Source organism: Candoia aspera, chromosome 8 (genome assembly GCF_035149785.1).
Source record: "Candoia aspera isolate rCanAsp1 chromosome 8, rCanAsp1.hap2, whole genome shotgun sequence".
Lineage (NCBI taxonomy): Eukaryota > Metazoa > Chordata > Lepidosauria > Squamata > Boidae > Candoia > Candoia aspera.
Genome location: NC_086160.1, coordinates 76,748,488 through 76,888,131, shown reverse-complemented (window position 1 = coordinate 76,888,131; position 139,644 = coordinate 76,748,488). Strand labels below are relative to the sequence as shown.

Below are 139,644 nucleotides of genomic sequence, written 5' to 3'. Positions count from 1 at the left end.
GCCTCCAACCTCCCGCGGAGGACCTGATCAGGGCAGGGGTGTCCCCAGGGCATGGTCCAAAAGTCAAGATGGCAACCCCAGTGGTGCCATTGAGTCCCCACCAGTTTTCACATGTGTCACAAGAGATGCCCTGCCTGTCCCCGTAGGCCCTCCTTGGCTGGTTTGGAGGGATGGGTGAATCAGACAATACACAAATCCAGCGGTCAACTTGATTTGAACGGGTAACGGGTAACCCGGGTCAACTCAAAAACCTGCCTGGATTTGATTTGGATATCTGAACTGAATTATCAGATCAGATTGGTTTGGACATTTGAACCGATTCTGTGTGGAAGCAGAAACTGCCTAAATGATCTGAGCTGGTGCAAAACACCTCATTCAAGTAACCTGCCAGTTCAATTTGGGGATTCAATCGAACTGAATCAGATCTCAGAATCAACGATAGGCGCGACTCTCCTGACCAGGGATGAGGCAGCTCCTGAGGCTCAGCCGTGCATCTTCTTTAACCTGTGGAAGTCAGACCCCTTTCCAGGCAGATCTGCCCCAGGGTTAAGGGGCAAGGACAGGGAGGAAGAGGGGGCAACACTTCTCTTCCACCCAGAGAAGGGTCAGAGGAGGGCAGATAAGATGGCTCAGGGGCTGGCACAGCCTCCCTATAAGGAAAGGTGTGACACTGGGGGCCTTTTAGTCTGGAAGGGGAGGTATACAAAATTATGCATAGTCTGGATAAAGTGGACATGAAGAAGCTACCTCCCCCTTCCCAAATTCTAGAACCAGAAGTTACCCACTGAAATTGAATCCTGGAAGAATCAAGACAGATAAAAGGATTTTTTTTTTTTACATAACGAGTAATTGAACTTTGGAATTGTCTACCAGGAGATGTGGTGCTGGCTGCCAGCTTGGCTGGCTTCTAAAAAAGGGTTGGTCCAATTCCTGGAAGCCTTGGGGATCCATGGCTATTAGCCTTGATGGCAGTGGGACAGCCTCTGAAGGCCATCTGCTGGGAGAGCCGTGGGCTTCCTTGGGCAGTTGGTGGGTCATTGTGAGAATGGGCTGTTGGACCAGCGGTCTGATCCAGCAAGGCATGCCTTACGTACTTATGTTCTCAGCCCTAGGAAGAAGGAAGGGCAAACCACTTCTAAAAATCTTGCCAAGAAAACTGCAGGGACTTGTCCAGTCACCAGGAGTCAAGACTGACTTGAAGGCACACAAAAACCACCGCCATTGTTATATTAGAGGGAAATGAATTCCTGCCTACTCTTGGGGAAAATTACTATCTCAGAAAAACTGAAGCCCTGCTGTGGGGCACACCCTGAAACCAGCTGTGGACCTCTGTGTTCTCACACCAATGTCTGCCTTCAGCTGCTGGGCTGTTCCATTTGCACTGGGTGCCCTGAGTATATTACTGGTGGCTGCTCTCCACACTTTTGGGACCAGTGGACGTGAGAGGACCCAGGGCCTCCTTCAAATTTTTTTCTGGAGACAGGGAAGGGAAATGGTGCTGGTGGGGAGGTGCCCGCAGAGCTAGACTTTTTGTTCCCTGTTGTGAAATTGGCTGGAAACTCTTAAAGGGTCTTCACAGGGTATCTGCCAAATTTTTGTCTCCAACAAAATGGCACTGCTCGGTTGGAGGGGATCCTTCCTGCTCACCTGGATGGCAAAGGCTTCCGCCTGCTCTCGGCAAGTCTTCTCAATTTTGTACTCCACTTCCATGGTGCACAACTCGGCTAAGACGGCTTGAGAAGCTGGGAATGGAAAGAGTGAGACAAGTGGATTACAGCAATGGCCCCCAAACTAGGAACCTTCATCAGGGGCATCCACAGAGTGTGGTCAAAAAAGTCAAGTTGGTGGTTGTGATGGTGCAACCAAAGCTCTGCCTGTTTTTATGTCACATCTGTATTTCTTGCCTGAAAGCCTAAGGGAAGGTGGACCGTAGGGACCATCCTGAGAACATCACTAAATTCAGGACATTTCAAAAGAGAAGTTTTGAACCACTCAAAGGCCAAACAATATAATTTGGGTTGCCATATCTGGACTGCCGAGCCCCAGGTGGCCACCAGATGGTAGGAAAGAGACCCAGAACACCTTAGCTCTTTGCTGCCACCTAGTGGTCTCCTGGGCAGCAAATGTGGGGACAGGTCATGCCCAAATGCCCAGCATGATGAGGCCTACTTCTCAGTCGTGGGTTCCCCTCACGTGCTGACCTCTCCACTCACCCTCGAATCAGCAGGAATAGAGACACGTTGCACTGACCTGGGAGAAGGTATGTAGAGCCTTCAAGGGGAGGCTCACCAGAAAGATTACGAGGCCTTGAGACAGAGGGAAGCCTTTGACTTTAAGGATGAAGCCCTGAAGGTGATGGGAGCATAGCTGCTTTTTTTCTTTTTCTTTTTTGGTTTCTGAAAACTTGCTGGCTTCTATCTGCACTAATGACTCTGGACAGAAGATCATTTTCTCTTCTCGTAGCTCAATAAATCAATTTTATCTCACATTTGGCTGCCCCCTCCTCCCCGGTATATCCTGGGGGTGGGGGCGGATTGATGGCCGCAGAAAGCTCCAGACCCAAACACTGTATGGGATTCGGCCTTATGGGGATGTCAGACGGTCATCGTGGCATTGATCAAGGTGACAGGTTCGGTCTGGAAAGTCAGACTGTGCGGTGGCCTCACTCCCCTTATGGTGGGAACTCTGGCTTGGGGCACCTTTTCCAGGAGAAGGAAAATGGGTGATAAACCGGGACCTCTGCTTCGCCCTTCCACCTTGTATCAGTCGGCTGGCCTGAATCTTTAGATGGGGGGAAATGGCCCACTTCTTTTGAACTGCTCATTTTTTTCTCCTGGACCCCCCAGTGTACTTCTCCCCCCTGCAAAAATCTCAACCACAAAAAGAACAGCACCCTACACTTCCCATTTTTATACTCTAGTTTCAGTGTCTGAAAACCAGACTGGGAGCTCGTGAATTGGCGGCAGGGTGTGAGAATTCTGCTCCCTCTATAGAAGCGGAAAAGGAAAGTGCTCTCTGCATGGGCACAGAGATGTACCTTGCTCAATTTCTGCGATTTTTCCCTTGGCTTCAGCCATTTCCTGAAAAAGTTGTGTCTCCTGTAAAAATGAACCAAATTACATGTTTGTCTGCTACCAAATTTTTTTTTTAAAGAAATCCTTTTTTTTAAAAATAAATTGTTGCAACAAATCTATGCCGTTTAAGCACCTGCAGTGCTGAGCATGGTTGTTCATGCAATCATCAAAAGAGTTTCCTCTGAACTTAGGCTGCTTGCCAAGATGTGGAATGGAGGCCAAAGTTGGAATGGGAAGCCGGAGGCTGAGCGGAGCAGCGACTGCAAGGGAGCAGGGTGGCCTGCCATAGCTAGCAACCAGACCTGGGAAAATTTCTTCTCCACACCAAGTATCCCATTCTTTCTACATGAGAACTAGAAGCTTGTTTTCTTAAAAAAACGATAATTAGAATCTCCGCAGAGAATGAAGAATGAGATAGATAACTCTATGGTCAGAGCAAGAAATATATTTTTATTAATAGTTCTGCTAAAGAACGAGCGAGACACTCCATGCCCTTGTCACAAAAGGATTGACCCTTTTGAACTTTGGTGTTGGAGAAGACTCCTGAGAATACCGTGGACAAGCCAAGGTGACAAACCAATGGATTATCAAATGAATTGACCCAGAGTTCTCACTCAAGGCACAAATCACCAGGCTCAAATTATTCAACATGTTTCCCTTGGTTACTGAGCTGACCCATGTTTAGGTTGGCACAGTACAGGTAGTCCTTGCTTAACGACCACTTTTATGACCTTTTTGCAGTGGTTATTAAGTGAATCACCTGGTTGTTAAGCGAATCATGCAGTTCTCCATTGATTTTGCTTGCCAGAAGCCAGCTGGAAAGGTTGAAAATGGTGATCATGAGACCACGAGGATGCTGAGATGATCATAAATGCAAACCAGTAGCCAAGCGCCCCAATCATGATCATGTGACCACAAGGATGCTGCAGCAGCCATAAGCATGAGCACTGGCTGTAAGTCAGTTTTTTCAGCACCATTGTAAGTCTGAACCATCACTAGATGAATGGTCATTAAGTGAGGACTACCTGCACAGAGAACCATAACAAACCAGGCAGACTGAGTTTGTACAAGACTCTAAGTCAGCAAGTGTGTGTACGTTTCCAGGATTAAAACTAACCAACTTTATCATATTATGGAAATGCAGCCGACAAGTACCATGTTGCATCTTTGCACAGCATCAGAGGTATCTTCTGGTGCTAAATAAGAGCAGCAGAAGGGGAGCTCTTGAGCGCATGCGGCTTTGTTTATAAAGCCTCAGCACAAGCGGAGCAGAAGTGAGGGCCTTGTTGCTCTGTGCTGTGCGGTTTGGAGGCAGATCATCCCCAAAGGCGCCAGACCAGTTCATGCATTCTGCCTGGTGTGGCCTCTTCTGAAGACGGAACATTCCTTCACTGTAGCTGGAGGGGACCCGCCTACCTGGCCATCCTCGTCTTCCTCCGAATTTGAGTCACTCTCAGATTCCCAGATGACTGCAGTGGAACACATAGAAAGTTATCACACAAGAAGGGCAGGGCGTGTCTGTGGGGGGGACGGCGAGGAGACACGCTGAGAAGGAGTGAGACGCATGGAAAGTCCTTCTGTGCAAGCCCAACTGACATGGGGTGGGGGGACTGGCCACGGTGCCCTTGGGGGACCAGTGCGGGAGAACCTCTTGATGATCTGGGCATTACCTTTTCCTTTCCAGGTGCTAAAATCACCGATTTAAGACAAGGGGAACATTTCTCAGTTTAAATCCTATCAAAAATTATATTAGAAAGCAATGTTTTACTCTCCCACATTAGAAGGCTCTGCTGGTGACACTTCTGTGTAATTTCTCCTTAGCGTGTGTGCAAGAGGAAGAGAAGAGATGGAGTCACAAGCATTCCACCCCCCGCAAAAAGACCCCGTCCACCCGTCCTAATAAAACGTCTGCAACTTCATTAACTCTAGAAGCAGATCAGGATTAGAATGTCATTCTGACAGGTAAAAACCCAAACTGCCTCTCGATTGGTCCGAAAGGCAGCTTAGCTACTTTAACGGAAAAGGGCCTTTGAGGAAAAATGGGCCAACTCTCCCTCCCTCCTACAGACTGCGTTGCTCCTCCAGAGCAGCCCATCTTACCTCCAAACGGGGTGAGATCAGCCTCTGTATGTTCCATTGGGCAAGACCAGAGGCCCCTCTCTGCCACCGCTGCCGTGCCCTGCTGGCGTGTCCCCACAGCTCGGTCTCTGCAGGAAGAGCCTCCTTGCCTTTCATCAGCCAGAAGTGAAAGCTGGGCTCTTCCTGGCAGAAAGGGCCACATGCAGCTGTGGAGCTGGGCTGATCTTGCCCTTGCAAGGCGTTCCCAACACAAGCTTTGCAGAAGTGAAACCCGGTTCCACAGCAGCCCTCATGACAAGGATGAGCAGAATCAGATGTGTGGTTGTGCTGTTTGATGTCCTCCAACTGAGGGATGGTCAGCTAGGGACCTTTCCTTGGGCACTTGGTTGGCCATTGGGAGGACAGATGGCTAGATTAGATAGGCCAGGGATCTGATCCAGCAGAGCAGGCCTTACGTTGCTCTGAAAGGGGCCCTGATCTCAGACTCTTGCCCCCTTTTGCACGTCCCCATGGTGGTGGCCTTGGCTCTCCTTCCAGTGCCCCACCTGGAGCTACAGGATAGGAGGGTAGGGGTGCCCCCTTGCAGAGAATTCCCCAGTCAACCCCCCTCCCAGCTCTTGATTTCCCCCTCCTTCCGGCAGCCAAGATGCCTTGATGCTTCTCCTCCCATAGCAGGCTGCAGGGTTATTTTTGTGTCCTCTCAAGGGTCAGTGGGCATGGCCAAGCAAGGCCAACAACGGGTGGGGCAGGGATGTCCGCAAGGTGTGGTGAAAAGAACCAAGGTGGCAGCCACGATGGTGAAATTGAAGCATCACACATAAAAAACACATGTGATGCACATAAACAATCGTCTCCATGAAGGACCATGGGTGACACAAAAATGGTGAGATTTGGGGGGAAAGTCTATGCATGGAAGGGCTCCAAGGCAGCTTTCCCTGCTCCCCCCCCGCCCCCCCCCCATGTTAATTGTGTGGTTTAACCTTAGTTTCCCCGGGAGGGAAGAAAGGTCACCAGGAACCTCAAGTGCGCGAAGAGCAGAGCTGCTTTCCAGCTGGCTTTGAACCCTTGTGGGGAAGTGCCCTGTGGGTTGTGTAAAACATCCCAACCTCACCTGTAAATATTGGATACACTTTCCACCCTTGCCCTAACCCTGTCTTGGGTCACCCCGTCACTTTTCTTGAGTCAAAAAACAAGGTTGGGGTCTGTGGGCAGCCCAGTGTTGCTGGCCCCGGGAATGGCCCCTCCGTTCCTTGGTGGGACAACCCTCAGCTTCCCTCAGGCCTGCGTGCAGATGTGTTTCACCACCAGTATTTTAAAGTTGCTGAGGTTGAGAAACACCGGCCTAACCGATAGCTGAAGCCTCTCTGTTACGAGAACGCCCGCCTCACCAGTTTGCTCGGAGCCCATCGTGAGTGGTGGAGTGAACAAGTCTCCATCTGAGTGACCAAGGAGATCACCCGGATTCAAAAGTGAAAGCAGCCCGGCTGATGAATCTTCTGAAACCTTTTCTTCTCCTCTTCCGATAAATCTGGTTAAAAGAAACCGCTTCCTACTGCAATAGTTTGCCAAGCATGGGACCATGCAGGAATGAGAGGAAGTCCAGAGACAGCCTGACAAAGGTTTACCAACAGGAAGTTCTCAGATACTTGTTCAAAGGGCTTCACTTTTATTTTGAATCAGGACACCATGTATAACCACTTCTTCCAGGGCAAGAAAAGAAGGTGGGTGGTGTTTCTGGAGAGCTGCCAAGCAGAGAAGAGAGATTATGGGGTGCAGGACCCTTTGCAAAACTGAGTTTGGATCTGATTCCAGTGCGAAAAACAGTGTCTTCCCCTCCTGAAGGTGACCAGGTTTGAGCCAGATCTCTCCTGAATCAGGGTTTGGACTGATTGGGATTCAGAGGGCCGTGTCCGAGCTTGGATTCCCTTTGGCCTCACGTGGGTAATACTCAGACAAGATGCTTTCTGGGATCCGTTTCAGCAGTTCTTTGGGGAAGATCCGGAGCAGCTGCCAGCCAATGTCCAGAGACTCAAAGATGGTCCTGTTCTCATATGCGCCTGCGAGAACAAATTCATTACAGAGATGACAGATGATAGATGATGATAGATGATAGGAGAGAGAGAGAGAGAGACGATATATAGACAGACAGTTGTCCATCTTCTTTTTAGGGTGGCAGAAAACAATGATTTATCTCCTCAGCCACCCACGGATCTAAGAGAGTCATGCTGCCCCATAAGAAGTTAGCTTACATTCTAGGTGTCTTCCTGGACCCAGCTCCTGGTCAATCAGCAGACTGAAGCTGTGCTAGGACAGACTTTGCATCCTTACATCTGGTGTTCAGTTACCTTATTTTCTGAATTGGGAGGCACTGTAAATGGACACTCACACCTTTGTCACCTCATGACTGGACTACTGCAATTTGTTCTAGCTGGGGCTGCCCTTGAAGACCACACAGAAGCTTCTATAGGTGCAACATGCAGTGGCTTCATTGGCTGCCATTTAGCTTTTATGCTGTCACCTTTAAAGCTCTATGGATTTGCTGCCTTCATGACTGCATTCCCCAAACTGAATTTGCCCATCTGGTGAGACAGGGAAGAGAGGGCTTGCAAAGGGGCCCATCTCTGGTGGAATGTCATTTGGAGGGGCCCATAATCCAGCCTTCTCAGCGTTGCCCTCCTTCCACCTTCTGTGCAACAGCTTGCATCTAGGTATCCACACCTTGTTGGGGATTTTTAAGAGCCACACAGACAAGACAGCTTTTGGGGGATGCTGAAGACTAGCCTGACCCCAGCTGGAGACACATATTGTCTCCGTGGTATCTTCTGACTGATTTTGTTTTACTGTTTGGAGTCCTTGTTGGTGGACGTAAGCCCTTCATGGCCTGCAGGAACTGAGAAGCATAGAAATCATGCCAGTAAACCAATGAATGGCCACAAAAAAATGATCCACCCCAACCCAAAATTTCAGGTCCCTTGAAAGGCCCCCCTGCAGTCCCTCCCTCCTTTCTATAAACATCCCCACTTTCCATCCACCCTGGATCTGTCCTCTTGCTCGCAAGGAAGTGGAGGTCACATCTCCAGAAAGCCTTGGTCAGTTGCTCCTGCTGGAGAGCCATCCCCAACCCTTCCCTGCCAAAGGCCGAGGTCCTGAGCTGGGTCAGAGCGACTTCTCGCCGGGGGCCGTCCCCCACATACCTTGCGCAATGAACTGCTTTTCAAACTTCTGCAGGAACTCTAGGTAGAGAAGGTCGTCAGCCGACAGGGCCTCTTCCCCCACCACAGCCTTCATGGCCTGAACGTCCTTGCCAATAGCATAACACGCATACTGGACACAGAGCAAGAGAGTCACCCAGAATCCTCCCCGGGCCACACCCAGAAGCAGGCAGGCCCAGACGCCCCTCTGGACAGGGGTGTCTGCAGGACGGTCAAAAAAATCGATGTGGTGGTGCTAACCAAGTACAGTACGCCTGGTTCTTATGTGCATTGCAAAGCTGCTAACCTGACTCGTTTTGACCAACCCCGCAGAGACCCTGCCTCTGGGCCTCGGCGTTGCGCGTTCTAACACACCCATCGCTGGCACATATTGCGGGGAACTACACACTTGGGCTGTGCTTACCAAGCAGCCTCGGGCATTCGACCTGCCCCGGCCCCTGGCCAGTGCCCCTGAGCCCATCAAGAGCACGGCATCAGTTGCTGACAGCGTTACCTGGAATTTTTAGGCTTCGTTATTAGCTTTTAAAGAAAGGAGATACTGGCGTTTCTAACATGGCAGTCTAGGCCTCTTTTCTAACTTTAGGAAAGCATGTTCTTTTTCCCAGGCAAGGCCATTTTTTCTGTATGTGAGAACTCACCTTTTCAGCAACTAAACAATAAGGAATGTATTCTGAAAGTCCTTGAATACACTTGCACGTTTTAAAGACACAAACACGGTGGGGACAGGGAGTGACGTAGCCCATAAATCTGCCACTTCTGGAATGTTATCTAGAATCCATGTGTTCTGTTGTTCAATTCTCACATGTACTTGTTTGATTACTTGCTTTATGACGTATCACGTATACTGAATGTATGTATCATTTGTCTCTGTACCCTATAAAAGGACTTCACCCCCCCCCCCATAAACACTTTTGCTTTTGCCTGAATTACTCTGTGATTCGTGTTTTCAGGTAGGCAAAAAGCCACCTTTGCAAAGGGAAAATTGTTTTCTCTCGCAAATTCAGGGAATAAGTCTTTAGCTCCACACCATCGGGGTGCCTGAGCTTTTAAGGCAACAACAGCACCATTCTTCTTTCCAAAATTAAGGGTGGAATGGGAGATTTCAGCCCATGTTTGCGATTTTTTCTAGGGTTCTAAGGGAGGGGAAGCCCCTGGTTCCCATCTCCACTCCTGAATGCCTCCCAAACAATGAAAAATAAAGTCTCCCAAATGGAGCCTCAAGTCCTGCTCCCTTAAAATGCTGAAAGTACCAACCAATCAGGGCCGCAACTGGGGGAGGGGCAAGCGGGGGATGTGCCCTGGGCACCGTGCTGGGGGGGGTGCCAAAATGACCAAATAGTATTTGTATATTGAATGTTTTATTAATTTAGTGTATAATAGAATAACACTTGCTAACACCTCCCTCACCAACCCATGGGGGGGCGCGGAATCCATGTTTGCCCCGGGTGACACAGACCCTACTTGTGGGCCTGCAACCGGCCAACCAGCCAAGGCAGAGAAGCGTCAGCCATGCCATTTCAGTGACGCAACCGCATTTGGGAGCCCAGGCACCTCCGTTGTGCCCCAATCCCTCAAAGTTTGCCTTGTGGCAAAGGGGATGTCCCAAAACGCCAGGAGAGAAAGGTGCCTTGGCTCTGTCCTGAATCACACCCTCGGCGTCCTTCCCCTGCCAGAAACCTAATCAGAGCGGACTTCCACAGGAGCCTCGGCCCTGCGTGGGCACAGCCGTGGTGGCCCTTCAGGAAAGGCAGTCGCTGCTCCCGCGGTGAGTGGCGAGCAAGACGCTGCTCTTCTGCCCTTCCTGTTCGGTGGCTTCAGGTTGGCCTCTACATTCAGCGGTTTTAAAGCCCATTTTTCTGCCTGTGAGGATGCTGAAATTTGTACCACTTGTTCTTCATTTGTTAGGGGTTTGCTTTTGAAGAAAGAACGCAATTGTTCACTGCTTTCCAATCCCCAAGTGAAGCCTGGGGCAGGCCAAGTGCTTACCAATTGATTAGAAACATCCCCGTGGTCCTTCCTCGTCATGCCTTCTCCAATGGCTGATTTCATCAGACGGGAGAGAGAAGGCAGCACGTTGATGGGAGGGTAGATCTGCGGCCCAAGAAAATATGCATCACGAAGGCAGAACAGCTGGGAGGCAGGTATGTTTCGGTGGGAGCTAAGAGCCTTAGATGAACTGGGGAGTGGGGGAAGGTCTGTGGCCCTCATAGCTCCTAACACTAATGTACTGTATGGAGTCATCTAAAGCAGGGTTCCTCAACCTTGGCAACTCTAAGCTGTGCGGACTTGAACTCCCAGAATTCCCCAGCCAGCAAAGCTCCGCACAGCTTAGAGGTGCCAAGGTTGAGGAACCCTGATCTAAAGCATAACAGTCCACAAGTTCAATTCTTGGTAGAGGGTGTGAACCCATTGAAAAAGATGTGGCTACGTGCGTCTGATGGTTCCCAAAGGAGATGAACCTGGCACATAGTGCCTGCCTCTTGGTGGTCACAGTAACTGACCTGTGGCAGTTTTTCATGAGTTCCATGAGGTGGTGGGGAACGAGGACTTCTGGACTTCCCAGAAGCTCTGCTGCAGCCACAAAGTTGGGAGGCAAGACCCAGACCATTTACCTGCCTGTTGTGAAGCTGCCTGTCCACATAAATTTGCCCTTCTGTGATGAAGCCGGTTAAATCAGGAATGGGATGGGTGATATCTGCAAGAAGATGTCATTAGCCATAAGCAAACCCAGAAGCCAGTTCTCTTCCACAGGATGCACGCTGGATCCTCACCCTCTGCATGTTGGCCTCCCTTCCCCAAACAGTTCAGAGCCTCCTTTAACCTCCTTTGTTGAGACAGCTTTCCACCCGTTGCACAGGGTCTTAATGTACTTGTATTTGTACATTTGTACAATCATAAATACTTAAACTGAGACAGTCTGGTGTAGTGGTTAAAGGCACCAGGCTGGAAACTGGGACATGGTGAGTTCTAAGCCCAAGAAGAAGGCAACGGAAAACCACTTCTGAAAGTGTTGCTAATAAAACTGTGGATTTGTCCAGACAGTCACCATGAATCATGGCTTGAAGGCACCCAAAAACAAAACCAAACAACACCCCCCCACCTTAAAATGCTAAAAACTCCTAGCATGGTGTCCTTAGAGAGCAACCGTATTGCCCTGCTTGTGACGTTTTCCACCACCACCACAGAGCTGACCGGGACAGGGCAAAGCAGGTCCCTGATTTGGTCCCACAATCTTCTCTGGAAGGATTGTGGAAGCCCCATTGGTGGGAGGCTTGCTGAGTGAGTCCCAACTGGAGCAGACATGAGTGGGATACTTGTCTTGGCTGAGTTTGCCATACAAGCCTGTTCTAGAGGGAGCTGAGCAGCAACAGCCTCATTGTTTTGCCCAATCAGATAGCAGCATTTAACCAATGTTGGCTAAAAAATACCAGGGTCAGTGGAAGGGAAAGTCCATGGAAATCCCAGGCTATTGCTTAAACTGGGAAGTCAAAAAAAAAAAAATCCCAAACTAAGGGAAGGGCAAACTACCCCTCTACTGTTGTTGAGAAAACTGTGTAGATGTTCCTGTGAGGACCTTCTTGAGGAAGCTTCTCACTCCTGCTTACATATCTCACTTTCTCATCAAAAGACCCTCAAGGCAGATGATAGCAAAGGCACGGGTGTAGAAACCTGGATCTGCAACTCTGGGGCACCCAGCCCGGCAGCTTTTGGTCCCCCAGGCAAGGACAGAGGAGTCTTCTCAGGGAGAAGTGGTGTCTCAGAGTTGGTGTCAAAAAATCCAGCTGGTGGCTGAGAAGGTGCGCATTGCACATAAAAAACAGGAGGAGCTTCAATCACACCATTTTGGCCATCTGGATTTTTTGACCATACCTTGCAGACACCCTTGGGGGGTGGGAAGGAGGATATATCAAGCAGGGGAAGCATAGTTGCCTCTTCTCAGGCCAAGAAATGGAACCAGTTTGGTCTCTCCTCTGCCCCGATGATCTTTGCAGTAAGGAAGGGGGCGCAAAATCCACCCCCCATCCCAGAGCCTTGAAGCCAGAGTAGTCTTGTCTTCAGTTCTGCAGTCTCAAACTTTCCCAGGGACTTCCCCTCCCTCTGCTTCCTCCTAAGAAACACCCATCTCTACTCATAATTTATTTAGCCCAGGCTGAGTTTCCTCTCTGGTTCTAGAGCAGCACAAGAATTCAGAGAACTTGTAGGGCACCAGAGGAGGAACTGAGACCCGCTTCTAGTGGCCTGGTTCCCAGTTCTCACAGCCCAACGGCTTCCTACCTGAGTGCAGAAATCCAGATCAGAGCAACTAGATCTTGACTGCATCTTGGGACAGGGAGGCCAGAGGACAGCAGAATCTCACCCTGCTCTGTTGTTTGGTTGATGAGTTGGGGGGCCTGAACCCCAGAGAGCACCCCTCAACATAATTTTCCTGGTTGTAATGTGGGAGAATTCTTGGAGAACCCCCTGCCTTGGGTGGCACAGAACCATGGAGCGCAAGGGCTGAGCAGGAATTCTGCCTCTCCAAGCAGGCCAGAGCCATTTGGTCCTCAGGTCAAAAAGCATCTCACTTTGGGGCGGGGGGGCATGCAGTGGAAATGTATATTCCTCTCCCACAAGCTGGTCTAAAAGCAAATTCCACCAGGGAATCGCTCTGCCCAATTTTGCTAGGCATGACTTCATGCTGTCTCCATCCTTCAGTGGGGTAACCACCATCCGTAATTCTTGTCCCCAGAGGCTCCCCTCCCCTTTTCCAGCACCGTTTCCCCAGACCCTGCCTAGGTTCCTCCACAGGGGACCGGCTATCTTGGCAAGAGATTGGCCTCCTCCAGCCTTTCCTCACCATCGTTGGGCATCGTCAAGATGGGTATCTGCGTGATGGAGCCACTCCTGCCCTCCACCCGTCCTGCCCGCTCATAGATGGTGGCCAAGTCAGTGTACATGTAGCCCGGAAATCCCCGTCGTCCAGGCACCTCCTCTCTGGCTGCAGAGACCTGTGGGGGAAAGTCCGAGAAGGAAGACTCCGTGGGGTGGAGAGGAGGCCAGGCCTGACCCTCTGCCCCACCATGACCCTTGGAGGCAGCAAGGAGACTCTGGCCCAGCACTGACCCACTGACCTCCCGCAGGGCCTCGGCATAGGAGCTCATGTCGGTCAAGATCACCAGGACGTGCTTCTCACACTGGTAGGCCAGGAACTCCGCCATGGTCAGAGCCAGGCGGGGTGTGATGATGCGCTCAATCCTGCGGGAGAGAGGAGGCTGAGTCCTGGGGCTGCGGCTCCTTTTGCCGGCCCCGGAACCGGGTGGTGGACTCACGTGGGGTCGTTGGCCAAGTTGAGGAAGAGGCAGACGTTCTCCATGGACCCATTCTCCTCAAAGTCCGACTTGAAGAACCGAGCCGTTTCCATGTTCACCTGCCAGTGAGGAGGACCCTTAGGGAGCCATTCGGCAGAAGAAGCCCACCCACCCTCTTCCCTATCTTTTCATTCCATTTCTCACTGACTCAGTTTGCAGCCACAGACCAAAACACAGAAAGAAAAGAGAAAAGGAGGAGGAAAAACGTGGTTGTGTTGTTGTTTAAAAGCCAATTGAAACCTAAAAAAAAAGGAAAAGACAGACAGCAATTGGGATTAAAAGAATCCAAGGGCTGAGTCGGCCCTTGCTGAATTGGAATTTGGCTTCTCATCTTAAAGGCAGCAAAGCAGGATTGGGCCAGAGATGGAAGGCTGTGCTGGTCGGCCAGCAGTAGCTAAATATGAAAAAGGTCCGTACATGCTGGGAAGTCCACAAACAGAGGTGTCCCTAATATCTCTGTAGAAGAAAAAGTATAGTAAAACTTCGTTCGATCCATGAGGACGTGACTGGTCATTCTGAGGGACTTTTCTAAATTCCCTTTCCAAGCAGCAGGAGGCAGAGCATCACAGCGACATTTCCTGTCCTTACATGAAATTTCCTTTTTTCCTTTAAATTGTTAACGCTGTTTTAAGGGTGCTTGGGCTCATTCTTGCCTTTTAACTGAAAGTGAGTGACAGAAACGAGGCAAACAAAATAAAACAGCAGGTTTCTGCAACTTTATTGTAGCTGTTCCCAGTAGTGGGGAGTGTGTAGTATGTGATTTCAGAACAGGCTTTGGAAAATTCTGCTCATCAAGAAACAAAACAAAGCAGAACAAAAACAAACAAACGAACAAAAAACAGGATAGAAGTGCCTGAAGGAAAAGAAAATAATGTAAATAAGAATAAAATGCTAATGCCATGCAGTTGGTTTTGCGGATTCTCCAACATGATTTCTCTCCCATGGGCTGTGAACGATGGGCAGGGCCAGATGTAGAGGGTCCTAAGCCGGCCTTTCGCACCCTTCTGACCCCAGAGGAACCCTTTAAATATTTTCCAGGCCTTGGGGAACCCCTTCACATTCAAGCTCAAATCTAGGCCAGAACTTGCAAAATTATTCTATTCGTTTCATGGGTAGGCCTGTCTAGATGCATTAACAGTCTTCTTAAGCTGAAAATAAAGAATGAAACTTACCTCTTTAAAGTGAAGTTGGCCGAATTTGAAATAATTTTTTAAAATAAATCATGATCTCCCAGGGAATCCCTAGAGACCTCTCATGGAACCCGAGGGTGCCACAGAACCCTGGTTGAGAAACCCTGTCCTAAGCTATGGGAAGCTGTAGAGGCTCTCTCTAGGAAGGGCTGACAGAAAATAAAGCAAAAAATTCATGGGTGTCCCAAGGTGTGGTCAAAAAAGTCATGATGGAGGCTGCAGTGGTAAGATCACGCCTCTGTATGTGTGAATAAAACAGGAGGACGTTCAGCTGCACCATCATGGCCACCATCTTGACTGATTTGGTGACTCCTTGGGACGCCCCGCTAACAACTGAGCTGGCAGGAATTCCTGCAAGATGCAGAACAAACCCATGAAGGATGGGGAAGGGCCCTTTCTGAACCGAAGGTGTGAATACTTGCAGAAACAAAGCATATCTTAATCTCTTACAGGTAGTCCTCGCTTAACGACCACAATTGGGATTGGAATTTGGAAGTGGTCGTTAGGGCAGATTCACTGACCTGATTTTACGACCTTTTTTGCAGCTGGTATTAAGTGAACCATGTGATCGTTAAGCAAATCATGTGATTCCTCATTGATTTTGCTTGCCAGAAGCCGGCTGGGAAGGTCGAAATTGGTGATCACGTGACGATGGGACGCTGCAATGGTCATAAATGTGAACCAGTTGCCAAGTGCCCAAATCGTGATCATGTGACTGTGGGAACTCTGCAACGGTTGTAAGTGTGAAGACTGGTTGCAAGTTGTTTTTTTCAGCACCGTCGTAAGTCCGAACATCACTAAATAAATGGTTGTTAAGTAAGGACTACCTGTAATGAGAATCCTATGGGGGAGTTAATTTACTTTAATATATGAAATTATAATAAAACTGTAACCATAGTGGAGAATATCTGAAGCTCGGGGTTGAATGGTTGGGCTTTCTGAGCTTGCTTTTATTTATTTAATTTATTTATTATTCAAATTTTGCTACTGCCCATCTCCCCCAAAAGAGGGACTCTGGCCTTTTCTAAACAGGCAGAAGATTTTACTTTTCTGTGCAGTGATATTGTTACCTATCCTGGTAATGAACCAACTGCAAAAAGAAAAGCAAGCTCAGAAAACACCAGGAACTCATCAAAATTGTAATAAATGAAAAAAATTCTGAAATGTTGAGTGGCCCTTTCAGACTGTGAGGCCCTACATGGTAGCTTGTTTCGATTCTCCCTAAATTCACCTTGGAAGAAAGGTCATTTGTCGGCGTCCAGCCAGTTGCTGACTGGTGAAGAAGCACAGCGTTTCCAGTCTGGGAGATCTCGTTCTCCAAAGATTTTGTCCCCAGCTTATGGGCCAAATCCACATTTTATTTATTTATTTATCTATCATATTTTTATAACCACCCATCTCCCCCACATGGGGGACCCTGGGTGGTTCACAGTAAAAACAATTTAAAATCCAATAAAAATTTGCAATGTATTTACTAGCTAGCAGTTTAGCTGGGAATCTAAACCAGCAGGACTTTGAGACCAGGCAATTAAAGATGCTGCTTCTTCAAATGGAACAGAAGCAACAGTAAGGGAGGGAGGGAGGGAAGGGATATATCAGGGAAACATTAAAGTAAGTTGAATAGAAACAAGCATGAGAAAGAAACCTGCATAACTCCACCTTGATTTTGTTTAGTTAGGATGGTGGACAGGCTTTCAAGATCCTGTGATTGTTACCCTACAACAGTGTTTTTCAAACTTGGCAACTTTAAGCTGTGTGGACTACAACTCCCTGAATTCCCCAGCAAGCCATGCTGGCTGGGGAATTCTGGGAGTTGAAGTCCACGCATCTTAAAGTTACACAATAAAATGGCATCCCCAGAATCCCACCATGCTTATTTCTTAATCTGCCTCCCTTGAAGGGATGACATCAGTCTTGAAAGCCCACCTAAATTTCTCTCTGTCTCATCTTACACTAAACAAAACCAAGGCCAAAAACATTTCTGCTTCTTTCTCACACTTCCTTCCTTCTGCAGACTGTGTAATTTTTTCACTCTCCTTAATGCCTTCCCCAGGGTCAGCTCTAAATTCCTGTACAGCTCCTTTTTCAAATACCAAAAAAAGAGAAACCTAGCTAGTTTTCAGAACTCCAAATGTCTTGATTCAAGAAACGTACATTGATTTTTGCAAGCATCAGCTTATTTGTGCTTTGCCCAAAAATGGAGCGATTCTGAGGCTTCCTTTAGCAGGATGCAACGTTCAGCTACGTTGAAAACGCAGGGAAAGCAGATTTTTCTTTTTAAAAGTGAAGGCATTTTCATGTCCTGGAGGATGGGGAAGTAAAGATACATAAGACCACAGTGGGAAAGTGAAAGAGAACCAGACTCTGTCAAGCTAGGTTTCAATATAAATTTGACCACATGAGGGCAGGATCAGAAAAAGATCCCACTATGGAAGGAAAAACAAGGGTTGTGTGAATTATTGCCTGGAAAACCCAGGGAGAGATGGAAATTATGACCTTCATTTTGGAAGTCTTAACAGTCAAGAAGTTTTCAGTTCATTATCTCTTCTCTGATTACAGGAAAAAACCTGACTTGCTGGTCTTAGATAAGTTGTTCTCACTTAATCTCTTTTCCTCCTGCATACTGGGGATAACAGCACTGACTTATCTTGTATGTCAGGATCACAAAAGTTCTGTCTAAAATGCCACGTAAATGCTGGGTGAAGGAACAGAATGCATTCATGCAAGGGGTAGAACCCCGTTTTCCCTGGCGGAGACTTGGAGTTGGTCTGGAACCCTTGGCCCCGCAGCGCTGTCTGGCAGCATCTTATGACTTTGAGGCATATAATTTTTGCCCAAGTCTCCTACCACAACCAACTGAACCACAACTTCCTGAGCTGACACAACATGTTCAACTATAATTTAAACTAAATATACAGGCTGGGTTTAGTCTAGCTTAAAGGGTTGATTAAAATGGGTTGGCTAATTTGTGAGTCAGGCCTTGTGGGAACCACTTTAAGAGTAATACCTCAGGTTTCTAAAGTGTGCTGGGAAGTTTGATATGCTCAGCTTACATTTCTTCTTGTAATTTCTAATAATTGCCTTACTGGGTAGGTAGGGCAGGGTCAGCATGACTGCCCCCACATTGCAGACTGGACCCACGGAGTTTGCAGTGCAATCTATAGCTTTTAATGCCCCCCGTGCATGTAAGCTCTGGTATGGTCAGTGGGACTTACTCCCAGGTAAGCATCTTTAGGACGAAACCTGGAGCCTTTTTAGCTACCAGGGCCACCCCAATTCATTTAGAAGATGCAGGGAGCATGTTCCGTCAGATCCCTGTAAAGTGTGTGTGAGATGCACACAAGCCCACAATGCTGGCAATTCCTTGCTGGCAATTGGTCCCCACAACTGGCCTCTCCACTTTTGGCACTGGGGAGCAGTGAAGGGTGAAAGCAGGGAGTCACCATCCTGTGCTGGCCATTCCCCACTCCTAGCTGCAGAGCCTCGGTGGAGAGCAAAGGTTCAGCTTTGGAACGTGTCCTCCTCAGCCTCTTGACTGCCCTTCTCTACTTAACGGATGGCCAAATGAGGCTGGCATTGAACTGGGCGCTTGCTTACGAGAAATCTGTGTCCGTTCTAAGAAGTACCAGAACAAGTCATACCTCCCAGACCAGACTTCTTGGTACTGTATCATTTTCTAGAACGAGTGTTATCATCAACCTTTTATAGCACTTGGAGCAACCAAAGCCAGCTGCTAGACCCAACCCCACTACAGAGAGCTTGAAGTCCCCCCACACCTAAGGCTACACTATAAAGGCTTTTTTGAGGGTTGGTGAGTGTGAAGGTTGAGACAAATGTGCACAAACGTAACTGGAAACCTCTTACCCAGGCAGGAAAAAGTCTGTAGAAGTGAAACACACAGGCACAGAGGGGCACGTGTCATGAGGGTCCAGCACCACTTGAAGATGCTATTGTGACATCTGTGGCACCCATGGGTGTTTGTGTGTGTGTGTGTGTGTGCATGCTGATAAACCCCTCCAATGGTAAACGGACAACCTTATGGGCTGCAGAAGTGGAGCTGAAGTTCTCAATATTACAACAATCCTGGTAACATTGCAGATTTCACGGCAAATCTGCCCTTTTCTCTTTGTTTGGGAAAAGTCCAAGGAGCAAAGAACCTATAAGAAGTTGGTTATGGGATGGATTGGGTATTGTGCAAATGGCCAGTAGGTGGAGAACTGTTCTGGCAGAATCCTCTCATTACTGCACCCTCCATGTTTAAGTCTCCTCCAGCTCTGCTGGTCTGAAAATCTGGGAGACTCCAATTTGGAGAAAATAGTGGTGAGTTACCTGGTAAATACATCTCCCACAATCTGCCATTTACTGGAGTGGCCGGAGGTCAATGGGAATGGAAGCCTCAAGCATCTGCATGGCAATCATTGCCTACCCTCAGATTAGACAGAGTCCCCTGTGCGCTGAGCCACAGCGGAGAGCAATGGATTGGGGCAGAAGTTGTAGCAACAGCTTCCAAGACTGAGGTCATTTCTGCATTTGTGATTATAACATCTACAACAGTCATCCAACCATCGTTGTGCCAAAATAACTTTAATGTGGACAGACTTTCTCTCACTTCAACAATGGCTGGGTGACGCTACGAAGATGCTCTAAGTCACTGCAGTTGTACTTTCTGCAGGAAGATGCTCTAAGTCACTCGGTCAACTGTAGCAAAACTCCTGGGGAATAGAGGTGGTCTGTATGTACTGCTTCTTTGCGACTGATATTTTTAGCTTCTAATCAGGTGCTCACGGCTGAATAGAACAGACATCTGAGAAAATAGTGTGGTGTTAAAAACTGCAATGTCTTTCTCAAGGGAGTAAATGGCTTCACAGTAAGAGACAAAAGGTAGAGAAAGGAGGACAGGCTGGGTAGAGGCTTGACCAGAGTGAGGAGGAAGAAGCAGGAACAAGATAATCAAACAAGGGAGGAGGCCACCAGGATGCTCCGCTGGTCCACTGCTGGCCATCCTTGGGCTGTAATGTTAGAATAGGGACTTGGGGCAGATACCTTGAAGGATCATCAACCCAGCAGAAGATGGAAAGAACTTGAGCTGAAGATCTTTCAGTATGGAAATATGGGCAGTCCCACTGTTTCTGGCACTGATGCCAAGGGTGTGGTCCAGCACCCAAAAACAAACATCTGTTTCTGGACTTCCTCTGGAAAGGCTGGGGGAGAGATGTCTACATCCACCCACATGGTAGCTGCAGAACAGATGACTTACCCCCATGGCAGCGAAGACTATGGCGAAGTTATCCTCATGGTAATCCACTACATCTTTTGATTTCTTCACCAGCCCAGCCTGCCTGCAGATCTGAGCTGCAATCTGAGGCAGAGAGAAAAGAAAGATGGTGGGAAGTTGTGGAAGATGGGAACAGCAGGTGGTCAGATCGTCGAAGGGGGATCCCTCTAACCCAGGTTTCGTTCACTATAGCTCTGTGTGGAAATTGGCAGCATTTTAGTCCAGGGGCCTGCAAGAGTTTTTGATTGCACACCTTCATCAGGAAAAAGAAAATTGAGCATCCACCCCCATATAGGCACAAGTAATTTATCAATTACATTCATGTATTACCATACTAATATATCATGTCTGCTATTAAACATAACCTCCAAAAGAAATTTTAAGAGGAAGATAAATATAAATTGACATTCTAATATTTTCTTCCTGCACCCCAAAGGATGATCTTGAGCACCCCACCTTGGAGACTACTGTCCTAAGCTACTAGATCTGGGATGCAAAAATCCAGCAACCACCAGATGGCACCAAAGAGTTATTTTCTGGAATGTCTTTGCTGTCATTGATGGTCACCCAAATGTTTCATGGTAGTCTACAGTATCCTGGAAAAACAGAATCCTTGAGTCCATTTTTCCTCCTTCCTCAGTGGTAAGCAAGGGTGGCTTGACTGATTGATTGACTGATTTGGCTTATAGGCCACTCCAGTTGCTGACAACTCTGAGCAGCTTTGGAGACTGGGAGAGAAGAAAGGAGGGTTTTTAATATTTGCATCTATTACCATAAACGAATTTGTAAAAACCATGCAGATGGTGAATTTGAAGGAATAGAAAGATTCCAAAACGTTCCTGCAGAGATGCCAGTTCATATGCTCTGAACCAAACCCTCATTCCCTTTTCTACAAGTGTACAATGGTGGTTGCAACAAGTGTTAAAAGGTATAGAAATATAGATAAGGAAAAGTAGTAACTTATATGACTGTTTTGGAAGATCTGTCTATCTAACTATCTCTGTCTATCATCTCTATCTATCTATCTATCAATCACATAATCTCTCTCTCTCTCATCTATCTATTATCTATAATTTCTCTCTCTATCTATCATCTATCTATATCTATCTATCTATCACCTCTATCTATCTATCACCATCCATCCATCCATCATCTATTTCTCTATCTTTCTCCTCCTCCTCCTCTTCCTCCTCCTCCTCCTTCTGTCTATTATCATCTATCTATCATCTATACCTATCATGCTATTTCCATTTGGGATCAGGAGCATTTACAACTCTTGGTCCATGTGAACATGTTTGACTTCTCCCTCCCATGTCAGGCACCCTGTCCCTGTCCCCAGATGCCTCTTGGGTGAATCTACGTGATATTTCAGATTGATCAAAGTGCAGGAATGATCTGCAGCAATCCAGGCTATCTGACCCAGGTTTCAGGCACAGCCTCTGCTTCTGGTCTCATCAGCCTTGACACCTTTACTGCAGTCAACCTGCATTCAGAAGATTTGGGGCCATTCAACTCCTCTCTCTCTGCAAGAGGCCCCTTCATGTGCCTGATTTTTAAAGGGGGAGGGGGGAGGGGGGAGGGGGGAGGGGGGAAGGAGACAAGAGGTCTTTAAGCATTCTTCAAGGGAGGGGTGAGTGTTATTCTAAGTCCAAAGCTGAAAAATAAAGTCTCCTTTGAGACAAGTTCAACTCTGGTGATTTCATGGACACATCTACTGTAGCTTTCTTGGTGACAATTTAGTGAGAGTTTGCCGTAGCTTTCTTTGGGGATTTTTAAATAATTTTCCAGTCTATTTTACAGCCCTGGATGAGCTTCTTGAAACTGAAGGGTGCTTTCCTTCTTTCCCCTGGATTTCACTAGCAGACTGTGAGGTTCAGATGGCCTGGAGTCCCACCTCCTGGCTGTTGAGAAGGCAGCAGTTCAGACAGCCACTGACTTTGGACTCTAATGCAAGGAAATAGTGACTTTGGATGAGCAGCAGAGGTCCCAAGCCCCGGCAGATGTCCCTGTGGGGCAGCTTCCAAGGTAGGCTTCCGTTTCTTCTGAATATCTCCTGTGCCTCCACTTTTCCATGGGTCACCACTCTGACATGTGACTTTTGCATTCAAAAAGAATGAAAAAGTATCTATGAAAAGACCATCAAAATCTCTGTAACAAGAGTTCTCCTGCTCCAGACAGATGGAGCAAAACATGACGGGGCTGCTGAGGAGCATACCTCATTGTGGGGGAGACCAGCAGCTGAGAAGATGGGGATCTTTTGCCCTCTGGCAATACTGTTCATGACATCAATGGGGGAAAGCCCCGTCTGGATCATCTCTTCTGGGTAAATGCGTCCTTGAGGATTGATGGGCTGTCCTGGAGGAGAAAGAAAAAGGAAGGAAGGAAGGAAGGAAGGAAGGAAGGAAGGAAGGAAGGAAGGAAGGAAGGAAGGAAGGAAGGAAGGAAGGAAGGAAGGAAGGAAGGAAGACGGACCATGGGATCAGGTGAGGTAGGTGGTTGTGGGAAAGATGGAGAATGGACCTAGACCCTGCTTGGGGAGTCAGAGATGCAAAGAAAAGGAAAGGCATTGTCCATTTCAGACACTCCTCCATACCAGCTCCCCAAAACTGGTGCCTTCCAATGTGTGGGACTACAACTCCCATGATTATGCAAATGTGTGGAAGGAGGAAGAGAAATCATTTAAAGCTCGTAATGCCCAGGACATCTGGGGGGCTGGGGGCCATTCTTCCCAGGGTAGCCCAACTCCTAGCCCTACCACTTCTTCTGGGGTGGTTCCTCTGAAGGAGGGAACATTCCTCCACGCAGGGCAGGAGCATTGCCGGGTGCGGTCAGAAAGTCGGGATGGCAGCCGTAATGGGGCAGTCAAAGTCTTTATGTGCACCGTGGCACCCATAAAAACCAGGCAAAGCTTTGACTGCACCGTTATGGCTGATGCCATCTTGACTTTTTTCACCACACCCTGAGGACACCCCTGGCACAGGGGCATTTCCTGCAGCACGGAGGCAGTGGAAGCCATTTCCCCCTCCCAGTCTGAGTTGGCACAGTCCAAGCCCCGCTTGAGTGCAAAGCGTGAGCAGTTGGCAATATAGGTCACAGAGATTAAAAAAACCCTCCTCCTGCCATGCCCCCCCCCCATTAAAGGAAAGAGCAAAGAAATTGAGTGTTCTTTACAGAGGTGGAAGACTTTACTCTTAAAACACCACACACAAACTTTGGGCCGTGCAGTGGAAGAGCGCCCTGTGCCCGCACAATGCTCCCAGCCAAAGTCGAAGTGCTTGGCTTCTGGAGGACTAAAAACGCAATTTAGTCTTTCAAAGGGCTGCTTGCTGGCCCCACTCCTGACCCTGCCCTTGGGTCACGTTCTTCTGGAAAGCTTTTGCCAAGTCAAAGGACCAGAAGCACGATGTTCCTGCTTTTTAAAATCAAGACCAATAAGTGGTGCTTTTCAGCAGCAGCTCCCTTACTCCACCTACTCCAATGTTGTGTCGCAACACCAAACAGCAGCCTTTCACCTGCCACCGTTGAAAGATAGATGCTTCCTGGCTGTGCTTTTCAGTTTAATGTGTCTGAAACATGGACAAAGCTCAGCAATTGCGGAAGAGCCCATGAGTCAACTCCCCCACTCAGACATAGGCCTTTTTCCCCACGATGCACTGCCTGCCACAATTCACAGCCCCAGCATGCCCGTGCCATCCTCCCTCTGCCACTCCACACAACTCAGCCCTGGGGCCTCTGTCAGGAGGGCCTCACCGTTAATGTCCAAGAAGTCCTCGGCCATCACGATGGGGCCTCTGTCGATCGGCTTAGCCAAACCGTTGAAGACTCGGCCTGCAAAGAGAAGCGACTGTGCGGAGGGATGCCCCAGGGACAGGCTGAAGGGCTGGGGGGCGGAGGGGAAGGAGGGTCAGCTGTGAATATCGGAGGGGCCCTGAATCAAAGGATGGAGGATGCCGCCGTTGGGATGTTTTTAAGCTGTGGCAAGAAAATTTAGGTGTGGGTCTTGAATCTGAATTCTCCCCTTTGAAAACACCTCCCTGCTGGAGGATGGTTTACCGTCACTCTGTCACCCCTCCCTCCATTTTATACTTACCAGCAGCAGCACCAATGTCCCTCTTCCTTCACGCTGCCCCACCCGCCTCTCTCTTCCCCGACCCGCTTGCTTCCTCCTCCTCCCTTCCTGCTTCTGGTACCTTTAAGTTATTTCCAGCAAGCAGCATCCCAGCATCCCTTATAGCAGCACTGTTTACAGAAACGTACAGAAGTGACCAAACTGAGTAGCGGAGCACTAGATGGCAGCAAAGGGATGCCGAAACCCCCAGTGGTTTGCGGCCACCTCATGGCCACCTGAAGAGTTGCAGCCCAGTAATTCCACCCCGCAGAGCATGTGGTTTCATCGAGCAATGTAAACACGTGGACTTGCGCCGAGGCACCTTTCTGAGCATAGTTCCCCTTGCTGTATCTGTTTTAGCTGGTGTTTTTGGAGCTCTGAATTGGTGAATGAAGCAGAATTCATTGTAGGAGGAGAGGGTGTTAGTCTGTGGTGGCAAAAATCAGAAGGCATTTGGGAGCATCTCTTCCAGCTAGCAAATGTTACTGAAAGGCATCAGCTTTTGTGAGCTGCAGCTCAGATGCAGGAGAGTGCCTAAAGTGATGTAGGATATAAGTTGGGGTGAGGCAGGAGGAAGGGAGGGAAAGGCAGCCTAGTTACGCAGATGCCCTAGAATGTCTGCAGCGGCTCTTGCGGCCCCAGCGGATGAAAACTGAATCCTCATAATCAGAAGAAGGATGTCGCCACCACTGATTTCCAGCCGAATCGAGTGGCGACCTTGGCTGAGCTTAAAAAATGAAGCAGGGTCAGATCTGATCAAGCATTTGGATGGGAAGCCACCTGAACATCGCAGGGTACACACTGAAGGCCCAGTCTAGTGTCATGGTCAAGGCACTGGGCTAGCAACCGGGAGACCCTGAGTTCTACTCTTGCCTTGGGCATGAAGCCAGCTGGGTGACCTTGGGCCAGTCACTCCCGCTCAGCCCTGGGAGGCAGGCAATGGCAAACCACTTCTGAAACCTTGCAACAAAACTGCAGGGACTCATCCAGGCTGTCTCCAGGAGTCAAAAACTGACTAAAAGGCACACCCACAAACCCAAAACCGCATCCCCAAAGGAGGCCGACCCTTCTGGCTGCTCTCATGCGCCCACAAAGTCGCCAGGACCCCAGCTTGACTCTCTGCAGACTGTATTGTTCACCCTGCTTTTTCGCTGAAGAGCAAAGATAGATTCTAAACTGCCCTCGGAGAGAAGCCATAATTCAGGAGTGTCCGCAGGGAATGGCTAAAAAAGTCAAAATGGCAGCCGCAGTGATGCGATTGAAGCTCCACCCATTTTTATGTGCATCACAGGGCTTTTTTGACCATAACCCACAGACCCTTCCAGACCCTAGTTTGCCTTCACCCCACCTGAACAGGTGGCCCATGTCTTTCCTTTCCCAATAAAGAGTATCTTGTGTAAAGCCATGTGGCACTTCAAGGCCCCCAGCAGAAGAAATGGAGCACAGCTGACCCAAAGCAACATCGCACCAGGAGAGCCCCATGGAGGGGATTCACGTGTGGATCCTGCACAAGGAGGGCCTGGCCCAGATGAGCAAAGCCGTCAAGAAGAGCATCCAGACGGCACGTTTCACAAATATCCCAAAGCGGGAAAGGGGCCGTGTCTCCTCTTGAAGGCAAGACTGAGCCTTTCTCCAATGGCACTCCTTCTGTCATCACACATCAGGAGATCCCTCCCAGAAAAGAGCGCTGCTTGGAAGATGTTGGGTCACATTACCGCCAAAATACGCCAGAGGGCCTTAAGCTTCCATCCCTGTCCTCGGGTTCCTGCTGCCCTTGACCTGGAGGTCCCCAGATGCAAACACCAGGTAGCTCTCTCTCCTTCCCCCACCCGTCCACCTGAAGACGGGCTTCTGTGGGCCAAGAGAGCTTGCTCCAGAGCTGCTCCACTTGTTTGTTTCCACAGGAGTGTTTCCCACCGGGCTGCGCCCAAGGCTCTGATCATCCTGCCTCCAGACTCCCTGCTGGCCCCAGTGAGCGAGACCAGCTTGGCCAGCCTGGAACCCTTTCTAGCTTTCTTCCCGGAAGGCATCTCGGGTGGCTTTCTTCTCCCCTTGGCAGCTGGGCACTTGCCTGCCATTTTATGACTAGAGCAGCTGGTCATCACGATTCATTGTGGCCCTCTGCTGCCTCCCCAAAGGGGTCTTACGTACCCAGCATATCCTCGGACACCGGTGTGCGGAGAATGTCCCCAGTGAACTCGCAAGATGTCTTCTGCGCATCAATCCCAGATGTCCCCTCAAACACCTGGAGGGAAAAGGCCGCAGGCCAAGGACCCAATTACTGGCAGTTAAGGAAGATTAGCAGCAAAAAGGCTCAGAAGAGACGGAAGTGGGGGACAGGCTTGGCTGGGAGTGGGCTGGCCCTGGGACCACCCCCCAGCTGCATCAGGACCATTCTCCAGGATGGCAGGGGCTGGTCAGCACCTCCCGAGCCCACCAGAGCAGAGCAACTTCGGTCCCAGATGGACTAGGGGCCCCTTGGGTTGCCTTGAGCCCCACCCAAGATTAACAGCATGGGGGGGGCAGGCTCCGGAGCCTGAAGCCAGCCTCCCAACCTTCTGGGAGGCCACAGGGGGTACATTTTTCAGCTCACGTTTTTGTGGGTGTGGGGTGTCAGGGTGGGAATGGATGCTGGAGATTTCCAGAGTTGGGACATTCCATCCCTTCTCCTAGAACCACCCCCAAACCCAGATGCTGAGCCAAAACGGCACTGGCAACACACAGGGCCAAATTTTCCAGGGTGCTATCTCAGGGTGCCAAGAGCTGCCATGAAGTTCTGGAGCCACCCTTACCCGCAGGCTGCTGACAGTCTGGATTTGCTTTCTCTGGAACAACGGCAGCCTTCCGGTGGGATCCTCTCAGAGCCCCTCAGAACTCACCCTCTTCCTGCCCAGGGACCCCCCCCCCCATGCCTCTCATTCAGAACCCCGTTGACCCCCTTGGAATTCCCTGGCCTGCAGGATTATCTTCACACCTCCGCCAGCTGCGGCATCGGGTGAGCAGAGAGTGTCCTCCCCCCACCTCATGTCAGCCCAGCTCAGTGCAGATCAGGCTGGCTCTAAGCACCTTCTCTCCCAAGTGTGGGGCGGGAAGATCGCTCGGGCTGGCTCCCTAATGGGATTAGAAGGGCACCAGAAAGGTCTCCACACTGGAGGAGTGAAGGTTGGCAGCTTGCCTGCTGAGGGTGCAAGCAGGTCAACCCAAGACAGCCGTAAACACAGTGGGGCAAAGGGGGCAGCCCCAGTGACCATGTTTGGACCTTTGGATGGGCTTCAAAAGGTCAGAGGTTTTTCAAAGACCAATCCCCAAGTAGGGAGCGCCCATTCTTCCCCCACAAACCCCTCCCTGGATAGATTGGCTTGCCAGGCATTTTGGAAAAGATTGTCTATGAAATGCTGCAAAAATCCATATCATCCCATGATGGCAGCAGCTACTTAGATTTTTCTGTATCCCTTTATCACCTTCCACAGCTCTTCTGGATTTCTGCAACCCGGATTCGGTTGCCCTCTTTTCTGCGCCACCAGCATACCTGGTGTTCCCAAGTCCAAGGGATGGGTGAAGTTCAGACAGCCCCAAATGAAAAAAGGCTGTTGCTTGAAACCTCCTCTGGCTGCAGAGTTGTGTCACGTTCATAAATATTCTGACTTCAGGACGGTGAGTCACACGTGCTAGCAAAACAGCATAGTTGCTAAGACAGGCCAGCTTGCTGGAACCAAATTCGAGGGGTTGCTAGAACTCAGGATACAAACAAACATCATGGAGAGGAGAGAAGAAAAGCTTGGTGGCCCCAGAAGCAGAGGGCCTTACGGACCATAAACCTGTTTATGCAAGGCTGCGCTTCTCATTTCGGTGCCCAATGCCAGCCTGAATGCAGGGGTGTCCGCAAGATATGGTCAAACAAGTCAAGTGGGCAGCCGCCACAGTGTGATTGAAGTTCTACTCATTTTTTATGTGTGTCGTGTTTGCAGAGCCATCTTGACATGTTTGACCATGTCACCCGGACACCCCACTTGAGTGGGAAGCACAGAACAGACCAGACTAGGACAGCAGCTGCTTGGCAAATCCGAGTCTTCCCTGCATCCCACGACCTTTGGGGATCCAGCAGACGGTCTTCCTTGGAGGATGGAGCTGAAGGAAGCCTCTGCTGCAGCTCTCTTCTGGGGACAGGTGGGCCTCTTGCCTGCCGGGGAGGGTTCTTGGAAGCCCAGGGAAGACTCAGGAAGATGCTGTACTGATATCCCAGAAACCCCAAGTGACATTTTTAGCAGCTGAGTTTTCAAGGCTGGGAACAGCCTGGTGATATTGAGGAACCATCTTTGGGATTTCTTTTATTTTCTTCCAGGGAAGGTCCTCAGAAGAGTGAGAGCATATTACTGTTACACAAACCAACCAAAGCCCTCCAAACCATCTTAAGTAAACCAAAAGACTCAGTAGCCCAAAAAGAAAAATTCTTCTCCTTCTCCTTCTTCTTCTTCTTCTCCTTCCTCTTCCTCTTCCTCTTCCTCTTCCTCTTCCTCTTATTAAATGTCACACTCCCAGAGTGTGAACCCTCGTGCAAACAGAGAAGCCTTGTACACCTTTCCCAGCTCACAGCAGGGTGATCAGAGCTGTAAGCAATATTTCAAGTGGATCGATTTATCTGAGGACACGACCATTTGCAACCCCTTTCCGAATGATTCAAAACATGGGATTTCACGTCTGGGTTCCTGGACAGCATTCCCATGCTGGACTGACAATGCACGTTGGATGGGCCCACCTTGCAGGGTTGTTTGGAGGACAAGCCAAACTGAACTGGCTAGATGCACAGTTACGACAGCTTTCTCTTGTCAAAATGTTCCAAAGTGAGCCCCGTGGTGCCTGATCCTAGTTTTGTATTATTCACTGGATTTATGCCAAGGCCCCTCCAGCTTGGGGAGCACTCGAGGTATCCCTTCCACTCACCTGGACGATGGCTTTTGAGCCGGCCACCTCCAGCACTTGCCCGCTCCGCTGGGTGCCATTTGGGAGGGTGAAGTTGACGATCTCCGCATACTGGGCGAACTGCAAGGGCAGACAGAGAAGCCAAATTGCACCCCCGTCTGAACACTCGCTGCCCCCACCTTCCCAACCCGTGGCCAAGGATTCCCCAAGTTTGGGATGGGCACGTGGCCATGCGATGCAGCCGCTTTGCTAAAGCAAAGCAAATCCGTCTCCCCTCCCCCTGGGTGGAAGAGCGCTGGCCAGCCCGGCCCAATTCCTCTGAGTGCACAGTGGAAGGGAGGGAGCAGAAATAGCCATGCAAAGAAAGAAAGAGCTTGAGTCTCTCTCATTGGCGGAATAAGCACTTAAAAGCCAGATAAGGAAGGGCCGAACCTTGCCTACGTTTTGCTAGCTTTCTGGACCCAGGAGCCTTCTGCAAGACATGCATCCATCCCAGTACATATTGGTATCCTCCTGGCTTCTTGAAAGGTTAAAGAAACCTCCATGTTCAAGGGCCACATAGCACTGAATTCCCAAAGAGGGGATAAAAAGTGAAGTGAAGTGAAGTGAAGTGAGAGGTGCCCTTTTGGGAGCCATCTAACTCTTGGGAACAAATGCTGACCGGGTGGAGCCACCCTGATCTGAACTAGCCAGCGGCTCTGTTTGGATTTTATTTAATTTGGATGGCCTTTTTAAATAACTAAAGATGTTAAATGGTCCTTTAAGCTAAGAGTTCATTTCTGAGTCGAGAGGTGCCACGGAAAGAAGCTTGCCACCCACCCTTTTGTCCCCCCATGTCCCAGCTGTGGTAACTTAGAAGCACAAGATACCCTCTGCGTGGGCTCAAATACACCTTCTTAATTATTACAGGAGGTGATTAGGAGAAGCCTCCATTTTTTTATTACTAAGTTTGCCTTTGGATATTTTGTGCCTTTAGGGTGGAGTTTAATGCCCTTTTAAAATCTGAATTCCACCACTTGCTTTAGGAAGAACTTCGAGCTTGGATGCTTGCCCCAAAAAAGGTTGGAGGCTTGGACATAAGTCTGATTTTCTCTCTTTCCATGCCTAGAGGTATTGATCTACCATCCCTCCATCCCTCCATCCCATAGCTGAAAGACTACTTCCCCACTGGGAACTGGAAGTAAACTGAGAGTCCCTGTTTCATGTGGAATGGGATAAATGAGTTCCTGCTAGCGCTGATCAAAGACTGTTCCTTGCTAGTGAGGCAAAGTTATCACAGGGGCAGGCACCAGTTAGACTGACCTCCATACAATGGACTCAGAAATCAGGCTTCCTTTCCATTGAACTGGAAACAAAACTTAGAAGGCATAGCCCTTCAGCTACCTCACTGATTAATCAACTAGTAGATTCATATCTTGATGCTTGTAGCTCAGTTTCTGGCACTGTATCTTTCATTCCAAACAAATCTGGGGGGCAAATCACACCTTAGGTTAGATTTTGGATTCTCAAGTTCACATACTGGACTCCACCACAACCTCCTTTGCTTTTTCCCGTGTTTTGCTCCCAAATCAGCCTTGCACAATGGCCAAGAAATCGATCTATTTGAAAAGGCTTAAAAGTGGACCCTCTCTGGCCACTAGAGGCCACTCTATCGGCTACTGCCTGAAGACCAACCATCTGCATTTGGTTTTGCTCATGTCTCCTGACTGATTGATTGATTATGTGCCATCAAGTTGTTTTTGACCCCCAGCGACTAAATGGATGGATGAATAGATAGGTTTTCTCCATTTTCTCCATGGCTGTGGCCGGCTGTGGTCATCAGGTAGTCCATGGAGTAGGCAAAATGGCACCCCCAAGTCATAGTAAAAAACGAGGGTACACAAAAACCTTTATCTGCAGAAGTAGTGGAAAGCCTATCATGCATCCTGTGGTAACAGAACCCATAACACACAGCAGCAGAATCCAGATCACATTCCCGGTTTAACTCAATCTCTCCAGAGAGTATTACTGGTTTCAAAACACCACTAAATCCAGAGAGGGAGGGAGGGAGACTGTGTAATGCTTTTCTGAAGTACTCCTCGCACAGAATAGGAGCAGATGCTTCTGCTGAAGCCAGATGCAGCTTTTCTGCAGCTTAGGCCAATCAGACCAGAGAGGACAGTGCCCAGTGACCGGATAGGAGGGGACATCCCTGCAGAGCCTAAAACGGCCAATAGGAGCTCTGCAGATCCCAGCCCTTGACCATCTCAGCCACCAATGGTCAGTGAAGCATGCTAGACTGTGCCCATGGCAAAAACGTGTTTGGGTAAGAGAGGAGGGCGGAGTTTAAAACTGGAAAACCTACGGACGGCGTTTGACTGCTTCCATGTAGGCGGGGATAAAATGGGGCAAATGTCACAAGCGCGTGCCCTTTGTGCTGTGAGGACGAGTCCATGACAGAATCAACAAAGGTGGACAGGTATCATCCGCAGCAGGCTTTGTAAAACTACGAGTTGATGTAAGCAGGGCAGGGGAGGGGGTCGGACTACCTCCCCGTCTAGGACCCTTCCTCTGCCCGGTCGCTCCTGCTTTATAACTGGATCTTTGAAGGCACAGTTGTAATAAGAGCTGCTTCTCCTCTTCCTCCTTCTCCAGCTGTCCCCTAGGTAGGACAGTGACAGGACCAAGCGGCCCAACATCTTCACTTTCCCTTAACTTATCACTGGGAAGAGCCCTTTCCCACATCCCCTGGTCGCCAGAGGCAAGGCAATTGGTTTCCTTGGTATCGTCAAGGACCTTTATAGAAATAAGGTCTTCTCTGAATGCAGCTCTGCAGGATTTAGAAGTGTTGGGGGGTGTCAGCCCTTCGAGGTGACCCAGACCCAGGCACCAAAGTCATGAATACCAAAACTACTTCTTTTATTATAACGTTACTGTCACAGCATCTTGCCAGTCGGAATATGCTTCCCCCTCCCTGCCTTTATCTACAGGAGAACTAGGGAGGGTCAAGTCTGAGACGCTTCCTTGGGTTACAGTTCTGGCCCTGAGCTCAGGTTTCTCTTATCTGATCCTTTTGCTTGCTGCTCTTCCTCCTCTTCCTCAAGGTTATTCTCACAACCCATTACAGAAGGTGGGAAGGTCTTGGACCAGGACAGGACAGGCGCATGTCTTGATCCGCCCAAAGCTGTGGAAACTCACTGGAAGTCATCGCAGCAGGCTCTATTTCCCTCTTTCAGCCCAACCTACCTTATAGGGTTGTTGCAGTGAAGATAAAATAAGGGGACACACTGCCTTGAGTATTCAGGGGAAACAAAATAAATGCCATAAACAAAATAATTGAGGGTGGTTTCTGCAGAGAATCTGTTTCATGGGAAAATATATCCCATCTAACACATCTGCAGCCTCAGAGATAAATGCCTTGTGCCCCTCAGTGGATGATTTAAGCATTTATTTCACAAGAAGCCACCTCTCTATTGTACATTGGGAGGAAAAAAATCTGCCATCAAGTACCTTCACATTGTCCAGGATCACCAGGGGTCCGTTCACCCCACACACGGTTCGGTATGCTGTGGACAAAGGGAAAAAAAGAGGGAATTATGGGGCTGGCAGAGACAAACTTGTGATGGGAAGAGGCAAGCCATCAATTCTTCCTAGCTGGAAAAAGAAGTCTGCATATTCGGTTATTTACCAGCCTTCCTGTATACCGGTGTTTCTCCACCCTGGCTACTTTAAGATGTCTGGACTTCAACTCCCAGAATTCCCTAGCCAGCCATGCTGGGAGTTGAAGTCCACCCATCTTAAAGTGGCCAGGGTGGAGAAACATTGCTGTATACAGTAATTAAGGTTAAAACCATGCAGCATAATTAATAATAATGATTTAAAAACAGAAAGAATCCAACCCCATCAATCTTTTGCATCTGCACCCTCAGTAGATTTGACCCTTCCTCTCATTCCCCCCCAAACTCTATAGAGCTGAATCTTCACTGCATATTTAATAGGGAAGGGGCTGTCCTGATATTCAGGGGGGGCACCCCCAAGAAACCTTGACCTCAGTGTCCCTGATGAACACGTTCCTTTGAGACCCTTAGTCTGCTTTCCCTCCTTGATCTTACCAGATGGGCAGATTCCCCCTGGAGCAAGAAGCCTTGGAGATGCCCAGCCCTTAAGCCATGTAGGGCTTTAAAGGTAAGAACCAGCACCTGGAATTGGTAAGAGCCAGCACCAATCCCTCCAGAAGAGGGATTTCACTGGCAAACCATAATTCTCTGTTCTGGGCCAGCTGCATTATACAAATGCTCTTCACAGGAACTGTTGCATCGACGGAGTCACAAAACCTGCCAGTCCAGGACCAGTTGCAGTGGGCACATGGGATGCCAACAGGCAAAAGCCTTTCTGGCTATGGCCTCCACCTACTGTTCTTGCAGGAGTGATGACTCCAAGAGGACCACCGGATTGTGGACGAGCTCTGCCTAGGGGGAGCATCACCCCGCCCAAAGCTAAAGATGGACTTTCTCCAGAATCCATTGGCTATCGACTCCACAGCTGCTCTAACGTGTTGGATTTAAAACTGAGCCTGTTTTTCCCCATCCAGAGTGTCACCTTCATGGCATCCAGAGGCCCTGCCCCATGGCCTTGCCAAAGACCTCCCAGTGGCAGCTGAAGGTTTTAGAGACTGAGCATCCAGTATACAAAGGTAATATTTCAAACTTCCCTTTGCCAAGACATCTCACCTGAGAATCTGACAAGCTCAGTGACCCTCTCAGATCATGGGGGCTTATTTCCAGAACTAAAAGTTAAAAATCTCCTCTGTTTGCACTTACTGGACCAAAAGCTTAGCTTTGCTGAAGAATTGATAGGCCAAGTCAGTTGACCTGGTTTTGCATCATTATACAAATAAACATATATTTATTTGTGGAAATTAATACTTCAGTAGTTTAGCATGAGGTAAATTATCTCCTTTTGAGTTTCTCCAAATCGGCTTATCTTCCACCCCAGAGCTTGCCTTCCTAATAGAAATGAGGAAATGTTGGGCTTTTTTGAGGACCATCAAGATAGAAGGCCCAGAACAGCTTTCCTCCTTTCTTTCTTCCATCTTCCTTTCATTCCACACAAGGAACATCTCCCCATATCCCAAATCTCTTTCAGCAAAGTTTTTTCAGTGGCTTTGGAAGCAGGCCAGAATGCTACACATTTTGTGAAAGGAATGACCAGCTTTGTGCTTGGCTGGCCATCTGCTGCAATTCAGAGACCGACTTGGAGACAACAGATTGTGTCATGTCTTCTACTGTCCCCCTAATCTGCAACCACCACCTTGGAAGATTTTGCATCCTCCTCTTTGCACTGTCCAACCAGCTACTGAGCTGGATTCCCTCCTGTGGGGATACACATCCCGTGGTTTCTGTGTCCAGTTCCACCGGCTTTATCTTACCTCCCATTTTGTTCAATTAGCAAGTCCCAATTGAGCATCAGAAATTGCTGCAGCGGCAGCCCTTGCCAGCTTCCCAAGGAGGCCTTTCTTCATGGGCCATCACCTCCCCCTCCAGCCTGGCTCACGTCCCCTAGCGTCAACTCCATGAGGCCTGACATGCACAGCCACCATTTCTGTAAAGGTTGTGACCTGCTCAGTAGGCCCCAGCAAGGCTGGCCTCCTCAGCAGACACATCTGTGCTCTGGGGCCTCGCTGGCCCCCACTGCGAGAGGCCAGAGGGCAGGAAGCCCAGGGCTCCTGTGCGTCCTAAATGCTCAGCGTCTGATTTTCCTGTGGTGCCTGGAAGAGATATTTCTGTTTCCCTCTTGCAAAACAGCAGCCATGTTCTAGCACAGCAGCATCCTCTTTTGAAACCAGCCACAGATCTGCCAAGCTTGGTGGTTCTCTCCATGGCTACACAGCTGGTCACATGCCCCTTCTCTGCTACCGATTGCTTCTTCCATTGGCCAAAGTGACTCATGTATAATTAATGTGGGATTAGCATTCCTCACCCCCAACACATGCATACACACCCAGCTGCACCAGGAATTTTGGAGACATCATTTGCCTTGACAGCCGAGTGACTGGGTGAAAGGTTAGCTTAGCACATTGCAAAATGTCCTGGCTGCTGTTTGCTTCACAATCGGTGAATACGAAGTGCAGCCAAGGTGGAATGGAGCCAGGGGGCCTTGCCCCATCCTGAGTTGCCCGAGTACTAAGGAGCCGTACCTTAAAGATGTGAGTGATGCAAAGACAGAGGAATCAGTGGCCAGCCAGATCTGGTACCACAGATGTAGCGATATCCTTCCTCTACACATAGAGGTTCCAGTTGTCCAAATGCAGATCTTCTCAAAATAGGATCTTAAAAAACAATTCCTGGTTATCTTCATATTTTGAGAAAGTAAATCCCAGCGGTTCATTGGGCTAGCCTAACTTTTACGTCCCATGTTTTTCCACATGGCTTTAGCTATGGTGCAAATGGACGCTTGATCTTACAAGCTGACCTTGCACTAGCTGTGCCTCCTCGCCTCACTTCCCAAACCCTTCTGGGCCAGGGTAGCAGTGACCCAGTCACTCCCAAAGAGTGGCCCTCTTCTTAATTAATGTCCCACCTGTCCTTAGTGGCTTCTAATAAAAAGCAAACTAACTAATGGGCATCTTGCTGGCTTACTTCAGCCGAGTGCCGCAGTCTTCTTTCCATCAAGAGCTTTTTCCTAGCGTGCAGTAAAGATTCCTATCTAGCTTTGCCATGTAGGGTCTAGGACCTAATCAAGCCCTCCCTACAGAGAAACATTTTGGAGAGCTACTGCCACACGGAGACTCACAGGATCAAATAACTGTAAAGCTGGAAAGAACCACAAGGATCATCTAGCCCTCTGCAGGAAAGCCAATGAAGTCATCCATGGGAGGTGGCTGTCCAGCCTCTTCTTAGAAAGCTGCAGAGGGAGAGTCCACAACTTCCATAGGAAGACTGTTCCAGGGGTCCAAGGTAGATCACGCCTACAAGAATGAGTTCCAAATCTACATTCGTGCTATGTTCTTCTTGTACCATGGACTATGGACCAATTCTTTTGGACCACAAGGACTAAACCAACCTTCCTTCCTTCCTTCCTTCCTTCCTACCTCTGAGCCTGTAACCCTGTGAACCCTTACTCCATGTTGGTTTTCCGGATTGGCTAGAGAATTCCAGTGCTCCGGTACCTACTCTTTCCTCCCCTCTGGTAGGGCACAGCTGCTCACACCACTTGCCCTCTGCCAGTGGGTGGGTTTCTTCTGGTTCTTTGGCTCTTCCCCTGCCAGTGTTTAGCAGCCCATGGCAAAAGGCAGGGGAGGTTTCCTGCCTGTTGCTCAACCGTTTGGTCCTTCAGGCTCCCATGAAGACTTGCCACCCTTTCACTTTTGTTCATTTTATTTCAACTATTTTATGCATTATTGTGAGATTGACCAGATAGATAGATAGATAGATAGATAGATAGATAGATAGATAGATAGATAGATAGATAGATAGATAGATAGAGATAGAATCAGTGTTATACACATACATACATATAAATTGCATGACTACTGGATAGATGATGATAGAGGTAGAGGTAGAGATGAGAGAGAGAGATTCACACAATAGTGATTATGATAAACTAAAACAAGGAAACCAAAAGGATATGATCCTGGTAGTATTCATAGAGTATTATGTTCTTTGACGTTGGGGAAAACAGCTGTTGATCCCCCTCCAACAGCTGCAGCATAACTCCCCTCCCCCTTGTTTCTTCCACCCCCCCCAAATGAACAGCTTGACCCACCAGCCCAGTCCAGCCCAGACTTCCCCAACTGGGGGCTTCCAAGCAGACGGGGACCCCTCGTCCAAGAGCACCCCCCATTGCTGAAAGGGAAGCCATCGGGCATCGGGCATACTTCCTCTCCTGATGAAGACAGGGGCGACCCACTCCCTGCTTCCTGGGGAGAGACCCCTCCCTGCATTTACTAGGCTTTCGGTGGCTGCTGCCTTGGAGTCTTTAAGGGGGCCCCAGGGATCTGACTAAAATTCAGGGGAATCGGAGCTCATGGACTGCAGGTTGTCTTCAGGACCCCCTGCCTCCCCCACCCCAACTTTGAAAGGCTGCCCTTGGAATTCCTACAGAGGAAGAGGGGGGTCCCAAGCGGAAGGGCCTTCCTTCTCAGCCGCCCCCTTGCCCTCAGTCTGGTCCCTGCGTTGCTCAAGCAAACCACCGCTGCAGCTGACCAACGGAACAAGCTGGCCACCAGGCCGGGCCACCTGTTTGCCCTGTAACTAGCCACACAGCAGGAGATATGGGGTCCCTGTCCTTGGTGGCAGGCAGGGCTGGCTTTTCTGCTCAATGAGCGATGCCACCTGCAGCCGCCAGAAGGCATAATCCGGGGTTTCGCCTGGAGGGTGCAAAGCAACAGCCCATGTGTGTGTGTGTGTGTGTGAGGAATTATGAGACTGAATTCCAGGTAATGAAAATGATGGTTGTCATCGTCACTGTCACAGAGTGCGAGGTGTCAGGACAGAAGGACTGACCCCCAGAAAGCAGCAATTCAGATCATCAGGAAGAAAAGGGTTTATTGCTCCCTAGCAGGACATTGCTAAGTGGGTGGCCGGGGTGGGGTGGGGGTCCTTTTGCCAGGTGGGGGAACTGGAGGAAGAGGGGGATAACAAGCCCTTGGGCAGTGGTGGTGGATTCTGCAAATTGAAAGCAAAAGCGCGTGTGTGAGAGAGAGGGCACCAGTGAGGGAAGGGTCTTTGAACCTGGCCCCTGTGTGCTGCCTCTGCCTCCTCCTCCTCCTCCCCCCCCTCAAATTCTCAGCTCCTGCCATCCACAGCCTGAATTAACCCTGACAATTGTGCATTCCCGTGGGGTGAGGGGAGAGGGAAGGGGGGGCGAGGAGCAGAGGAAATTGACCCAGCTGACAAAGAGGACGACCAGCTTGAGGACCCCAACTCACTAATTGCTTCCCCTCCACCAGCCCCCTCCCCTCCTTGCTCCGGCATCTGTGGGGTGGGGTCCCACTTTCCAGACAGTTCAAGGGGTCCTCTGCAAAGTCCTTCCTTCCCTCCGCGCAGCATCTTCATGCTGTTGAAACACCCAGCCAGGATCAGCCCTCTGTCTCTCTCCTGCAGAAAACTTCCAAGGGGCTGGACTTTGTACATCTGTAATATTTGGGGCTGGTTAAAAGCCTGTTCCTGGCAGATGAGTTGCCTGGATGTTAAACCCAGCCTTCTCCTTAAATGGAAATCCACCTACGTACCTCCAATACAGTATCAACAAATTATATCTCTGCCTGGTTAATGGCATAGAAGGAAATGGGGTGATCAACTGGCTGCTTCATAAGCAAGATCTACCACTCAGCAAGAAGGAAAAATTACTTTTTTTCTCCCTGATTTCTCCTAATTGTAGTCCCCCAGGGCTGGAATGTCTCCAGATAATAAATGTATCTGACAGATGTCACCTGCCACAAATTCTCAAGATCCACCTGGATTACGGCATCTTACTAGCATGGCCTGAATTCAAAATTCTTTCCAAATCCTCCGGTTATTCATCAGTGAAATCATTACAGCTCCAGGTAGCCCCCAGGCACCTTTCCCTGCATGATGGTCTCCACACAGGTTGGTTCCAGCTCCAGTTGTCAAGGTGGCTGGGGGCAATGGGAATTGGAGTCCAACACTTCCGGAGAGGGCACATAGAGAAGGCAGGTGTATCTATTTGCAGCCTGCACAGATACCCTGAAAAAAAACATTCAGCGCAGACATCAGAGGCTGCCTTCCTGTTCTACATCACGCTCTGGTTCTCTCAAAGTTCTTGCAGGTGGTTGCAAACAAAGGTTGTTCTCCGGTTTTTCCCAAGTTGGAGGAGATTCTGTTTGTTAAGCCCTTCTTGACAATGCTGCAAAAGCACTTCAGCTCCATTGAAACCCTTGTGGCTTAATCACCCTTCACTTTCTCCCCCCGCCCCCAATTGTTGGGGCTAAACAGCTCTGCTGTGCCCACAAAGCACTCACGCGCTGGAGGGGGTTATATCCTCTTTGCATGGGGCAGCAGGGGAACAGCTCAGCCTTGGGCTGGGTGGTCCCTTCCTTATCAATTTCTGGAAGGGTCAGCTCCAGGAAGCTCTGATGGTCTGCAGGGTGTGGTCAAAAAGGTCAAGATGGGGGCCACAATGGTGCAATCAAAGCAGTGCACTAAGACCAGCCAGATCCAAACCTGCATAATTTTTCTGAGATCAGCTAAAGTGGTGTAGGTGGGATCAGATCCATAAAGTGAGTTAAGTTTAGGTCCTCCTGACTGCATAGATACATCTACACGGTGTGTGTGTGGTGGCGGTGAGTTGGTGACAATGTTGAAAAGTTTTTGCAGGGTATTTTTTGATGACCCAGTTGAGCCTCCAGTGCTGCGATTCCCTGATGATTCTCCATCCAAGCAAGTCCCACCTTGTTTTGCCTTTTCAAAAACAGGCAAGGATGGGTCAAGGCTGCATCTTTGGCACAATACTTTTTGCCTGTCTTTTACAAAAGGCTTTATAGCTCTTTGGGGTTAAGAAAACAGTTATAGAGCGTCCTTAAATGAATATATACAACAGTTCAGTTAAAATATGCTCTTCTTCACCTCCCCAGAAGTAGGTTTAACCCAGCCATCCTCAAGTTGATTGACCGAGTTGGCTGAAACATGGAGAAGACACCAGGGATGGTTGATGCTCCCTTCCAGTTGAGTCCCATTCCTTGTTTCTTAGACAGATAAGAATGAAACAGCTTTCCCTTCCAAAAACATTGCAAAGAGTGAGAGGCAAATCTGTCAGCCCAGCCTTGGAGGGGGTGTCGTCTTTCCATGTCGACCAGGATGGCAGCCAGCCAGGGCAAAGAATTATCCACATTTCTGCTCTGCAGGAATCCAAGATTCCTGGAAAGCCCCCAAGCCCACCCAGGGGTTGCCCCTTGGCACAGTCTCTGCTTGGCCAGACAGTCACACACTTTTCTGATGGTCCCTATCGTCTCTGCTTTTCCACCCCCTCCAGCCCCGCCCCCCCACCCGCCCATGCAACCTGCCTATTGTGCGACGTGTCAGTTGTCAAACACATCGCGGGCCGAGCTGAGCAGGGCTGGTGAAAAGCGCAGTGGGGGGCTGCACTATGCCACTAATTAGGGCCGGCAGCAGAGGGTTCCCATACACACCTGCGTGGTCATGTGACTTGGGGGGCAGAGGGTGGCTGCGGCATCCAGGGATGAACTGGGCAGGGAGGGTTTTGTTAAAAAACAAACGTTTGCACGCCTACTCACATCTGCAGGCAGCCCAAGTGTTTAATGCAGGGTTTTTCAACCTTGGCCACTTTAAGATGTGTGGACTTCAACTCCCAGAATTCCCCAGCCAGAAATTCTGGGAGTTGAAGTCCACACATCTTAAAGTGGCCAAGGTTGAGAGACCCTGATCTAGAGGTCATCAGTGCGTGACTGTTGCAACATCTAACTCAGCAACACACACTGAATGGTGGGAAGCGCACTGCAGGCAGGGCCAGACTTGGCGGCTGTCTCTTTAGCCACAAGGAGGTCACCCCCTTGGCTTTCCAGGCTGTGGGTGGCACAAAAGCAGGCAAAGAAAATCCCTTAGCGAGGGGTGTCATGATGGATGGAATGTGGTAGTCCTCAGCTCTCCTTTACAGAAATTTCCGGTAGCTCTAGTGGCCTCAATGCGGTGTCTTTCATGTCTGCTGCACTCCGCCCACTGTCATTCCCAGTCTCCATGAGGAAAAACGCACAGCTGCAAAGAGCTGGTAGAGCATGGAGACGTTCTAGGAGTAGAGCCTCCAAATCTGGCAAGGCGCCTCCCCAGATGTTTGGGCTACAGTTCTCATCATCACCCCTGCCACCGCTAGTCTGGCAGGGGTGGTGGTGGCAACTGTCCAAGCCATCTAAGGGCCCTTACATGGCCGCTCGTTGTGCTGGTGCCAGCCACGGAAAAGAAGCACACGCAGGAGGAAGATCTGCTGCAAAATGCTGAGGGCACCCCGTGGCATTATCTCCACTAATGTCGCTCCTGCCAGAATTCTCTGCCGTGGCTTTGGCTGACAGACCACCACTGGCCTCAAGTCATCCAGATGAGTGGGCAACAAACTTGGACTGCAAACATCTGGATGAGCAGGCGATGGCGGCCAAGAGAGTTTTCTGTGCCTCTCGGCCACCACTTAGCTTTCGGCTGTATTTTTGCAGCTGGGATCTGACAGTCTTTCTCAAGCTTGCCACCGCGTGGCCCCTGTGGCACTTGGTTTCTCCTTTAAGAGCTCTGCTAGAGTCCCACCAACATGACACAAGCCACTTTCATGCCTGCTCGCTCGCCACGGCCAACCATCCAGATCCCAATCAGTCCCAGGCCTCTTCCTGTCTCTAGTTTGGTCGTAACCCTTCCAGAAAGAAAGCTCTTCTGGGTAACAGCTCCAAAATCACCCCAGACATTTTGAATACCTGCAGACCGATTCTGACATGAAGACACTCTGCACACGTTATGGCTATATGTTGCTGGGTCTTGCACTCACACAAAACCATTAGTCAATCAGAAATTGTTCTTTCTGGCATGCTGGTTGGGGAATTCAGGGAGTGGAAGTCCTCCCATCTTAAAGTTGCCAAGTTTTAAAAACATGCACTAGATCTATGTTTGAAGGAGCTTCCATCCCTTCTTCGCCCTGCTGGCCTTCCCTATTCCTACCCTGCATGTATTTTTACACGTTCCTTGCTTTGAAAAAGTCCTCCAGGCAATTTGAGGGACAGCTATTGAAGGTGGGAGGGGTTTTTTTAGCATTAATTTACAAATACATATAAGTCCAGCTGATACGACTCTGGGTGTTTTACAAAGATTAAGCTGTCCAGCTGCAACAGCAGCAAGTGATCCATCCATCCCACATTCTCTTTCCCGCATGCAGAGATTTGCACCCATGTAAATTACCATGAGAGAGCCAGTTTGGCATCATGGTCAAGGCATCAGGCTAGAGACTGGGAGACCCTGAGTTCTAGTTTGCCTTGGGCATGAAGACAACTGGGTGACCTTGGGCCAGTCGTGTTCTCTCAGCCCGAGGAGGGAGGCAATGGCAAACCCCTTCTGAAAAACCTTGCCAAGAAAACTGCAGGGACTTGTCCAGGCAGTCTCTGAGAATCAGACATGATTGAATGGATTAAAAAAAAAAAAACCATGACCAACCCATTCATTCAACGCTTTGAGCAACTGAAAGGAGAAAAACGCCAGCCCTGTGCCTTCCGTCCAAACTGAGACTCCACTGTTTGCCATTGTGTCGGTTAATAATAAAACCCAGGGAGCGAACTGGGGCATTTGCATTCTGTCACGCCGGCCGGCTCCCGCCTGAGCTGCCCGGTCCCTGCTGCAGGAAGTTTCTGAGCATTCAAGGTCGTTGGGAGCTATGGGCGGTAGGCGATTACTCATCCAGAGGCAAGAGAGCTTGAGGAGGCAAGGGTGGAGTGAAAGTTGGTATTCACCCAGGGTTGAAAGTTCTGGATTCAAAGCGGGTGTGGGAGATTGTGGGCAGGCTGGGAAGCATGGAGCAGAGAGTAGATGTTAGCCATCACAAGAGACAGCCAGTCGCATGGCAGCTTGCCTGGTAAGTGGCAACCTGGAAGGAGCATTCCAAATTGTTCAAAGACACCCCACCTTAATAAAGTTGCTATCGACGGGGCCGAGAAAAGCCTCTTGCTGTTTCCAAGCTTCTGCACTGAGCCCAGGTGAACATTAAAGGCACCTCGCTGAAATCTGGCTAGGTCTGCTCCTGGGAGTGGGCTATGCCAGGGAGGAGGAATCCACAGCCATCCAGAAAGGGATGGACTCCGATGCCCATTGTTCTAGGCAATCAGATTAGGAAACCGGTCATCCAATGACATTTGCAGAAAAGAGCTTCTCCCCTCTGTGGCGTCTACCTCTCTGAAATTTCCAGCTTTCAGAACACGGATCAAAGAAACGAGAAACCAAATAGTTCTTGGAAACCAGCATGGCATTAGCATTGCAGCTGCGAGGTCTGCACTCAACTTGAACCCATGCCCTTTCTCTCCATCAGATGAGTGAAGTACTCTGTTGAAGGGCCAGAGCTTTCTCTCAAGCAGGGTCTGTCTAAAACAGGGTTTCTCAACCTTAGCCACTTTAAGATGTGTGGACTTCAACTCCCAGAATTCCCCAGCAAGCAAAGCTGGTCTAAAATGAGAGTACTGCACCCCTTTGCTTGTCCCTCACCCCAGGGTATACTCACTCAGTCTTGGATGGGTGATGTAGTTCCGAGTCACAGCTTGGAGATGCTCCTTTGCCCTGGCTGATGCTCCTTTGGGGCCCCTGGCTGGGACCTCAACCTTGGTAGCCATGTCCTTGAAGGAGCTGGGTGAAGGGAAAGCAGGCAAACGCCCAACCAGGCAGTTTTTATACCAGACCTGCAGAGGCCGGCAAGACAGTCCCGCCCTGCCCTTGGGGTGTTGCATCTGCACACAGAGGAAGCTGTTGGCTGTAAACTTTGAGGCAGCTGCAGGGCCGAGCAGGGAGTCAGAAAGTTCCTGCCTCGTCTGTACTGTGCAGGTCTTTCCCAAAAACGGGGAGCTTCTGTTGAGAATTAACTTTGCCTCTGGTTTTTCTGCCATTACATTTTATTTATTTGTTTGTTTGTTACATTTTGTCACTGCCCATCTCCTCCCTGAGGAGGGTGTCATGTTCACCGCTTCAATGTGCTTGGTACATCGTAACGTTTCGCATGTCATTAGCCAGATGCGTGTTTCATCTCTGAAGGGAGGACGGTTCCTGCTTGGGGAATACTTATCTCTTGGCTGCTAGTTTGGAATGTGTTTGGGTTATCTCATGTGTTCAAGGTTGCTTTCCCAGGCTAGAGGAAAGACGGTTACAGGCACCTGGGATGGGTGGTGATGACTCTCCTGGTAGGGAGGCGGGATTACGTTTGCAGCCGAGGGTTTTTAGTTTGTATTTGGCGCGCTTTCTGTCATTCTCAGCTTTCTCTGTATTTCCCTTAGTATCCTGAATAAATCAGATTTCATTTAGCAACTTCTTGTGAGTCTGAGTGTTTGGGCTAGGTAACCATAACCAGTGTTTGGGCTAGGTAACCGGGGCGGTTTACAATAGAAATGAAATTTAAAATTCAATCCAACCTATAAATAATACATTACATATAAATATAAATAGGAGATAAAAATATATTCCTGCCGTGCAAGCACGTTTCTGAAATCCTGGTTCTTTTTCTCTTCTGCCTCCTTTTGCACAAATCCTTGACCAAGGAGGCTGTTTGAAAAGGATATTAAAGCCAGGCCCAGACTGAAAGTGATCATCTTGTCCCTTTAACTCAGTGTTTTTCAAACTTGGCCACTTTAAGATAGGTGGACTTCAATGCCCAGAATTCCCCAGCCAGCATAGCGTTGGGCGTTGAAATCCACCCATCTTAAAGTGGCCAAGTTTGAAAAACACTGCATTAACTCAATATGTTCATTAGGGCTCGCTCAAAATTCAGGAGAGAGGATGGAATGGGCACAGTTTTGAAAGGATGGCCCAAACATATTCAAGCTGAAATCTCACTTCCCACCAGCGTGCGCTTTAAGATCCCCTTGTGTAATTTCTTGGAGCGTCTGATTAGGACTGTCCAGGCGTTTCTCTGCCTTAATGCACAAACGTGAGCAGGCGGTTGTGGTTTTACCTCCAAGCGTCCTCTGTTCTGTAGATTAAAGGGGTGTTCAAGCAGAGGTTCTTAAATGTGGGATGGAGGGGAGGGGTGCACTTCATTTGTGGGGGGAGACAAAGCGATTATAAGTTGATGTGGTTGCATCCTGCCCATATCTTTTTTCCAGTTCTGGGTTTCTTTACAGCAGGTTTAATATGTTTTTCCCCTAAAGTCTGTAGGAAACTGGATCATCAGGCTTCAGGGAATTGTGGAAGAGGTGTGGAGGAGTACAAAGAGAGGGGGGGTGTCACACGTTACCTACCTGTGGTGAATACATGATGCTGATTTGCAGTCAGCATCTTGATCTTTCATTGAAAGTGTTTGCAGCGCTTAATGTTTCTGGTTTGGGACACTGCCATTGATCCAAAAAGTAACACATGGGCTAGGTTGGCAGAATGAAGCGATTCATAAAACCAACCCTTTTAATCAAGGTTAAAATTAAGCAGGCTCAGCACTTGTGTAACTAGAGGCCCTTGTCTTTAACTGACCTGGTTAAACATGTTGGAATACAGGAAGGCAGCTTGCCCCAGAAAAAGGCTACAGGTAGTTCTTGCTTAACAACCACAGTTGGGACTGGAATTTCAGTTGCTAACCAAAGTGGTCATTAAGTGAATCTGACCCAATTTTACAACCTTTTTTGTGGTGGTTGTTAAGCAAATCACCGTGGCTGTTAAGTGGGCTTTGTGGTCATTAAGTGAATCACATGGTTCCCCATTGATTTTGCTTGCCAGAAGCTGGCCAGGAAGGTTGAAAATGGTGATCATGTGACCACAGGAAGCTGCTACAGTCATAAATGTGAACTGGTTGCCAAGCATCCAAATCATGATCATGTGACTGTGGGAACGCTGCAACAGTCATAAGTGTGAGGACTGGTCATAAGTCAGTTTGTTCAGCACCATCGTAAGTCCAAACCATCACTAAACGAATGGTTGTTAAGTGAGGGCTACCTGTATTTCATTGTTTAGAGCAGCCTTTACCCTATAGACCAACTTAACAATCATTTCCTTTTCCCAAAGAACCCTGCAAATTGCAACTCTCCACAGAAGGGAAAGCTAAAATGAGGGCTTCTGGATCTTGACTGCAAAACTCCAAACAGCCACCAAAGAGCGGAGAAGAGTCTGGGTTTCCTGTATCTCATCGGTGCTCTCTAGAGGCCACCTGGGGTTCTGCACCCAGGGCAATCCACCCTGGATAAAATGGCTTAAGACAAATACAGCCTTTTGCAGTGCAGATGGAGATTTCATCTATCTATCTATCTATCTATCTATCTATCTATCTATCTATCTATCTATCTATCTATCCATCCATCCATCCATCCATCCATCCATCCATCCATCTATCCCGCCTTTATTATCTTTATAAATAACTCAAGGCAGCAAACATACTGAATACTCCTTCCTCCTCCTATTTTCCCCACAACAACAACCCTGTGAGGTGAGTTGGGCTGAGGGAGAGGGACTGGCCCAAGGTCACCCAGCTGGCTTTCATGCCTAAGGCGGGACTAGAACTCACCACCTCCTGGTTCCTAGCCTGTTGCCTTAACCACTAGACCAAACTGGCATATGCTGAAACCATTTTTGGGGAAGAGGGGTGGCTTAGTGCATTGTGTAGACCCAGCCCATTTTATTCAGTAATTGCTGAGAATGCAGAAGATGGATTACTGCCAGGTGAGGCATGTTGTTTAAGGCAGCCATTGAGCGGGCAAAACATGACTTGCCCCTAAGTCTGGCACTCACCTGCCTGGCACCCTCCTCCTCTGCCAAGCCCCCATCGCATCCCCAGCCCAGGACGGAGACCGGGTTCAGTTCTTCGCTGTGCTGGTGTTAAAGCAGCCTTTCCCGCTTACCTGGGCACCCTCCAGGGGCAGCCTCAGGGCATCCCTGTGGCCTGGGGGTGGGGGGGGAGGCAATGGACTGCAGCAGCAGGGACAGAGGCTAGTGGACCAGGGCCCCTCCCCATTTTCAGGTCGGTCTGGTTCTTCCTGACTCAGGGCTGGGGGGGGGGATGCCTCAGCTCCACCAAGAGAGCAAAGACGGCTCCCCATCCCCCCCAGAGTGCCTCTGAAGAGCACTCTGCGCATACTCAGGGTCATTTTCTTCATCCCCATACATTTGGGGGGGGGGTGTTCCTGCCCTGAAGAGGATTTCCAGGTGAGCGTTTGCTTTCCAGGGAGGCTGTCATCACATGTCAAATCAGACTTTGCAATGGAGATTCTATTACAGATTTTAAGATAGGCGCAGAGGGAGTCTTACTGGAAAGGCATCCTTCCCCTTCAAAGGCCAGGTTCTCTCTGTCCTGTGCTGAGCTCCTCCCCAACGTTTGGGACTTCAGGCAGGGCTTTGAACGGACAAATCCGTCAACTTAATGTGGCTTCTCCAGCCTCATGCCTTGAACTGTCCTCCCCGTCAACTTCAAACAGCTGCTGAGGATGGGACAGGGATGTTGCAACGGATGTAAACACAGGGGCGGCTTCAATTGGCCGCCCTTTTGATTTTTTTGACCCCCTTGCACACACCTCTGGGGTTTGGGAGACTGCAAGAGGCTGCCTCTTGGCACCGGATCCTTCCAGGATGCCCACAAATCCCATTCATGTTGCAAAGGAGAGCAAGAGATCCAGCTGGATCCTCTTCCTGCCTTTGCTGATTTGCACGGCTCCGGTGACCCGATGCCAGACTCCCCCAGCTGGGCCATCTCTGGACCGTCTTCCACGCAGCAGCCGCAGAGTGTGCGCTGGTCGAGGGCTGGGCATTCCAAAGGCGGTCTGCTTCCCCTTTCCACCATCCGCATTTATGTGGGAGTCAAAGGGAAGGGAGTGCCCTGTGTTTTCTTAAGCAGTGTTGAGCCCTGCTTCAGTTCCCCAAGATGGCCGCAAGCCTTCCCTGCCCTTCTCCATTAAGTAAGGAGAACGGAACATCTGACCAAGCTGGATAATTAGGAGAGCGCGAAATCCAGATCCACAGAGCTACTGCCGATCAAAACAGCTGAGAGCCAGATTAAGACTGTGAACAACTCACAGCCAGTCTGGTTCTGGCACTCAAAAGTCTTACTTAACTCCTGGGCTCTGCTGTTTTCAGTCTCTCGGTAGCGGATATGAATTCTCTTCCCAGAAGATAAATCTTGCCCATCCAAAGCAGGTTTCAGGGAGACGGAAGAGGGCCAGAGCACGGAGCTTCCCTTTTAGCTACTTTTGGCTTTGCCAATACATTTAGGGCCTCCACTAGGTAAACCAGGTTTCTAGCGATGTAATGCCTGGCTGGTTTTGCAGTGAAGAGAAGGGCTGGATCTGCCCACTGTTCTCCTCTTCTGCCCTCTCCATGGCCAGGGGTAGAGTGCAAGGAAGGCGACCTGGATGGAGGTGTGGAGAAACCCTTCCCTAGGCAAAAGGGGGGTGAAACGTTTTGAAGTCCAGAGCAACCAGGTAACGCTTGGAAGTGACTCAGCCAGACACCTCCCTGATTCACTGGAGTACTAGGAGGAGGAGGAGGAAGAGGAGGCCCAGCCCAGTCAGATGGGCAAGATTCTGTTATCAGAGCCAACCCCAGGAAAAGGAGTTTTAGCCTTTGGAGTTGATCGCCTGGTCTGGTCTACAAAGTGGGGCTAACACCGGGCGTGCGTGCAGGGGGTAAAAAGTGATTTACTTTAACTGCTTTTGGACTATTTGCTTGTCTCTGAAAAAAATGAAGTTCTGATTTTGGGTTTTGATGATTAAATGGTTTGATTTTAGAGAAATAATCTTACTAAATGTTTAACTTTTTATATGCTTTTATATCTGTGTTGAAGAAAGTAAGAAATCACTTGTCTTTTATGTTTTTCGATCTATTTCTGCACTGTTTTAGTTTTCCTCATTTCTTTTTAGTCTTGTATTCTATCAGTTCTATATTCTATATTTTGTATTTTAATTATGGGGTAGGTAAGAAATTGTTTTAGTTTTAATGGGATTTTATTAGAATTTTATCGTATATTTATTTGAATTTTTATTGTATATTTATTCTATATTGTAAACAGCCCAGAGTCCCTCTGGTCAGAGGAGATGGGCGGTGACAAATTTGATAAACAAACAAATAAATAAATAATACTTTGAAAAAAATAATAAAGCTTCAATTAAAAAAAAGATTTACTTTGTCTAGTGGTGTCTGCAGGGAAGAAGGTCAAAAAAGTCAAGATGGCAGCCACAGCCATGGAAAGCATTTGGAAAGAGGGATGACTCTGAACTTTTTTCTTAATTAAATAAGTTTTGCAGCTTTTTGTATTGTTCCACAAACTCTGAAACTCAGCTTCACTGAAGCCTGAAAATCAGAGACGGAAAGATTTTCTCAGAGATTTCTCACACTCTCCATGGTACGCATTCCCACAAATGGAGCTACCAGGTCTGCTAGTACCCCAGAAAACCTCGGAGGGCCTTGCGTGTCCCTCTGAACATTGCTAGACAGTTACAACTTTTAATATGACGATGAGGAGAATTATTGGGTTTATTGGGAAGGATCATATTAAAAAGTTGTTCAAAGTTATTTTATTTAACTCAGGTCAAATTTTGCTCCCCTGCTCATTTTGAATCCTTGTTTTGTTTTTTCTCTTGGCACCTTTTGCTGCTGCCTTCTGGGTGTAGGTTGAATCCTTTCTCCTCTCACTCTGTGGCCATGTTTCTCAGCCGTGGCCACTTTCAGGTGTGTGGACTTCAGAATTCTGGGAGTTGGAGTCCACACATCTGAAAGTGGCCAAGTTTGAAAAACGCTGCTCTGCGGGGATATCCAAGTATCATACGGATTGCATCCCCCCCTTGGCACACAAGGCAGAGGCGTGTTTGACAAGCAGCTGTTGCTCAACCAAGCTTTGCTTTTAGCACCTCTCGCAGTGAGCCAACTCTTCGCTTTAGACAACTCAGGAAGAGGGTCAGACAACCACTTGGCCGTGATGGAACTTGGATCTCCAGCTAAACCACTCGTTTGCCATCCAAAGTAACTAGCTAAGTGGCTCCAAAGCAGCGTATTCCCTTTTTGGCTTGGTCCTAAGAGGGCCACGATGTGGCTAACATCTGGCGCAGCCAGCCACCTTCAGCTTTTCTGCTACAGGATAGTCCGGTGCAAAGGCTGCTTCAGTCATTCAAGAACTTCCAGCCAAGGAATGATGCAGAACCCTTCTCAGGCTCTACTCATCCATAGACCAGCAAATGTCCTTCAGTTATTACTTTTGTGGCATCAGAAAACAGGAGGATCAAAGATAAAGACTAACACCTTTCACTAAAAGCCATTTGCATTCCCGTTTTAAGAAAATGTGTTACCCTGAAAAAGGTGCTACCAGGCATCTCCTTCTGCAAAGATAAAGTTGTTTGCAGAAGTTTGTCAACTGCAAGCATCTGTTGCAGAGGTGTGTGAACTGCATCATTTTGGGGGCAATGGGAACCCCCAAATCCTATTTTTGCCAAAAAAAAAAAAAAAAAACCCTCCTGGTTACTGCTGGAATTTGTCAGCAAATCACCAGCAAATCACCAGACAATGCATGTCATCCTAGTTGATCTTGGCTGATTCCCCCAAAAGCTAAGCAGGGTTTGATTCCATTATTGCTTGGTTGGGTGATCACCAGAGGGCCCATGCCTGTAAGGTGGAGTGAGAAAGAGTCTGGAAGAGGGTAAAGCAAGTATACCTCCGTATTTTGCCCAGAAACTACTGAGACATGTCCACCAAAGAAGTAGCAATCAAGCTTGACTCAAAGGGAGACTTTACACCAAATTGGGATGTTTTTTCTCCCAGTCCAAAAGAAGCAAAATAAATTCGACCTTTCAGAGAGGCTGAGGGTCTCTAGAACAGGGCAAGTGTGCCCCAGAGCCCATCACCCCAAACCTGGGGAAAAGAGAAATGTGGGTCCCCTGAACTGTTTGAGGGTGCCCTGTGCTTCCCATTATCTACTACTGAAATAACGCTGAAGGACCAGCCCAGCCAGTCACTGCTCCTTCTACTGTTCTAAAATTAAGCTTGTAATTAAATCACTGAGTAAGTTTCAGGGCAACAGATCTGTAGGGTGTGGTCAAGAACGGCAAGGTGGCAGCCACAACGGTGTGGACTGCTTTTTATGGGTGTCTCAGCCACCACCTTGATGTTCTTGACCACACCTGGGGACACTGGGGCCTTTTGGCTTACAGCTCAGACTGTCAGGAAGTTCCTCCCGATGTCTAGCCTGGAATGGGCTAAAACTCCAAGGAAAGGGGCTCAGGCTGGACATTAGGAGATGCAACGGAAGCCAGACTGTCTCCACAAGGGTGGCAAAACTCCCACGGCTCGATGTCCAGTCCTCAGATCTCCGCCGGGACAAGGAAGAATGAACCATGACTTAGAAGCCTCCCACAGCTGTGCCGTGTCTGGGGACACGTTCTCACAGCCAATTCTGGACACCCAAGGAAAGACAGTTAAGGGGCCCTCAGGGCTCTTGTGCTGGCACACCATGAGGCTGGCAGGCAGCTGGTGGTGCCCCCTGATGCCTTCCTTGCTTCCGGTCTGAATCACTCCTGAATGGAGTTGTTCTGATGGTGGTCAACAAGGGCTGGCTTTGCTGCCCCCCCCCCTTCAGCCCATCGTCCCCAGCCGGTGGGGACAGCAGCCACGCCTCCGGGCAGAGTAGCAGCACAGGAGCAACCACGTCTGGGACTCTGCCCAGGCTTCTCTAGGCTGGTGGTAGAGGAAGGAAGGGAGGGAGGGAAGGAGGGAAGGAGGAGGGAAAGGGCTGCTAAGATGATGAAAAATAGCGCCCGGCCCTCTGACAATGGGATGGGCGAGAGCATTTTCAGGGCTGGCTCACCTTCCCTCGCGTGTTACGGCCAGTCGCGCCCCTGCAGCAGCCATTCTGAAAAAAAGACCAGGTCCCTTCTGCAGGCCGTTTGGGGAGTGAGTTCCCCACCCGTTCTTGATATTTTAAATGTGGTCTCTGCTGGATGCAGCGGAGGCCGCCCCGCTCCTCCCCGCCTCTCTTGCTTGGATATGCAGCTGAAGGAAAAAACACACACACACACACACACACACACACACACCCGCTTGGGCCAGGTGCACCCTCAGTCGCCGTATTGAGCCAGGTTTGTCAGTAGCTGTCATTTAATTTCTGTGAAAGGGACACACATCCATGCACGCGCGCGCACGCACACACGTCACGTTGCTGACATTTGGTAAACGGTGTTGGAATTTCCACTTGCGACATAGAAAACTCAGTGCAGGGAATGAGTGGACTGGAGGCCGCAGGGAGAGCGAGCGGCAGGGGCCTTTTCTGTGTTCTCTGGACCCCGCGCATCCCCCTTGCGCAGCAACGTCATTGTGGGCATCCGCGCTTAAGGGCTCGGCTTCTGGCGGTGCGGCGGACTGTCTTTCCTCTCCAGCCGCGCGTAGGGCTCGAAGGCGGACGGCCCCAGTCCGCAGCCGCCCGGCAACTCGTGCAGGCTTCCCAGGAGGGGGCCGCCGAAGCAGAGGGGGCCAGCGGGGAGTCGCGAGGGCGCGGGGGCGGCCGGGGAGCAGACCCGCAAGCTGAAGCCCCCTGTGGCGGGAGGGCTGCCCGCTCTGCTCAGGCCTGGGGATGGAGGCCCATTTCCTGGGTGGGCCCCGGCTGGCTGAGGACTCGGGGACAGCAGCGCCGCCGGAGGGGCCGGGACCGAGAGGCGCCGCCCTTGCTCCAAGAGCCTCAAGATGTTGCAGGTGGCAAAAGACTCGGAGCTGGAGGAGAGGCGTTTCTCCGAGTCTCTGCTCTGGTCCTTCTTCTGCTTGGTGCGCCGGTTTTGGAACCAAACCTTGACCTACGTCGAGAAGAGAAGAGAAGAGGTGGTCACCATAAGCTGTGAAGTTCTTGGCTCATTCCAGCTGCACTCTGCGGATCAGTTGGGTATCTGTAGACCTAAAGCAGCCCCATCTGTCCCTACAGCTCATTTCCCCAGACATAGAACTGTGGAGTTGGGGTGGTGGTCTACAAGGAGCAACCTTCTGCAATGTGTAGGAAGACCAATGATACCATCCCTGAGAGGTTCAACCACCCATGACCAGGTCCCTCAGGAACCTCACATGCCCACCACCATCCCTAACTCATGGTACGCAGAAGCCCTTGGGGCCTCTTTTAGCCCGGATGCCTACTTTCCTTGAGAAGATCCATTCATTCCCTGCAGGATCAGAGAAGCCATCCAAGATTAGACCCCCACTGCAACAGTCGTTATACTAACCACGGATATTGTGAAGTTCAGAAAAGGAGAATATGAATGAACTAGGATAACCATTATGTATGAATTACATACATCTATTTTTTAAAAAAATATCTAACCCAACTTAATCAACCAAGAATGACATAGTAATCAACAGAGGAAATAAAATACAATAGAGAATGCATTAAACAGCTGTTCCAAAACTTCACAAGTATTTTTACATTCTCCAATATGAACTTCACTCTTAAGGGACATGGAGAGGCCAGAGCAGATACAGAGGAGAGCTACCAGGAAGGTAGGGGGTCTGGAGGACCAAGGCTTTTGAGGAACAGCTCAAGGGAATAAGCTTGTTTACCTTGCAAAAGAGAACACACAGCAATCTACTGTACAAGATCCCAGATAGTGTGTGGAGAATCAGTTCCTCTTCCATCATTGTACTTAAGAGCACCAATTTGGGCTGCAAAAATCCAAACCACTGCCAGATGTCAGTGAAGAGGTAGGTTTTCTGCTGTTATCTAATGGTCATTCTGGATTTCTGCAGCCCAGAATGGGTAGCCATACCACATGATGTCACTTTTCTGCCAGCTAATGTGGGTCACCATCCATGGAAAATATCTCTTAGAGAAAAGCATCACTTCAAAATGATGGGGTGTTTATTCAGCCATTTCTGTAGAGCAAGGCCCACTCAGATCTCCTGGAGTCTTCATCCCCAGAGGATGAAGTTCACCCTTTGTTTATTCCTTGCTAACTTCAACTTCTTATTTTGAGAAAGTGCAATTTCATATCATGCCAGGAGGCACAGCTGAGCAAATACGAACACCTGTGTTTTCAAAAGGAATCTTGGGATACAAAAGAAGTTCTCCGTGCTTTCCTGGTTTTGGGAATCCCTGTCCTGTCTCAACTACATCCTTTCCCAGCCATTGCCGGATGGTGCTGTCCTGATTATGGGTGTGCAAAACGTGATAAGTAAAGTGATTGGTGGTGTTACGGAGATCGCAGGCGAGGAAGGAGGGGGCGCCTCCCAGGGGGAGAAACGCACTCACAGTGTGGAAGACTTTGGGTGCCCGGCCAAGAAGGTCAGGCAGGACCCGCCTTAGCGTTTCTGGAGTCTTTCCCTTAGAGCCTGCTAGTTTTGCTCAGTTTGGCAAGATTCTGTTTGTATGGTAGAAACAATAAAGACTAGAGCTTCATTCCTGGGTCAGCGTAATCTTGACAGGTAGAGTCCCCCAGCCTTGCTGTCCTCCCTCTAAGCATATCACCAGCCATCCACCAATCACAGGCCTTCAGCAGTCATGGGGCAGGATCAGCACCAAGATTCCGGAGGCTGCTTTGTGTACCTCTCTCCTATGGCCCATCCTGTCCTGTCACAAGTTGAATAAAGGTAAAAAGAAAAGAAAGATTCTGAGTTATGAGCAACACATGATTTCTCTCCGCGAGAATGAAGCCGATGAGGGACCGGACAGGAGGTGAATGCCCATGGAGTAGCCAATAATTAGCCCAGTTTTGATCCTACTGACTGCTGGTCCCTTGACTTCTCTCCAAGGTCCTGGATGGCAAACACTCATGGGTTTTATGCACCCTGGTGCTGCTCTTTGATGGTGTCTGAAGAAGGGGGGAAACATTACTTTAATGCTGGTGCAGCTATGGAGGACTGAAGCCTATCTCACTCCTGGCTGAGGGTGAGATGAAGGATGAGGGACCTGGCAGGAAAAATAGGTTTCAAGGCCTGTTTGTGTCCTGGTTAGGTCCAAGTTGGCCAACGGTCTCTCTTCTGTCTGCAATGGGTGAGGATGATGGAGGTTGAGATCCTACATATCTGGAGGGCTCCAGCTTGGGACCATTGCAAGATCCCTGATGGTTTCTGGTTTCTGCCCACCAGATCTGGCAGGTTGGACCTGCTTGGGTCCCTTTGGTGAAGGAGTGTCACCTGGCAGGTCCTAGGAAGTGTGACTTCTCTGCTGTGGCACCTATCCTATGGAACAGCCTCTCCCAGGAAATATGAAAGTCCCCAACCCTTCTGGAAGGCCAGGAACACCTGGCTTTCCCTGGGCACTAGAGCCGGGACATTAATGAAGCTCTGGTGTGTGTGTGTGTGTGTGTGAGAGAGAGAGAGAGATACCTTGGCAATGAGATTTTTAATAAGTCTCAACTTGATTTTTAAAAATTGGTATGTATTATGTTTCTACCTTTGTTTCCTGCCTAGTGTTCCACTTCCACTGGAAGGAAGGAAGGAAAGGAAGGAAGGAAGGAAGGAAGGAAGGAAGGAAGGAAGGAAGGAAGGAAGGAAGGAAGTTTTCTAGATCAGAAATCTAGAAGTTTACTGTTGTTCTTACTGAACAAAGCAATAAGTTGGTGTCAGGAAGATGATCTCGACAGCAATATACTGGAAGCATTGCCTAGGCAAAAGGGGCTGAAACATTTTTTAAGTCCTGAACAATGAGATAATACCCAGAAGCAGCTCATGCAGACACCTCCCGAATTCATTGGAATATAAGGAGGAAGAGGAGAGGTCCACCACAATCAGGCTTGCAAGATGTTATTATTGCCAGTCTCAATAAAAGTAGTTTTAGCCTTCCTGTGGTCTTGATTGCCTGGTCTGGTCTACCTGGTGGGGTTGACAGTTGGTGGTAAAATCGTCACCGATTTGGGATTTATAAGGCTAAAAATAGGTCCCGGATGACACCAATCCATGTGGCTCAGCGAGGTCTCAAGAGGATTGTGAGCGCTTTCCAGAAGGGTGAGCGATGCCAGAGAGATCTGATAACGCAGTAGTGGGGAGACAGTTTCTCTGAAGATGGAGCCTGCTTTCCAAACCTGGACAGTTCCTGGAGGTGGGGGGCCATGATTTGCCCCCCTTTTAAAGAATGGCATCAGTCTGGAGCCTTTCCTTAGCAGAACTCAGCCTTTGCTGGACCAACCCTAACCCCAACCCTTGCTCTGCTCTGTGTCCTGTCCAGTAACCAAATGCACCAGTGGGGAGGGCTGAAAACGTCCAGGATGCAGAGGGACTGACAGACAGACAAAGCCATGCATTACACACACACACACCCAAGCTCCAGGCAACCCCTGAGAGCCCCTCAGTGCTGATCACAATGGGGAGGGTCACCCGAACACCCTTCTGCAAAATGAGGAAGAAGCGTGCCAAAGTTCCATGGCGGTTTAAGCAGGAAAGGTGGATTATTTTCCAGAATGCCAAGGACTAGCATAGGACATTTTCGGTCTTGGGACAATGGCCCGATAAAGCCAGCCTCCTGTAATCAGGAGGCGATTTTGAGCTTGCCTGGGCTTTTTGGTGCTGATGGACAAGGTGAGTGGGGAAGTGCAGGCACAGCATTGTTTCACACACTCATCCATCCATGCATCCATTCTCGCTTCCCGGTAGGATCCCCCAGCTCCGTCTTTCTCTCCGTCTTGGCAGCCAGTGCCAAGAGGGGCGTCTTCCCAGGGCTTGTCCTCTTAACATGCTTGGTGGCCTGGGGCTGGTTTCCGCCCTCCTCTAGCTTCTTCCCCCAGAAAGAAAGAAATCCTATTTGGTGTTTCCAGCCTCACCTGGGGGGCCTGGCAGGGAAGGGGAAAGCCCCCTGCTGCCTTTTGTTTTAAGCCAAGCAGCTTCAGAGCCAAGCTGAAAGCACGCCCTCCCCTCAATTAACTGGGCCTGGATAGAGGGATAAAAGCACCCGGCCCTCTTGGGGAAGCACACTCACACAAGGGATGCACTCACCAGTGCCAGATGGGTGGGATCCATTTTCCCCCACATCCGGAAAACAAAAGGGGAACACCCACCTCCCACTAATTGCCTCTAATTGCAGGACTCCTGGGTCCCTCTGAATGGCCTTTGAAAGGCCAGTGATGTCAGCAGAGGAGCTCAAAGGAGATGCTTGCTCGTGGGGAGGGGAGGGTGCCCGGGCGGTGCCTTGGGCTGGCACAAGAGGTCAAGTTTAGCTACCCTCAGGGTCTGCACACACAGAAACACACTTTACCTGCTGCTGTACCCCTCTGGGATTCCAGGGGAGAGACCCAAACACAGCAAGAATAACTTCTGAGCAAGCATCCCTCCTGCCCTGCTGCTTGAGTCCTTGGAGCAGGGCTTCTCAACCCTGGCAGCTTAAAGACGTGTGGACTGCAACTTCCAGAATTCCCCAGCCAGCTGAGAAACCTGCCTTGGAAGAAGGCCCAGAGGGGGAGGTGCGGCTGGGAAGGAGCGGTCCCTGCAGCCGAGCTGAGCCTGCGGTGATGAGGAAATGCCTTTTCTGCATTTTGCTAAGTCCCCCCTGCACAGCTGGGCTCAGCAGGCCCTTGAACCTGCAGCAGCTGGCTTGATTTGCAAGCCCTGCCCAGCTCTAAGGCCGGAACCCGTGAAGCAGCAGCGTGTTAATTACAGGGCTGGGATCTTCCCAAATGTCACTGCCTGATCTCTGCAAAAAGATGGGGGGGGGGGGGGAGAGAGCAGGATTTTTAGGAGAAGAAAAGCACAGCCTGTTGGTGTTTCCTCCTTTCCAAGAAGAACCACAGTTGGAAAGAAGTACATTTGCCGGGCAAATGTATTTAAAGCTGTGTCTGAAGCCCAGGGAAATTCAAAACTAAATTGATGCTCCATTGTGTGAGTGTCGCTGGCCTCTTTGGCAGCTGCTACCATACATGCGATGGCCTCCCATTTGCACCCAAAACCAGCAGTGCGGGCAATTTCTGGCTGAAACTGCTGTCCCCCTTTGCCGACTTCTCCCTTCCTCCCCAAAGCAGATTTTCAGGGTTTTAAAATGGACACAGTGAATGCGGAAGTAAACAATTCACAGGCTGTCTCTGAAGCACAGAAGGGGGTGGAAAGGCGGATCATTTGAGGTAATGCTAAGTCATAAGAAAAGAAAAACCATTTTTCCTAGATTTCTGTGTGTGGGGTTGGAAGGGAACATCTGGCCCCCGGAGGTGAGATTAGCCCCATTGCTCCTGGCCTTCCGGAGGAAGTTGAAGACCTGGCTCTGCCACCGGGCTTGGGGCAGGGAGGAGAATCGACATACTTGGGGTTGGCTGGTGCCTTAAAGTGCCCCTTCTACATAATGATTGAAGAGATCATAGCTATCTGGATTTTAGCAGATGGGGTAGTCGAGAAATTGTTTTAGAGGGATTTTATTGGAATTTTATTATATATTTATTGTTTTATACTGTGAACCTCCCAGAGTCCCTCCGGTCAGAGGAGATGGGCGGTGACAAATTTAATAAATAAATAAATAAATAAATATTCTTAGGGCAACTGAAATATGTCCAAAATTTACTTTTAAAAATCTAACCCAGACTTAGTTTACTGCTCTAAAGTCATGCTGCAATATGAAATTGCATTATTCAAGCTTATTGTCTGAATGTATGCTATGTTAAATATTTATGAAATACAATGTTTTGGAACATCCTTTAGGGCAGTCTTGCTCAACCTTGGCAACTTTAAGGTGTGTGGACTCCCTGGCTTTGGGAGTTGAAGTCTACACATCTTAAAGTTGCCAAGATTGAGAAAGACTGCTTATGGGTAGCCCCCTCCAAATCCTATGCTTATCTACCCAGAAATGAGCCATGATGTGCATAGACTTAGAACATCTCTCAGCCTCCATGACGCCATTGATCCTAAGCCATTCAGGGCCCACACGGGCTTTGCAGCCTTCATCTCCCCTCCTAGAGGGGGCAAAGTTGAACCCTTTTCAACACTATAACTGAGGCTGGGAATTTACTCTTACAGTTTTCAAGAGTATGTTTTTATCCCGACTGGAATTCAAGATGCATTTTTGAAATCCGGGTCACTCTTGCTTCCTTGGCCTTGCTGGTAATTAACTCCACGGGTTTTGTCTCTCTGCCTCCCCTCTGACACTCTGCTCTTTCAAAGCAAGAAGATACTGTCTTCTAAGCCTGCATTTAGGAGTCCCATGTCTTCTTAGATCAGGAGAGACTGGCCTGGTTCTTGGTAGGGAGCTCCATGTGGTTCCTGGTCCCTTTAGCCAGAGGCTCTGGCATTCTAGGCGCTTGGCCATGGAGCTACCTTCTGCGGCCCGGTTCCCCTGTCATCCCTTTCAAAGCACTGCACCCAGGAAGACTCCCGTCCTCCTGGCAGGAAGAAAAGCACTTGTAATCAAAAGGGTGCGAAGACCCTCAGATCCAGCCCTGTCGTCTGGCCTTAGCAGCATCCCCTGCCAAAAAGATCAGGTCTTTCCCAAGGGGCACTGTCGACCCTACCAATGTCCATGGGTGGGCCAGTTTCCCCCATGTAAACCCAAGCAGTCGCAATCTTGGGGCTTACATTTGGCAAGCGGATAAAATGGAAACAGGAGCCTTTGCCTAATCTGAGGGGTTCTGAAGCTGATGGGCTACCAAATGAGTGATGGTGGTGGCTGAGAATCCCTCTAACCTACCCACCCCCCTCCAACACTTAGTCTATGGTTCTATTCGAGGGGAATAGGAAGCACCTTGTATCTGCTCAGGAAGGCCCTCAAGGGCCAAGAGACAGTCTGCTCACCCATCATGTGTTAGAATGGGGGTCTCAGCCCCACTAGGTAGACCAGACCAGGACATCGACTCCACAGGAAGGCTAGCATGACTTTTATTGAATTGGCTTTAATAACAGAATCTTGAGAGAGAGTCTGATTGTGCTGTTCCTCCTCCCTCTTCTGATATCCTGACAATCAGGGGGGTGTCTGCCTGAGCTGCTTCCAAATGTTATCTCCTTGCTCTGGACTTAAAAAAGTTTCAGCCCCTTCTGCCTAGTCCGGCATGTCTCCTGGCTGAAGACAGTCCCTGCTTTTCAAAGCCAAGCTTCTGCCTCTAATAGCCCCTCTGGCCTGGGTTTCATTTTTCAGCATCTGTAAGTAGCTGCTGAAGCTTAGGTCCGCAGAGGTTGTCAACAGCCACCAGAATGTCCAACAAGGGTCATAGCAATGGCTACAAATTGGGGGCCATACCTGCAGATACTGTAGGCCGGCTAAACTTCATGAATGAGCACACCAGCATCAAATGAAACAGCCCGTCATTCCCAGTCCCCATAGTTAAACGGTGGCTACTAGAGAAGGGGGCCAGATGCCACTGCTGGAAACATACATTGTTGCTGAAGTACAGCTGCTCTTCTTGCCCATTAGCTGTGGACCCCTGCAGCTGTCCTGATGTTCCAGACCATCAGGTCTTCTTTGGAGCACATCCCAGAACAGTGTTTCTCAACCTTGGCAACTTTGAGACGGGTGGACTTCAACTCCCAGAATTCCCCAGCCTGCTAATGAGGGCTGGGGAATTCTGGGAGTTGAAGTCCACCCGTCTCAAAGTTGCCAAGGTTGAGAAACTCTGTCCTAGAACGCTGGGGAGGCCCCAGAGCCTCTTTAAAAAGCCACCAGAGATCCAAGTCATGGAAGCCCAGGGTGAGTGGTAGCCCAGCCTCTCTCTCACCTGGGTCTCCGAAAGGTTGAGCTGCCTGGCTAGTTCTGTCCTTTCTCTGCCCACGACATACTGGCAGCGCTGGAACTCCAGCTCCAGCCGATACAGCTGTTCAGCAGTGAAAGAAGTGCGGGTCCTCTTGGGCCGGTCCAGATCCAGTCCTTTGGGAAGGACGATCTCCCGGATAGTCCCTTTTGCATCTAGAGGAACCAACAAAGACGGAGACATCAGTCCTGGTCTGAGCAACAAGGGCGCTGCTCAGTTCTCATAGCTAAAGCCGGCCCTTCCACCCACCGCTGCTTTGTTCCGCCGATCCAAAGCCACCATAGAATTGTTTTATGTGCTGAGGGTTCCTTTGCTTAAGTCGGTGCTGGGTTGGATTGCTTTATTCAGCAGGTGGAGGAGATGTTCTTTCAGAAAAAAGCTAGCTTCGGATGGTATAAATCCCTTTTCTCCTAGGTTCAGGAAATGTCTAGCTTTGGAAAACAAAGTCCGTCTAATTTCTCCCTGCTTTTCTTTTCTACCTGAGAGGCGACTTGTGCGTGTCTGCCTTTAGTCTCCCCGTTTGGAAAAAGGAGCCCCAGTTCCAAGTAATTGTTGTGGGACCTCCCTTTGAATGGCTTTGGCGGATTCCAGGCTTCGTCGGTAGAGCCTGGGAGACTTGCAAAAAGTGATATAAATCAACCAACTAGTCCATGTGAATTCAGTTTTGCCACTACTGTCCTTGATGTCTGGTATGACTAACTTCCCCTGGAGCAAATTTTCTTTGTAATTTTGTTTGAAAGAAAGAGGACTTCTAAATTAAGTAATAGCACTTTTAAATCCACAAACCAATATTGGATTAACGCAGATAAAAACCTCTGCCCTCCTCCCACATGGCAAATCCAGGGCAACATTTTCTCCTGTACATTTAATTCCAAAGATGCTCAGGTAAGTTGGGTTCACACAACACACTGAATAAACTAGACTAATAAAACTGTCGCTGAATTCACACTAGGCCCAAATCCAGAAACCACATTATAACTTCACATGAGAACCGCTGGCTGCTTTCCCCCAGTGAATACCACAGTTTTTAGACCCAGTATTTTCCAGTAATTTGGGTTCTAAACAAGGACCTAAGAAACATGGAGCTACTGTTGTTGTGTGTAGGAAGCAGTTGTTACTGTTATTGTTATATCATTGTTGAAACAAAGCCCGTTTGCTTAGCTTCTGCTGTAGTTTGGGTTTACCCAACAGTCCAGTTGACTGCATTGCCTTCAGATGGGCTGGACTACAACTCCTTTAATTCTCTACTGGCATATTCTTGCTGGTGAGAATTATGGGGATTGTAGTCTGACACATCTAGTGAGCCCCCTCTGGGAGGGCTGGCCAGGTGGGGGCCATTTCATCGCGCAAAAAGGCACTGGAAAGAGCACAGGGACGTGTCCCAGGGTGTGTGTGTGTGTGTGTCTCAGAGTGAGTCTTCAGCTAAGTCGTGAAGGAGGGAGCCGGCTGTGGGTCCCAGCCGTGGCCCTCGAAGAGGGAAGGGGGAGGCAGGCAGATGTGCAGGGCAAATCTGCTCCCTGCCTCGCCCAAAGAGACATCTGCTGGCAGGAATAGCGCACTGCGAGATCAACAACAAAAGGAAATCCCGAAGGACCCATTTTAGCTACCTGAAGCATTTTGCGGTAGCTTCTAAAAAACGTGTGCACCTTAGACCGCCCCCCCCCACCCGGAGCGTGGGCCTGTGAAAGACATCTGCAGCCGGAGCAAAGGTCGTCCTTCCCCTGCTGCTGTTTGCATGGCTGACCAGCCATCGGGGAGGTGCCCTGGACTTGCATCCTGCCTTGCAGAAGCTCCTTGGCATCCAGATTAGCTGACATGGCCTCCAAATCTCTCTCTCTCTCTCTCTCTCTCTCTCCTCTGTCTACCTGACTTCTTTGGTCAACACAACTCTGGGCGGCTCACAACAAGAATAAAAACCGAAAAGCCCATAAAACCAAAACTTGGTGGCTGAGTCCTCCAACACACCCAGCAGTCCCTGAGCATCAACCTGATCCATCCCAACCCTTGAGTGAAGAGCTCCCTGCTCGCTCTAGGATCCCTCTCGGGGCCTAGCTTTGCTACATGGCGATTAAATAGATGTTCTGACTTGGAGTTGCCACCCATCCTACACAGCAAGGGAAGGCAGGAGCGGAGTGTCGGAAGCACTGCTACCTCTAGCCCTCTCATGAAAAACCCTGGCCCGCATATGTGTTCCTTCCAAGGTTGTGCACTAAATAAGCAATTTCATGGAAGCACATAAAATGCCCCACCCCTTTTTCCATTGGCAAGAGTTCATGTAGGAGCCGGTTTGCTGTGGAGGTTCAGGCACCGGGCTAGAAACCGGGAGACCGGGAGTTCTAGTCCCACCTTAGGCACAAAGCCAGCTGGGCGACCCTGGGCCCGTCCCTCTCTCTCAGCCCTGGGAAGGAGGCAATGGCAAAGCACTTCCAAAAATCCTTGCCAAGAAAACTGCAGGGACTAGTCCAGGCAGTCACCAGGAGGCAACACTGACTCAAAGGTGTGTGGGCGCGCGCGCGCGCACACACACACACACAAATATACAGTACATGTAAAGGCAATCAAAAAGTCCAGTTTGCTCTCTTTCCCAACATCTGGATAACCTGGATTGTGGCTGCCATTGTTCCCAATCACCCTGTTCTACTACAAGTCACCTGAAATCTCCTAGGATATTCTTTATTTAAAATAAATTTTACTAAAAGTTTTACAACAAACGTGAAAACTAACACAAACTAATAAGACATAAAAGAAACAAAAGAAGAAAGAAATAAGAAGAAGTGCAAAAAGAGAGAAAAAGAAATAAAAAGCAGCAGCTTCCGATTCCTTCTGCAGCAAATATAACCACAGTTACAAAATTACCTCTTACTCTACGATTACCAAAAAAAGCTCACTTTTTTCTATTATCCAGTTTGTTTTCTAATCATGAAAACCACAAATCATGAGTGCATTTTGTTCCATTTAATGCAAAAAGTCTATAAGGGGTTTCCAGTCAACCATAAAAAATCTCCCAGGATATTCTCAACACGTCCTTGCCTTAAATTATTGGCTTGGTACCCCAGTTCTTGATGATGCTGGCTGAGGATGATGAAAACCGCATTCGATACATTTGGAAGACACTGTTGTACAGATGCCCAGCTTATACGTAAATTGGTGTGTGTAAAAACAAAACCAAACCTTTTAATTCACATCCATTACTTGGATGCTCAGCCTGGTTTTAATTGCCCAGCAATGGATTTGCAGCAAAGCCTCGCTCCTTCTCCGGTTATTGAAATGTCTAGCAAAAATGGCAAGACCGACCCCTACAACACCAATACAGCACTGGTAAGCGATAGTGGTGGCATGGCCACAAACCTTTTAAAAATAAAAGAGCTACAGCCCATATTTCAGTCAGGCCAGCAAGAGAAGTCAACCAGAGGCTGTGAAAGCCACATAGCCTTTCGCTGGCACGCAAGCTCACCTGGAAGGGCTTTGCTGCGCTGCTGCTATGCAAGGATGAGTGGAACTGCCTCCCTATTGGCGGAAGTCCCCATTCTGCTGAAGGAGCGAGTCTTTTTCTAAGCCTCTTCTCCAAATCTCCCCTGAGATCTGTCACGCAAGGTAAGCAGTCCCAAAGCTAAGAGGAACCTCAGAGTGGCACCCTATTCGTACTGGCTGGTCCCACTGGCTCCAGCGGTGCTTCTCCCACTACACAGCTAGGACAGCGGGGAGGTGGAGGGTTTACTCAGTGGGGTGGGAAAGCCCAGGCTCTGATCCCTGCTCAGCTATGGAAGCTCGTGGGGTGATTCTCATGGCCCGAAGTACCCAGCAGGGCTGCTGTGGTGGGGAAGACTAGGAAGAGGGACGATGCGTGTCCCCTACCTCTGAGATGGGGAGCAGTTTGCACCAGCTGAAGACGCCAAAGCTTTTCCTTGGGCCACAAGGGGGGGGGCAGGAAACGGTTGTATATTTTCTAAAAATCACAAAAGCAATTCCTCTGACAGCAGTTGAAAAGCGGCTACTGGAATATGGGCCAGCTTGGCCATTCAGCACCAACCAGCTGAAAGGACGCAGGTTCTGTACCTCGGCTGCGCTTGCAAGCAGAGGTTGACAATCTCCTTGCGTGTTGGAAAGGGGTTTGCCTACTTTTCATACATCCCAGTTTTATGATTCCAGATTGTTCGTAGGTCGTTTTTTTTTTAGGAAGAACTAAATACAGGTAGTCCTCAACTTACAACTGTTTGTTTAGCGACTATTTATTTATTTATTTGTCAGATTTCTATCACCACCCACCTCCCCCCTAAGGAGGGACTCTGGTCGGTTTACAATAGAAATAAAATTTTAAATTAAATACAAAACATATATAATCCATTAAATATAGATAAAAATATAAAATACAATAAAATCCAGATGGCAGTGAGGTTCTACTTCAGTCCGTGAATATAAAAGGGGCCATTCCAGGGCACCAGCCATCCCCAAGAATGACTATTCCCCTCCCCGCCACAGGCACGATGGCAAAACCAGGTCTTCAGTTTTTTACCGAAGTCCCGGAGAGAGGGAGCTTGTCTCACCTCCAGGGGAAGAATGTTCCAGAGGGTGGGAGCTGCTGCAGAGAAGGCCTGCCTCCTGGACCCTGCCAGACAGAATTTCTTACAGATGGGGTCCACAGTGCACACCCTCTGCCTGACCAGGTGGGGCGGGTCGATGTTATAGGGATGAGAGGGTCCCTCGGGTAACCTGGCCCCATGCCATGTAGGGCTTTAAAGGTAATAACCAACACCTTGAATTGGACCCGGAAGCAGACTGGAACCCAGTGCGGCTCACGCAGCAAAGGTGTTACATGTGCCGACCTTGGGGCAGCCAAGATTGCCCATGCAGCTGCATTCTGGACCAGTTGTAGCTTCCAGATACTCTTCAAGGGTAGCCCCATGTACAGCGCACCACAGTAGTCTATATGGGAGATGACCAGGGCATGAGTGACTGTTCAAAGGGCCTCTTGGTCCAGGAAAGGGCATAACTGGGGCACAACACGGAGTTGAGCAAAGGCCCTCCTGGCCACGACTGCCACCTGCTCTTTGAGCAGGAGTCATAAGTCCAAGAGGACCCCCAGATTCTGCACTGGGTCTGTCTGGAGCAGTGCAACCCCATCCAGGACTAAAGATGGTAACTTCCCAGAAACCAAGGAGCCATCAACCCACAGCCTCTCTGTCTTACCAGGGTTCAGCTGAAGCCTGTTGTTCCCCATCCAGGCCCCCACAGCCCCCAAGCACCGAGAAAGGGCAGTCACGGCATCACGTACCTCACCCGGGATGGAGATGTACAATTGAGTATCATCGGCATACTGATGATACCTCATCCCATGGTGATGGATGATCGCACCCAGCAGTTTCATGTAGCTGTTGAATAGGAGAGGAGAGAGAACCGACCCCCATGGCACCCTACAAAGGAGGGGCCATGGGCTGGATCTCTCACTCCCTATCACCACCGACTGGGACCGGCCCCGGAGGAAAGAGGCGAACCAGTGCAAAACTACGCCGCCCACCACCAACTCCCTGAGCCGCCCCAAAAGGATACCATGGTCGATGGTGTCGAAAGCTGCTGAGAGATCAAGGAGAGCCAGGATGGATGCACTGTCCCCATTCTGCTCCCACCAAAGATCATCCATAAGTGCAACCAATGCCGTTTCCATCCCATAACCAGGCCTGAAACCTGACTGAAAGGGGTCCAAATAATCCATTTCCTCCAGGATCCTCTGGAGCTGCAACGCCACTGCTTTCTCAACCACTTTCTCAACCAAACTCAAGACTGTTTGAAGTTACGATGGTGCTGAAAAAAGTGACTTGTGACCGATCCTCACACTTACAGCTGTCACAGAGTCCCTAGGGTCACATGATCAAAATTCAGGTGCTTGGAGACCGGCTTGCACTTATGACAGTTGCAGCATTCTGGGATCACGTGATCACCATTTGTGACCTTCTCAGCCGGCTCCTGACAAGAAAAGTCAATGTGGGAAGCTGGATTTGCTTAGTGACCACAGCAAAAAAATGTCATAAAATCGGGTGTGACTCACTTAACAACCACCTCGCTTAGCAACAAAAGTCCCAATTGTGGTTGTAAGTCGAGGACTACTTGTATTGTCCTCAGTCTCCCTTGGATGAGAGATCAAATCATCCCCTGCTATTTCACATTGTGCAAAATCCTCCGCCCACTAAGCTACATCCTAAGTGAAAGAGTACAGAAATAATGGGGTCTTGGAAGGATGAGCTGCCCTGAAGCAAACAGAAACAAACAAACAAAAAACAAAAAAAGTGCTATCTGCAAAAAACAAGCTGTTTTTCTCTTTGATGGTCTGACTGTCAAATGCCACCTTAGGCCCATAGGCAGCTACAGAGCAAAGCGGGGAGGAAGTTGAAATGCCTTAGAATCGCCGGCAATGGCCTGCAGCCTTTGTAGGGATAAAGGCCAAGAGACGCCGGAGCAGGTGGGGCCCGAGTTTCCTCTAGGATCGGCCGGAGGCACTGCTGCAGCAAGAGGCAGCTGGACAGGCCTGGGAGCAGAGGAAGACGCACCCGAGAGAGCCAGGAACCAGGCAATGCCGAGCCAGGGAGGGGAAGAGAGAGAGAAAATAGTAAACTCTTGCGTAGGTGGGGAAATCAGCTAGCATTCCTAAATGATGTGGTAGATAAATAAGCACAGGAAGAGGGAGAAAGTAGCGCCTAAGCCCCTGTTTCTCAACCGTAGCAACTTTTAGGTGCATACACTTCAACTCCCAGAATTCCCCAGCCAGCCATGGAAACCAGGGAAGGAGGAAAAGGAGGCCTTGCATTTGGGAGGGACGCCAGTTCCCCCTCCTTCCAGACAGACGGTTCAGCCCTGGGCAGAGCTTTGCTTCAGGCGGGGTTTCTTGAACAAGCCAAACGGGATGGGTTGCCCCGTTCACACAAGCCCAGCTGTGCAGTCCCGCTGGACCCGTGCAACAGCCCGTGGCCTTCAGAGGTGGCTTCCACCAGACCCGCAACTAGGGTCTGTGTCACCCAGGGCAAACATGGATTCCATGCCCATTTTGGCGCCCCCCCCAGCACTGCACCCAGGGCACATGCCCCGCTTGCCCCCCCCCCCCCAATTGCAGCCCTGGCTTCCACCCTTTCCTCACACCTCCTGGAGCCCCTGTCAAGCAAGGCCAGGCAGAACTGGCTGCCCTGATGCTAATCTCTGCCCTGCCTCTGTTCCAAATCCCTGTCAAATGGGGTCCCTCTGCTTGGTGAGCGTGAAGGGCAAAGGGGCGGGTCTCCTCTGGCATCCCCCGTCTGCGCATGGCCAGCCGGCAGGGAGAAGACCGCCCAATCAGGCAGAGCAGCAGGAACAGAGAAGGGGGTCTTCCTTCCTTCCTTCTCTCGGCTGGCACCTTTGACCTTCTCACCAGGCTCTGCTTGGGCATCTCCTGGGCTAAAGTCATGCAAACCAGAGACCAGGGCAGAAACAGGGCAATACAGGTGCCCTCTTGAGATGCCAGCAGGAGCCCAGGGGGCCCGAGGCAGTGGGTTGGAGCTGTCCTACAGGTTGGATTTTCTTCTCTCTCCCCCTGCCTGCCCCCACCATGCCCCCTTCGGCAGCTGGTCTGGCCGAGGACAGGAGGGGGCAGCATAACCTGCAAGTGGCTTCTCCCTCCTCTTCCAGGACTCTGAATATTTGCTTTGGCAGAAGGCTGTGGCAACCCCCTTCTGAAGCATGGTGGAAAATGCAACTGGGCTGTGTCCATGCAATCACCAGTAGTTCCCAGCCCTTTTCAAAGGAGCCTTTGAAGCTCCTAGCTGACCTTGCCTCACCTTCAAAACCTAGGGAGGTCTGAGCTGGTTAATACTGGGATAGGAGACCACCAGGAGATGAAGCTCTGCCCATCAACTTCCTTGGAACCGTTCTAGCACAATGGGAAGCTTCTGTTTGGCCTTGGGATCTTTCTTCACCCCTCCGGTTCTCACACGCCTCTTTTCAGAGCAAATGAGCCAACCCCCACCCCACCTCACCAGGCAGGGGCTTTCAATAAATCCAGGTTTAGCTGGGGGTGGGGCTCTCCTCCCCCACTCCTTCACACTTTTTCACAAAAAGATCCTCAACTTGCCCTCCTCCTTCAGACTGGGGGGCCCTTGCGCAGGAGAATTTCCGGGGTTGGCTGGAGCCCCCTGAAGTGGCAAGTCGCCCGTTGCTCTGGTCACCAGCTGAAGCACGACGCCTTGTTGTCCAGTCCAACCGAAGGCCACCTTTTGAGGGACACCCTCCGCCTCCAGGGCCACCGGAGCTGCACGTGTGGATTCCCGCTCTCCAAGACAGCGGCTGAAGGACGCGTCAAACCCCGGGGGCACCAAGGAAGGAACGGAGGAAAAGCAGACCGAACCGAACCCAGGGGGAATGCCGCCTTCCGGTTGCAACTCCCTTTCTCCCCCATGGTCTTCTCTTCCCAGGGAACCTTTGGCTCAGAAACTTGGCAGAGAAAAGCTGAATCTGAAGTCACCTAGAACGAGTCGACTCCCGGCATCTTCATGGCCACAGCGTTTTCTTGACGTTGGTTTTCTTGCTATTGTTTCCTTCCGGAGTTATTTTGTGCTTTTCCAGCCCGGCCCTGGGTTTCCGGGCGGTTTCCCCTCCGAGCGCCAACTAGACCTACAAACGCCATCATTTGCAGGGAGAATAAACGGCGCAGAGGTGAAGGTTGGCTGCTGGACTTTGCGTGGCTCCGTGCTCATATTAAAACATTTCTTAGATTCATAACCTGACTTTCATTCAGGACTTCAAGGTGATGTTCCTGGTGCATCCTCTACTCCCCTCCGCCCGAAACAACCCTGTGAGGTAGGTTGGGCTGCCCGAGGAAACTTCCTGGAAAAAGTTAAACGTTTGCTGGTTCTGTTGCAAAGCTGCACGCGTCCTTTGAAAGAGGCCCCTCAAACGAAACCCCCGGGGCCGCGAGAGGGGGGCAGGTCAAAATGGACCAACCAGCGGCTCCTTTTTGTTCCTGCGCACCGATTTCTCTTCTTTTCCCCCAGTGAAGCGAAGTGACTGTGCACACCTGCCCCGTGGAAACAGCCCAGATCACCTTCTGGAGCAGCCCCAGGCCTGGAGACCCCCAGCGGCTTCAGGGATTCCCAAGGGCCGGTGGGCTTCCTGGCGCTCCAGATTCCTTTGTTGCTGTTCTTGTTTGTGTTGTTATTTACACGCAGATAGTTCTCACTAGATTGATATTTTTGACTACTGGAAGGATCGGATAGTCAAAAATACCAAACCCAATCAGAACTATTTGGTATTATTATTATTATTATTATTATTATTATTATTATTATTATTAACTATATGTTGTCGTTAGGATTATCCGAGTGAGATGGGCGGTTACCAAATTTGAAATATAAATAAAATAAAAATAAAAATTATTGACTTTATATAATGTGCTGACTATATGTTATTATTAACTATTACTGTAAACTATCTGGTATTATTAACTATCTGGTACTGTATTATACCTGCGTGGTTGCTAAGAGTCAACGCTGGCTTGATGGCCCATAATCAATCAATCAATTCTTATTAACAACAATGATTAACTATCTATAATTCTGATTTCGATTTTTACACCCGTTTCTCCGCCGCGGAGGGATAACGCGTCCGGGACGCGGCGGGTCCGAGACCAGGGAGCCCCGCAGCAGGAGCTTTCGACGGGGTTTCGAAGGTAAGTGGATTTTGCAGCCTCCCCCCCAGCGGATCCCCTCGTCTGGACCGCCGAAGTCCTGTGTCAGCCGGCGGCCAATCAGACCGACTGAAGCGGGGTGGGGGGTGGAACCTGGATAAAAGGGGTGCTCCAGGAACGGGTTTCGCGTCAGCTCCTTTCCTGGACTTCTGGCCTGGCGGGCGGCCGTGGCCGGTCCGTGGGCCTTTTCTTTAGCAGATCTGAAGGGGCCCAGCCCGGCTCGGCCCATCCAGGGGGACTTTGCTGAACGCCCGTTAAATCCAAGGGAAAAGCGAGCATGTTAGCCAGAAATCTAGACGCAACCGGTCCCGCTCCACACCGAGTCAGTAATATCCTGTAACACATTCCTCGAGTGAGAAATGCGAGAACCCTTCCCGGGTCAGCTGCCCTGTGCCGTCTTGGCGAAGGGGCACATGGGCTGGCTTTTCCGAAACCGCCTGGCAAGAAGGGTAAGTCAAATGCCTCCTGTTTTACGAGGGAAAGATGCAACTTGTCCCTTCGCAGGGATCTCCCAAGGGCCTGCCGGCGCAGTCCTCCTTGTTCGAATTCACACATTACAGTAAGTAAGTTTGGGAATAGATTTCCTTGTGGTCTCCCATCCAAGGACTAACCAAGCCTACCCCTAATTTGCTTTAATTTTCTTTCTAGGCAGAACCACCCTAATCTACCAGGTTCAGGCAATCTGCACCAGCCTGAAGCGAAGGATCCACGCTTATCCGTTTCAGATTTGAAGTTTCTCTTGGCCTCTCAAGGCTCTGGGCGTTCACGGCAGGCCGGGGAGGGAGTCCAGTTTCCCAGGACAAAAGCGCAAAACAGACCCGCTGCGCGAATCCCGTTGAAGGTAATGGCGAGAGACGCGTGTAGGACTGGTTCATGGTTCATAACCGATGACAGATCCCCGCGCTTAATTTTGAGCGTCTTCTTTAAGCGTGTGCGATACACCACCTTGTAAACGGGGTATATGACACACCCACGTACACAGATACCAATAAATCTTTCGTGGATGTGCGTGAATCTGCATATCTGGAAAATACAACACAATTCCTTGTATGTAATCAATCGATTTTCAAAAAAGCGCCTTTCACATCGAAATATCTACAGCAGTAAAATCTCTCCCACGTCCTTCTGCGTAGGGAGATAGATGCGGACACTCACGCGCACACGTGCGGTATAATAAGCGTGCAACGTATTTTCATTCAAACTGGGGAGATGGGAAACAGCCGCCCTAGTGTTTCCAGTTGCTGCATCCGCGATCTGGCAACATGATTTATCAGCGATCAGAAATAAATTAGCGATCGAAGAATTCCAAATGAATTCAATCGTCCTTTTCGCCAAAGGGCGGGGCGAGGGGCTGAAAAGAGCCCCCACGCCCCTCTCTTCACCCTGTAATATTTCATCGCTAAATAAAATAAATAAATAATCTATATTTCTCTCCGCGTGTGCACATATATTGGTATATCAGGACAAACCGGCAAGAAATAAAGAACGCGGGGAAAAGGGTAAAAGACCAACTCTTTGAACCAAATGGAAGATATATACACACGTCCCGCGCACCGCCCCCAGTTTTGGGTCGACTCACGCTTTTTAAAGAAAACTCCGGAGCTGAAACCCTTCCAACACCGACATCGTGCCACCAACCATCGAAAGGAAATATTTAGTGCGGGGGTCACGATTTAAAAAAACGAAATGTTCCTTAGTTTTGTGAGCATTCCACCAGAGAAAAGGCCACCCCAAATCCTCACTCAGGCCTGGATTTCGAATCTGAGTGGAACTTCCCCCCCACACCCTAGGAATAGGCCGCCTCGACTGAGAGCTGCCCCGGTCAGGAGCTGCCCCCCTAAAAGACCCCCATTTCGTTACTCTAGTTCAGGGCTGCGAATGGCGCCGGGATATAAAAGGAAACGAATCCCGCCGCTTTGGAACGGGGTAGCGGAAAGATCTCCTGCGCAATACCTGAGGCGGCTGCGCAAAAGAAGGACCCCTGGAACCGGGCTGCAGCTGGGAAGACCTTCTGGAGGGATTGTATTCGGGGGTGGAAGAACCGAAGCGCGAGTGTGTCGCTGTTGCAAAAACCAGGCACCTCGATCGATTCTCCCTAATTCTCCCTAATTCTCCCTATCCTATCTGCGAAGGAAGGAAGGAAGGAAGGAAGGAGGGAGGGAGGGAGGGAGGGAGGGAGGGAGGGAGGGAGGAAGGGCCTTAAGACGGAATTAAAGTTTGCCAGAAATGTCAAGATAGAAACGTATTTGGCTCAGAAGAAAATGCTACCGCGGATATTTGCAGCGGAAATGGCCTTCTGGTGCTCTTAAGAGAAATTCCAGGTGGTTTCGGAATCCCGAATCCTCCCACCGAGAGACGCGGTTGTCCAGAGGGCTGAAGAGGCCCGCAGGGAGGGAGGACAGCGTGGAATTCGGCCCAGGAGTCCACGCCAAGGCTGCCTCGTGCCCGCAAGAGCGGCACCGATTGGCGACCCTCGCCGCGGGATCCGCCCTCCCCGGTCACTCTGCTTCGCCTTTGTTCCTGCCGAGCCTTTGCGGGGAAATGGAGGAGACCGGGTGGGCTTCGGATTCAAAGGGTCCCCCAGCCGAGCCTTTTGCCGAGGGCCGGAGCCCCGGTCCGGCGCAGTCTCGAAAGCCTCGGGGAGGGCGGGGGCGGGGGTCCAGTAGCGATCTTCCGGGCGCGGGAAGCGGCCCTCATTTCTTGGGGTGTCAGTCTGTAGGAAGGAAGGCCAGGCCACCCCACAGAAATGAACGACGCTTGTTTTCCGGGGCAAACCTCTTGCCGTTTTCGGCGGCGCCCAGTGCCGGCTCGGGTCGTCGTTTCGTTTTCTGCGGGTCCTTGCGGCTAAAATAAAGGAGCACAAATTTTTAAAAAATCGAATACGGCGAATCCCAAAGCCAAGCCCCTTCGTACCGCCACTCTTCGAACAGCGTCAGCAATGAAAAAATGTACTGAAATGTGTTTTCCCCGACCCACACATTTGTGCGTAGATCTCGCGGCGCCCACATTTAGCGCAACGTCACCCGCAGCGGATCCCCAGCGCGGCTTCAGCTGGGTCGGCTCGTTCGAACCCCGCAAGTCGTTGCGAGCGCCCTGGATGCTCTTGGCCAGCCGCAGCCCGTCCCGCAGAGGCCCTTCCAGGACCGGGGCCTCGGCCCGCGCCGCGTCTCCTTCTCCTCTTCCTCGCCGCGTCCTCCTCGCCTGGCCTGCCCGTTTTCCCCGTCAGCGGAGGTGCACCACCAGTGCGCCTGGCCAGGCAAGCCGCCCAGGAGCCTGGCCTCGGAAGAGGCCCGGGAGCCGCGGGAGCTGGCCTTTCCCCAGGCCTGGCCAGTCGTAGCCTCTTGCCTTCGGGAGAGCTCAAACCAGGCGCCGAGGCCCGGCAAGAGGACGGTCGTGCTGCAGAGGAAGGCGCGGGGCAGCGCTCGAGGGCTCGGGAAACCGGCCTGCTCCTTCGCTCTGGGAAGGGAAGCTCTGGCAGTCTTCCGGGAAGGAAGAGGAACGGTGAAGAAGGAACCGGGGAAGCTCCGGAAGGATTTCCAAAGAGGAAGGAAGCGGGGCCTGGCAGCGCTTTTGGGGGAAAAGCCGCGGAGTCTCCGGGCTGCAGAAAGGAGAGGTTCGCGCTGAATGGGAGCAGCGATGTTTTGATGAAATTTATATCGAAAAGAAACTGTGTAAAGACAGGCGGTTTTGCCGCGCCCGCCAATGGCTATCCGAATGAAAGAAAGGGGAGGCTGCACACCCCCGCGCGCGGGCTTCCTCACACACCTCCTGCCGATGAAGCCCCGTCAGGGCGATTCCCCTGGATCGCTCCCACGGCTGGGATCTGCCCCACCAAAACCGAGGGGACGATCGAATGGCTGAACCGCCCGATCCGCGGACAGATTTCCGAAGGCTGCCCAAGGGCTTCCTCCAAGGCAAACGGCTGCAGGATTTCAACCGCGAATCGGCTCCGAAGCGCTGCGAAACGAGAATACAGAGTTTTCGACTGAACATTTTTAAAATTATCAAAGAAGCCAATTGTTTTCAAGGGGAGGCGTAGAATAATTAAATAACGATTGGGTAGGAGACATCAGGCAGAGCTGGGGAAATTGCAGAGAGCAGAATCTAGCCCAGACGACGCACTTTGGGTAAATTGGAAGGGCTTGATCGGGAGAGCAGGGACAGTCCCGTCGGTGTTCCCAACGACGACGCCTTCATCTTGCCTGGCGATCCAAACCAAGGCTCGCCCCGGAGTCGGAGGTGATCAAATCCGGGTCGGGCACTTAAATCTTAGGCCGCCTTCATCAGGAGCCGAGGCCTTTTACTTCCAAGTAAACACGTTTAGCGGTATGCGACGGAAAGGGAGAGACCAAGGCCGCAATAGCCGCGACTCGGGCCTAAGCGGGGGGGCGAAGCCTCCTGCGGAATCCTGCCTGTCGGCGCCCCAAAGACCGGGGAGACGGTGGCGCGGAACGAGCCCCTCCTGGAGTCCCGCTCGCCGGTTTCTCGTGGGAAGGGGCGCGGGGGGGCCTGGCTTGCTGCTTCCCTTCCTTCGCCGTGCTCGCTCCAGCCCACCGGCCTTCCTTTCGGCGGCCGGGCAAGCCAGCGTTCGCCGGAGGAGCGGAGGAGAAGGGGAAGGCCCGAAGGTCGGCCTGAAAAACCGCCGCGGGGAGCCCATCTTTAGCTGGAGCCTCGGCCAACTATTTCCCCTTATAGTTTCCCTATTCCGAGGGGGAAACGGATAGAACCGGAGGAGGCCTTTGGCGCTCAGGAAACCGCCGGGAGGCCCGCTTTCCTTTTGCACAGACAACAGCGGGCAGCAGTTCCAGATACGAAAGGACACGCAGGGGCCTCTGCAAAAGAAATCCTGCGTTCCGTCCGGTCGGTTCCTTTCCTTCTATTATAGTTGGGCAGCTAATAATAATAATAATTAATAATAATAATTATTACTATTGTTATTGTTATTCCGGCGCCTCCTTGCCTTTCAACGTGCTGTACTCCACACACAAAGGGCACATTTTCAGCCCCGCCGTTCTCCCTGGTTTCCTTCCCCATTGGTGTAACAGTCGGGAAGAAAATTAAGACTTCCCCGGTCCACACTCGCATCTCTAAGTGAGGCCCCCTGGTAAATCTCTCATTAAACGGAGCTTGTAAGTCGGGGTGGCCGAGAAGGACTATTCGGGGACTTCTTGGCCTTCTTCTGCCCTTCGGTCGGCCCCGGTCTGTGCAGCCCTTCGCGTCGCCTTCAGCAACCGCAGGGGTCCAGCCAGCAGCCCCTCCGAGCGCCGCGGCCCCCCGGAATTTCACCTGAGAGTCGAAGGAGGCAGAAAGAGCGAAGGGGCGAAAGACAAACGTTAGTCTAGCGACCCGGTGGCCGGGCGACCCCGGTGCGCTAAAGGCCACGGCAGCCCCACTCCGATGACGCTTCTCAAGGGCGGCAGGATAGAAGGAGGCGGAAAACCGTCCCAGGTAGAGGAACCCAGGTAGTGGGCCTGGGAAGAAGACTGCGAGGGGACCGAGAGCCCCCTTCCCGCGCAAGAGACCTCCCTCCTCCTGCCGCCAGATCCAAGCCATTCTTCTTGAGAAGGCCTGCCCGCCCCCCCGGATCTGGAGAGCCTCCCTTTCTCCGAGGCTGCCTTGGAATCACATCCTCTACCGGAACCAACTGCCAGGACAGACCAACGGCTGCCTCGCAAAGCCCCTTCGGTAATGCCGTTAAGACCAGCAACATCCTCTCTTCCACCCACCCTCCGCAAGCTGGGGTGCTGGACTCCCGTTTCCATCCTTCCCAGCCAGAAGAACCAGGGGCTGCCTCTGCTGAGGATGATGGGGAGTGTGGCACAAGAGTTTTCAAAAGGCGGCGGACTGGGGAAGGCGGTTCGAGCCCGGGGGGAGGGGGGCATATGACCTGGGGTGGGGGCACTTCTCTTCGTGACTCCCAAGCGAGTGGGGGAAGAGAACCCCGCGCTGGACTCGCTGAGGCCGCGGTGACGCGGTTTCCCTGCGACGAGGCTGGTTTGAAGGCCCCTCGGGCCACGCGCGCGCCAGGCCCCCTGCCCCAAAGCCAGGGCGGGGTGGGGAGGGCAGATGTGGGCAAGACCGCTTTCCCCAAATCGCCCCCGCTTTTCGGGCTGCGAAGACGACCCAACACACGCCGCCCTGTAAGCTGCTGGGGAGGTTCTAGTCTCCATCACACACGCACACACGCGCGGGAAAATCTTCGCCTAAGAAGCATCCCCTCTGTCCTCCCTCTCCACCCCACCCCCGAAAGAAGCGCCGGCAGAAAGCCCGCCTGGGCTGGCTGCTCTTCGCCCGCTGTGCGGAATCTGGCGGGGAGGGCCCCTGAACGGGGACCTAGACTGGCTTGGGACAGGGACCGGCGGCTGAGAAGCAGGAGACGGAGAGGGTCGGGGACGGGGGAGAGAAGGCTACCGGACAGCGGAGCCCGAGGGCACTCGGATGGGGCAGGAGGAGGGGCCGGGGGGGTCTCCCAGGGGAGAGCCTGGGGGTCGCACAGACCGGCCGAGTTTGGAGACGAAGAAGGCTGGAAAAAGCGCGGCGTTAGCGGAGCGGGGGCGGAGGAGGGACAGCCGACCCTCACTTTGCAGAAAGGGGCGGTGAAGGGCACAGTCTGGACGGGCTTTCGGCGAGATGGGAGCAAAAAGTGGCTAAGTAGAGAACGCGCTGCTGTGTGTGTGTGGGGGGGGGAGTCTAAACATGCCCGCCTACCTCTGGAGTTCTCGAGTAGCGAATATCTAAAGCGAAGCCAGACGCGGACTTGGCCAGCTCTCGCGGCCCTTACCTCGCACCAAGATCCGGCGGCAGTAATCCGTTTCGCCCGCGGGGGACTGGTTGCCGGTCTCCGAGGCGCACTCTTTGGAAGGGCCGCTGGAAGCCGACGTCCCCGCCGCCAGGTCCCTGATCTCGCCGCCACCTCCGCCGCGTCCCTTGGCGCTCTCCTTGTCTCGCGCTGACTCGGAGGGGCCGCCGGGGTCGCCCAGGAGGAGGGCGCGTCTGCCAGAGCCGCTGCCCCCATCGCTCATGCCGGGGTGGAACATGGGCGTTTTGTCTGCAAACCCCTTTTCCCCTCCCCACTAGTTTGGGTCACCAATGGGGGACCGGGAAGCCCAGGGGGGCGGCATGGTGCCAGGTGAACCTCTGCCAGCTTTCCCGTTCTGGAGGCCTCCTGCTCCCCCTAGATTTGTTTATCCGCCCTCCCAACCCCAAAGTCACGGGGCAGAGTTCCCCTAGAACCCCCTGCTCGGTTGAGGAGCTGCAGAACCCGAGGCGGGAGACCGAGAATCCCGGGGGGTCCAAACTTCTGCGCGCCCCCCGGCCATTTCTTTCCCCTCGCCGGTTCCGCGAGTCAAACTTCTCCGGTTCGGCCGGCCGGCCGGCGCGTTCCTTCCGCCTCCATCCTGCGCTGCGCGCCTGCCTTCCTCCCGCCTCCGCGCCGTCTCTCTCTGATGAGCGAAGGGCCGAGCAGCCCAGCGCAGGCGAGCAAGCCCTGCCTCTCCCGCGACGCCTCCCTCCCCGCCCCCGTCACAGCCGAGCCGTCCAGGCTGGACGATCCCCGAGACTCCGGTCGCGACGGGGGGGGGGGGAGACTGGGGGCGGGGGTGTTGAGGCCAGCAGCCCGCCCGCGGCCCGCCCCTTGCGGTCGGCCCGCCCTTGCCTCAGAAAGCCTCCCCCGCCCTGAAGCTTGGGGGAGGGGGCGGGAAACGAGATGCGGGCGAGGAGCAGAGCCAGGCGGCGGCTACACCCCCGCACGTAATTTCCTGCTCGCGGGGCCTTGGCCATTCATTCATTGGCGAACAAAGAGCCGCCGTTCGGCTCCCGCACACCTTCCCCCGTCCCCGCGAGGAAGAAGAGGCGACCGGTGGCCGTTGGTCCCCCCTGTTACTTCCAGGGGCCGGGAGGCGCCCAAGCCCGGCTCCACTGGCCCAGGGTCCTTCGCCGAAGCCCGTCCGCCTCGCCCGCTGGGGAAAAGTGGCGCCGCTGCCGCGCTAACAGGCGCTGCTTCGCCGGGCTGGAAGAACCGACGGCTCGGAGCCACAGCACTCCCGGTGGCCGGTCCGCGATTCAGGGCCCGTCGGAGCAGCCCCGGCAAAGCGCGTTGGTCCTCCCACCCCCACCGCCGTTATCCGCCACTCAGGGATCCAGGCCCGAGCAGCCTCTTTCCAAACCACGGAGGGTGGGGGCTCTTTCCTCCCCTCCCTTCCATGGCGAGGCTGGGTCGGGAAAATGCGGCGCAAAGGGATGCCACGGCCGGGCCGGCCGGGGACGACCTTCAGGGTCCTGGAGCGCCTCCCCGCTGTCACGGAGCCCACCGGCCCGCTTCGCCCGCGTCTTTCCCTGCTGGAGCCGCTTCTTAGTCTAATCAGGCCCAGCCAACCAATCGGTTTCGCGAGGAGGGGACGGACCCTCGTTCACACGCTGGTCTTGCATGGGTTGGGAAACGAACCCTTTTCGACTGCCCAGTCTCGGGTGGAGAGAGACCGGCTGGCCCAGAGTCACCCACCTGGTTTCCGCGCCTAAACCAGGACTCGATCCTGGGTCTCCCGCTCCTAGCGCGGCACCTTCCCCCCTGTACCGCGCTGCCTCTTGGGCCGCGAGACGGGGACAACCAGTCGTCTTCCGTGCCGGACGGGAGAACTCTGCTGCCCTGCGCCGAGTGTCTGCGGGAGGAGAATCGCGCTCGTCCCTGGTTGTCGAAACATCCGGAGTCTGGGAGCGCCTCTTCCGATTAACCGAGTTTATTCAAAGGCAGAAGCGCTCCCAGACTCTTCCGGATTTTCCGCTCCTAGTCCAGGACCTTAACCACGACACCACGCTGGCTTTCTCTGCCCAAGATCTGTTTCATTAAATATCGGGGCGGGAGGGAAGCACCCCCCAACCCCACGATCTGAACATGAGCGCTTTATTTAAATTTTAACTCAAGGCCCAGGCCGGGCGCGAGGTGCGAGGTAGACTCAACAGTAGCCCGCTCTTTTGTACCCCCAAATAAATGCAGCCGGCTGCATTTCCCGACCAACTGGGTGCGGGGGTGGGGGGCGGTCATCCGTTTCTCCCAGGCAGCTTTCGCAGCTCTTGCCTGGTTTGGGAAGGTTTGGGGAAACCGCCTTCCTCCCTCCGCTCCCCTCTGACCCAGGGAAGCCGCTCTCTCGCGGCTCCTCTAGCCTGGCCCGAGGGCCCCTGCGCCTCCGGCTCGTGGGTTGTTTGGTTGCTTGTTTTCTCCTTCCCCCCACTGAGTTTCCACTTCCACCATTGAGGAAGGGAAGGAAGCCCAGCACCTCCTTCCCCATTTTCCTGTGGAATAATTTCTGCCTTTAGGCGGCTGCTGGCCGACAGACGCGCTTGAAACCCGAACGGGGGACAGACTTCTCCCCATTAAAACTCTGCCCAAGTCGCTCAGAATTCTGGATTCGTATGTTCCGCTCCACCTTCCCACTGACGTGTCCAAGCCTCTGATAACCCCCCCCCCAAAAAAGCCCTGTTGCATATGTAGACAAGAGAAAGGAGAAATTGAAAAAAGATCCAAAAATGAGTCAGATTTTATTAGTCAGGAAAAATGCAGAGGCACCATCGGAGTCTTTTGAGAAGAGGTTAAAAAAAGGAAAACCCAGAAACACGAATTTAGAGACGGCTCTGTAGTCTTGCAGCCGCCTTTGTTGCTGGAGATGAACAAGTCACCTTCTTCTACTTCGGTCGGTTACTTCAGAGCCGCCTCCCTAAATGCGGAGGGATCCCGAGGAGGACCGAACTTGCCAGCTCGATTACTACCGAGATGGGAACTTGCGTGGAGAGCCAGCTCGGCAGAAATTATTTTCCTGTTTTTCGAAACTGTACGGGTTGGGGGAAAGGCAAAAAATTCCCTGCCAGCTTCTCTTGCTGCCCGTCTTCAAGTTAGCAGTCTCTCTGGAGCCGGCTTCTCTTGGTGACCTCAGTCTGTTTTGTATTTTGTTTCTGGGTCTTTTTTCTGGCAATAAAAAAAAGGTTTTTCCGTTGCCTTCTTCCGGACTGGGATGCTTATTCGACTTCTTAATCTAGCCTTCCTTGTGGTCTCCCATCCCGGGACTAACCAAGCCGAGACCTTCTTGCCTTTCTGAGAGAGAGAGAGAGAGAGAGAGAGAGAGAGAGAGAGAGAGAAACACATTTTTTCCACTGAAATATAGAAAGCCCACAGCCTCTATAGGAAGGGATTTTATTCTTTTCCTCAATTTTTTAAAATCATTTTTCAGCCAAAGGAGCAGTTGTCAGAAATTTAAACAAAATCGTTTCTTATTGTTTTATTTAATAAAACAATAAAACAAAAACGCCTTTGTTTTATTTCGAAGCTGGCCAAAATGAAGCCGTTGTGGAGAAGGCAAGGCCAGGAGGCCGGCTTAAGTGTTTCTCTACACAGAAAGGCGGAATATAAATGCAATTATAAATGATATAAATGTAACAAGTTCTCGCCCGCCGGCAGGCCAGCTCCCACCCCTTTCGTACCTTTTGGCACCCACGAAAGATCCTCTGCTTGCCCAGTCCGCCCCGCCCCAAGGGGGCTCAGCTTCACCAGGCATATAGGTGGATAGGGGAGCCTTGCCAGTAAAGGTCCTTGCAGGGATGCTCCCAGCCCAAGTGGATCTGCACCTCCAACTCTGCAAAAGGTTTTTCTTGGCCCGGAACCGGCTCGGCCAGGAGTGGGCTTTCCAGGGCGCTGGGCCCCGTTTCAAGTCCAAAACCTCCCAGCCGGCTGAGCCCCACGGAGAGCGGTAAAAGGGCAGAGCGACGGCGCTGAGATGCAGCCCAGGAACTGGGGACTCCCGTGCGTGGGGGCGTCTATCCGGCGGCACTCTGGGCCGGAGCTCCGTGGGGCTGAACGGAGAAACACCGGAGCCTGGAAGCGAGCGAGCAAACCGGGGTTGGGGTGGTGGTGGCGGCGGGGAGCTGGACTTGCCGAGCCTCCCGGGTCGTGGAGCTCTTCCGGAGGAGGAAGGGCGAAGCGTCCTGCCTGGTGTAGCATTTGGGGGCGAGAGGAGGAAGAAGGCGGAGAGCGTCCCCGAGGCTTCCTTTGGCAAATGGGGTTGCTATCCAACCTTCGGCCGCCCAGAAGGTTAATCACCTGCTACGCATACAAGTGAAGCAAGGTTAAAAACAATAAAAGGGAAAAAAGGGCCGGGCGGGGGGTGGCGGGAAGAGAAGAAAAGTAGGAACAGATCCCGCCCCATCCTGGCCCACTTGCTCTTTTCCCTCCAGTCCCGCAACCTGCGGCCAAGAGGCGAGGCCGGGGCCCGCCTCCTCCTGCCGTCCCTTCGGGTCTCGCTTTGCCAAAGGCCCCGCTTCCGCCGGTTAATCAGCCCGAAACCAGGCCTGCCAGACCAGCCCGCTCTTCCGGCCGCCGCCGCCGCCGCGGCTCGGAGGTCTACAGAGGCGGTCGGGCTCCCGGTCGGCGAAGGGACTCGCTCCGGGCAATCGCATTCTGCCCGCGTCGGGAAGGCGGCCAGCGCGGGGAAGAGCGCGAGGCGGATCTGAGACCAGTGGAAACTGCTCCCACCCACCAGCAGCGAGTCCTCGGGTCTCTTTCCGCAGAGCCGTCGCTTTGTGCCGAGGCTTCGGTTCCGGAGAAGGAGGACCTTGACGCCCCGGGCGGGAAGAAAGGCCAGGGGAGCAGGAGCGCCCCGCCTCCCTTTCCCGGACCTCCTGCGCCTGTGCCTTCCAGATGTGCGGGCAAAACATCACTTTCAGGCCCGAGAAGCAGAAGGCGGCGCAAGGTCTGCCTCCGGTCTCAGCCCGGGGCCAGAGAACGCGCGGCGGGTCGCTCCAGGGCACGGAGGGGCAAGCAGGAAAGCTCCCTGGCCTCTGAGGCTGAGGACGAGGAGGGGGGAAGGCCCCGTGGAAGTCATTACTCTCCCCGCGCAGCCAGAGGCAGGCCCGGCGTGAAAGGGTCTCCTGCCGACCCAGACATCCAGTTCCACTGGTATTCCAACGCGGGCCCTTCGGAGCGCTTGTGATTGAAACCCGGGAAGAGTCCCTCCCTTCCCCTGCGCACCCCCGACTTCTACCCAGGAGCCCTTCAGGTGCTGGAAAACAGCCCTCGCGTCTCCCCGTGGCCTCCTCTTCAAGCTAAACCCACCGTTTGTACGTCTTTCATTTAAACACCAGACCCCCGATCACTTCGGTTGCTCCCTTCTGGGCCTGCTCCAGCGTATCAATGTCCTTCCAAAAATATGCTGCCCAGACCCCTTGTCCCCATTCTTCGCTCATCTGTTTGGCTTTTCCTCTTCCTGCTCAAATACAGGAGTTCGCGTTTGTTCTTCCTGAAATCCGTCTTGCTGACCCAGAATGCCGAGGGTAGAAATGCGGCTCTCCAGCTGGCTGCAGGCATGGGGCTTCGGTACCCATAATCCCCTACCCAACACCCGTAGGTCACCAGGTTGAGGGAAGACTGAGAGAACCCCGCGGGTGAAGTGGGGGGGAGGTCAGTTCACACGTTCGTCAGGATGTTAGACAACCCGCAAACAGGCGAATCTGCAGGGGCGTCTGGCCCACGCCAAGAGGGCCCGGCCGGAGCCGGCGAAGGAGCTGAACCTTCTTTTCCTGCTCCGGGAGGCTGGGCTGCCCCCGGACCAGATTTCAGGATGCTCGAAGCAAGCGGAGAGCGGCTCTCCCATGCGCAGGAACCCCGGGAAGGTTCAGCTTTCAAGGCAGCCGCGAGGCCGGGGAGTCCTCCTGCCCCGAGGCCCGGGCACTGAAGCAGAAGGAGCCCCAGGCCCTCACTTCACCTCGAGGCCGCGAGGAAAGTGCGCCACGGCCGGAGGACGAGGACGAGGACGGGGCCGGGTGTGGGGGACGCTGCCCGGCGCGCCAGCCTTGCCACCTCCCTCCCTCCTTCTCGGCGCCGGCCCCTCAGCCGGCCTTCCCGCGGCCTCGGCTTCCTAGACCAGAGGGCCGCCCTGCCACGGAGCAGGCTTGTGCCCCGGAGGAGCTCGCCGAAGGCGCTCCCTTCCCTTTCCTTCTTTCCTCTGTGCTCCGGAGTCAGACCGGCTCCGGCGCTGCTTCGGAGGATTTGATCTTGAAGCGGTCGGTGCCTTTGGCTGGTCGGCCTTCAGCAGCCCTGCGTCCTCAGGATAATGGGTTTTGTTGTCCTCCCTCCACCCGCGTTCCCTCTGGGCGGTAGTAGTTGCCGCCGACTCTCCGAAATGCTCTTGGCTTTCCCGGCAGCGAAGGAGGCTGCGGCCCCCGGCCCCTCCCCGGACGCCTCTTTGCCCACCCTGTTTGTGCCTGCGTCTTCTATTCACACGAGCGTGTCGGACTCTCGAAAGCATCCGGGAGCGATTCTTAAGCCTGGCCATAAAGGGAAGGGAAGGCAGAAGGCTGACCCCAAGCCAAACCCTTCACACAGCCGGGCGTGGAAATAAGGAGAAAGCAGCAAACTGGTGGTGGGGAATGGAAGGAGAGAAATGGGCGTTCACACGAATTAACAGTCCCTGAGGGTAGAGTCCTGGCCACATTGTGGAGCTTGTGCGTGTGCAAGCAAGCACGGAGAAAATTAGCATTTGGAAACGTTTGTAAGTTATAATAAGGAGTGAGCACCCAATAATAACACCCAAGGGGGAAGGGCGGGGGGGGGGGAGAGAAAAACCCTCCTCGCATTTGAACGATTTTTTCCTGCTGCTTCACCCCAATCGCCGGGTTAGACGAGGTCCGTGAGAAGGGGTGAAAACGCGTAGGTAGAGGAGAGGCAGGGATGCGAGGAAATTTCACGTGGAAAGGGGGAAATGGAAAGGGAGCACGCAGGGGCTGCGCCGCACCTCCTCCCCACCTCTCCGCCCGGGCGACATCCCCAAAAAGCTTCGGGGAGGCCTCCTCCTCCTCCTCGGGCGGTGGTCTCCAGTGGCCGGGGCTCCATTGCCTGGGCCGGTCGTGGACGAAGGCCGCCTGGAGCAGCGGTCTAGCCTGAACTCCCAGCAGAAGCTGTTCCCCAGGACGGGGAGGGAAACGGAGGGAGGGAACAGTCTTTTTAAATTCCAGGGAAAGTAAAAAGAAAACCGGTACTGTACGCGTGGATCAGAATCACATGGAATGGGGAGGGGGAGATATTTTGCCCAGCAGGCAAACCGCGGCCCTCTGCTAACATTAGATTCTCTCTGTCCCTCCCTCCCTCCCTCTCTCTTTCCTCCCTTCCCTCTCTCTCTCTCTCTCTTTCGCTTTTCCGATTGGAAGTACTTCCGTTAGAAACGCAGAATACACATGAGGTGTGTATTTATACAAATACACCCCCGTTGCCTATATCTGGCGTTTCTGGCGGAAGTTGTTCCCGTCGGAAAAGCGGGCCCCGCTGAGCATGGACCGGGGGACGGCTGTCACATCCAAGCCGCCATCCTAGGGCTAAACTCCCGGTCCTTGTTGGAAGATCCGCAGCGGAGCCGCTTCATTCCTTGGTGTGAGAGAAGCCTTTCGCCGTCGCAACTGCTGTGTGTGTGTGTGTGTGTGTGTGTTATTGTGACAAGGTGCTGGCCCGGAATTTCTTCATTCTTACCACAGCTATGAATCTCGGTTTCTGTTCAACCTTCGTCTTCGAACTTCGTCCTTCGGAAGCGGATGATGGGCCTCCTGATTATTGTGCGGCAGGTCGAAAAGCGAATTAACGAAGCCTTTCGCTTAGAGCCCCGGTGCGCCCCTCCTTTCAGCCCAGCTGACTGGAGGCGATGGGAGGTGTAGTCCGGGTGGGGTGACCGCCTGGGAAGTTCCGCTGGCATTGGACAAAAAGGCTATTTTTAAAAGGGGGTGGGGGTGGTCCGAAGTAGGGCCGGGCGACATTGCTTTGCGACCATTTACTCCTCGAGAAGGACGCAGAGGGCGGGGACGACCAACAAGGAGCTACAGTATATTCTGGGTGTAAAAGGCCCCCTATCCAGATGAGATCCGTTTCCACTGCGCCTGAACACACATGCGCACGCGCGCACACGGGGAACTGCGCCCAATCCAAACCCCGGCACCCTGCCCGCCTTTTGCAGGACTGTTCTCTCAGCGGCAAAACGTAACAACGAAAACCGGGATGGAGATGATCCTCCCTGACATCGCAAGTCTACCCGCAAGGTCTCCCCTCTAAGGTGCTAGCTTGCAGCGGAACTGGCCTTCTCGGGAAGAGGCCAGACCCACCATAATCTCTGGCGGAACTCACAATTGCCGCGAAAGCGACGCCAACCGCGCGATCCCCGTCATTTGTGTGATGACGTCGTGCCGAGTCTGACGTCACTCCCCAGTTGCGGACAGAGGAGGTGTGTCCACGCAGCCACAGCCATCGGGAGACGAAGAAGATTCGAAGGAAACTGCCTTTTTTGAAAAAGTGGGGTCGGGGGAATAATAATAATAATAATAGACAAAATGCCAAATCCAGTCTAAACATCTGACTGACTGTGCGACCCACCATAATAATAATAATAATAATAATAATAATAATAATAATAATAATAATAATAATAATAATAATTTCCCTGAGCCCTGGATTGCAAGGGCCTTCCCCGCCGAATCCACCCCCGGTTACCCTTCTTCATATTTTTCGGCCAGGCCTTGGGCGGGGTGGGGGCTGGCAGGGAGGGAGGCCCCGGGGGGGGGCGCTAGATCCCCTCGGGAATCCTTTCCCACTCCCCGGTTGCCAAATGGCTTCCGCGAGCGACGTCCCCTCCACAGGGCCAGGAGGAGCTCTCTCGGCCAGGAAAACCGCGGTTGGCCCGCTCAGCCGCAGCCCCGCCGGCGGCCCTTTCGGTAACGGCGACCCTGAGACCGAGATCCGCGGGCGAAGCCTCTCGGAAGGGGGAGAGAGAAGACGCGACCCCAGAGCCGGGACTCGCCCGATACCTTCACGAGGCTCGATCAAGAGAACCGCAACCCGCCCCCGCGGAGAAATCGGCGGAACAGCAAGGAATGGCGCCCTCTCTTCCCCCTCCCCGCGGAAGAAAAACGTCAACTAGCCGCTGGGGTGTGTTGGCGGTTTTCTCTCTCCCCCGCCCGCGCTCTTCCTCGTGCGTGTTTCTTTGCAGAGGCAGTGGGGCTGCTAGTCCTCAGGAAACCTCACCAGCCCGATCCCCGTGACACTCTGTGGAAGGGGAAGTTGGACTCTGAAGAAGCAGGAGAGGAGGAGAATTGGTGCCTTCGAACTTCGCTGCTGGAGAAGACGCCCAGAACACAAAACGACGGATCGCCAAACCAATCAAGCAGAGTTCTCGTTCGCGGCACAAACGACCCGGCTCAAATCGTCCTACTTCGGACACACTATGCGAAGGCCCAGCTCTCTGGAGGAGGCTCTGATGCTGGGAAGGGTGGAAGGAGAGGGAAGAGGAGGACGACCAGCAGCGAGGGGGGTGGATTTAGTCACTGCGTGGCGATGATGGGGACACCCTTGGAATTGCTGAAGGACCAGGCTGGGGACAGATCTTCATGGTGAAGGTCCATCTGTGTGATCGCTAGGAGCTGACGCCAACCGGATGGTGCATCACCATCATCAGCATTCCCCAATTTTCTGCCCTCCAAGATGCATTGTACAACCAAGCAAGGATGAAGTTTATGACCCAAAATATATGGAAGACACATCTGAAGCTCGTCTCTAGGTCTTGAGAGGCAGACCAAAAGTGGAGCCCCCCCCCCATTCCTTTGGACTTTTTTTTTCTTGAGCGCATGTCCTTGGGGGGCAAAGGATACCACGACCTTCCGGAAGTTGGCTTTGAAGCATTAGCAGGGCCAGCAAATAACTGATTCTCTTTCTTTTTGGAGTTTAAGCAGCTCAGACCTGGTTAGAAACTGGATGGGAGGCCAATTTTATCTGTAGGCATTGGAAGAGCAGAGCTGGGTTAATCTATGGCGGCCAAAAACCAGGAGGAGCCTGGGAGCACCCTTTCTGACTGTCACCTCACACAAGTGTGTGGCTTAAAAAAGTTCTTAGTCTGAGAAAATGCCAGCAGACTCCTGATTTTCAATTTCGCTGGGAAATAATCCCAAGGCTGTGAGGAGGAGGAGGGGGGGGGGTATTCCTGGACCTACAGCACTGGAATCATGGTTTCACAGCCCTTCAAACTGGAGGTGTTGGCAACCAGGCTTAAAAACACTGCCTTTCAGATGCCTAATATACTTTATGCCAGGGCTTCTCAGCCTCAGCCACTTTAAGATGGGTGGACTTCAACGCCCAGAATTCTGGGAGTTGAAGTCCGCCCATCTTAAAGTGGCTGAGGCTGAGAAATACTGCCTTATGCTAAATCGAATATTCATTTCTGCAACATGCAGCAACATTGGGGTCGAGATTGGCCACCCACTCCTTCCCTCCCATCGCCCTGGCTGAAGTAACATAACATTTGACATTAAATAGTGTCAGATACCTGGTGGAGCTCACACCCAGTCCAAGGATCCTCAAAGGCCACCGTTCCCCAACCTGCCCTTCTTCAGATGTTTGAGGTAACAGCTCCCATCATCCTCTGCCATCTTGGGAGTGATGGGAGCGGCCATTCAACAGTTAGGGGACCAACAGCGCCACCTGCCTATGGCTTTGGGGTTTCCTTCTCAATTGGCTTGTGCACATTAGCCCGAAAGGGGCGGGGCGGGGGTCCGTGGGGAAACTGAGTCTGAGAAGCGGTGTTCAGTCCAGTTTCAGCAGCCCTTGTTTCTCTCCCGAGGTTAAATGAGTAGATACTCTGCATTTCTTCTACAGCCGCCGTGGCTGCAGTGCTAAGAAGCCTTTGGGGTGATTTTCCTTGTCTGGCTTATATTTGCCTTTCTTAAAATGAAAGCAGAAACAACGATCCACTTTTTTAAAGGTTTCAACTCCCTTCACTTCCTTCCTTCCTCTCCTTCCTTCCTTCCTTCCTCCCCTCCTCTCCTCACTTCCTCCGTTCCCTCTCCTCTCTCCCCTCCCCCTCCCCTCCCCTTCCTTCCTTCCTCCCCTCCTCTCCTCTCCTCTCCTCTCCTCACTTCCTCCGTTCCCTCTCCTCTCTCCCCTCCCCTCCCCTCCCCTCTCCCCTCTCCCCTCTCTTCCTTCCTTCCTTCCCCCATTTTTTTTTACTGATAGTCATTGCTATGAGCTGGGATGGCTATGGAAATAAATTAAATAATCAATAAATCAATAAATAAACTTGGTATCTTAGGTTGTTTATTCCTGTTTGAATCATGAATTTGCCAGCTTTGTTTCTGAGGTTTTATAGAGTGATATCGTTAGTAGTCCTTGTGAGGGTTTTACTCGAGTTGTGCATCAGTTACACCTTTCCTGGACCGAGAAGCCCTCCGGACAGTCACTCGTGCCCTGGTCATCTCCCATATAGACTACTGCAATGCGTTCTACATGGGGCTACCCTTGAAGAGTATCTGGAAGCTTCAGCTGGTCCAGAATGCAGCTGTGTGAGCTGTTTTTGGTGCCCCCAGAAGGGCACATGTAACACCACTGCTGCGTGAGCTGCATTGGGTGCCAGTCTGCTTCTGGGTGCAATTCAAGGTGTTGGTTATCACCTCTAAAGCCCTTCATGGCATGGGTCCAGGGTACCTGAGGGACCGTCTCATCCCCATTGCATCAACCCATCCCACGTGATCATGCAGAGAGGGCATGTTACGGACCCCGTCTGTAAGAGGATTCCACCTGGCGGGGTCCAGGAAATGGGCCTTCTCTGCACTGGCACCAGCCCTCTGGAACACTCTTTCTCCAGAGATAAGAGAGATTCCATCTTTTGTGGCCTTCTGAAAAGAATTGAAGACCTGGTTCTGCCACCTCGCTTGCGGCAGGAAGGGGAATGATCACCCCTGGAGATGGTTAGCGCCTTAAATGGCCCCTTTAGATACACATAAATTATATTCCAACTGCTACCGTCATCTGGATTTTATATTATATTTATGTTTATGTCATATTTGTATTTATATTTAGTAAGAGTATTTTCATGTTTTTATCTTTGTTGCCCAGAGTCCCCACTTTGGGGGGAGATGGGCGGTGGCTAAATTTAATAAATAAATAAATAAATGGTGAGGTGTATATAGATTAAACCAAGAACCCGCCAACTGAAGATCCAGGGCCACATTTCCTTCCCCAAAACATTATGTGTTGCTCCAAGAAATGCTCCCGTCAATTTTTTAAAATGTGACTGAGAGCCAATATTAAATAACTAAGATGGATCCCCACTATTTGTGGTTCATTTAATGTGAACCACATTTTAATATCAATGAAAGTAGATCCATTTTAGGTTTCAGTGTGGTCTCACCCGTTTCTTTGTCCTGTTTGGAGACCACCCCGAGGGCATCCCTCCAAGATTAGACCATTGAAAGAACCAGAGTTAAATGAATGGTTGCTTATGTTCATAATGTACGCAAATGGCCCAAACCATTTAAGCTAAAATTCCAGATTTGGATTTCAGCCAGAGGTCTCCCCCAGGCCTTCCTGGAAAAGCAGAGGATACTGCCTGGGATTTCTGGCAAGAAAACTCTTAGCAGTATCACCCAGTGGTGGCCTTTCCTTATAATAGTCTCCACGCTTCATATTCCTATTGGAAAAGGAAAGCTTGGCATGCCTCTGACTAGAAATGCAGCACATTCTTTTTTCTTATTGATTTGGAAATCCTATATACTGCATATATACACAGACAATGAATTAAGTTATGGATACTAAGCCATTGTTAAGGAAGACCCGTGGGGATGATCTAAAGATGTAGAAAAGGGAGAGGAGGCAGGAACGGGGACTGAATTGATTGAAGGGCGACTCTTGCTGAACCTTGAGGCTGATGCAGGGAATGACCATTGGAGCCCGGCTTCCTACTACCATAAAAAGGGCCATCTAGTTTTGCTCCAAGAGCCAGTTTGGTGGTTAAACTGTGAATTCTAGTTCTGCCTTAGACACAAAGCCAGCTGGGGGATTTTGGGCCAAAAATTGCCAAGAAAACTGTGGGAATGTGTCCAGGCCAGGAGCCAATGCTGACCCAAAGGCTCAAAAAAAAAAAAGAAAAAAAAAGTCCTAGCTGGAACCTCCTGGAAAATGTTACATTATGTTGGGGCTGATGTGTTGCCACTGCAACAGTGGAATGCATCCCCTCCATGAAGAAACCTGCATTGACTATGGCGGGATATGGTGCAAGCTGTTGATTTATGACCACCTCCCCCAGCTTGGTGTGCTCCTGATACGCCAGCCTACAGGGCCAGGTCAAGTTGGAATCCCGGAAGCTGCCACTGAGTGCCTCTGGAGGGCACCAGGCTGAAGAAGACTGCTTTATCAGAGTAGCTTAGCATTGCAAGCTCCATGAGTCGGATGCGGTCCTTAGCCCCTAAGGCCCTTGTCCTCTGAGCTGTCCCTTCCTCTCCAAGGAGAGGCAGACTAAAAGTGAAGCATCGTGAAGAGTGGAGCAGCCCATGAATTTGGTAAATAAAGTCTCTTTCACATTGAACTTCACATTGATTTCATGCATGCATTTGCACAATTTTCAGGTGACAATATGAAAGTGGTTTGCAACTGCCTCCCTCCTTCAAGGATTTGGGTTTTTTTTCCCCCCCCTCAAATCTCACAACCCTGGAATTTCCTGCTAGTCTCCCATCCACGTTCTAACCAGTCCTGACTCCATTTAGCTTCCAACTTCAGACAAGATCGGCTGGATGTTGCTTGTGCTGAGACCCAAGAGGAGGAACAGACTGCAACTTCAACCCCAGGATTGGGATCATTCTTCTCATAGCAACTTCATTTCGGATCCTAGGCTACCCCCCAATATTATGGGCTTTTCCATTCATACAGGACATAATTCCCACCATCAGGAGAGGCTTCCTGGACTTTCAAGCCAAGAACTCCAAATACTTTTCACATGGAAGGGTGTGACTTATTTACTTCTAATTTTGATTTTTATTACTTTAGCTTATAAGCCGCTCCATTTCCAAAGACTCTTAAGCCTGCAACCTGATCATTTTGATTGCCCCCTTCTGCCCCTTTCCAGCATTATTATATCCTTTCCCAAATGTGGAGACTCAACTTATATACAGTATTCCAGATACAGATGTACAATACATTTATATAAGGGCATTACAGTGTGGGGAGTGTTATTTTTAATACTTTTCCTAACTTTGCCCAGCATGAAATTTGTCTTTAAACATATTTGAAGTGTGATACTTGTTAATATGTTTTCTACTACAGATTAAAGTTACTATGGTAACTAATCATTTTGGCCAGGTGAAGAGGTTGAATTTAATTGTCCTCTTTTCAGATGTTAATTTTTGCACCTGGGGAGAAGAACTTGCCTGGACTTGTTTTAGTTTCAGTTTCCCTTCTGTGTAGGCATGTAGAGTTAAGCAGCTCTCACTGAGAGCCTGTAAATACCTTTGCTTTCTGTAGATAAAATTATTTTTATAGAAATGCCTGGTGTGTGACTTTTCTGATCTCTCCTGGGCCAAAGGCTTTCCGAGCAATCTGCTAACAATACTGCCTCCCACTTCCATACTTTCCTGCAATGACATGAGGTCTACGGACAGGCCGTCTGCCAAAATCATGCCAAAGGGTGAGCGTTACGGCCCTGTGCAAGATTCTAGCCCCTTTCCCTTGGGTGCCACTGAGCACAAAGTGCACAGACCATCACCTCTAATGACACAGCCATAGTTGCGACTGTGCAACGCCTGGCCAAGAATCTGAGGACGACTGTCAGCAAAACGCCTGGTAGCACTTTTTCACACTAAGCAAGCAAGCTTGTGAACGCTTCTGCCTCCTGATAGAATCTGTTAGTCTAAAAAAGTGCTACCAGGCTCCTCCTGATTTTTGGCTACCACAGACTCTCACGGTTCTCCTCCTGCGACGTAGGCAAAACGGTTTCTCTCGGTCTGAGATGCCAAATACCCAGCAGTAGATGACTGAAGATCCTGGAGAAGGAAAGAAGCGATGGCAAAGTAACATGGTAGAGTGAGTCTGGATGTTGGTGCTTCTTCTGAGGGTGGCAGTGAGACACATCAGGACAGGGACTTATTTGACCTGTGATGGGATCAGTGACAGTGACATGGATGCTGTGAGTCAGGACATGGCGGGGGCGGGGGGGAATCCCCTGTTGCTAGGGGAATGTTGGGTTGGAGGGCTGGCAGTGGGAAAGGGCAGTTGACGGTGCATAGAGATCAGTGAAGCTGGAACTAAGACAATCAGCTGTTTTGCAGTGTAAAGCCTCGACAGACTGCGCAGGGAGATGAACAGACAGACGCAACCCGGCCAGTGGACAGCAGCAGTGCCCAAGGGCAGATAGAGGAGGGGACAGGGGGAGGCTCAGCACCATGCGCATCTGCGCACATCCCTCCATGCATCCACTTCTCTGCCTCTTTGAGAGACAGGCTGAAAGGCTGGGCGGAAAAGAAGCTACAGACTCAGAACCGGCATCCCAAGAGGAAGGAAGGGGCAGCGCAAAAGGCCAAATAGTCTCCGTTTTTCAAAAAAGAAAATGGTTGAATTTGGATCTGAACATTTTGCACGAGTGAAGATTGTTGGGCCTGGCCAACCCTGTGTGCTGAAGAGGGAGACGAAGGGAGTGTTTGGGCAGGGATTAACTCAAGATCTGGAATAGCTCCCTTCAGACAGACAGTCTTCCTCCTTGTCCGGCCTGATCAGCACAGGCTTCGGGCCACTTGCACACCCGAAGTTCACAAGATGCTCGTACAGCTGGGCTCAGGTGGAGTCACTTTTGGGGGCAGCCTTCTGTAGGAGAGGCAGAGTCGTCCAGTGGGAGGAGTTTCGGGGCTGTCTTCATTCAGCTGTGGAAAGATCCAAGGAACGGAGTCAGAGGGCGAACCTCCAGGACCTGGCCAAGCTGAAGCCAGCTCTTCTGATGCTCAAGCAGGCCCCAGGAGAGGGAGCCAGCCATTGTCACGCCTGTGCGTGAACTCCTGTCCTGGCCTTACTGCAAGGGCAGTTGCTGTTCTCCCCTGTTCTTAGGCAGACTCAAAGCAGCCTGATACGAGGTATGGGTGGACATCTGCTCACATCATAGCTCGTTGCTAGTCAGAACAGGGATCCATGAAGAGGCAAGGAGGGGTGGGCACTTCCAAAGCAGGGTAAGCCGGGCACATTTTTGATGGGGGGGGGCTGTTTTTGAAGGTGGCACATGCTTTCAGCGTCGATCTAGAACAAGACTAAGTGGGAATGGAAAAGACTGCCTCTCGCTGCATCATTACTATTTCTTGAACATCGGTCTAACTGGGTGTTTTACAACTTCTGAACAACCCAACAGAGAGAAGAGGGCTCTGCCTGTGGATTGCAGGTGTTGCTCGGGTACAGCTTTTGCTGTAGGAAAGCAGTGAAGCTGCCAGGGCTGTTTGCACACCTAAAAAATGGAGAGAGCTTTGATTGCATCGTTGTGGCCACCACCTTGGCTCTTTTGAAGACATTCTCTGGATACCCCTGGACGCTGAGCATGGGAAGGCAGCTGTTGCCCCTTCCAGACTGTTGATGGAGAGGCTCCCCAGTCTCAAGTCCAGAGGTACCTTTCCCAGCCTGCAATCTGAGGTGGAATTGGATGCTTTGTCTTGACCCTCATGGCCCCTCAAGCCTTTGATTCCTCTGACAATTGTAGACCTTCTGTGGATACCCGATAATTTGAACCAGAAGATCTTCAGATTCAGAGGCAACCTGATACCTGGGACACCTTGGCCACCATTCCCTGGTTTTGAACATCCAGGGACACCTAGCTGGCCCAAGGCAGCGGCTTATGGATGGATGGATGTAGAAGGCCACCCAGCTCCTCCTTTGGGTATCTCATATTTTTGCCTTCTCACGGCCAGATGAACTGCCAGCCTTTTCAGAGAGGCTGTGCTTTGTTCAGTCAAGATCACCAGGCCGAAACAGTGACTGTGGGTGCCTAAAATTTCCCCAGCCCATTATGCTCCAGTGATGTTGGATCACATCTCCTGCAATCCTTGGCTCTTGGCTGCTAACCATGTTGCCCTGAATAGGCTGGGAGAAACTAAACGTCTGGCCTCCATAAAGTGTGGCCAACTTTCCTCTGAATGGCCTTCCCCTCTTTCTGAAACACTTCATTGGTCTTGCAGTTCTTCCTGATCAAGGATCCAAGCTGTAAGCAGGATTTCGCAACAGCAGTGAGACAAACCTGGATCGCATCTTCTTTGTTTTCAGCCTGCCCCACTTCTTCCTTGTTGCTTTTCTCATGCTTCCACGCTATCCACTCTTTGTGTATCCTGGAAAATAAAGGAAAGTGGTAAGATTGTGCCGTTGGCTGTCATCCTGTTACCAGCTGAGGTGGTTTCATCCTGCTAGAGTGGAAGGGCCCTAAGGACAGATAGGCCACCAGCTCAGCTAGTCCAGTATCTGTTGCCGCAGTGGCCAAGCAGAGTCCTTAGAGGCCCTCAAAGGGAGCCTCCGCACAGGAGCACCTGCCAATTGGTACCAAACATTCCAGCATCTTGCATGCTCCCACATATCCCTGCTTCAGCTGCTTGGGGAAGGTTCACAGAAATGTTGCAGCTCTCCACAAAGGCTTTCAAAGAGCAGCAGAAGTGGATGAGGAGAGCAGCTTCCGTAGGTACAGGTTTCCTAGCCTTTTGGGAACCACCATCCAGGATGGAGAATGCCCAAGGTGCGCTGTGTGTGTAGTGAAAATGACCGTCAGCCTGAAGGAGAGCTTGGGAGAGAACCCTGCCCCAGACAGGGGTGGACCTCTCAATGAATCCTGGCCGAGTCTCACCGGGAGTAGTTCTTTTGCACTGCGGAGGCCAGGCCGCAAAGAGCAGCTATGCAGACCAAGGCAGTGGATATCCCCGCCAGGATCTTGAAGAGGTTCAGGTCAGAGAGCACTGCAGGGAAAGAGAAGGGGAGGTGCGGTGTCTTTCCAGCCCTTGAATGCAAATACGAGGAGGAACTTACTACGCATGACATCTCCCTTCTACCCCTTGGCATATTCCAGATGCCCTTCAGCCCAGACGGGGCAGTCAGTGGCCCAGCTGACTCAGTGTTTCTCAACCTCAGCAACTTTGAGATGGGTGGACTTCAACTCTCAGAATTCCCCAGGTCTTGAAATTGCTTTAGGTGACCAAATCTGCACTCGCAACAGATCTGTGAGGTGGGGAAAACCTGGCTATCTTTCATCTTGAGTCTAATTAGATGGATAACCTCTTGCCAGGATGGTCCAGGGCCTGGAACTATCCTGCTGCCCCCAGATGCACTGGGACTGCAGCTTTCAGAGTTCCTGTGTGTCCCATTCTTGCTTTAGGGAGAGAGACGAGGAGCCCGTGGCCTTCAAATGTTATTATATTACAACTCCCAACATTCTTCTTCATTCTTGGCCACACCAATGAAGATGCTGGGGTTTTAGTTCAAGGACTACAGGCTCCTTCCTTCCTTCTTGGCATTCACCGGTGTAGGCCACAGCTAGGGATTCTAGAAGCTGAAGTCTAGCATATCCGAAAGGTGCCAAGTTGGAGAAGACCAACCCACAGTACATCTCCAGCTGTGAAGCCCCACTTATCTCCATGCTGTCTCCCCAGGGATTCTACTCACATTCTGCATTGAAGGCAATGCTGCCAGTTGTGTTGCCAAATGGGTTGTGAGCTTGACACACAAAATGCCCTGAATCCTGTGCAGTGATATCTCGAATCTCCAGTCTCAGGCTGTTATGGGAGGGGAAGGTGAGGAAACGCTGACCAGCTGGTGAGAAAAAGCTCTTGGTGTCAGCCAGGAGTTGGCCTCCTTTGTACAAGGCCAGCCTGGAAGGTGGGTGGCTGTTCACTCTGCAGGTGATGATAGCCAACTTCCCATTCTGATTGTCCAGGTAGGCACTTAAGGAGGGGCGTTCCGGTGCATCTACATGAACAAGAACATCAGAACTTCCTTGCTGGATCTGCCCATGGTGGTCCTTTGCCATGAGCCAATGGAAGCAGATCAAAAGCAAAGAGATTCATCAAGAACCAGGTGCCAACTAAGGAGATGAGATTGTACCTCTGTGAGTGTGATGAAGTCCCACTTTCAGGGATGGGGGTGGGGGGGTTGTAAAAACAAAATCAATGTGGCAGCTGCTGCCATCCTGTGGACACCCCTGGAAAGCGTGCTGTTTTCTTTGGTTCCAAGAAATTGCAGGGTCTTAAAAAGCTCCTTTCCCACCTATCATTTCTCACTCCAAACTGCAACTCCACCCTTTGACTGGAGAGCTAGAACGCCGATGCTTATTGGTCTTCGGGCTCCTACCGGGAGGGAGCTCCTGCTGAAGCAGAGAAAGGGCAAGCAGGGCACAGGTTAAGCCCCTCCCCCTTTCTGCTTTATTTGGACAAAGGGAGGGATGGGACCAGATGTGGCTCCACCCAGTTGGGAAGAGGGATGGACCGGAGGGGGACCTCATTTTGGCAGAACTGCCTGTCAGAGCCCCGAGGGAAAGTGGCCTGGTGGACCCCTGGCAGTATCAACAGCCTAGCTCATGCTGGGAGTCCAGCAGCACGGGGAGGACCACAGATCCTCTCCTGGCCTTGGGTCCATGGAATGTGAGTCCATCACCTCCAGGGGGCCAGATTAGGTGGAGCCTTTGGCATCCTGCCTGCCGGGGTTGCTCCTCACGCTGCGGCTGAGGCAAGCTTGCACCCAAGATCTTAGAGACGCAACACTCACAGAGCACGTTCAGAAGGACAGAGGCGGAGGTCACACTGCCTGTTCTTCCAGCTGCCTGGCAGTGGTAGGCACCCGTGTCATCTCTGTCCACCCTGCCCAGCAGGAGGGATTGGCTGGGTCCACCCTGAAGCCACCGGCTGTTCTTGTACCAGGTATAATTCATAGGCTCTGCTGCCCGGCTGGCAATCACACAGGTCAGGTTGGCCATAGTGCCTTCATGAACGTCCGGTGATGGGTCAGTGATGATTCTTGCATCTGAGGCGGAAAAGAGCAAAAACAGAACTGAATAACCCAGCCTCCTTGCTGTCCTGTTCCTCCTCACTTTATCCCTCCTGCACCTTCCCCCTTCCCTGTGGCAAGTTGGCTGGGTTCCCACGACCCGCTTAACTAAGTCGGTAGAAATCTGCTAAGCCGAGCTAATGTTAACCTGGGTTAGTTTTGGGGTGGTTTGGGGTGTTGTGCAACCCAGCCCGTTTGGTGAGATCTTCATTCAGTCTGTTCTGGAAAGTAGAACATGCATTAATTCAGAAACTGTGTGAATGCAGCCAAGTTGTGGGCTGGAACCAGGTTCGGCTTGCCGAAGACATTTCCCATGGAAAGTCAACCCCATCTTGCCTTATTGATTTCGAAGGGGCCATAGGCAGTTCACTTCATCTGGATCTGGCCTCTGGATCCTCAACTGCAGCTTCTCCAACACTGACTTCTGCAGAAGTTTTAAACCACCACTCCCATCATCCCCAGCCAGCCAAGCGCACAGCACCGGGTTGGAGAAGCCCGCCTTATCCAGCCGGAAAGAGGAAGTGAGCAGGGGAAAGGAGAAGAGCCACTCACTCTCCATTCTGAAGAGTATTGACGATGCAGAGGCCCCGTACGTGTTGTTAGCCAGACAGCGGTATCGCCCTTCGTCCTCCAGAAGGAGCTCCTTGATCTCCAGCTTCAGGGAGTTGTGAGAGGCATGAACGATGTGCCGTTGGCCGGGCAAGTTCCCAGATGTCCTGCTGGAAGCCACAATCACATGTCCTCTGTACAGCAGGAGGTCAGAGGGCGGGTAGCTCTCCACAGCACATTGCAGGACAGCCTGGTTTCCAGACTGAGTTTCCAGGAAGGACGTGAGGGTGGCCTTCTTCGGCTCATCTGTGAAGAAGACCAGATGTTGCATGTCAGTCGTAAAAGGAGAAGCCAGTTCTGCAACAGGCTGTGGCCACTTGCTGCATGCTGGGATGCTGCAAAGCCTGCACCACCTTTGGGACAAGAGGCACTTCTGGTCCTTCGTGTGATTCTCACAAGTGTGTGCAAACCTAACAACCTGGAAGAGCCACAATGCTTCCAGCTCCCCCTTAATCTGCCCTATACCTTAGGACAGAGCCTGCAAAGGAACCAATCAGCACTGGGAAGGCGGGGTTAGCTTGTGGTTTGCCCCGCCTCCTGGAGCTGCTCTTTCATCTTGATCATTTATTGCTTTCCATATTTTTCCATGCTTTCTTCCTTCTTCAAAATTATGGAGTCAGGGTTGCAATTACTATTAAATTTACTTATTTCTCAGACTTATGTGCCACTTCAGTGATAACACGTATTCTAAGTGGCCTACACTCTCATCCAAGAACCACTGAACTATAACAACTCAATACACACACACACACACACAAATACTGTGCATGATATAATGAAGAGCAAAAGAACTATTCTTATCGCATCATGCTGAAGAAAACCCACCCAAAATAATTCATCGCCACCAGAAGAGCCCCCCTGCTTCCTCCTCCCCTCCTCCATTCACTCAGGGTATATCCGTGACATCACAGGAACCGATCAATTATTACAGGGCATTGGTGTAAAATTTATTTATTTAATTTTTATCCCGCCTTTATTATTTTTATAAATAACTCAAGGCGCCGAACATACCTAATATTCCTTCTTCCTCCTCTTTTCCCCACAACAGCAACCCTGTGAGGTGGGTTGGGCTGAGAGAGAGTGACTGGCCCGAGGTCACCCAGCCGGCTTTCATGCCTAAACCAGGACTAGAACTTACGGACTCCTGGTTTCTAGCCTGCTGCCTTAACCACTAGACCGAACTGGCTCTCTAAAATAGCACCTCCAGCATCCCCAGAGTTCACCCTTGGCAAAAGGGCCTGATCCCTTTTTGAACCTGGTGTCCTCCAGACCTGCTGAAGCTCTCTGCCATCATCTCCAGCCAGCAGCTCACATCCTTCCCAGGAGCAAGGGCAGCAGTTCGCTGGAAACAGGGCTGAGGACAGACTGTGATGGGTCTGACAGGGTGGGCAATCCATGTAGACATCCAGGCAGCCAAAGAGGACATCCCATCTTCCACAGACCAAGAGGTACTCACAGTGCACTTGCAGAATGATGGGTGGGGATGTCCTGATGCCCCTCTTGTCTTGAACTTGGCAAGAGTAGGATCCTGTGTCGCTGGGGGTAACATGTTGGAGTGGGAAGGAGGTGGCCGAACCTTGTCCCAACCATTTGGCATCCTTATACCAAGTGTAAATGGCTGATGCTTGGGAGTCAGCATCTTCACAGATAAGGGAGGCACGCTGTCCTTCATGCACATCTGGGACAGGCTTGATCACCAGCCTTACAGCTGTCCAGGAAGAATAACAGCAAAGCTGAATGGACCGACGGCAGATGATCTCCAGCTTACTCTCCCTCATGCTAAGTCTACAGAGCGAGCGAGCATCCTCAATCATCACCTCTAGATTGCCTTCTTTCTACCCTTTTGCCCCCTTCACCCACCTGTCAGGCACCTGACGGAGAAGAGGAACTCTGTATCCTACAGAGAACCACCTCCTCTTTTGGCAGAGGAGCAACCAAACATGAAGAGGACAATTGAGGGCTTGGTAACTGCTTAGGGAAATGGGGTCCTTCAGGCCAGAGCCTTCTCTGGGAAAAAGTACAGGACCAGGCCTTTCTCCTATTAAGCAAAGGAAAACTAGGGCTAGGAAATCGGAAGTACCATGTCCTCCTGGCTTCTGAACTCCCTCCCTACCTCTAGGACAGGATTTCTCAACCTGAGCGACTTTAAGATGGGTGGACTTCAACTCCCATGGCTGGCTGGGGAATTCTGGGAGTTGAAGTCCACCCATCTTAAAGTCGCTCAGGTTGAGAAACCCTGCTCTAGAAGCTCAACTTCTTGGCTGGAGGAAAAGAATAGAGGCACAAAAGTCAGTATCTCATTATACTTTTCTTCCCAATTTCTTGAAACAGGAGATGGAGGCCTCTTCTCACATTTGGCTTCTGGATCTCTTTTGGCAAGACAGCAACCTACTACAGGCAAGAGCTAATTGATCAGAGCACTGGGTGGGTCTGGACACAGATTCTTCTGTTCAAGTCTGCTGCCATGGGATATGTGGAATGGCCCATGTTTCCTGCCACTGAAGTCTTCCCCGTGGGGAACAAAGGGGCATGAACTGTCTCTGGACTCCCAGTGGGGAGCAGAAGCTGTGATGTGAGACCAGACCACCAAGGACTGAGCAGCACCACTCACTCTCCACGGAGAAGTTGAAAGAAGCACGGGCTTTGCCAACAGTGTTGCTCGCCAAGCACTCATAGCTTCCTTCATCCTCCAGGCTGACGTCTTTGATCTCGAGCCTCAAGGAATTCGGGGAGGAAGCAGCACCCAGCTTAAGGTCCGGCACCCCACGGATTTGGGAGGAGCTGGCTGCCAAGACTTGGTCAGCACGATGAAGTGAGAGCACAGAAGGTGGGTTACTGTCCACGGTGCACAGGATGATGGCCAGCCTGCCTTTCTGAATCTCCAAGAAGGACTTCACCAGCAGATTCCTGGGAGGATCTTCCAGAAGAAGAGGAGAGAGATTAGACTGTAGGTACGTCATAGAAGCATAGACTCCAGGGCTGGAAGGGACCTTGGACCTGCCCAGAGCAGGAACCCTCAGGCCATCCTGAACAATGGCTACCCAATCATTTCTCAAAAACCTCCAGTGATGGGGCAGCCACCGACTTCAGGAGGCATATAGTATGACATGTACAGACCCTCGCATGTCATGTTTCTTGACTCATGCCCAGAAATGAAGTTGCACGGAACACCACACGGGTGGCCAGCAGATACCACACAGTGGTGGCCTTGGCGCAGACTGGAGGAGAGGGAGGAACCCTTCATGTTTGCTTAGGAGAAGGGACCTTATTCCAAATGGAGGCCTTAGGCTTTCCATAGTGACCTCAGCTTGCCCACTATTGAAAGCTGGAAATCCAGAATCTAGTTATTTTAAAAACAAATAGCCCAGACTTTAGCCAACTAGAGAAGTTTAAAATGACAATGCCCATCATCATCCCTGGCTACACCCTGTTGGCTGGGAAGGCTGAGCAGTTGTGGCTGCAGCACATCCTGGAGGGACGATGTTGTGGAGGGCCAGGCCAGAGTTCCTCGCTTGGTCGGCCTCCTTGCTTCCCCTGGAGCCCTTTGTAGACAAAGCAGGTACAGCATTGTGAAAGGGACACCACTTCTCCCGCAGCTCTCTCAGCCCAAGGAAACGAAACTCAGGGGCAACCTGGTGTAGGGAAGCAGATTGTACAAAACCGTCTTTTTCAAAACTAGCCACCCAGGACCTACAGAGGATGTTCAAGGTGCTTAAGGACGAGTTCCGCATCCTTTCCCGGGTCTTGACGGTGCAGTAGTAGGCCCCGGCATCTGCCGCTGTGGCCTGGTGGAGGAGCAGAGTCTTGGACAAGCCTTCCGCGTACCACTCGTTGTTCTTAAACCAGGTGTAGTGCATCTCACCAACAGCGTCAGTGTCAACCGCACAGGTCAGGTTGACTGAGTTCCCTTCAAGGACGTCTGGAGGAGAAATCCATAGCCGTGCGGCTGGAAGGGACAGAGGAAAAACAGAGGCCTGTTATGGGCACATCAAGCAAGTGAAGCTTTTCTGGAATGCCTCTGGATTCACATTCAGGGTTACTGAGTGGTGAAGAGCTCCCAAGCAACCCCCTCCCTGAAAAGTTTGGGTCTTGCGAAATCAAAACGATGGCAACAGGGCGAATGCTGGTTTTGATTCCGATGCTCGTGTTGATGTGAAGGGTGTCTCTTTCATTTTAAGGGTTCCTTCTCAGTGGCCAGAAGGCGTTTGCACTTGGTGGCAGAGAGGAGCCCAGAGGAACACCACCTTGGCACAGGCGCAACGTTCAACAGTGGTCATTCCAATTGTAATCAGCGCTGACGTCCTGTACTGATTCAAAGCTCCCAAGGGCCGGATGACAGGAACAGGTTTTCTACGCTCCCAAGAATTTAAGTGTGGAAGTTACTGCCACAGGAGTCACCGTTTGGCAGGTTTATATGGGGAATTATTAAAAAAAAAAGTGATTGGTCACAAGACTGATGGGGTGAGAACTGGGATTTGGAAATCGACCTTCCCAGAATTTTGGGTTGGCTGCTGTTGGGAACCGGAGCCTTTAAACCACCTTTAGGACTTTTCTGGGGGTCTTGTGTGTTAAGAAAACACAACTCCCTTTCCTCTACATCAGTGTTTCTCAACCTTGGCAACTTTAAGCTGTGCGGACTTTGCAACGCTGGCTGGGGAATTCTGGGAGTTGAAGTCCACACAGCTTAAAGTTGCCAAGGTTGAGAAACACTGCCCTACACTGATGCTCACTACTTCATACCGTTGTCCTGCTAAGATAGAAATAGTCAAGGCAGGGGCTCAAAAAAGCCTTCATTTTTCTTGTTGCACTTTAATCTTGAGGGCACTCTAGAATAGGCCCTGAGCTTCTGGGTGCATCTTGCTCAGTCCCACCATCTGAAAATGCCAAAGGCTCTTAGTTATGGTGCTGATAGTCCTTGGCCAAATCACCAACCTCTAGGAACTCCGTGTGGCTCTTCTTAGGTTGTGGGGCTGGGCAAAGATTCAGCTTGAAGACGGCACTCAAAAGCAGTGCAAAACCATCTCCAAACGACACTGATTTTTGAAGTCAAGTTGAAGCCTCACGTTGAGAATACAGGCAGTCCTCACTTAACAACCACAGTTGGGACTGGAATTTCAGTTGCTAAGCAAAGTGGTCATTAAGTGAATCTGACCCAATTTTATGACCTTTTTTGAGGCAGCCATTAAGCAAATCATTGTGGGCATTAAGCAAACCACATGGTTGTTAAGCAAATCATGCAGTTCCCTGTTGATTTTGCTTGCCAAAAGCCAGCCGGGAAGGTTGAAAATGGCGATCATGTGACCGTGGGACACTGCAATGGTCATAAATGTGAACCAGTTGCCAAGCGCTCAAATTGTGCTTCACGTGACTAGGGGGACACTGAGACAGTCGTTAAGTGTGAGGACCAGTCATAAGTTGGTTTCTCCAGCACTGCTTTAAGTCTGAACCATCACGAAACAAATGGTCATTAAGTGAGGACTACCTGTACTTTCTCAGATTCAACTGTGATTCAACCCTAACTGTGATAAGAGCCTTTCACCTCTTTGGTGACACGGTCCAAGTGTACTTTCTTGCAAGTGCTCCCTGACTGTGAATCCCCAGTGTGATGCTGTGAATTCTCGGAACGAGACTTTTTGCGTGGCCCGAGCTCTGCACGGTTCTTTCCCGGAGGCTGTTGATCACCATCCCCACCTTCTACTCACGCTCTGCCCTGAAGGCGACCCGGCTGCTCCCGTTGCCGTATCGGTTGCTCGCGGCGCACAGGTACTCCCCCTCGTCCTCCATCACCAGGTCCCAGATCTCCACGCTCAAGCCGTTGTACGTGGGGGAAGCCTTGACCCGCGGGTTGAGGGGAGGGCGGGAGTCGGTGCTGGAGGCCAAGAGCTCCTGGCCTTTGCGTATGGCAAGGTGGGCCTGGGGCTCGCTCTCCACCGTGCAGCGGATGACGGCCACCCGGCTGCCCTGCGCCAGAAGAAGGAAAGCCGCCACCTGCGGTTTCCGAGGGGGGTCTGTAGGGAAGAGAGAGAAGTCGGTCGGCCACCTCTCTCCAGATCGCAGAAGCCCGGGGATCCCTCGGATCCAGAAGGGAGGGTTCCCTCTCACATGGGGGGAAAAGACGTCACCTGGCTTCTTCTCTTGCCCTTCCGAAAGACTGCCTCGAATTCCATGCCCTCCCCACGCACTCCAAGCCGCCTTCGTTCTTAAACACTGTGGTGGATCTTCTTGGGACCCCCCAACTTTGCGCAGAGGGAGTGCAGCAAAGCCAGGAGGCTGGGAGAATCCCCCCTCCCACTTCTCAACCCAGGTGGATTTGCCCTGGAGAGCAGCACAGCTGCGCAGGGCAGGTAAGTAAGCCAATGGCACCACCTGCTGGCCATTGAGGGCATAGCCAGGAATCAGTTTTCATGGATTTTCATTTTTGGTTGGGAGGTCCCGCGGGGGTGGGGGGTGGGAAGAGGCATGCCGGGATGGCAGAAGGCTGCCCTACTGTGTTGTTTTGATTTCATCCTTCACAAGAGGGTGCTCTAAGGAATGTTTCAGTGGAAAAGCAGAGAATGAAGCACGCAAAAGTGACATTATTCTGCCTAAAAGCTGTGCTGGGACTACAACTTCCAGAATCCCTAGCCAGCCAGCTTGCTGACTCAAGTCTCCTTTGAGTCAAGCAAGACTCTTAATGACTTCGTGGAAAACTGTATCTGTAGTTTCCCTCCTAGCCATCCAAAAGCAATCTGCCATTATCTTCCGGAATAGCAGCAACAACAACAACATTTCACATGCAATTTACAACCTGGTGGTCTCCCATCCACGTACTGAGTCTGACCCTTTTGCAAGACAAACTCCCAAGCATGGTTTTATGCCAGTTTTCATTCAGTTCAAAACAGGATTTGTTTTTGAAACTTTGTTCAAAGGAGGACAAAGTCTTGGAAAAATACTCATGGGGGAACTAAATAAATATCCTTGCATTATTTAACTATATTGACCACATCTGTTTGTTTATGCAACCTGTCTGCTGTCTAGAATCCATTTGGCGGATAAATCACAGGCATCAATTATAAATATATGCGTGAATGTCCCGTCTTTCATTAGCCAATCTTCCTCATTAGCCAAGCTTTGCGACCTTGCTGGTGGCACCATCCGAGAGGGAAATAAAAAAGCTATGATGGCATTCTATGGTAATGCAATTAAAGCCATTTTGCAGAATCCCTGGTGGCCATCTTGACTTTTTCGACTCTTCCCCTGCATCCTCTTGCTTTCTGGCTTCCCATTCCTCCAAATAAGCTCCTGGGGGACTTTTCCCAGTGGCCCCCTCCTGTCCTGCTCGAGAAACTATGGGCAATTCTCCTTCCTTCCAGAGAAATGTTGGGAAAACTTCCCATCCCTTCTCGCTCGCTTTCTGCAGGGAAAAAGCGCACTGTTCCACCGTGTGCCTGCAGCCACCCTAAGGCTGTACTTTTAAACTGTGGTTCGAGCATGAAGTTTAATGCTCCGTTCCCCATTTTGAATGGTGTGGGTTGGAATGGTGATGCAGAGTGTACAGTGCGGAGGGAAAAAGCACGTGTACATGAGTGTCTAAAACAGAGTTTGTCAACCTTGGCAACTCTAAGAAGTGTGGACTTCAACTCCCAGAATTCCCCAGCCAGCCATGCTGGCTGGGGAATTCTGGGAGTTGAAGTCCACACTTCTTAGAGTTGCCAAGGTTGACAAACACTGGTCCACAGCAATGTGTGTGTGTCTTTGTGCACACGCACCTGGGTGTGTCAGGTGGGTTTGATTAAACCCAGATCAGAGGAACCTCTTTTCCAACCCAACCTTTTGAAAACAGGAATGCTGAGATCGATCCCAGGATGGAGCACATGTATGCAAAGTCTGGCAGAGATACAAACTTTGAAACTTACAAAAAACGGTTATGCTGACAGACGGGGAGATGCTGATGCTCTCCTGATCTGGCATCTGGGCTTTGCAGTGATAGGACCCCGCCTCCTGCTGGGTTATTTGCGGGAAAACGAGTGTGCCGCCTGTGCTCCCTTGGAGGCGTTTGCTGTTCCGGTACCAGGAGAAGCTGGCCTCATCTCGGATGATTCCCATCACGTCACAGGTGAGGCTGACTTTGTTCCCTTCGAGCAACTCTGGGGACGGCGTGATCAGAATCCGGGCCGCTGGATCCCAGGAGGAGGCAAGAGGAAAACGGAAGCACACGGTGAAAGGGAGCCATAAGGAATAACGGGAGGAAAGGCACAGAAAAAAAGGAATGGAGGGAGAAGAACCAGGAACCACAGGCTGTTTTAGGACAAGAGGTAGGAAGTCATGACTGCTCAAGGGCCGTTCCTTAAAACTCTCAGCCAGTGTTTCTCAACCTTGGCCACTTTCAGATGGCCTGCCTTTTTGAATCTCTCTCTGTTTTACAAAGCAAGTGCCTAGTCCTCAGTGTTCAGCACCTGCTGAAATCTCAAATAGCAGATGGTGTACTGAATATCCCCAAAAGCCAGAAGTGGCTGGAATTCTAGTTTGTTTGTCTGCCAAGGGGGTGCAGGATGTGGGGGTGGGGGGTGGGGAGGAGTCAAAGCCATATTCAGTTTTTTCTTCCCTCTTTCCTCTAGAAAGGATCAGGCCTAGAACGCCCAGGATTATGATGCTGTCTAAATCTTTACCCTTTGGGAAACCCCAGCCAAATTCATCAACACTGTCCCACTAATAAAAATTAATAATAATTGAAGGCAAACTGATCTTCACCCTTTACAAATGCTACTGCTCGGTGGGAAAGCTATCAGGTTTATTTATTTATCAAATTTGTTACTGCCCATCTCCTCCCACTGGAGGGACTCCTTTCCAAATTCTTTTAGACCAAATATACTTTATTTTGTCAAGCAAGAGGGTTGGTGGGGTGAAGGGTCAAAAAAGTCAAGATGGCTGCTTTGATCATGTGGCCACAGCCACCAACTTCATTTTTTTTTTACCTTCCCTGAAGAAGCCCTTGAGGTCAAGCATTATATTTCTTTCCTGCTGTTCCAGATGCCATTATATTTTGGAGATTCTTTGTGACTGATCAATTGCCATGATCTTGTATTTCGAAAAACGTGATTATTCTGTTGCCCTGCATATTTTTCTGCTGCAGGTCAATATTTACCCAACAATTCTCCAGTGCTTAGGTGTTTCTTTTTCGCGTTTATCAAAAATAATAAAAACACATTAATGTTCTTCCCCATTTTCCGAGAATCGAGTAAACTTAACTTCCGCCATTTGTAGATTAGCAACCCTTGGTAATTTGCTCCTTTGCCTGCAGAAGTGCTATTTCTCTTCAGACTGATTCCCAGGGACCAACAGGTGGCTGCAACAGTGCGACTGCACAGTGCATGTAAACAACAGGCAGAGCTTTGATCACACCACCGTGGCCACCATCTTGACTTGTCTGACTGTTCCCCGGGGACATCCCTGCCAACAGGGGAGGTAGAAGAATGGAATTCCATGATGTCGTGTCAATTCACCCACAATGAAGATACGGTAGCAGTTACTACCACACTTGACACTCACTCTGCACCCGAAAGTACAGCTGTCTGGAGGTGGATCCATACGTGTTGGTGGCTGTAACGTTGTAGCTCCCTTCATCTTCTGGCACGATACCGGTCATCTCCACGCGCATGGCGTTGCGTCCGGTTGTGACGCTTATCCGGCGAGAGGCCGCATCGGTCTTTGAGCTGCTGGTGGCCAAGATGTTGTCTCCTTTATAAAGAGCCAATGTGGCTGGGGGATGGCACTCCACCGAACACTGGAAGATGGCCACTGTTCCTCTCTCTGTCTCCATGAAAAGTGACACGTGAAGATTCCTAGGGTCATCTGAAACCAAAAATCATCCTCGCTTGTGATGACGTTAGGCGGACATGCAACGCTAGCAAAATGCACGGAACAGAATGCGCGTGGTGGAGTGTGCATGCCAAAGTCGCGTCCCTGATTATCTGTGGGAAGTGGCCCAGCCATGCACACCGGAGGCCTCTGGAAACAAGCAGGGAAGTTTGTAAAGGAATTTAGAGCTGATTTGGGGGAAGGTATGAAAAAAACATTAAGGAGGGCCTGGAGAAGAGGGTAGACACTCCAGAGGTGGAAGGAAGCACAAGCGTTTGTGTAGCGTAAGCGGAGTCAGAGAGAAACTTGGGCAGACCTTCCAGATTCTGTTATTCTATCCTTCCACAATGAAGGATTCCTGAAATCCCTGCATGCCTATTTCTTGGCCTGGCCTACCTCAAAAGGCTGACATCAACTGAAAGACCGTCCAAGTTTCTCTCTGTCCCATCTTATGTTAAACAAAATCAAGGCGGGGTTACACTGAGTTTCTTTCTCACCCGCGCTTCCATCTGCAGTCTGAATCTTTTCTCCCCCCTTAAAGGTTCTTTCATATTCTCCGGAAGGTCAGCTCCAGATTGCTTAATTCTGCTGATGCTCCTGAGCACATGGGATTGACAGCCACCCTCTGTTTGGACTAAGAGCCACCAGGCATCAAGTCCCTTTTACAAGGTGCCCAAGTTGGCAACTATCGCCACCTGTTGTGGTGCCATAGTTTGTCTACATGCTGTGGGACGAGGGCTTCCTGTCATTTTTCTCAAATCCCCCAATGCTCAGTTTTAGGCTGGAAGGATAAGGACCCTGCCCAGGCGACTGGCACACTCAAGGGTGCCCTCTTATGTCCAGCTGGCACCACCGCCAGAGTCCCACGCCTTCATTGACTGCATCACTGGCATCTGTCCAGTGACGCCTTTGTTTGGGGCCTTGTTTGGGACTGGAAGTGATGGGGGTCGCAATCTAACAAATCTAGAGGATGGGGGGGGTCCCCAGGGGGTGGTCAAAAAAGTCAAGATGGGGGCCATGATGGTGCAGCCGACGCTCTGCCTGTTTTATGGGTGTTTTTATGTGCGACGCAGGCAGAGCTTTGACTGCTGCACTGTGGGCCCCCCCCGCCTTCTTTGACCACGCTGCAGACACCCCTGCTGGAGAGCAAAGCCAAAGCCAAGCTCTGTTTCAGTCAGGCCAGTGGGAAAGGGCGCAAGGCAGGGATGAGCCTCAAGCAGGCTGTAAAGCTGAGGAAGCCTGTTCGAGGCTCATCCCTGCCTTGCGACCTTTCCCACCTTAGAAACCCTCCCCTTCCAGAACTAGCAAGCGCAAAATGTCTCTGTACAGCAACTATCCAAGTGGATAGTTACGATTCCTGCTTGCGATTTGTGTCTAAACTCGCTGAGGCAATTAAAATGCACGCAATATAAAATTCGCTATCTGCTGTTTTGAGGGAGGCTGGACTGCCGGGGGCCTCACACAGCACAGACAGCAGGGCCGGACTGGAGGTCTTGCTGGCTCCTTGGTTTTCCACTCGGCACTGATACCCCCCGGCGTCCTCAACGGCCACTCGCTCGAACACCAGGGACTGCCCCGAGGCCTCAGGGAGACGGACGCCCTCCTTGAACCAGGAGTGGTTGGCCGAGGCTGAGACGCTGCTGCTCAGCGTGCAGGAGAGACGGACTGCTTCCCCTTCGCGGACCTCTGGAGATGGGGCGATGGTGATTCTTGCGGCTGAAGGTTGGTTGGATGGAAGGAGAGAAGGAGGGAAGGAAAGAAAGAAAAGAAGGAAAATGAAGTCCTGCTCCAGACCAACTTTGAGAAAGCCTATTTCCCCTGTCCAAACCAGCAGCGGGTTTGAGCCTGTCCTTGAACAGCCTTAAGTTTCCCAGCACTGGAAAACTGGTGAGTTGCTGTCAACCAAATCACCAACCTCCCCCGCAGGCATGTCTGCAGGGTGTGGTCAAAAAAGTCAAGATGGCGTCATGGTGGTGAGACTGAAGCTCAAAAAAACAAACACGCAGATCATGTTCGATCATCCCATCGTGTCCACCACCTCGACTTTTTTGACCACACCCTGTGGGCACTCCTGCGCCCACCCTTGGCTGAGTAAGCCGGGCAGTGGGTTTGGGGGAACTGATCTGAGCACTCGGCCTATTTTCTTTGTTTTCATGTGAGTTCCTAGGCCTTAAGATCAGCAACCGTTGGAAACTGATAATCTCAGCACTCACTGTGGACTTCAAGGAAGGCACATAATCGTCAAGAAGGCAGTTTCGGTCTTCTCCTCTGAAGCAGAATAAGCCTGATCAAACCTCCTTCAAGATTGGGTACCAAACCACACTTTCCTTGCACAGTTGCAAGCACCATCTTGACTTTTTTGACCCCCCTGCCCTGTGGACACCCAGCTTTGCTTGGATAGGACCCTAGAGTTGAAAAGGGTTGCTGAGTTCAAACTTGCTCGGGGCAAGTGAAAACTCCAACGTCCTTCCCCCCCTTTTTCTGAAGAAATGGAGGACAACCCCACCTCTCCCCGAGCCCTTTAGCAACCCCAGCTTTCAAGCCAGGCGAGGTTTCATCTGAAGGCAGGGATGGCCAGGCTGGGCAAGCCCTGAAGCAGAACTACCCAGCTTTCAGAAAAGTATCTTTAATAATATTAATTAATCAATCTTTAATGCTTTCTAAAAAAAAATCTGTCAATCATGTCCGATTCTCGCTGACGGCCTGGACAAGTCCCTGCAGTTCTCTTGGCAAGGTTTTTCGGAAGGGGTTTGCCATTGCCTCCTTCCTCGGGCTGAGGGAGCGTGACCGGCCCAGGGTCACCAGCTGGCTTTGTGCCCAAGGCAGACCTAGAACACACAGAATCTGGAAACTGGAAAAGGGGGTTCTCCAAGTAATTGATATGAGTTTGTTAAGGCAGAGCAGCAGATCCATGAGCCAAACTGCCAACCGAACTCACTTTCTCTCCCGTGGCGGGTTATGCCCGCCTCCCTCTTATTCCTTCCCCACAACCTCCCACTCTTTGCCAGCCGGTCTGGTTAAGAACGTGCTCCCCACTGGGCTGCACAACTTTGGGTGGGGGGAACCAAAGGCTGGACTGCGTGTGTTAGGCGGTGTCAGGACAAAGACAAGAGATGGAAGTGGATCCACAGAAAGCTCAGTTTAACTGAAATAAGGTTGAGGTTGCATCAGTGGATGTAATAATTGCCCTTGGGTTTAAGAATTCCTCCCCTTGGGTTCCCTTAAATACAACTTGATGTAACTTGATTAAGGGAACTTGGGTTCCCTTAAATACAACTTGATGTCTCCAAAGTTCTATCCAGGGGGGTCCACAGTGGGGTCAAAAAATCAAGATGGCCCCCTCAACCACACAATCAAAGCCCAGCCCCTTTTTTACATGTATGTGGTTGGGGGGGCTGCCTTGACTTTTTTCGAGCACCCCCCTCCTTGGTGGACATCCCGGCTGGGGGGTTGCAGCATCGCTGAATTCTCCGCTCTGCATTGATAGGATCACAGAACTGAAAAGTTTGCTGACTCCAACCTTGCTCAATTGGGCTTCGTCTGCCAAATTAAATCATTCCTGGCTGTTGACGGTGCATTGTTTTTGCTTACGGAAGCATCCCTACCATTCCGTTGGATGTAACTAAAATCCTTTATTCTGTGTCCTGAATGCCAGAGTGTGAGACAACAGGCCTTGGCTGTCTTCTAGAAGAGGACTATCATGTCCCCCCTGCCTGCCTCTTCTTGACCCTCTCCTCTGTGGCTCCTTCCTTCCCTCTTTCTTCTCCGGACTTCTAGTCCTCGGATCGTTCTCACTGCCCTTCTCTGAATCTGCTCCCGTTTCCCTGAGCCCTCCTCCAAGGGCGGGGCCTGGGCCTGGACGCTGCTCTCAAGGCAGGGTCTGACCTGAGCAGGATCAGCTGGAAGGGTTGCACTCCCCAGTCTGGAAGGTACACTTTGACTGATGCATCCTGTAATCGCATTTGCCATTTTGGCAGGAACATCATGCTGCTGGCTGATATTCAGGTTGCCACCAAGGAGGATTCCCAAGATCTTTTGCACAAGAGCTACTGCCAACCTAGGTATGCCCCTTAGACATCTTGCTTATTCACTTTCCATCTCTTAAGTGCAGAAAGTTTGCACCTCTTTCAGTTCATTCTGTTCTTTCTTGCCCATTTCTCTAACTGGTTAAGATGTGGCACGTGTGTTGCTGGATTCTTCTTCTTCTTCTCCTCCTCCTCCTCCTCCTCCTCCTTCCTTTAGACCCCCTTCTCCCAATTTTACCCAATTTCCTGCTCATGTTTCTCAGCAACGAGTGGGCAAGAAGGCCCCCTTCTCAGTGACCTACCTTCCGTGGTGAACTGCATGGTGGCCGTGGCATCTCCATAGTGGTTTTGTGCTGAGCACGCATATTCCCCGTCATCATCCAGCACCAGGTCCTTGATGGTCACCTTCAGGGTGTTATACGAGAATGCCACGTGCACTCTTGGGTCAGTCGCCACGTGGGCCGCGCTGGTGGAGCCCAAGAGCGTGTTACCCTTGTACAACGTGATCTCCGAGGGCGGGTCGCTGTCAACCGTGCACTGGAGGGTGCCCAGATGTCCTCCTTGGGTCTCTAGGAAAGAGCTCATCGCAGGCAGCCTCGGAGAATCTTTGGGGCACAAAGAAGAGGTTCTGGCACTGCTGCAACGGGAGAGACTGCCCTGCCCTGCCCAGCTCGGCCTTGCCACCCCCCGCTTTGGGAGTCTGGGGCAGCACAGAGAGGCCTCGGCCTCATTTTGCTCAGAGAAGAGAACCCAGCAGGCTCTCTACTGCATCCTCCCTTGGCCTACTGCCCCCCTCCCGCCACTGGGGTGCCACTCTCATCCACCCCATCCCAATCAGCCTGGCAGCTGGAAGCAACACGATGCACGATGGTTTTAGAAGCCCTGCTAGATGGCTCCTTTCCAAAGGAGATGCCGTGGGTGGGAGCAGCAATGGGGCTTTGCCTGTAGGAGTGTCCCTGGGTGCAGAATCCTCTACCAAGAAAAGCAAGACCAGGTCAGTTCCCGATATGAGCCGGGGGGAAAGATCTCACCCCGCTTGGCTCCTCATCCGTGGGTGGGAGGGTGGGCTTCCTTTGAAAGCAAACTACCGAACGGATTAACGCGGCCTATGCTCCAGCCACACGACTGAGGTGGAATTCTCACCCCAGCCAGGTCTTCTAGCCTCTTGGACACACACCCAGGTACGGCTGACAAGAGGCTGTCCCAAGATTTTCTCTTCTGGAGGGGTTGGGTTGGGGGACAACTCTGGGGGGGGCAGGGCTGGGGCAAAGGCACCGTCCTCCAGCCTGCCTAGAGGGCCCCAGGTTGGCGCAGGCAGACTCAGAGGGCCACTTACAGAGCACGCGCAGAGTGATGGGTGGTGCGGCATGGCTTCCTTTCTTGTTCTCAGCCACACAGTGGAAGGTCCCAGCATCCCCGCTGACCACTGGAGAGAGGACCAGAGTATCCTTCTGGCCCTGCTGTAGCCACCTGGCATTCTTATACCAAGTGTACGTGGTCTCCTCTTCAGTCCCTGCGGTGATTGTGCAGGTCAGGGTGACTTGCTCGCCTTCAACCAGCTCTCCGGAGGGGCTGGCCACCACCCTGGCAGCTGCAGGAAGCAGAGGAGAGGACCGTAATGGTCAGCCCTGCAAGGTGGGCTTGTTCAAGGCAGCAACTCCACAGGAAGGCTAAAACTCTACTTTATTGAGTCAGGCTCTGGTAATAGAATCTTACAAGTCTGCTTGTGTTTTTCCTCCCCTCAGTCAGGGGGCAGCCAGACGGAGCCCCTTCCTCATTCTACCCCCTTTCCCACGGCTCAAGGAATGCTTCTGTCCTTGTGGTTTCTCTAACAGCTTCTGAATCTTCCCTTCAAGGCCATCTTCACGGCTCTCCATACCAGCGTTTCTCAAGCTTGGGAATTCTGGGAGTTGAAGTCCCCACATCTGAAAGCTGCCAAGCTTGAGAAACGCTGCTCTATACCAACGCTGTCCTCACCATGCCTTCCTGAATAATTCATGATTAGCTGGGTTTGCATAATACGCTATGCCAGAGCAGAGCAAGCCACTTGGCAGCTTAAGGTGAGATGTGAACCAGGCCTGGAGTTATTGACCGAGGCAGGACATCAGTAGAGGACAAGAGAATTGTTGCCCAGCACCGGTTCCTCTGGGTCAGCCCTGGGCCCCTCTGGTTCTCTTGCACTGTGCATGCGTCTTGGATCAGGGGCCCTTCTCCTGGCTCTTACCTGGAGATGGGGAGGACTGGACTTGGAATGATCTGGAGGCCAATGGGATATTTGAGCACAGAGCCAGTTGAGCAAAAAGGCTCCTGAAAGTGGAGCGAGATGCCAGTCCCACTAGGTGGACCAGGCCACGAAATCAACTCCACTTACTTTAATTAAGATTGGCTGTAATAACAGCGTCTTGCAAGCCTGGTTGTATCGTACCTCCCTCCTTCTTATACTTCAGTGAATCAGGGAGGCGCCTGGCCAAACAGCTTCCAAATGGTATCTTGCTTCCCGGGACTTAAAGAATGTTTTAGCCCTCTTCATCTAGGAAGTGGGCCTCGCATATTTCTGTCGAGGTCACCTCCCCAACTTTCTGCACTAGGGCACCACTCCAATGCATTCGCAGCCGATGCCCTCGTTCTTCCCCCGCTTCCTAAATCAGACAGCAAAGCCTGCAGCCTCCCGCCCAGGTTATCAAAGCACAAAACAGAGTTGGACGCCACGGCACAGATTGTGGCTAGGCCCAGTTTCCACAGTGTAAAGTCTCCCTTGCCGGCTTCATGGACAACGACCACGGAGGGGTTCTTTAGCGGCAAGATACAGAAGTTGTTAATCGCTGGCTGTTTCTGAGATTTTCTTTCAACTTCTCATTTTAACCTACAGCCTTGGAATTTCCCTGGCGGTCTCCCATCCAAGGAACAACCGAGTCTGGTCCAGTTTAGCTTTATTCAAAATCAGCCACATCCCGCTTACTTCCAGGCTGTGCTTGCTGTGCGTCAGGAGGCGCAGTATGCATTGCAAAGCATCCCACTTACTTTGGGTCCTGAAGAAACTTGCAGTGGTGGCATTCCCATACTTGTTGGTCGCTACACACTGGTATTCCCCCTCGTCTTCTGGGATGACCTTTTGGATCTCTAGCCTCAAGGAGTTGCGAGTGGTTGTGATGCCGATCCGCTGGCTGGGTGCCGAGTGTGAGCTAGTGGTGGCCAGGAGTTGCCGGTCCCGGAAAAGGCTCAATGTTGACTGGGGGTTGCTGTCAACCGTGCAGTGAACAATGGCCAGCTCCCCTCTCTGGGTCTCCTGGAACAAGGAGAGGGATGGGGACCTTGGAGGATCTGCAGAGACAAAGGGGATTACTGCATGCTGTTCCCATTGAAGCCAGGCTCTGCGTCGGAAAGGGTGCATTCCTTGAACATAGTGTGGTGCCTCATATTCTACATGTCCCAGGTGACAGAAAGAGCCAGGAGCTGTCTCTAAAACACTGCTTCTCAAATTTGGCAACTTGAAGATGTGTGGACTTCAACTCCCAGAATGCCCCAGTCAGCATGCTGGCTAGGGAATTCTGGGAGTTGAAGTCCACACATCTTATAGCATGTTGACTGGAGAATTTTGGGAGTTGAAGCCCATACATCCTAAAGCATGCTGGCTGGGGAATTCTGGGAGTTGAAGTCCACACATCTTAGAGCTGCCAAGTTTGAGAAATGTTGCTCGGTAGGGACAGGTTTTCTTGTAAGATGAGAGCAGGGAAGACCTAGTAAGTGTGATTGTTGTTTGGAAATACTCATCTTTTGACAGATGCTAGTACCTGAGCTGGCTGGACTAGGAGGCCCCTGGACAGACAGTGCAGTAGCCACTTTGACACAACCCTTTTCTCTCTGCTGCTGCCATCTGCTGCCTGGTTAATTTTATCCAAATGATAAATTATAGCTATGGAGTCATTTTGATTTTAGTTACTATTTTCAGTGAAGTGAAAATAATAGTTACACTATGACCACACCAGCTTTACCAGTGCAGAGATGCAAAGCCCTTTTGAGGGTTTTTTTCAGGGTTTTTAAACTTTTAATCAAATATTTCCTGTTCACATATGATTTAATGCTTTTTGTTGAATTTGATGTTGGATTACCAGAAAACAGCCTCAGGCTTAACCCAGCCCATGTCTGACTTTTAAAGCCCCAGTTATTCAGTTTTATTCCATTTGCTGCCACACCTTATTCTTTGGCATTTTATATATTATTTCACTATTTTAAAAATTAAACTAATTTTTTATTGATCCTATAAATTTTTGCACAGATTTTGTAGTAGTCTTAGAGCCTTTAGACCACCATCTTTTTATAGTCACTCTCCTCATAGTTTTTAGACATAGACTGTTTTTGTTATAATTATTACTTTCACAATCTCCAAGACTGAAATCTTGGCAATCAATTACTTCTTCAATATTTTGTTCTTAATGGCTGCAGCATGGGATTCTTTTTTCTTGCCAGGTAAAGGAGCCAGGGATTTAAAAAATATCATCTACCAAAGAAACTGACCTGGGGCAGCTTATTTGTAGATGAAATAAGTTGAAGAGATTTATCTTCCCAACCATGTTCTTTGCCCCCCTGAAACACTCCAAAGGTCCCTATGCAGACTTCCCTCGCTCACTTAAAAGCTTCCCCAGAGATTCAAATGGCATGCATTTCAGCTGTTTCCTAAAAATGCATTTGTTGCACTCTTTTACAGTTTGCACAGGACTGTTCATGGTTCGGTAATTGCATGGAGAAAAACCATGTCCATAAATAAGCGAGAAGTATGGTGGGACAGCCTTCCCCAGCCACACTAGTTTCAACCCCTCTGGAGCTCAGCAGGCCCAGATATTCTAAGGACATGTAGGAGAGGCATTAATTTTGCCCTGAAGCCTAACATGATGAATGGTGATCCAAGTTTAAAGTCGGTCTGTCTGTGTTGATAAACTGCTTAGATTCAGCCTGCCATTATTTTACACTTGGTGGCAAATTTAATAAATCCTCAGTCTCATTTGCCCTTATAACTCTCTGGTAAATGTAATTTAAAACAGGCAGCCATTCATCAAACATATCATTCTGGCGCCAGATGTCGTTTACTCCGGGCTGCGTGCAGCAGTGTGGGCTTCGTCATTTTAATGGCTGCTGAAACACTGGAAATGCAGCCTTCCTTCCACTGAGCTGCCCAAGGGGCTAAGATAGAGCGGATGCCCCCACGGTCTTAGCCCACCGGCTGGAGCATCAAAATAAGCCAAGATCCTGAAGCATTTGGTGGGGATGGAGAAGGGCTGTAAGAATAAACAGATGCCGAAAGATTTCTACTCCAACTTATCCTGCTTTTCTGCCTTCGCTGTGCAATCTGCACAATTATTATTCTTTGAATGGCAGATTCCTCTCCACTAGTGTTTCTTAACCTTGGCCACTTTAAGAAGACCGTTAAGCTGGCTGGGGAATTCTGGGAGTTGAAGCCCACCTCTCTTAAAGTGGCCAAGGTTGAGCAACACTGCTCTACACCCCTGTCCCAGTTTAATTAAGCCTGCAACACACTATTGCCTAGCAGAGTTTTAGAATATCATTATTAAGACGAGTTCTCGTTAAGCTAGCAAGAGGCACCATTAAATTAGGAGAGCCCCATTTTCTCTCATACAGATGGAGAGGTCTCCTCTAAGAATCACAGACTCAGAAGGTGTGGTTTTTGCTGGCCATGTTTGCTCTGAACCAGATCCATGAAAAGGGAATCTCCCAAAACTTACAGAAGACCGTTAAGCTGATAGCCGGGGACGTCTCGCTTCCTTTGTCATTCTGAACTTTGCACATGTAATACCCGGTGTCCCCAACAGTCACCTCCTGAAAGATCAAGATCCGGGCTGTGCCTTCCTTGAACCAGATGTTGTTCTTGTACCAGCTGTAGTGGATCTCCTGCTGGTCTTCTCCAGGAACGTCACAAGTCAAGGTGACCGTCTGACCTTCTCTTACACTGGAGGAAGGACTTACTGACAGCACAGCAGCTGGGATGTTAATGAAAAAAGAGGGGAGGGAAATGCTGGAATCCATCTGGCCATCTTTCCAGTAACACTGACGCTGAGCATTCCCGCCACCTTTCTTTCCTCCGTGAAATGCCCACCTGAAGGAAAGCCAACACTGCTCACCATCATTTCCCACAATTGGCATCAGTCTTCCCCCTCCCTCCAGAAATTTGGGAGCACAATTCCCACGATCCCTCAGCCCACTGGGATACGGCATGAACGATGGATCTAAATCATCCGGAGGGCACCAGGGAGGGGCTGTTCTAGCCAAGTCATTTGGGCAGATTAAACTGAGTTTTGGGGAACGGATGTTGTATCCCACCCAGTTCACTTCCTTCCTTCCGCAGGCCTGCCTCTCAGGCCCATTTTGTCCTGGAGGTGATTCATTAACATGACGGCTGTAACTCTGTCGCAAAGGGCAGAAGACCCCCAGCCCAATCTCAAGAAATAAAGAGAAACTAAAGGAGTTAAGAAAATCCTATATGGCTATTTCAGTGTTTCTCAACCTTGGCAACTTTAAGCTGTGTGGACTTCAACTCCCAGAATTCACCAGCCAGCCATATGTTCATTCCACATGTTTTAAATGTGTTGGCTGGGGAATTCTGGGAGTTGAAGTCCACACAGCTTAAAGTTGCCAAGGTTGAGAAACACTGGACTATTTATATAAAACATGTGGAACCAACACATTTTATGATCAAGCCCAGTTACAAAGGGCAGACAGAGCCTCATAAATGAATAAAAATAGCATGGCAATCTAATAAGGCTACAGTTTTGGGGGCTCTGAAATCAGGCACAATTCTTAAATGCCCTCCGCTGAATACTTCATAGGTTATTAATGGAGGGTTGATTGAAACCTGATGCCCTCCAGATGCACTGAGACTACTATGCCCAGGGTCCCCACCAAAGTCCTGGCTGGGACTTTGCAGAACAGCAGTCCCAGCACAACTGGAAGGAGTCCATTTGGGGAAAACTGCCTGAAACAATTCTAATTAAATCCAAGTGTTATGGACTCTTTACTGGCCTTCTCTCTTCCATGGGCTTTTCACACACAGAATCATAGAACGGGAGGGTTAGAAGGGATCTCAGAGATCATCTAGCCCAACCCCCTGCCCTTTACAGGGATCCTCTATTACACAATCCACAACATGTGGCCGTCCTGCCATTGTTTGGACACCTGGGGCTTGTGGTGGAAGGATAAACAGCAGCAGGGAAAGTGTGCATGGAGTCCCTAATGGACTCCTTGGTCCACATGGATCTCAGGAAGCCCGGTGAGATGCTGTCTTTGGTGCTCACAGAAAATAAGGAGTGTGACGGCTTCGGCCACCCCCGTGCCAAGCAGGTTTTCTGCCTCACAGTGGTAGAGGCCATAATCCTTGCGGGAAGCATGCTGGATGTTTTTGACCTGCTCCGTCCCCGAGGCAAGGCCGTCCTTGAACCACCTGTAGGCCGTGACTTCTGGGTAGCTGCTGCTAACATTGCACACCAGAGACACTGCATCGCCCACTCGGATGTTTTTGCCAGGTGGGTCCATGGTCACCTTGATGCCTTTGGGGGCATCTGGGAGGGAACAAAAGAGAGGCAAAAAAAAAAAAAAAGACAGAAAATGAGAATGGGTTGAAGCTGCTCTTCCATTCTGCAGACATGGGAACCCCCAGGTTTAGGCATCCTGGAGGGAAAGTGTGTTTTTGGGGGCAATGCCAACCAAGGCTACTCCCATCTCATGAAAGAGTGCCGAGCTGTATTCCAGAATCTGCAGTGTTATAGCTGAATTCATTTGGTAGAAATTTACCTACTGCTGGTTGAGCAGCTAAGTCTTCTTCAACCCAGTCACCTCTGGATCTGTTGGACATCAACTCCTACCATTATTAGCTCTATGAGAGTTGAAATCCAGCACATTTAGAGAGGGGGAAGAAGCACTAATGCGAAGGGCGCTACATTTCAGCTGGTAGCTGGGTCTACTCCAGCATACGTGGGTTTCAAAGTTGGGCAGAATATCTTTTACTGGGTTGAATCCTGATGGCGCTCGTGCTTGGGTGATGTTGAGGTAGTCCCTGCAAATGGCCCCCTGCTGCGTCCCTCCACTCACGTGCCACACGGAGAGTCACTTCCCCCCTTGCCCTCTGGGTCCCAACAGATGCTTCACAGCCCAACTTGTGCTGGTGGTCCTTCCAGGTCAGTGCTGTTTGGAGAGTTTGCTTCCAGATGGCTGCAGTGGTGTCAAGCTGGACCACCCCAGACACACGTGTGGTCTCGGGGTTGTAGCCAAACCATTGCAGGGAGCTGTGGTCGTAGGGACAGATGTATGGACTGGAACAGTTAAAAGTTGCCAGCACTCCCTCCTGCAGATCTTCCAGGGAAGCAATGGTGGGAGCATCAGGGTTATCTAAGGGAACAAACAGGGCAAAGGGATGGGCTTAGAACATGCCCTGGAGAAGTCTGGGCATGGGGCTCCCCTTATCTCCATTGGCTACGCTGTAGTCTAACACACTTTGGTGGTACCCAACCAGGCAAGCTGCCACAGCCTAAACTAGCATCCTGGCCTCCTTCCCCTAGGAACCACCATTCTGAGATGGGGGAATCCACGATGCTTCAGTTCCCATCATCCCTTGCAGGAATAAAAACACTGCGGATAAAGCAGAGACTTGGTGTCATACTTGCAATATATGGCCAACTCCCCCGGAATCAAGTTGGTAGAACCTTTTCTTAAAAACGGAAAGACAAATGAAAAACTGAAGAAGATCCCTGAGGCTGGATCAGGCCAACTGGGTGCATTTGGGAAACTCATGAACATGGACAGAAAGGCACATTCTATATTCTGGTAGCTTTCCATGGTAGGTATCTAAGCTATGATACTGTCTGTGATTTAGGAAGTGGTAAACCACCATCACTATTGACTGGCAGGCAACCATCACCCAATCCTCCATGAATTAATCCAGTCCCTTTGGAAAACTAAATTGTTGATAGCATCAGTTGCATTGTTTAGTTATGCAGCGTATCAAGGGGTATTTTTCTTTTCTCTCCCTGCATATAAGGTCCTTCGACCTTACCAGCATTTCCACACTCCCTAATCTGCAATCATCTTTACTTCTGCCAGCCTCAAAATGCAGGGAACATTGTGAGCCAATTAGCGTTCATCGCCATCCCTCCAGCTGACCAATAGGAGAGGGCAAGAATATCATCTCATCCATGTCACCTCCCCTGAGCTATCAATGGGGTAAAAAACATCCCCACGTAAAAGAAAAAGAATAAATGGTCAGTCTCTTCCTCCTATGTCTTTCAGTCCATGCATTTGTGTGCCTTTGTCTTCTGGAAAGAGTAGCTTTTACAATGAAGGAAAAAATAATTAAAAATGTAAAGAAAGGCACCAAAATCCTCCTAAGGTTTCCTGGCTGCTTTGCCACCATTCCTTTCTTGCCATGAAAAGCCCCTATGGGTTGTAGAGGAGGAATAGAGTTCAACAGCAGTTTTGCAACTTGGAGCTTTTCCCAATAACTGTGGCCAAGACTGCATGTTTGCTATGGAGAGCTATCTCATGGTACAAACCACATGATGCAGAAATAACAAATGTGCCTTGCGGCATTACAGTGCACACCCTGGCCCTTTGTACCTGCACTCTGACGTCCAACTCAGGCGCATAAGCCACATGATTGGCCTCACAACAGTGTGACACAAGTTGTGCCCCACCTGATAATGCACACAGCACTGGCCCAAAGTGATTCAAGGCCACCCAAATCACTTTCTTGAGGTGAGTCAGGAGGGGGTTTCAGTTCAGCAAAGCAAAGCAAGTTGCTTTCATGGCCCAAGCAGCTTCCTTGAAGCAAATCTAGGTTGCTTCACGGAGCTGTGCCATAAGGACTCCTTTTCAGTGGACCCATTTCCCTTATCTAACCCTCAAGAGAGGAGCTGGAGAGAAAGAGCAGCTGAAAAAGCCAACCTCTTATTCTGATTGGTCCCCTTGACTAAGCTACACCTCCTGGTGCCTAACTGGCCAATGGGAAGAAGTCAATGATGTCATGAAGCCTTGCCAATACTCTCCTGCTGCAAGGGCTTATGGGACAGTAGACTCTTCCTGAATATCAGTGGGTGGGGACCAAGTGGTGATTTTTTGATCCAGTTACTGGTGACTGTTTGCTGCCCGAACTACCAGTGAGGAGCTTTGACTGGGTTAGCAGATGACTGAGTTAAGCATGTTGTGGGAATGGGGACTCTGGTATCTTGCAGCTTTTCCAACCTGCCCACAACCAATGCTGGACCTGCCCAAACTTTTCACTGCATCAAAACTGGTTATGACTTGGCTTAGCAGCTCAGGAGAGTTTTCCATCCAGTTCAGGGACATACATTCTTCATTTGGTGAAAAACTCAAAGGATGGTGAAGTTCACAATGGTGGGGAGCTCCAGTGGTCCTACTGCTCTGCTCATAAGTGGGACAAAAGGGGGAGGCAAGAAATGTGGTGGCGCGGTGACATAAGTCCCATCCCTTTTCCTCGTACCTTATGACCAGGGCACCTCCCCAGAAGGGGTGGGCCTTGCAGTGTAATCCTGCAACGCTCGTTCGGACCAAAGCAGCAAGCGCCTCCTTTCATGGTCGAAGAAGCCGGCTACTTACCAGTGACGGTCAGCTGAAGCATACTCTTCTGCGTCCAGCTGTTCACTGAGTCAATTTCAAACCGGAAGTGGTACTTGCCGCTGTCTTCGCTCACCAAGCGTCGCAGGAGCAGGGTGCAGTTCTGCGCAAGGGCATCCCCCAGCAGTTCGACGCGGCCATGAAAGCGAGCGTTGGCCGTCTCGGGAGACTTCGAATGGAAAACTGTGATCTGCTGGCTATCCTCTTCTTTGAACCAGATGGCAGTGATCCCATCTGTGACAGAGATTGTGCTGGGGAAGGTGAAAGTGCACGGAACCACGGCACAGGAATCTTTGACAGCCCATAGGCCACTGGGGTAAGTGACATCCCAGGAAGCAAAAACTGCAGAACAGAAATCGGGGAGGGAGAATGCAAGAGGTGGGTTGGGGTGGCCGTTGGTCTGACTCACTGCTGGGCTCACACGACATGCATGAAAACCAGGGAGCTGCACTGGCCCAATGTGAGCATCCTGGTTAATTTTAACCTTGGTTAATTTTTTGGGCTCTGGCTGGGGGGCACCTCTCTCCATTTTTGTGGTATGATTATGGTCCAAGAGGTTGTGTAACTAGAGAAAGGGGTAATTCAATAAGCAGTTTAAGGTTCTTGTGTGAATGGACTTTGAGGGCTGGACCTTGGCTAAATTTGGCCTATTGATTCCAGTGGATCCACGTGCAATTCTCTTGACCTGGACCCAGCCACAGGTACCCAGTGCGCATGGATCCTCAGCTGAAGCCTTCCTGCAGGAGTTTCAGACTCCACCTCCCATCACCCCAGCTAGCCAGGTTGGAGGCAGCTGCCTTATGTGCATAAGAGGGAACTGCTCACTCTCCATTCTGAAGCATAAAGGACCCAGAGATTCCACCGCAGGCATCTGGTACGAGCACCAGAGATGTTGTGCATGTCATCTCATCACTGACATCACAAGCAATGTTATTACAGGTAGTCCTCGCTTAACAACCACAAGTGGGACCAGAATTTTGGTTGCTAAGCCAAGTGGTCATTAACTGAATCTGACCTGCTTTTATGACCTCTTTTGTGGTGGTCATTAAGCAAATCACCACGGTCATTAAGCGAACTACATGGTTGTTAAGCAAATCTCGCAGTTTCCCATTGATTTTGCTTGCCAGAAGCTGGCTGGGAAGGTTAAAAATGGCGATCGCATGACCATGGGATGCTGCAATGGTTGTAAATGCGAACCAGTTGCCAAGAACCCAAATCGTGATCACGTGACTGTGGGGATACTGCAACGGTCGTAAGTCAGTTTTTTCAGCACCGTCTTAAGTCTGAACCATCACTAAACATGTGGTCATTAAGCAAGGACTACCTGTAATGTCATTTGTGGATTACAGAATTTGCCTCCTTTGTGTGATGATGTCATAACTCCTGGATATCCATGGATTCTGTCTGTTGTGTTAGCTAAACAACCCTATGGCCTTTCTCCTCCAGAACAGCCTCCTTGAGGTCTACTTTCAGGAACCTGTGAAAGGCATAAACAGCACTTCAATAGATCGTACAAATCTACAAAATAGGCTAATTATTTCTACCTGAGGCCTGAGAGACTCAGGAACAGTACAGAGGAACAAGCTCTACGGGCAAACAGGGTCTACTGAACTTCCTGAGATGAATGGCAATGTCCCTGCAGAACAGTCTTCTTCAGCCTGGGGCTTTCCAGATGTGTTGGACTCCCATGCCCGTATTTCCTAGCCAGCATGGTCAGAGCTAAAGCCCAACATATTTGAAGGCTGTCAGGCTGGGGAAGACTGAGATAGGAGAACATGGTTGTATTCTGAGCATCTGATCAGGACCTCCCATCAGAGGTTTAGAAATTCAGCCAAGGTACCTGGGAAAATATAAATAGCAAATCTCCCAAGGAAGAGGAGGAGGCTCATCGCAACTTCCAGGGGTGAATCTGGCCACTGAATACCTAGTGGGGAAAACAAAACCCAGACATGGTTAGATGTAAGGCGAACAGGAGCACCGTTGAGTTTATGGACGATGACCACGTTCCCTTCACCGTTTCTTCACACAGAAACTTTCCTTGTCGAAGAGCAGAGAATTTGCAGAGCAACCCCATCCGAGCGTTCGCTGAAACGTTGCAGGTTGTTATGTGCGGGCTCAGCTCAAAAACAGCCATGTGGCTCCAGTGCTGCCCACCAAAGAATGTCAAGCAAGGTGTGGAAATCACAAGGAAGGGGGGTTAGCCCCATTTGTGCAGTGGCAGCAGCTGGGCCAGACAGATGTTTTGGCTGGAGGTCTCAATTAATATCATCGATCTCAGCAGCCAAGAGTCAGGGCAAATTTACAATTCTCTCCCCAGTTTTCCCCTCCTCAAAGCACGTATGAAATCTTGGGCAGCACCACTAGCAAAACCAATGCTCCATGTCGTCCCCCTGGCTCTCTGGGTTTCTTTCTGGCAGTGCCGAGGTCTGAGCCCAGAACCTGTCCGAGGCAAAGCAGATGCCCCAGGTTTGGACCTAGGGTCCGCCTCTTTAGATTTTGCCTCTGTAGAAATCTCCATTAGTGAGGTCAAACATCACCCGCCTGTCTGGGCTTCCACAACTGCATTCCTCGTCTCTGTTGGCACACGTCTGCATAGGAGCAAGGACCAAGCATATTCAGGAGATTAGTTATCCTCCAAGCTGCAGAGCTTTTTCCAGCAGAGGGGTACCCGGTGGGTCAAAAAAAATCAAGATGGCAGCCATGCCCATGTGACTGAAGCCCTGCCCTTCTGCATGCTTTGGTTGTGTGGTCACTGCCCCCATCTTGACTTTTTGGACCCGTCCTTGCAGAGGTCCCAGTTTTCAAGAACTGGACATAATGTTTAAAACATTTCTACTGGAGCTTTGGTGGGTTACCTTTCTCAGTGTAGGAAGGAGAAACAGCTGATCTTGATCTTCTGCCAACTGGAGATTGGCCTGTCCTTCTCCACATCCATGGGAAATCCGTGGGGTGCAGCTGAAGCCAGGAAGGAGTCCTTCCTGAGAGGCCGCATTAGCCCATGGGCCACTTGTACCCCTGCGGTGTCTTCAGGGTGTGGTCAAAAAAGTGAAGATGATGGTCACAACGGTATGATCTTGACTTTTTGACCATACCCTGAAGATACACCTGCTTACCCTAAAGTATTGTTCTCAGCTTTCACTGGAAGTTCTCTGAACTGCAGAAACCTGGAGACAGGGAGTTCCATCCAGTCAGGAATGCTCCAGGTGCCTTCCCTTCTGGTTTCCCAAAGCCAGAAGGCTGAACACCATTTTTTCCAATCAGATGTTCTTCTCCCACGCATGAAAAAGTTTGCAACAGAGGGGGTGTGGTGAGGGAGGTTGTGCTGTTCTTCCAGGACCAGAAGCAGCTTTGTGCATGCACACAAGTCTCTTCCAGCCCTTTCGTAAGCAGAAAAGGGGGCCCCAGAGGCAGCACAAAATCTCCCCAAAGAGGTAAATTGTGTTGCTTCCAGGGTGCAAAGCCTGGTCTCACACAGGCCCAGTGGGAGATGGACCAGTTCTTCTACTCCCCACTGAAGCTGACTTCCTTGGGCTTCGATTGGCATGGCTGCTCTTGTTAAGGCTTATGTCCCTTATGGAAAGGTGATACAGCTTCCTTTCCAGGCCTCGTGAGGCTGGTGAGCCTGGAAAAGCAGAATCTCTTGGATTTCTGGAAAAGGTTTTATTACACTTGGGGTAACCCTCAGAATCTTGGAAGCCTGCCAAAGCAATGCTCCAGCTCTGCTTATACCTAGTGTAATTAAGGCCGAGTTTCTCTGAGTCTCTTTCTCACCCTCCCTCCCTGCCCTGGACTCAAAACTCTGCTTTCTCCTTTAACCGCCTTACTGCCACCACTGTGTTCCCAAGGACTGTCAAGCATTCCATCCCAGGAATTTCCACACCTTCCCCCAAGGATTGGGGTGTCTTCCCTCCCTTCGAAAGAGTTCTACAAAGTTTCATGCAAAGCCTCAAGAGTATTAAATGCCATTTAATAACAGCACTGAATGTAATTAAAGTGAAAGCGATCCACTTTTTGGAATACTGCCTCCAGGATGTCGCCTACAAGCCAAGAGCAACTTTTGATCTGAAAGCGTTGTTATGCATCCCTCCCTCCCTCCCTCCCTCCCTCCCATAGGAGACTGAAGCGAGTGAAAATGCTGCTCCATTAATGTGTGGGAAGAAGGTGGGAGAAGAATGATGAAGTGTAAAGGGGTGGTCCTCCCATGCTGTTAATGAAGGGTGAGAAGCCCTCTTCCAGTTTCATCGGGGACTTTGGATGTGAGCAGGAACAGCAGGTCAGGTCTGAACGTGCAGCACAGGGTCACAATCAGATGAAAAAGGAGGAGGCAGCCTGTCTGTCTATGAAAAATGTGTGCAGTTTTTGTGGTTTGCTCCCACCGTCTCTGGAAAGGGCTGACATTGAAGGAGGCCAGCTGTGTTTAGTCTATGGAAGCCAAAAACCAGGAGGAGTCTGATAGTACATTTTCGAACCAGCAGATTTTATTAGAAGGCCTCAGCTTTTGTGATAAGCTGCAGCTCACAAAAGCTGATGTCTGTTCATAAAGTGGGCTAGTCAAAAAAGGGGCTACCAGACTCCTCCCGAGTTTTGCAAAACAAGGAACCCTTGTTCCGAAAGGACAAGAAGGTAAAAAAATATATACTAACAAAATATATTTTAAATCCTACATCAGTCCAACCAGTGTTTCTCAACCTTGGCTCCTTTAAGATGTGTGGACTTCAACTCCCAGAATTCCCCAGCCAGCCATGCTGGCTGGGGAATTCTGGGAGTTGAAGTCCACACATCTTAAGGGGGCCAAGGTTGAGAAACACTGGTCTAAGCACTTCATTGCAGCTCACAAAAGCTTATGCCTTTTAATAACATTTGCTAGTAGGGAAGGTCCTACTAGCCTCCTCCTATTCTTTGGGAAATGGCTGTGTCAAACCCTTGCTTCATTTGTTCCCTCCAGCCTTTTTCTCTTCCCAGAAATTTAAAATACTCCAAACAAATGGGGGAGCTGCAGCATAGTCTCTTCTGGGTCCTGCACCCAGCACTATCCCTGCAGCCAAGCAAGTCCACGGGACGTGTGTTTCTAGGAGCAGCTGTCTGGGGACGCCATGAATTGTGCAAGGAAGCCACAGAGCAGAGCACGCACGAAAGGGCATGCCGATCAGTATCACCTGGCAGCCAACAGAAATGGGCTCTCATTCCCAGGCCCAGTTTTGGACCTACAGCATAAACCCATCTACGCTCAGCGCCAAACCATTTGAAAGACTGCTTTGGTTCCAGATGTGCCTGCTCAGAACTTAATATCTGGGACAGCCACCTGTTTAGCAGGAAGTTAGTAGGAAAAGACCTTCCTGAAGACGATGCCCAGGTCCTGAAACTTGCTGCCACCTTCCGCCTTTAAAGCCCACCTGCTGCTGGTGTTTTTCACTCAGGAGTTTTTGCTTTTCAAGCTGACTCGTCAATTGGTTCAACGAGGGTCGTAGCTGGTTTTCTCAAACATACTTTCTTCCCATTTCCTAAAGGAACTGCGACCAACGGGGCAACCAAGGTTTGAACCCAGCTTTGGGTAATGGAAGAAAAGTAGTTTAGAGGCAAGTCACTATTTACCAGCCTCAGCACCCTCTTCCTTTCCTGGTGTGCAAGGGGGCCCATGGCAGAGGCGACCACAAGGAGAACCTGAAGTAGAAGGTCCACCTTACCTTCTGACAGACAGTGGCTGTTCCTGCTCCCGGGGCCTGGTGGTGTTGCCGGTCCCGCCACCAGAAGATACTCGGGGGGATTCCAGGTGGAATGCTGATTCCACTCCGAGGTCTGTGTGGTCCAGAGGAGAGCGGGGCTTCCTCTCTGAGGCAGTTTTAATGTCCTTGGTTTCAGGAAGTTCTACTGCTGACAGCTGCTCTTCTCCCAAGGCTGGCTACTTCACACGCTCATCTGTGGACATCAGTTCCTGGGGGAGGAGGAAGGGGTTGGTTCTGCTCTGGTCTCTCCAGGTCAACATGGTTGATGGGGGCAGGCAACTGGAAGAGCAAGAAGATGGACAACAGCTCACCAAGACAAGTCCCGCAGGGAAAGGCAGAAGGAATGGCTGCTGTTTAAGCTCAGGGTGGTGACAGCGGGGAGTGAAAGCAGAGCTTTGCAGATGACGCAACAGGACACAAAGATAGGCGACCCTTTGGATTTGGGACTGGGCGCTGCCACGTGTAACTCCGGAGCCTCTTGGTTTGGAATCCCATCTAATTCTCCTGATGCCTGTGCCCAGATGGGATGGGGCGATAAGGGGAGATAAGGGTGGCTGAGCTGCACCAGAGCAGCAGCCAGGGAGCCCAGCATCCTGTTTCCCAAGGCGGCCTGCTGGCTGGGAGGCCCACCACCCAAGCAGAGTCCCTCCGCCACTGGACGAGAGGGGCCTGCTGCTCTCATCCAGGAAGTGGGTGGGTGCCATGGGCAGAGATCCAGGACCCAGTGGCCCTCTGGGGCCTGCAGGACCACCCCAGGAGTGGCACAGGATGGTATGGAGTGTAGTAGAACTAAACATGCCAATGTGCATGTCTTCTGATGGCTTCTTCCAATTCTCTGCCCATCTTTGAACTGGAAGAAAACTAGACTGGCAGGCTTGCCTCTGTCTGAAGCCATTGCCAGGCCCCTGACTCCCCTCTGAGGTAACGGTGGGCGCATAAAAAGCAGATAGAGCTTTGGGCACACCAAGACCACTATCTTGACTTTTTTGACCACACCCGGAGACAGTTCTAGCTCAGGACGATGCCAGCCTGTCCCCCTCCTGGGCTAGGAACAAGATGAAGCACCACCAGGGAGGTAAGGGCCAGCTGTGCCAGTCAGAAGAAAGTGGGAAGAGCGCCCCCGATGTCATTGTAACAGAAGACAGCACTCATTCCTTATCACTGCTCAGTGCTGAGGGGGGCATAAGTCCATCAAATGCATTTCCATGATTCCACTTCTAATCCCTGGAGAGGTGGGGATGCATGCAGCCTTTTCCCTCTTTCTCCACAACTCAGTTCACACACTTATGCTCCTTTCTGTAGTTTTCTTCTACTCCCAAAGAGAACACTTCTAAACACCCTTCTTCTGCGGGAGGGGGTTCCAGTCTCTTGGTTCTTTAAAGAACATTCGTTCCTGAACGGGTGCAACCAGGATAAATAATAAGCACTAAACATGCTGTGCTTTCCCAAAGTGATGAACAGAACTGCAGCTGTACCCTGAATACTGCACCGTGGATCACTTTCAACTAGCTTTAGGAGTTCAGGACTTCGATAGGGAGCTACCAGGACATCCTGGAGCTGTAGGCTACACTGATATAGATACAGAAACTCCTGGAAGAAGACAATGGGGACAACTTTGAGGTGGTGTCAAGAACTGACTTGAAGGTATCTGTGGAGCTACAAGGAATCCATCTTGACTTGAGATGGTCTCTACTTTCTTTCCCCAGCCTTGTGGCCTTCAGGCACGCCAGAACCATCATCTCAAAGTTCTGGTGGGTTCACCTTGCCCGCTTGGAAGTAATAGAAAGGGGAAGTCCAAATGCTGGTCTGTATTTTTGCGGAGGGTGTGAAGAGAAACCTAGAGCAGAGCACCGGAGGTCTGACTTTCAGAAACGAGAACTTGCAGGAAAAGGAAGCTGGTGCTGGGGGAGCAGGCAAGCCTGGGCCTCACGAGGAGTTCCAGAAGACCCCAGGAGGAGTTGGCACTGCCAGGAACGAAGGAGAGCAAGCCAAGACAAAGGGGCTCCAGCTCGGTGGACCTCCAGAGGGCCCCGAGAGTACTTCAGCTCCCGCAACAGCGACCAACTGGTCCGTGGCGGTCCTGCTGGAGGAACCTCCGCGCCCCCCCCCCTCCCCTCCTCCGCACGTGTTTCCTGCGTGGCGTCTTCCCGACACAGGCCAGGAGGCTGACTCGGCTGGTTTTGCCTGTTAATGTTGCTGAGATCAGCTCCTGACCCAGGAGGGACCGGCGGAAGCTCTGAGCTGCCCAGCACAGCGAGGCGAAAGCAGCTTCTTCCCGAGGAAACGAATCTGAGAGCAGCTGCAAGGCAAACGCAAGCGGGGCGATCCGAAGATCGGTTTCGATTCTCGGGCTCCCCTTCCCGAGACGCGCGCGTTTCTCGGCAGGCTGGGAATCGAGCAGCTGTCGGTCGCGCTCCCTGGTGGGTGCAGCGGGGCCTCCTTCGCGAGGAGGCTCGCAATGGGTCGTGCGTGCCGGAAACGGGGGGCCGAGCGGAGGAAGAGCTGCTGCAGGCAAAAGTCGCCCAGCCCCCCGGGCCCCGGGCCCCTGGTTGCCCAGGCCCTGGGTTTGTGCAGATGTCGGAAGGCTGTAGCTGGGCGGGGGATCAGCTGGCTGGGACTCCGATTTCCAAAGTCAGACACGTATTCCTTTAACAACAACCATCCAACAACAATAGTCCAGCTTATTGTTTTTATTTTGTTTTTACTTGTTAGCTGCCCAGAGTCATACATCTCAGAGGGGCGGCCATAGCAGTTAAATAAATAGCTAATATCATCTTTAAAATCGTTCATGGCTTGGAACCAAGGGGAAAGTACCTGAACTGGGAGAAATAATACAGTCCCGTTAATCATTTCAAGCACTGAACTATATTTTTAATGGGAGTCCCCTTTTTGTTTGGGGCCGGGGTACAACACCCTCCCTCCCTGCACCCCCCCCCCCCATGAAAGGCCGTGGGCTGACATGGGGAGCTTTGCAGCTGGGGGGAATAAAGTGATGCCAAATGCTTTCCCCCAAATTGATGCCTCTCAGGTTTTGGGGGTCCCCACAGATCGTGGCTGGGTTCGCACAACACACTAAATCCAGGGAATCAAAATTCATTGGGAAGGGAGGGAGGTCAAACAAGCTGTCAGGCTGTGGCCAAATAAACAGCCCACGTGATATGGGGATGGCCGGCTGCGGCTTTGCTTGAAAAACCAAAATCCTGAGCATGAAGGGAGCCCAGCCCTGCACGCGAGAGAATTTGCATTCCTCTCTGATATGGTGCAAAGCATCGGCTGTTGCCGGGCGCCTCTGGAATCTGAGACATTCACATTCGTCCCGGAGAACAGCCTCTTCAAGCCGCCTTTGGGCTGCCCAGTGGATGCCGATGAGGCCGTGCGATTCTGGCGCCTCGACGGGCGAGAAGGGAGGGAGCACCTGGGCCCTCTGCGGATGGGGGCGGAAGAGGGCTGTGCTCCTAGGCGGCCCCTCACCAGGCCCAGGGCTGCCGTGTGGGGCTGCTTCTGAGAGGGACCAGAGGCCTCCAGCTGCCAGAGAAAATACTTAGCTGGCCATAACAGCAGCCAGGAATCTAGGAGATCAGCAAGATCTTTCTGACTTTCTGGACAAAGCCTGAGTGCCAGGGGGCAATCCCACTGTGCCCTCCAGGATACATCTGGGGCTTCAGAAGACAGTCTCTCTGGGTTAACTTTTTGACTCCTTGTGACTTCCCAGACACAAGTAGTTTTGGGGGGAAAAATCATGTGTGTGAGGGGGTATTTCACTGCCTTCCTTCAGGATGCTGGTATTATCTTCTCATCTAGCCTATGATCCCATGGTTTCCTGATAGGCTCCCATCCAAATACGAACCAAGACTGACTCTGCTTAGCATCAGAGCCCAGGCAAGCTTGTCTGAGGGCTCCTACCTGCTGAGACATCCAAAGGTTGTCCTGGAAGAGCTGGTTCAGGGCTGATCTCTATCCTGACCCCTCTGGATGCTCAGGAACCTGGATGCTTTGCACCTGTAGTTCCCATGATCTGCAATACATGGAAGGTAAGGTAAAGGTAAAGGTTTCCCTCGACGTAAAGTCCAGTCGTGTCCGACTCTAGGGGGCGGTGCTCATCTCCGTTTCTAAGCCTTAGAGCTGGCGTTGTCCGTAGACACTTCCGGGTCATGTGGCCGGCATGACTCACGGAACGCCGTTACCTTCCCACCGAAGCGGTACCTATTGATCTACTCACATTTGCATGTTTTCGAACTGCTAGGTGGGCAGGAATACATGGAAGGTGGATAACCATTATGAAGTCCTTCCCAAGGTTTGCTAAAATGCTAACAGCAGTCCGGTCCTTGCACCAAGAATCACGGCAGCAATCCTCATTGGAACGTGTTGATATTTTCCACCTTGGGCGTTGCCTTGAAATCTTCTTCCTTCATGAAAAGGAAATACTTTTCCCTTTTTGAAAAATGTTAAGGGGCTCTTTCATGTTCTGAAGAAGCTCCAGAAGCACCTTCAAGAACCTGCCCAAATTGCTATGGAGAAACATTCCCCTTTTTAAGTTGCCTCTGTGAGTTTTAAAAAGTTGTCTGGGGGGCTGCATTGGTCAAGTCTCTGGATTCAAAAGAGGCTCCTGGTAAGCATCAGTTGTTCCATCTGAATGTAGAAGCAAACTTTTTCCACCAGAATGATGAGGTTTTTGATGAGGCCTTTCCAGTATGTATTTCCTTCCTCCCTCCCTCCCTCCCTCCCTAAATGTCATATTTATACTATTGTTTGTATTTTGATTGCTGATTGTGCACAGGTTCAGTATTTATAGGAATGGGAAGTGGTAAACTGGGAAAATCTGCCACCAAAGACCTATCTGAAGTTTTCAGAAGTAAAGACGTCAGTTTAAAAACAAAGGTGCGTCTGACTCACGCCGTGGTCTTCTCGACGGCCACATGTGCCTGTGAAAGCTGGACATTAAAAAAGGAAGACAGAAGAAGAATTGGTGCATTCGAATTGTGGTGTTGGCGAAGATCATTGAAGACACCGTGGACTGCCAGAAGAACAAACAAATCAGTTTTAGAAGAAATACGACCAGAATGTTCCCTAGAGGCGAAGACGACTAGGCTGAGACTCCCATATTTTGGGCACATCGTCAGGAAAGACCAATCGCTTGAAAGGACACCACACTGGGTAAAGTTGAGGGCAGTGGAAAAGAGGGGGACCTTCAATGTGATGGATGGATACAATTGCCGCAGCAATGCGTGCAATCATTGGAACAGCCAGGCACTTGGTGCAAGACCAAACAGCATTTCGTTCCGTTATACATGGGGTCGCCATGAGTCATAAACAACTTGATGGCAACTGACAACAACAACAAACAAACAAACATATTTAGCTGTCATCATCATCACCTCCCTCCGGCTCACTAGCTGATGCTCACAAGCAGATTTGGACTGGGCTGATATGGGCTGTGGCACCTTGGAATGGTTGTGTGAATTTGTCCAGATAACAGCATTAAAAGCTAGGAGCTCAGAGGCATACAGGCCTAAGAAGGGTGGAGGAACAAGCTATTTAAGAAGGGAACAATTCCTGTTTTTCCTTGGCTGCCCCTTGTGATATCATCTGAATTAGTTGTGTTACCCTACTAAATGGTAGGACCAACAAAACTCTTCCTCAGCCCTTCTGGGGGCACTGGCCCCAGGACCATCTCCCTGCAAAGCCTGTACGGTACCCCAGAATAAGAAAGGCCAGAAAGAGCAAGATTGATCCAGCATTCAACCTTCCTGGTGTGCTGGATCTTTACGGGCTGCAGAAGAATCTCTGTTGTGAACTCTGCTACGAGAACATTTAGCTATGAAAACACTTCTCGACATTAGGCCCCCTCCAAGGCCGCGGGAAACGGAGACCAGTTGGGGAGGGGAAAAGCAGATCGCAGTTTGAAAATTTGCAATTTGGAGGGGAAAAACACCAGCTGCACTGAAGCTGACATGCATTTTGAAGTCAGGAAGAAAGACTTCTGCTGGAGCAGATGTGGCTGGACCAAAGGAGCAACTGAGTTGTCAAAGGACGTCCTGCGTCATGCCAGTGCTGTGAAGGGGGAGATGTGCCAGGGGGCCAGGGGCTTGGGGTGGGGTGGGGTGGGGGGAGAGACACTTTCCAAACAAATTCCAGAAGGAAACTATTTCCGTGGCAGGCGGTGGGTACCAGACCCAAGCAAAACCAACTCCGTGTAGATCATTTGCTGCCTGCTGCCCAACCCCCAGATTCACGAAGCCAAGGCATGCCAGCAGCACCCGTCAGAAGCAGCGTCTGTTCTGTCCCCAACTTTGGCAAATATCAGGCCTGGATTCCAGCACCTGAAAACTCACAGGTGGGCAGCTGCGATGATAATGGGCTGGGCTGCCTTACCGTGTTTTCAGAAAGGCTGAGGATCCTGGTGGCTTCAGAGCAAAACAGCTTGCAAAGAGTCACTTTGTCCTGGACATGTGGAAAGCCTGGTGATGTCCAATTTCTCATTTGAGTGACTTTGGGCCAGATGTGCTCCTCTTTGAACCCGGCGGTGGTCTTCAGAAAACACATCACTGATGCTCCAGTACCGGTTTGGAGACCACCTCCTTTTTTGCCCATTTGGGTTTTTGAGGCTCCCTTGATCAGGCACAGAATCAGAATTGGAAGGGTCCTCGGAGGTCATCCAGTCTTTCCCTCTGCTCAGGGCAACCATCTTGTAGCTCTCACTTCTCGAATGGATGGCTTTGCAGCCCCAGAATTCAGCGTGTTCTGCTGGTGAGCAGGTTATTCTTCTAAGTAGCTCCTCCTCATTTTTTGCACTCTGTTCTCCATCCACTGGTTCTAGTCCTATTTCAAGGCCCATAAAGGGCATTTTCTGCCTTGCAAAGCTTGCGAAGACGGACAGCCTGCTGGTTTTTGAATAAGAATGGGAGAATTGGGAGGGGTCTGTGGATCTGGCTGCTATTAACTCAGGATGTCCAGAGCACTCCAAAGACACTGCCCCCCCCCCAAGAAATCAAGCTATTTGCTCAGCAGGCCCCTTTCCTGGATCGAGATGCCCTCCGGACAGTCACTCATGCCCTGGTCATCTCCCATATAGACTACTGCAATGCGCTCTACATGGGGCTACCCTTGAAGAGTATCCGGAAGCTTCAGCTGGTCCAAACTGCGGCTGCACGAACAGTGATGAGTGCTCCGAGATCAGCACACGTAACACCTCTACTGCGCGAGCTGCACTGGGTTCCAGTTTGCTTCCAGGTCCAGTTCAAGGTGTTGGTTATCACCTTTAAAGCCCTACATGGCAGGGGGCCAGGGTACCTGAGGGACCGTCTCATCCCTATAACATCGACCCGCCCCACCCGATCATGCAGAGAGGGCATGTTACGGACCCCGTCTGTAAGAGAGTTCCACCTGGCGGGGTCCAGGAGGCGGGCCTTCTCTGCAGTGGCGCCCGCCCTGTGGAACATTCTACCCCCCGAGGTGAGGCAGGCCCCTTCGCTCCCGACCTTCTGGAGGGGCTTGAAGACCTTCCGGAGGGTTTTGCTGCCTTGCCTGGGATGGGAAGGGCAATAGCTCTTCCTGGGGATGGCTGGTGATGTAGAGTTCTCCCGACGGAATGGAAATCTCCCACTTGGATTTTATATTTATATTTTTATTATTTTATTATTGGTGATTTTATGATGTCAGGTTTTAGGGTGAATTTTATTGTAAACCGCCCAGAGTCCCCCTTTTAGGGGGAGATGGGCGGTGATAGAAATGTGAATAATAAATAAATAAATAAATTTGCCAGAACCCAAGGGCCAACCAGGATCGACCACACCACTGTTCCTGCGAAAATGGTCCCCTGCATTTGTCCTTTCAGCACTGCCCCCTCTCTCCTGGGACGTGTGGGGCCTGCCTGCAGCTCGGGAAGTGGGGCCCGTTATATATCAACTCTGGCCATGCTCCAGGGGAAGCCTGGCGGGAGATGTTTGGGGCAAGGGTTCCTCTGGGACTACAGGATGGGTGGCTCTGCATTGGCAGGCACCCCCACCTTGCCTGCCCACCCGCTCCAGCCCCCCCCCCCACGCAGAGGTGCCCCCGGCCCTGCCTCCGGTCCAAAGTGGGCTCTCCTCTTGCTGCAGTTTTGCTCTTCTATCCCTTGGCATGGAAAGCCAACCACCGGAAGAAGGCAGATGGAACTGTGGCGGTTGCCTGTTTCCTTCTCCCCCCCCCCATTGGCCAGTTGGTCAGCAACGAGGGTGGGGAGGGGACTGGAAAGCCACGCTGTGAAGCGAAGTCAGCATGATGGGGGAGGCTGGGGGCCGTGCGGCTGTGCCCATAACTTGCCTCCAAGCAAAGGGAAGGGGAGAAGTGGGGGCAAGGTCCTAAAGAAAGGTAGTAATGCCCCTGCTAAATTCTGTGGTGGGGAGGGTTGGCTGCCTGCCAAAGACTTCTTTGGATGCCCCCTGCATTTCTAATCCCAAAGCTGGCTTTATTCCGCCAGACCTCCAAGTGAACAAACTAGAATTCTAGAATGTAGAATTCCCCCCTTTGCTCCTGCCTGTTTGGAAGAAAGGACCACAGATTTGTGCAGCAAAAGCCAGAGCACCCTATCTGACTCCTGTGATGTGCCTCTTGCAACCCAAACGATGTGGAAACCTGATCTCTTCCCCCCCCCCCCCCCCACCATGCATGGCTGTTAGGCTAATGGGATTCGGGCTGAGATTTTCCAGGCCGAAAAGTCTCCTGGCGGATGGAGAGCACCTGTACCTTGTTAGGGTGGGGGTGGGGGTGGGGGCGTCTGCCTTGTGCACTCCCCATTAAAAAGAACAGTGGAGGAGGAAGGAAAGGGACGGAAGAATACAGATTTTCAGTCCTGTTCCGCTTGAGGAATGCATGTGATCTGTTTTCACTTTGCAAAACTATCATTAGAACTAAATGCAGCATGCAAAAAGAAAATAACAGAAAAAAAGAAAAACCTTCCCTCTGTCCTTCCCTTCCCTTCCCTTTCCTTCTCTTCCTTCCTGCCTGCCTGCCTTTTTCCTTTTTCCTTTCCTTTTTCCTTTCCCTTTCCCTCCCCTCCTTCCTTCCTTCCTTCCTTCCTTCCTCCCTCCCTCCCTCCCTTTCCCTTTCCCTTTCCCTTTCCCTTTCCCTTTCCCTTTCCCTTTCCCTTTCCCTTTCCCTTTCCCTTTCCCTTCCCTCCCTCCCTCCCTCCCTCCCTCCCTCCCTCCTTCCTTCCTTCCTTCCTTCCTTCCTTCCTTCCTTCCTTCCTTCCTTCCCTTTCCCTTTCCCTTTCCCTTTCCCTTGTTCAGTTCGTTCAGGCCTCTGGCTCAGTCTCTGCAGCCAGGAGGGTCCCTCCAACCTGGCCAGAGCCCTGCCCTGGATCAACCCGGGTGCTGGGCACAAATGCAGCCTTGCTCTATCCTGCCTGGGAAGAAAGAGGGAGGGAGGGAGGGAGGATCTGCCTTGGAAAAAGGACAGAGAAGGAATGGACAGTAAGAAAAAAATAACTGGGGTGGTAGAAGAAAGAGAAAAACAGAATGCTGGCGCGCCAAAACAGGGCTGGTGACATTGGGGGGCGGGGAGGAGAAAACTCTCGGAAACTCTCGGAAACCTGCTCCCCCCCTCAGATATAATGCCAAAGCCCTGACCGCTCCACTGCCATGAATTGCGGGAGACCAGAAGGGCCCGGAGGCCGGATCAGGCGGAGATCCCGCTGTGTCCAGCCTTCTCCGTCCCCCCAAGCCCGGAAGCTCCCCAGCTGGGACTGGAAGGGGCAGCCCCCTCCCCTGTCACTTCGCAGCAACCAGGATAGAGGCCCAACTGCCTCTGAGCCAGGAGGGGGAAACAACCGCCCTTCTTGGCAGCCCCCGCGCGCTGGATGCCCCATCTCCATTTAAATCCCCAAACCGTCCGCCTTTCTGGCAGTTGCCAGCAGAGAATTCCGCAGGTGACCAAGCGGCATGTGGAGAAGCGCATCCTTCGTCAGCCCTTGGTCTCCCTGCATTTCGGCGGGTGGCCTTGAGTTCCAACAGGAGCCTGGGCCCCCAACTCTGGGCCCCAACGCCATGTGAAAGAGATGGAGCTACCTTTCAGACATCAGCAGCTCTTGGGGAAGAACAGGACCCTTTTCTCTGGGTAGAGCAGGGCTGGCAGGTTGCACCCGTCTCAGATCTGGCCTACAAACATCCCTTTGGCCAGTAGGTGGCAGCCAGGAGTCAGTGTGGTCTTGTCCTCTGCTGCTGTCTAGTGGGGGCTCCAGGCCCTCTGCACCAGGGCTGCCCTCCGCCCTCCCCCATTCTCCTTTGTCTTTGGGGCATTTATGTCACTGAATTACTGTATAAGCTATGTTTTTGCTGGGATTAATGGACAAACAGTTAGAAAATACTATTCTTATCTATGAATATAGGACTATCCTTATATACTGCTGCAAGACTATTTTATGCACAAAAATGGAAAGACTCTGAAATACCCACAACGGAGGAACAGTTGGTGAAGGTGATGGAACTAGCAGAGATGGCAAAATTAACTTGTTTGATTAGACCAGTGTTTCTCAGCTTTGGCCACTTAAAAGTGGCCAAGGTTGAGATGCACTGGCTTAGAGAAGGATCAACTACTATATATTTTTTATTTTTTTATTTTTATTTTATTCAACACATACATACATAGCTTTGTAAACTTATATCCAACCTCCATTACTTTTACATATAAATTTAATAATTATTATATAAAACCTTAAAACGTGTATCCCACCCCCAGGACCAATATTTTACTTAATCCTTCCTCTTTCCAGAAATATAACAATTCTTTTGAAGGTGTACATCCTTTCCCTTTTAATAAAACAAATTCTACAGATATATTCCATATCTCTCCAAAATTGTTTCGACGCTGTAACCCCCTTCTAACTCAAATATTACTTGTTAACTTATCATTAATCGCAATATCCCACACTTCCCCATTGAGCCCAGTGGTGATGGTGGAAAAATTCCCTATAAATTTAAAGAAGGAATTGGAAAAGGAATTGAGGGAGAAGAAAATATCTCAAATAAAGGATTGGGTGAAAGGAATGAATAGTAAAGATTAAATAAGAGAGGTATTAAGGGGAAGAAAGATCTTGGCTTAATTGTATACAATTAGAGAAATGGATTAAGAAGTGGATAAATGAAAATAGAGAATGTAGAGGCTATACAAGATTTGAGAAGATTTTAGAGAAGATAAAAAAATATAAAAGGTGAAACAAGTGAAATTTATGAGATATTACTAGAAATTGAAGATCAACAGGATTATCTTAAATCAGTATGGGATTACGATTTAACACAACAAATAAGTAATCAGAATTGGAGGAAGGTATGGGATATGCGCATTTTAAAAACTATGTAAGGATAAAGGAATTTTTAAAAAATTGGTTTGGAGATGGTACTTGACACCTGTAAGATTAAAACAAATAGGTAAGAATTAATTCAGTATTATGTTGGAGGGGATGCCAGGAATCTGGCACTTAACTCCACATGTGGTGGAGTTGCAAACAGGTACAGAAGTTTTGGCAATTGGTGTTTAAAGAGATAAATGAGATAACTGGGATAAATTTGGAAGTATGTCTGGATATAGCATTGTTATCAATGTACGTATGACAAGGTCAGAGGCACTCAAGCTTCTAAAGATTTAATTACAAACCTGTCGATGGTGGCAAGATTAAAGATAGCTAGAAAATGGAAGGTACAAGGTGATTATCAACCACTATATTTGTGACTGGAAACCCTTTATGGACTTTTTGCTGAAAAAAAGAAAAAAAAAGTGTGATTTTTGGACTTGATGATTAGAAAAGGTAGATTATCAAAAGAAGGAAACGATGATGTGAGGA

The 139,644-nt window shown here is 50.8% G+C and overlaps 5 protein-coding genes across 5 annotated transcripts in view; 1 reads left to right on the top strand and 4 right to left on the bottom strand.

The window, feature by feature from the left end:
- Positions 1-3,095, bottom strand: part of LOC134502418 (uncharacterized) — a 13,627-nt gene extending 10,532 nt beyond the window's left edge. Inside the window, exons 1-2 of the mRNA XM_063310759.1 lie at positions 3,038-3,095; positions 1,648-1,742 (exon numbers count right to left, since the gene is read on the bottom strand). Of these exons, the coding sequence (XP_063166829.1) occupies positions 1,648-1,742; positions 3,038-3,077 (135 nt within the window). The 5' untranslated portion in view covers positions 3,078-3,095. The remainder of the gene's footprint in view (positions 1-1,647; positions 1,743-3,037) is intronic.
- Positions 3,096-6,785: 3,690 nt separating this feature from the next.
- On the bottom strand, positions 6,786-43,525 carry ATP6V1B1 (ATPase H+ transporting V1 subunit B1). The gene is made up of 14 exons (XM_063309801.1): positions 43,403-43,525; positions 32,696-32,751; positions 29,228-29,326; positions 26,438-26,531; positions 23,929-24,006; positions 22,394-22,533; positions 20,161-20,262; positions 13,675-13,772; positions 13,477-13,600; positions 13,203-13,353; positions 10,978-11,060; positions 10,352-10,456; positions 8,348-8,477; positions 6,786-7,210 (listed from the first exon to the last, which is right to left on the bottom strand). The coding sequence occupies exons 1-14, from the start codon at positions 43,509-43,511 to the stop codon at positions 7,050-7,052; spliced, it is 1,530 nt and encodes a 509-aa protein (XP_063165871.1). The 5' UTR covers positions 43,512-43,525; the 3' UTR covers positions 6,786-7,049.
- Positions 43,526-52,172: 8,647 nt separating this feature from the next.
- VAX2 (ventral anterior homeobox 2) lies at positions 52,173-77,333 on the bottom strand. The gene is made up of 3 exons (XM_063310758.1): positions 76,955-77,333; positions 60,438-60,625; positions 52,173-52,631 (listed from the first exon to the last, which is right to left on the bottom strand). Exons 1-3 carry the CDS (start codon positions 77,208-77,210, stop codon positions 52,173-52,175), a joined length of 903 nt encoding a protein of 300 aa, XP_063166828.1. The 5' UTR covers positions 77,211-77,333.
- Positions 77,334-80,760: 3,427 nt separating this feature from the next.
- On the top strand, positions 80,761-82,148 carry LOC134502416 (collagen alpha-1(I) chain-like). Its single transcript, XM_063310757.1, has 3 exons — positions 80,761-80,909; positions 81,003-81,250; positions 81,394-82,148. The coding sequence occupies exons 1-3, from the start codon at positions 80,761-80,763 to the stop codon at positions 82,146-82,148; spliced, it is 1,152 nt and encodes a 383-aa protein (XP_063166827.1).
- An 8,799-nt stretch (positions 82,149-90,947) lies between these two features.
- SIGLEC1 (sialic acid binding Ig like lectin 1) lies at positions 90,948-124,026 on the bottom strand. The gene is made up of 21 exons (XM_063310442.1): positions 123,947-124,026; positions 122,089-122,448; positions 119,569-119,865; positions 118,776-119,039; positions 117,210-117,464; positions 114,493-114,792; positions 112,808-113,062; positions 111,774-112,076; positions 108,908-109,162; positions 107,138-107,440; positions 105,505-105,765; positions 103,312-103,617; positions 101,304-101,555; positions 100,221-100,526; positions 99,066-99,317; positions 97,553-97,855; positions 96,722-96,976; positions 95,624-95,926; positions 94,812-94,920; positions 94,218-94,305; positions 90,948-92,865 (listed from the first exon to the last, which is right to left on the bottom strand). Exons 1-21 carry the CDS (start codon positions 123,993-123,995, stop codon positions 92,755-92,757), a joined length of 5,187 nt encoding a protein of 1,728 aa, XP_063166512.1. The 5' UTR covers positions 123,996-124,026; the 3' UTR covers positions 90,948-92,754.
- Positions 124,027-139,644: the final 15,618 nt, after the last annotated feature.

What these genes read in the sequence shown, in the direction of transcription:
- ATP6V1B1 (XM_063309801.1), bottom strand. Translation starts at nt 43,511, where the DNA reads ATGGCTACCAAGGTTGAGGTCCCAGCCAGGGGCCCCAAAGGAGCATCA. An exon ending in GGACTTCTTGGACATTAACG is followed by an intron (nt 22,534 to 23,928) that starts GTGAGGCCCTCC and finishes TTTCTCCTCCAG; the next exon opens with GACAGCCCATCAATCCTCAA. An exon ending in AAAGCAGTTCATTGCGCAAG is followed by an intron (nt 7,211 to 8,347) that starts GTATGTGGGGGA and finishes TTGTTCTCGCAG; the next exon opens with GCGCATATGAGAACAGGACC.
- VAX2 (XM_063310758.1), bottom strand. Translation starts at nt 77,210, where the DNA reads ATGTTCCACCCCGGCATGAGCGATGGGGGCAGCGGCTCTGGCAGACGC. An exon ending in CCGCCGGATCTTGGTGCGAG is followed by an intron (nt 60,626 to 76,954) that starts GTAAGGGCCGCG and finishes TGGTTCCTCTAG; the next exon opens with ATGCAAAAGGGACTATCCGG. An exon ending in TCAACCTTTCGGAGACCCAG is followed by an intron (nt 52,632 to 60,437) that starts GTGAGAGAGAGG and finishes TTCTCGACGTAG; the next exon opens with GTCAAGGTTTGGTTCCAAAA.
- LOC134502416 (XM_063310757.1), top strand. Translation starts at nt 80,761, where the DNA reads ATGCTCCCAGCCCAAGTGGATCTGCACCTCCAACTCTGCAAAAGGTTT. An exon ending in GCTGAGCCCCACGGAGAGCG is followed by an intron (nt 80,910 to 81,002) that starts GTAAAAGGGCAG and finishes TCTGGGCCGGAG; the next exon opens with CTCCGTGGGGCTGAACGGAG. An exon ending in AACCTTCGGCCGCCCAGAAG is followed by an intron (nt 81,251 to 81,393) that starts GTTAATCACCTG and finishes TTTTCCCTCCAG; the next exon opens with TCCCGCAACCTGCGGCCAAG.
- SIGLEC1 (XM_063310442.1), bottom strand. Translation starts at nt 123,995, where the DNA reads ATGAGCCTCCTCCTCTTCCTTGGGAGATTTGCTATTTATATTTTCCCA. An exon ending in GCTGTACTTTCGGGTGCAGA is followed by an intron (nt 105,766 to 107,137) that starts GTGAGTGTCAAG and finishes CCTGGGATCCAG; the next exon opens with CGGCCCGGATTCTGATCACG. An exon ending in CATCATTCTGCAAGTGCACT is followed by an intron (nt 97,856 to 99,065) that starts GTGAGTACCTCT and finishes TCTTCTTCACAG; the next exon opens with ATGAGCCGAAGAAGGCCACC.